The 144,179-nt window shown below is 37.4% G+C and overlaps 5 protein-coding genes across 8 annotated transcripts in view; 2 read left to right on the top strand and 3 right to left on the bottom strand.

Moving 5' to 3' along the window:
• The window catches only part of LOC139141161 (peroxisomal carnitine O-octanoyltransferase-like), a 24,569-nt gene extending 12,854 nt beyond the window's left edge, over positions 1 to 11,715 (top strand). For all 3 annotated transcript variants that reach the window (XM_070710770.1, XM_070710771.1, XM_070710773.1), the window contains exons 13-16: positions 2,497 to 2,620; positions 3,888 to 4,060; positions 7,621 to 7,740; positions 8,457 to 11,715. In XM_070710770.1, coding sequence (XP_070566871.1) covers positions 2,497 to 2,620; positions 3,888 to 4,060; positions 7,621 to 7,740; positions 8,457 to 8,577 — 538 coding nt within the window. In that variant the 3' untranslated portion in view covers positions 8,578 to 11,715. The remainder of the gene's footprint in view (positions 1 to 2,496; positions 2,621 to 3,887; positions 4,061 to 7,620; positions 7,741 to 8,456) is intronic.
• A 26,607-nt stretch (positions 11,716 to 38,322) lies between these two features.
• Positions 38,323 to 50,206, top strand: LOC139141160 (uncharacterized). The gene is made up of 13 exons (XM_070710769.1): positions 38,323 to 38,439; positions 40,404 to 40,456; positions 42,073 to 42,120; positions 42,593 to 42,755; positions 43,408 to 43,569; positions 43,888 to 44,156; positions 44,499 to 44,639; positions 45,020 to 45,158; positions 45,863 to 45,957; positions 46,540 to 46,633; positions 47,936 to 48,010; positions 49,611 to 49,676; positions 50,021 to 50,206. Coding segments are annotated over exons 2-13 (1,278 nt in total). The 5' UTR covers positions 38,323 to 38,439; positions 40,404 to 40,432; the 3' UTR covers positions 50,023 to 50,206.
• Positions 50,207 to 67,745: 17,539 nt separating this feature from the next.
• Positions 67,746 to 73,901, bottom strand: LOC139141159 (von Willebrand factor C and EGF domain-containing protein-like). Its single transcript, XM_070710768.1, has 7 exons — positions 73,609 to 73,901; positions 72,894 to 72,921; positions 70,557 to 70,626; positions 70,372 to 70,415; positions 69,983 to 70,073; positions 69,493 to 69,536; positions 67,746 to 68,726 (listed from the first exon to the last, which is right to left on the bottom strand). Exons 1-7 carry the CDS (start codon positions 73,678 to 73,680, stop codon positions 68,710 to 68,712), a joined length of 366 nt encoding a protein of 121 aa, XP_070566869.1. The 5' UTR covers positions 73,681 to 73,901; the 3' UTR covers positions 67,746 to 68,709.
• A 2,071-nt stretch (positions 73,902 to 75,972) lies between these two features.
• On the bottom strand, positions 75,973 to 135,221 carry LOC139141157 (proto-oncogene tyrosine-protein kinase receptor Ret-like). Of its 2 annotated transcripts, none has more exons than XM_070710766.1 (23): positions 135,032 to 135,221; positions 98,155 to 98,213; positions 97,414 to 97,509; positions 96,501 to 96,608; positions 95,358 to 95,498; positions 95,097 to 95,202; positions 93,371 to 93,510; positions 90,328 to 90,541; positions 89,799 to 89,927; positions 88,868 to 89,048; positions 88,455 to 88,576; positions 86,460 to 86,585; positions 85,620 to 85,811; positions 84,877 to 85,043; positions 84,023 to 84,185; positions 83,123 to 83,233; positions 82,556 to 82,713; positions 81,685 to 81,807; positions 81,138 to 81,220; positions 80,876 to 80,916; positions 79,346 to 79,442; positions 78,966 to 79,065; positions 75,973 to 78,117 (listed from the first exon to the last, which is right to left on the bottom strand). In XM_070710766.1, exons 1-23 carry the CDS (start codon positions 135,075 to 135,077, stop codon positions 78,067 to 78,069), a joined length of 2,754 nt encoding a protein of 917 aa, XP_070566867.1. In that variant the 5' UTR covers positions 135,078 to 135,221; the 3' UTR covers positions 75,973 to 78,066. The 2 variants fall into 2 exon arrangements, with proteins under 2 accessions (XP_070566867.1, XP_070566866.1); XM_070710765.1 differs by lacking the exon at positions 135,032 to 135,221 and adding an exon at positions 103,674 to 103,985.
• LOC139141158 (tyrosinase-like) lies at positions 106,884 to 129,856 on the bottom strand. The gene is made up of 5 exons (XM_070710767.1): positions 128,917 to 129,856; positions 126,534 to 126,691; positions 126,169 to 126,252; positions 114,145 to 114,314; positions 106,884 to 112,508 (listed from the first exon to the last, which is right to left on the bottom strand). The coding sequence occupies exons 1-4, from the start codon at positions 129,003 to 129,005 to the stop codon at positions 114,211 to 114,213; spliced, it is 435 nt and encodes a 144-aa protein (XP_070566868.1). The 5' UTR covers positions 129,006 to 129,856; the 3' UTR covers positions 106,884 to 112,508; positions 114,145 to 114,210.
• Positions 135,222 to 144,179: the final 8,958 nt, after the last annotated feature.

Genomic DNA, 144,179 nt, shown 5'->3' with positions numbered 1-144,179 from the left:
ACAGTGGTTCTGCACCATTTTTCTACATTACCGCGGTACTATAGTATATGTATGTTATGTGTGTGGAATCTGAGGCAGCCTCAGATTAAGATTCAGATTAGGAGAGCTATGTAACCACTGACTGGAATGTACAAAAATGAACAAGCATAAGTCAATGGTAGGAGTGGGATATCACTTCTTTGACTAAGACAGAAGTGGAACAACGTCCTTTTTCCCCGTGGCATTGGTACAGATGCTGCCTATGTGCAAAAAAACGTAACTTTTCTATCAGTAAGATAGGAGGTACATGGTAGGAGTGGGATATCACTTCTTTGACTATTAAAGACAGAAGTGGAACAACGTCCTTTTTCCCCGTGGCATTGGTACAGATGCTGCCTATGTGCAAAAAAACGTAACTTTTCTATCAGTAAGATAGGACGTCTTTTGCGGTCTCGTCTCGACTCGTCTCGGTCCGGGTTTTGTGACTCGCCCTTTCCTGTGCCCCCACAGTGTATTGAAACACCCAGTGCTGTGCCCCCAAAGTTTGTTGAAACACCCAGTGCTGTGCCCCCAAAGTGTGTTGAAACACCCAGTGTATTGAAACACCCAGTGCTGTGCCCCCAAAGTGTGTTGAAACACCCAGTGCTGTGCCCCCAAAGTGTGTTGAAACACCCAGTGCTGTGCCCCCAAAGTGTGTTGAAACACCCAGTGCTGTGTTCCCCACAGTGTGTTGAAACACCCAGTGCTGTGCCCCCAAAGTGTGTTGAAACACCCAGTGCTGTGTTCCCAAAGTGTGTTGAAACACCCAGTGCTGTGTTCCCAAAGTGTGTTGAAACACCCAGTGCTGTGTTCCAACAGTGTGTTGAAACACCAAGTGCTGTGTTCCCAAAGTGTGTTGAAACACCCAGTGCTGTGTTCCCAAAGTGTGTTGAAACACCCAGTGCTGTGTTCCCAAAGTGTGTTGAAACACCCAGTGCTGTGCCCCCAAAGTGTGTTGAAACACCCAGTGCTGTGCCCCCAAAGTGTGTTGAAACACCCTGTGCTGTGTTCCCACAGTGTGTTGAAACACCCAGTGCTGTGCCCCCAAAGTGTGTTGAAACACCCAGTGCTGTGCCCCCACAGTGTGTTGAAACACCCAGTGCTGTGCCCCCAAAGTGTGTTGAAACACCCAGTGCTGTGCCCCCACAGTGTGTTGAAACACCCAGTGCTATGCTCCCACAGTGTGTTGAAAAACCCAGTGCTTTGCTTGTCAACACAACTCGACGTACCATGTATTTCTAAGGTTCATTGATTGACAATTGACTTCATATCCAGACACAAATACACTTATAGTCAATAACGCTGCTGCTGAAATATAAAACGTTTTAGGCTGTGTTTGACAAGCAGAATACACGCTTCAAAGCCATTCACCTATGCCATAGACAGTTCATTAGGATCTTTTATAACACGCCACATGGTCATTCCGTATCGCGATTCGCCAGAATACGTCACGTGACGAGAAAATAGATACGCCTAGTCCCCATCGGATCGACAAAAGTGACGTCAGAGGGTATTTTTTGAAAAGCTATTTCCCTAGGGAAATAGTTCTGACCAAATTTGGAAAAGTGCCCGGTCACTTGACCGTAGTGTCGTCTGCAGCTTTGCAACAATGGCGGGTGACTAGAACGTGATGTGCGTCCGAGATACGTGATGACACATTCTCTAAAATAGATTTTCCAACATTCCCACAGCGTAGGAACTTGAACAGCTCATCGACGGAAAAGATTAAAGTGCAACCGTTTTACTAAGGATGTCGCTAGGTATGCTTAGAATATGTTTTGAAAGAAAGTGATACCACGTACAATTGAAACTGCTGTCATGGTGGAAACGTCGCCCAGTAAACTTGTCACAGTGGATTGTTACGGTGAAAAATATCAAAACGCATTAAAAACTATATCAATACGACATGAGCATGTGGTGTGTTATAAAACACCTATAGCCTGGTCTTTATTTGGGCTATAGCACTCCTCTGTTACCCCTCGTGGCCCTGTGTTACCAGAATCACATCGCTATACCCCTCGGCCTACGGCCTCGGGGAATAGCGATGTGTTTCTGGTAACACACGGCCCCTCGGGTAATAGACGGGCGCTATAGCCCTCATGACCAGGCAATAGGTGTTTACTAGTACATGTACTCCTTCCGAATTTGAATTTGGTACAATTACAAAAGTATGTTTTTCCACAAAACAAAGATTTTTCTAATTTTTATGGGAAAGCTGTCAACTTCTTCCATCAACATGTTGGGTAGACTTTTGAAGATCATTACACAAATTTCACTGTCACCTTACAAAATATTACATCGTGAATTGAAACATTCTTGAAGTAACACTTCTCACACGTGGTCTATGCCTAAGCAATTAGGGCATCTTCCATTGCATTTATTTTCTTTGTATTAATAATTGCCAAGTTCAGTGATTCTAATATTTTCTTCAGCACTACAAAATTGTATGTTCTTCTTTGGCATGTGTCACTTTGTTAGACCAGCACCAACCTATGAGACAGCCACAACTAGGCAGTACTATCATGGACGTACTGAAACCGTTCGACCATGCACTCAAGAGGCAGTGGAGTGGTGTAGGGCTATGTTAGATTCAAATGCACCTGTGAGTAGCAATTCTTTGTAGTTTTCACCCACCAGTGACAATATTTTGCTAGAATTTTGGTTGAATTTCAATCGTCATACATGTATTGACAGCAATTTATTTCCTAGTCCATATTCAGATAGAATGTTGCTCAGGAACAGATATTCAGACTCTCAAATTTTAAAAATGTTTTTCTGGTTTGCTGTTTGCATCAAATCAAGTTTAAGTCTGTGGAGAACATGAAGATTTAACCATCTTCTTTTTGTGACAATTGAAAATATTGTGTTTTCTTACAAAGAGTTATTCTGGGATATGGCAACCATTTTTGAAATATATACTTAGGTAATTTTTTTCTCTGCTATCCCTAACTTCACAAGAGGACCCTAATTTTCATTGATCATCATGAAAGGAATGGTTCAAAGATATTTTGGAGAAAAAGTCTGAGCAAAACTTTACAACGTTGAGTTTTGAGATGTGTGGTACATTAAAGGTAAATGCAGTGAAACATGTAAGAATAGTATAAAATTTTTTGTGGCAGTTTGGTCATCAGAACATAATTCAGAAAAATGGGGAAATTTCAAATAAATAAATAGTGATGGAACTTTTCAATCTCAGTTGTCGTGTGAAAACATTTAGACTAGCCCGCTAGCCACTGAGCAGTTTTTATATCTCAACATCAAAACGTTCCGTTAAGTAATTCATTTGTTCCCAGTTTCTTCTTTTGTCATTGATATCTTTCACTACATGTCAAATGTATGCCCTAGCTGGGTCAATGTTAGTGCCATAGGCCTATGTGATCACATGGCTAATACAATCACACAAATCTGAATGTGTGCACACCACTCATGTTATATTAATTCCAGACAAATTTTGTGGAAATTCATTTGTTTTATTGTGCCATAATCAAGCCCATAGACTAGGGGCAAGTTTACGTATGATTTGTGTCTATATTTATGTGTAACACAAATACAGTCAGCAAAGAAATAGAATAGCATAAAAGAATGTTTTGCTTATATTTCATGAAAGATATTTTAATTGTCACAAAATCATTCTTCCTTACCCTTAAATTTCAAATAAAAAACAATACAAAAAGTAATGATGTCATCTTCAAAGATGGATATTATTTTCAGTCACATTCAGTCACACAGATGTGATATACATATGCCTGCAAATTTCCAGTGAAGGACTACCGTTTTAGTAAATGACCGAATGACAATAGGAGATAGGACTGATTACTTTCCAAGTGACCAGAAATGTGATTTTTTTTTGCATGTTGTCCATCTTTCAGGCATCCATGAAATTACAGTTGTTCGAGAAATCTGTAGCCAAGCATAACCAGTTGATGTTTGACTGTTTGAATGCCCAGGGCTTTGATAGGCATCTGCTTGGCCTGCAGTACTTGGCAGTGATAACTGGTCATCCCATGCCAGAAATGTTCCTGGACCCTGCCTGGACCAAAAGGTGACAAATTAACACATTTAGTGTTTGGATCACAGAGTTGTCTATCATTTGATGTAACAGCAGCAGTTTCTGTAACTTTACAACAGACAACAATATTTCTGCCACTTTTTTTCACTTTAAAGCCAGTATCACTGAACTAGGGATGAATGCGAAATACAAACTTTGAAATTTGAATGATGTTTTGATAATTCAACCACCAGATTTGCAGAGAGAGTGTTGTGCATTCCTGTTTTGTTTAAGTTTCATTTAGCACTTTTTTTTTCAAGCACATCACACAAAAAGGCATAATTCGAACAGCCCCAGTTACGGTGACTTAACCTAGTTTTGGATCTCATGGTTTCCATTAATTAGTGTATATTGATAGAATTAAGGGTTCCTTAGGTCAATATTGTTGCTAACGTGACACGGTTGCTCCTTTTGACATGTTTTCTGTATATACCATGACAGAGTAAGCCATCTTAATTTTTGAAATTAACTATGAAACTAAAATAATTGGATATGCCAAACGATATAGTTGACTTCCCATGTGACAGAAAATTGACTAAAAAATCATGTTGAATAACAGCGACTTTTGTCCCATTGAACTTTTGACCCCATGTTCCCAGTTCCAGGACAGTTACTTGGTAGAAGTTAAACACTGGACACTTAAAGCCATGAGCCTAGCTCTGTCTATGTCCAGGTAGTGAATGTCTTTGTAGTTGCCATTTACATACTGACTGAGGGCTTGTTCCAGGACAGCGGAAATTTGCCCACCAGACACTTATTATATACAGAACTAACTGTGTAAAGGCCTGCGTTTGGGGCCAGATTGTCTCTTCAGAAAATTTACTCACTAGATTACAATTTCAATGGAAAACAAAAGGCTATACCCTCTTACATACTAGCACAAAAGTGATCCCAGGGATCTCCAAAAGTGCTTTTATAATAACCGTTGACTCAACTTATGGGGTAATGGTTTTTGGAAAGAATGAATCTGCATAATTACAATGGATGCTAGCTTTCAATAATGCATACTTATTACATATCTGAATTTGAGTTTTAATATTTCCAGTAAAGAGGTAACTCCAGGGCTCGAAAATTCTCGCCGCCCGACGCCCGTGACAAGTGAATTTCGAGTCCGGGCAAGTGTAAACAACATTCTCCCAGCCCGACGGACAAGTGAATTTCAATGAGGCCACTGTACGTACGCGCTGCCACTCTCTCTAGTTCTTTGAGTGTACCGCTTTCGATGGCCGGCTGATAAAATAGCTCTGTTCTGCTTGGTTACAAAATGGCAAAATATTGACGTCTTTGCACGCTTTTATGTTTTTTCTTCTCATGAAATCATGTCACGATGCCTCCTCAATAGAAAACTACAGCTTTACAATAAAATGTTGTAAGGTGTTGAAACAATTTACCCTCCTTCCTACAAAGTTGCAATGTATTGAACAATTTACTCTCCTTTCTACAAAGTTACAAATTCCCTGGTACGTGAAGCAAACATTGTTGCTGTTCAATACTGCAATCAGGGTCCCTCTCAGTCCCTCATGGACGGACCATACTACTATCTGTACAATACATCATGGACGTATAGCGACCGTGAATACACTGAGGCTTGGCTTTGCCTGTGTGAGTCCCGCGTACCGACGTCCTTTTTAGTCCAAGTTTTACCTACATTGCTTGAATCAAAATTTGGCCTGCAATTACTCAGTTTGATAGTAAAAACCATTATTTTAAAGGAAACTTTCACAAACAGAGTCAGAATACAAGGGAAAAGGAGAAAAACTTGAGGTTTTCTGAAAGGTCAAATCTGGGTCATCTTATGTGATGTCATTGTGAAGACCCCTTAAGTACACAATTATGGTGGAAAAGAAACCACCTCGGGAGGTCTAATAGGTACAATCTTATGATGAAAGGTAATTTCTTGCTTTCCAATTTAATGGCATTTAGCTTGACTGCCAGTTTTAAATTAAATTTTATTAACAGTTATGGCAAAGGGAAATTGCCAACAGTAGTTGCAGTAAGCATATCCATTTCAAATCATCACATTAATATTTCTGCAGATTCCTCCAGTTTAATGATGTAATAGTGAACATCACCAGACATTTCTTGATGATATCAAAATATCAAATGAAAATGTTCCTTGGCTACAATGTTATCATTATCATGAAAACTATTATTACTCTTTAAAACATTGGGAAATGAATTGAACAATATCATTGTGTCTTGTTTTAAAGGATTTTGACCTGACCCTTTTTGTCTCAAGAAAAATACTTATGCTGAAGATGTTATTGAGCCTGCTTGATCACAACTATGACACAACACCACAATACTTGTATCTACACTGTCAAAATGCTACCAAATGCTTTCTTCTGCATAGAAAATTTGTATTTGTGTGGCTAACAAAACCACATAAGGAGCTTGTAGTGTATATGTATAATAAAATGTCATACTGTGAACACTGACTCAATGCTGCAGAATTATTCTGTATCTGTGGTAATATACACTTCACATTGCTACCTGATTTTTAGAATTGCCACCTAATTATTTCTTGTGGCAAAAGTTTACCACTAGAAATGAATAAGTATTTAAATCCCTTCAATGTCATAAAAACACAGATAATTAATGTAATGAAAACTAAACAAATATTTCTTTAATGTAAAAACTATCATGAACAAAATACAAAACATCTTGATTTGTAAAATTAGGAACTCCTGAATGCCGAGAAAGCTGTTGCTACACTTGAGATCATGAACTGTTTAAAAGTTGCTCAAAGTGGCTACAAGAGTTTTGATTTGGCTAATGAGTTGGCTAATCATTTTGGTGACTTAGGGGAACCCTGCAGTTTATGCACATACCACGTGGTAGCAGTAAACTAAATGATACTGAAAGTTTTACATGGGCACAATTTAACACAACACCGGTGGCCTATAATATACTTACCCTTGGTGCACCTACCTCACTTGCCTATTTAACACAAGGTACCAGGTCATGATGACACACAATGACAATGTACCGGTGTTGTTTTATTGAAATACATTACATGTCCCCCCAAAATTTAATTTGTCCCCATTAAGACCTACTATGGGTCACTGTGTCCTCATGCTAGCAAAAGCTGGCTGAAACACTGTGCATGTATACGTTACATAAGATATTATTTTTGATACACAGACTAAGGACACAAATTTATCAGTAAGTTACAGCATGGAGGTAGTAGGAGCCTACTACCTCCATGGTTACAGCGACTGTTTCTTTACAATGACATGAATAAAACCATACACATTTACTCCTTAAATCATCTGAAATTCAGGGCAAGTGAATTTTTCATTCGGACAAGTGAAATTGAAAATTCACTTGCCCTATGGCAAGTGAATTTTTAAAAAAATTTTCGAGCCCTGAACTCACATATTGGTATCTTTTTCCACAATTTTTTGAATTTGATGGGCTGTTTGACTGTGTAATATCAAAATTGTTGATTCATAATGATTAAAATATCTGACTGTAGGGTCAAGTTTCATGGATTCACAAATGGAATTATTTCTGCCAGTAAATGAGTATTCCTACATGTTTACTTCCTACAGTGGTGGAAATGGTAACTTTGTTTTATCCACAAGTTTGACAGGCTACACATCAATTACTGGTGGCTTTGCTCCAATGTTAAACAATGGCTATGGTTTGACCTACGCCATACAAGACCATAGGTAAGATAAGGTCAAATATAATGTTTCAGCTATCACAAGTTTTGACAAGGAATTTTCAAAAGGGCCATTGCACATGTCGAAGAACACATACTCTTCAAATATCTATGGAATGAGACAGAAGATTGCTTTCAATTTTAGAAATGTTAGATAAATAGGTTATGAAAGTGAAGTGAAATCATTGGCACTGTGTTCGATCAGCATATTAGATCTGAAAAACGAAGGCAACCAAAGTTATAATCAGTGTTCCCTCATAAGGTTTCGAGAGGGTGCGCAACTTGAGATACGTCTGATTGCCTCACAGCTGGGTCCGTTCATGTATATGCTAATTTACTGAGGTACGTCACAACGTACAATGAACGTTGGCTCCGTTCATGCATATGCTAATTTACTGAGGTACGTCACAACGTACAATGAACGTTGGTGGCAACTGTGCCACCAACGGGCGCTAAACCCGAAACGCGGAAGTAAAATCTACGCTGAGATCGCACACTTCGCCCTGAGTTATCGTTTCCAACACTACCGATCAAAATTACGAAATGACTGTGACTAAAGTTGCGCAAAACATGAAATTTCACTGCGAGAGCAGTCGGAGACACTGCGCAATTAGCGCGCAAATAAGCCTTAGCGGGAACACTGGTTATAATTCATCTCAATTCAGGATGATTTTCAGTTGTCTTTTTAAAATTTCTAATCCGCCTTTTTCCCTCATTCAATAGAATCATTCTCACGATATCATCATGGAGAGATAATCCTGAGACGGATGCCCTGAAGTTCTACGCTACAATTGCCGAAACCCTGCAGGAACTGCGATCTTTCCTCACCAATGCAAAACTCTGAAATATTACAAAACATTTAGTCTTTGTATGAATTCTTTTGTTTTTAGATGTAAAATTATATGTTAAACTCATGTATCAATTTGATTGTAACTTTTTCTCAGTGTGTGTCAAATTACATTATAAAGTTTTCAATATTTCTGAAATTTACTGGCGGCAGGAATTGTGGGTTCTGAAGCTTCACCTTTCTCTAACTTTTTCTCTTTTTTATGAAAACTGTAGACTAATTACAAGTGATGACAGTTGTCCCAAAGTCTTATATTTCCAAATTAGGATTTGCAAACTTAAGTTAATGAGAGGATAATTTTTAATGTTCTCTTAAGGAAACCTTGAAAACTTTTATCCAAATTTGTTTTATATCTGGCTTGATTCAGTGCATAGACAAAAGCATGTACAATGTCCTGTCCTCCACAAGACTCAGTGTTGAAGTCCATGATGCCACATGTAGAGTGCCCTCAAGCGATGACAAGGTCTGTAGACTCCTGGAAAGTCCTTGAATTTGAAAACATCCTTGAAGGTCCTTAAAACTGAAAAAGTCCTTGAAAATTGACAAATCACCCATGTATTATTTTTGAAAATCATGAAATAGTTGGTCATGGCATCATGAAAACAATTGTCCTTGAATATGTCAAAGTATAAGCAAAATTTCAATTTTTCAGGTTTATAATCCCACAACAGCAGCTGTTGGTGTGGCAGCTGATACAGAAATTTGGTACAAGAATTTGAAGTTGAGGGAGAAACCCTGCCAACTTAGCGTCTTCTTTTCAGGGAAAGAACATCAATAACTTCATTTTCATTTGGGAGAACAATTTTCTTTAAGAGTATGTTCATCCATTTCGTTTTTGCTCGTGCAATAGCAGATTTTTGCTCTCAGTGTCAATGGCAGCAAATTATGATTTTGGATTTTGCGTTGAATACCATTGGAGATTTTACTAGTTGATTAAATTGAATTCCAGAATTTGCAATGCCATATTGAATTGCTATGTGCCTTGAGTGCTGTAAATGATGGGGAGATTGCATGTATGTTGATATAACTTATGTTACTTCAGATAATACTGCCAATGTTAGGCATTGGGATAACACAAAATCACTTGACTGTTACGGCAGTTTCTCTTTTGATTGTTGATTTTCAGGCTAAACTTTTATCAAGTGTAGTTTGATGTGTCTTTCAAACTGAACTTTGGGGTTCTTCAACTTCAATGTCAACTACCGTATGTTTCAGTGGCTTTAAATACTGCAAAGCAACTCTGATCAGATGGATTTTACTAGAATTGTGATGCAACATTGGCCAAGGCAATCAAAATAAGCACTTACATAGTCTTATCAAGTTCATCTAAAGTTCTTGATGCAGTCTTTCCCATAGTAGCTATGCTGCCTCTAAATCGTATTTCATTACAAATAGGAATACAGTCAATTTATCATTCTTCCGTCTTGCTGTTTATAGCATAAATAGACACTTAGCGTAAGTTTTTGAAGTTTGTTTTTCGCCATTTTTGTAACAGTATATGTCCACTAAGTTAGGTTCATCTGCATTGAGCTTTGGCATTAGCAATAATGGCATAGCCTTTATGACACCCAAGTTGCAAATCAAAGGATGTAGAATAACATGGTTATTTTGAAAACACCCTATTAGAATGTATATGCACATAGACATAAGCCCTTTGAGTGCTTTTCTCACCAAAATTTTAGTGCAACATTTTACCAATTTTTATGAATTTTTCTGTTATTGTTTTGATAATTTTTGACCAAATGGACACACCTTTAATTGGCTACAGTTTTTGATCCAAATTTTTGCAGGTATCTGAAAAAAAATTGTGTTGCTCTAAAAAAAAAAATGTTTGCATGTATAATCTATGGAAACAACAAATATTGACTTTGGTGCTCAAAGGGTTAACACAACTCATCACCTTCTGCTACCGGTACATGTCACGTGATGCCCTGTGCCAATGTCCTTACATTTATATTTTCCCGTGATTTTGTAATATGATTACATACTGTCAAAAACTCTAAATTTTTGAAAGGAACAAATTATCTTTTCTCACAGTGAGGAAGTTTCATATTGTCTTGCATTTTGAAACTTGCTCAGATTCCTGTTTACAGCCACAAAAGACAACGAAAGTTGAGATAATTTCCATCACAAACCGGATACAATGGTCTAAGAGGAAGAAACCACAAGTTTTTACAGGAAGTGAAAGTGAGAATAGATTTGATACAAATCATGTGTCAACATAACATTGACTCATGGTTGATTGTGGGAAGGTATTTGATGTTTTCTTAATACACATAAAAGTAAAATATCAAATAACTTTTGCCCATCATATTCACTCAATATTGAGTTTTAAACAATAACAAGGAGTGTCATAGATGTGCATAGGCAATTATTAAATTTGTAGGATTTGCCAACAAATTTCAAAAAGCTATAAAATTGGTTTTACATGCAGCTTTAGAATTCTGCAAATCATGAAAAAGATAATAAAAAAGTTACAGGTGCTCAGTGATTGTAGTGTTGTCCCCAGGCAATGTTCAAATTTTTAAAGTAAGATGCAGAACCTGTTTTTCAAACTGTGTAGAATAGTAGATTCTGACATTGACAGATTTCTATCTGTCAAGCAATTCCTTCTCCATGACAACTCACGAATATCTTTCATGATTTACCGCAGCTTTTATAGAAAATCCATGAGTGGTTTGTTGGATATTAGTTTGGGATATGTGTCTTCAAGTAGAATAGAGGAAATGTGTTTTATAATTTTGTGGCAATGTAATACTCTGTTATTTCTGGAGTTTCTTTCTTAAAAGTTTCAAGTTTTTTAGATCATCAACACCAAACAATGCAATAATTTTTATTTTGAAAAAGGTGATCAAACAATGCAAGTGATATTCTGATACAATGCAATGTTGAACTTGCTGATCAAACAATGCAAGTGATATTCTGATATAATGCAATGTTGAACTTGACATTCAAATTTTTGTGATGTCACAAAGGTTCTAACTAGATGCAGTCTGGCTTGGGAGTTATGTGATGTTTTTGTAAGAAGAACATAAGACGGTCAAAATGATCAGGGAGGAGTGCATTTCAAGAGTTTTTAGATTTTGTTGGATACAATCAATTATTGTTTGGACGATTAAAGATGAAATAGATCAATTTTCGGGAGTGAATTATTATTACATAAGAGTGAACACTTTCTTAACAATTTTTTTTCGAATTTTCCTGATCATATCACCCTGCCATGAAAATGTCAATCCTGACAAACAGGGCTCAGACTGAATAATAAAAAAGTAAACAGACTGACAAACAACATTAGACAAACGAACTGAAAAAGAGACTAAAAAGACAACAAGTAAATCAACAAATATAAACATATCTAAACAAACAGACCAACTGCTAATATATATATATATGACAAATATGTTCAGCACAGCTAGCAATTATGGAAATCTACTCAACAATTTGTTTTGTCATGTATTTTTAACAGTCAGTCTGCGTATTAGGATGTTTGTGTTCATTTATTTGTGTTTATATGTTTGTTTACTTTTAGCTTTTTGGCTGCTTCATTTATTTCTCCTTTGATTGTTTTTATCTGTATATGTTTTTACTTGTTTATTATTCAGTCTCAGTCCCTCTGTGTTAAAACTAGTACAATGCATTACACCACTGTCAGAGAATTCTTTCAAAATTTATTTGTGTGGTATCCTGATAAGGTTCTTTTTTCCATTGCATGATGGGTAAACTTTTCTCACAGTGTACATGGCTGTCAGCATGAATGTAAGGAGCTTGCTTTTCAATTATATGCCTGCAACAATAATTCAACTTTTTGATTTGCCTGAATGCTTTCATCGGGGCAGTGGTGAGATTTTCATGGGAGATTGGAGTATATGGGGATGGCAAAGACTTTGACAACTTTAAACTTGCAATATGTTGGAGACAGTGTAATCTAAATTTGTCTTCATCGGGGTTTATCAATTTACAAGGAACATGTTCATTGATTCTGGTCCACTCTACACATGTGAATGACTCAATAAACTAATATCTACAATAGTTGTCACACCAAATCCACAAAACTATACATGCAACTCTAACATTAGAAGAATCATCATTTGCAGCTCTCCTGAACGTAATGACATGCCACAAATATATTCCAAGTTGAGAGTTATGTATAATGATTGCTGTAGTTGATTCAGTGAAACAAACATCTGCATGATGAGCTACCTGTCTCTGTCTATCAATTCGCAGTTCACAGTGAGTTAGTGAGTGAGTTTATTCGCTTTATTGCAGGTCAAAAAGGAGCCCAGCCTCTGCTTTTGGCCATCATCCACACAGATTTTTTATGGAGTCTAGGCTAGTCGAAAAGTCACTCACCCCATTTTGGAAAACAGAATACCTCCTCTATGAAACCCTCCCCTCCCCTCTCCCTCTCCTGAGCACCCCCACAGAGTACCCGTGATTAGAAACTCATTAACACAACTTTTGCATTGTTATGCAAATCATAATTTCCCACAGAGATTATCGCTCCTTCACCGAACCATAGGGCAACAGTCACTCTAACCACTGTGATCAGACTACTTTTCTAGGAGTCTATTTTCTGCCTGACCAAATGACTGCTACAGGCTTTGTCGCAGAAGGGCTTGCCTTCTCCAGTAGTTTGAAATAACATTTTCAGGATGAGAGGATTATGCACTCAATGAAATGACAGTCTTTGTCGATAACGTATCGACATTATCAAATGATGGTACATCTACATGTACCACTGGTTTTAAAATGTTTCAAGCAAGTTCTCTGGTACGAGATGTACTGCCAGTAAGATATGTCCATGGGCTTTTTAAAAAAAACTATTCTATCAAGGATACAGAAGTGCGAGGACACAACATCCATATATGATGTAAGATAGATTTATGAAGAATATCTATAGACAAAATTAAAGACCATGTGTAGGCTGAACATAGTTTTTTCTAAATTTTTCTCCGACATGGTTGTCGTCTCCTTGCAATTCTGAATCCTGGATTGAATAGTTTTCTCCCCAGTTTCGAGTTTCAGAACTTTTGAATCTTCATGGATTTCCTGGCCAATCAAAGTGTCAACAAATTGTCGATGTCTCCATACTTTTACTTCGAACTATCACAGAAAAGGAGCATCATTCTAGGGGTATGTGACCACATAAGATCATCTGTACATTCCCCATACATATTTTGCTTCTTCCTGCTGCCTCGGTAAGGTACCATGGGTGTAGGAAAGAAAACAATCTCATTTTTACTGCAGCTACCACTTACCACAGGGGATTCAGACATCCGGTTGTTGTTGTTTATGTTTATTAGTAATGTTGTTGTTGTTGTTGTTGACCAATAAAATTCAAGGAACATAACTATATGTATTATGTTGTTGTTGTTTCAAACGTAATGTAGATGTCATAAGAAACACTACAAGACCGCTATCATTATTTGACCCGATGCAAGTCGTACTCTTATAAAGTCAAGGTAGAGTGTGTGTGTGCGTTGGGGGACAGTTGCATCGGGTCAAATAATAATAGCATCCTTGTAGTGCTTCTTTAATAGGACATCTACATTACGTTTGAAACAACAACAACAACACAATAATGTTCCTTGAATTTTATTTGTCAACAACAACAAAACAACATGACTAATAAACATGAACAACAAAACAACAACAACAACAACCAGACTTCTGGCTCCCATTGTCATGTGCCACTGCTAGCCAGGTGGAGGTACATGATTTGAGAAGGGTCTTGCAGCATGCCTCGTACGAGTGATTGCTCGCATGGAAGTACGGCTCTCGTCATCGTACGGTTTCAGAAAATGACAATCAATATTGAATATCGTAACGTTCAAGGAACGTTCCTAGGAAACGATAAAAGGAAAATGTGACGGTACACCGGTGCGGCGTAGTTATACTTTATAAAACTTTGCTGTTATCATTTTCTGGAACTGTTGGCTGATGAGAGTCTCTTATAATACGAACTTAAACTGTCGTTAAACTATTGTTGAAGTCTGCATCTTTGAAAGTTTGAGTTTGTAATTTTGCCTTACCACACTCCTTGAGTGTGTTGTTGAGCAATAAAGTATTGTATTGTATAATACGTTTTCTGTAACGGTACGGTGCGAGGTACTTTTACCGCATAAAACTTTGCTGTTATAATTTTTTGGGACTGTTGGCTGATGAGAGCCTCTTACTATGCGACATTAAACTATCGTAAGGTCTTATAATACGTTAAAAACATTTTCCTTGTATCGTTTCCTAGGAACGTTCCTTGTATGCTAATGTGTTGACACACGTGAGCGTGATATGTCGCAGCGATGTCTGTGTGTCTGTCTGTGTGTCTGTCTGTCTGCTCGATATCTCAAAAACGGCTCATCAGATCAGAATCAAATCTAGTAGCCTACATAGATTCAGTTTGCAAATTGCAAGAACTGATTAGTTTTTGTTGGGTGTGGCTTTCTTACTTTTTGCTCATTTGCATAATTAATGATTTTAGAAAAACAGATATATATTGACAACAACAGCACGCAATTTGATGAGATTTTCTACAAATGTTGATCACACCAACATAGGCCTATCGGCTGTGAAAGATATTAAGGGGTGACATAAAAGATAATCGATAATTTTGCATATTTAATGAACTTTTGAAATTAGGGATAGGCTATTTATTTGAATTGACCAAAATTGTTGAAACTTGCTATGTACATTAAAGATACTATGATATAACATTGTTGAAAATCATTAAGCATTTTTACTTCAGCCATACTTATTTGCATATTTAACAAACTTTCCTTATTAGATATATATATCTGAATTGACTGGACCAAAGTTGATGAAACTTGCTATGTACATAAGAGATACTATAATATAACATTATTGAAAATCATTAGGCCTAAGCAGTTTTACTTCAGCTAATTCCCTATTTACATATTTAATGAACTTCACTAATTAGAGATATATATCTGAATTGACTCGACCAAAGTTGATGAATCTTGCTACATATATATTGAAGATATTTATAAAACAACATTATTGAAAGTCATTAAAAATTTTTACTTCAGCCAATTCCTAATTTGCATATTTAATGAACTTTCCTAATTAGGGATGTTTATAATAATAATGTCATGATAATAATAACAGTAATAATAATAATAATAATTTAGCACTAATATAGCGCCATATATCCACAAAAGTGCTCATAGGCGCTCAACAGAAGATGGCAACAATAAAAATAAAAGATAATTAGGGCCTAAAAGTGAAGAAATGGATGAAAGGAAAAACGAAGAATGTAACCTAGATAAAAATTGTGGAAATAAAACTAACAACACGGTAAAAACCGAATAAAGAATTGTTACACAGTATAAAAAAATCAAATACTATAGGCCTAAGCAAGTATAAAAAGGTGAGTTTTCAACTTCTTCTTAAAAATGTCAAGCGACTTGCAGGTTTTATTTTCAAGTGGAAGCTCGTTCCATAAGATTGGGGCAGCAGAACAAGGCCCGACTCCCAAAGGTCTTAGATACAACTTTCGGAACAACTAACAGACATCGGTTTTCAGAACGAAGACAGCGCTTTGGTTTGTAGTGTAATGAGATCGCAAAGGTAAGGCGGCGCAGCACCGTGCAGGGCCTGAAACGTGAATAGCAACAATTTAAATTCAATGCGTTTATGGACAGGCAGCCAGTGAAGTTTGATAACAGCATCAGTAATGTGGTCGAATTTATATATTTTTTTAATCAGATGAGCTGCAGTGTTCTGGACGAGTTGAAGCTTCTGCATATTTAACTTGGTCATACCATAAAAGTATAGACTGTTAGCATAATCCAGTCTGGATATTACGAATGCGTGAACTAATTGCTTTGTTGCGTCTTCTGTTAAATATTTCCGTATGGCGCTGATATGTCTGATATGCATGTATGATGATTTACACACTGCAGTTACGTGGTTGTTCATACTCATTGTGTTGTCAAAGAGAGCGCTAAGGTTTCTAGCACACGTTGTCGGAATGATGGTACAGCCGTCAATTCGCAAGGATGGTATGTTCAGGTTACGAAGGTTTGCCTGCGATTCAAAAAAGACTAACTCCGTCTTTATCCGAGTTCAGTTTTAGTAGATTAACGGTCATCCAGTTGTGTATTTCTGCGATCGCGTTTTCCATTTTTGATATGCTTATGTTGATATTATGTAGTCTGAAAGAAAGATAAAGCTGGGTGTCATCAGCATAGAGATAGTGAAATTCTATGTTATATCTTCGAATGATGTTGCCAAGTGGTGATGTGTAAATTGTGAACAAGATAGGCCCAATATATAAAAGGGATATTTATCTGTATTGACCAAATTTGACGAAACTTGCTCTGTACATTAAATATACTATGATACAACATTGAAAGTCATTAGGCATTTTTACTTTAGCCAATTCCTTATTTGCAAATTTAATGAACTTTCCTTATTAAGAATATTTATCTGTCTTGACAAGACCAAAGTTGACAAATTACTTTGTACATTAAAGATACTATGATACGACATTATTGAAAGTCATTTACAGTACATTTACCAGAATGATTTTGACGATGAGATACAGCTGGATATTGATACACTACCTAATTAGGTTTGTCAGTTTGCTCTCGAATTTACCCTTTTAGTGGTCAACTTTTACAACTTTGCGCCAACATCAGACAGACTAAAACAGCAGGTGATGCAGCAAGATGTCTGTAAACTAATTGACTATGTAGTATGTTTATATCTTTACAGCAGCTATCAGTTTCAATGGTGACACACACAGGCCAACTGAATTAATATAACATTGCTAGATTTAGCAACTATTGCCACTACCAGCGATTATAGTACTAGTGACAATTAAATATAACCCATTCAGGTCGTCTACTTCAAGTAAAATTTGAAAAATAAGTACACGTCCCATTGCACAATTTACTACTTTTTTGTGTGATCCATTTTGTACTACTTTTAGATTTTGGTTAGATTTGAGTTGAAGAGAAATGTTTTAGTTTTGAATTATTTCTTCGTTCGACAAAACACTTGTCTGAGTTTTTTTAGGCTAGAAAGTTGCTGACCCAAAGCCCTTGGGTTGTTAGTTTTATATTTTTTTTCTGTTACTAGTAAATGAAAACGTCGGATCAACTAGAAATGAGAAACTCTTACAATGTTGCAAGGTTTTTATCGCTATACAATCTTGTCAATATAGAAAACTGTTGTCTGAGTTTTTTTAGGCTAGAAAGTTGCTGACACAAAGACCTTGGGTTGTTTAATAGTTTTAGATTTTTTTGTGTTTAATAAAAACGTCGGATAAACTAGAAAAGATAAACACTCTTACAATGTTGCAATGTTTTTATCGCTTGTCGCTACAATCTTGTCAATATAGAAAACAAATGACGTTCACGAAATAGCCTGAAACTCCCAAGTTCACTTCGTACTGATGTAGGCCCCAATGTCAGCTCATTGAGAAATGTGGTGTCATTCATTTGTTGATAACCGAAGTAAAGTTAGTTCATTTTACACATCACTCTATTATTTTTGAAGTCATGAACTTTATTGATATTCAACTACAAAGAACACTGTCCTCTGAGTCTAAATTTGCAGTAATGTCGTTCTTTTACCACCTCTCCGTGAATTTGAACTGCTTGTAAAACTTGGCAACTAGTCTCTGTAAGTAGTAAAGAAAGGGTGGACAACTGGGATGAAGTAAGAATTTTACACCCCATTTTATTCATTTATCTACATGAAGCGAAGGAAAAATTAACCATCCATGTAACTAAAGTATGACCCTGACCTATATACGAACTCACGCATGCGCAACAGCTTGCGCAGCAGTGCATTGTCCTGAACTAAGCGGGGAAATTCCCTGCTGAGCATGTTTATACACGTTCCGAAGGTGTACGGGAAATTCCGTGTGAGTCATCACCATCAAACTAGCCTATATAAAGGAGCCCCGTTGTCAGTCCGGCCGGCCGGTCGCGGAGTCTAGCTGATGTGAATTTTTTCTACTACATGACTGAGGTCTGAACTCGGAGTTCCTATCGGTGCGAACTTGTTCACCCGATAGATAAAATTTTAGTAATTTCCTCTGAACTTAAAATATGACGAAAGACCATTACTTCAAATAATATGAGTCGTTTCAGATGAATGGTACTGATATCTAAAGTGTTCACTCTTTTATCTCTACGTACAAATGTAGTTCCTAAGTCGTTCTCTATTCTATTCCCACCAACAAAACATTCAATACTCATTTCCCCTCCCCGATCTTTATCAATACTTATGATAATATCACAAGTTGTTCTGTTATCTGTTTTCATAGCATAATATCCAACCAAATCGTCAAATTCATCTCCAGTAGCTAACTTTACACATCTAATGAGAACTGTACCATGTTGAAGTATTTTCATATTATCAGTCATCTGTTGATTTACAGTCTGTAAAGTGAGAACAGCTGCCTCATCACCGACGCTTTTCAGACCCAGTTTCTTTAAAGTTGTGTCCCAAAATAATCTAACTGGAACTCCGCTAGCTGTATACGAGCAATAATTCTCCCCTCGTTTATCCACTTCTTAGTGTATTATCTGCCTTCATTATTGTATTAAGAGGACTAATTTTAAGATGAATTGGTATACCAAGAAGTGCAATGTATGGATTTGTAGGAGTAAGCCAACTACGAAAATCTAACAATTTATATTTGTTTACATTGCTATCAAAATAAATCACATTCGGAGTTCCTGGTGGTTCAGCAACACCTCCTGCAATTTCACTATCCAATATATCTAAGATGTTACGCGGCACATTATAAGCATGATTTCTGACTAGCCGAATCCCATGTCAGAGCAAAAGGAGTAGAATCATTCGAAGCCTTTGTGGCGTCAATTACAGTTTCATCAATGTCTTTAAGTTCGGAAAATTCTACAGCATGCTCGTGGGATTGCACCGCAGCATTGGCTAAAACGAAATATTTTTCGCGGTCTTTATAACGAAGGACGTAATCCTTATTATGATTAGCAGCCATCTTAGTATTATTGTTAACTTTAACATCACTCAGATCTTCAAGCTCAAGATTTTGCATACGAATTGTACCTAGACCGAAGCCACTTGGATCAGACATACTCCGTAGGGACCTATATACAGTGAAAATTAAAATAATACCTTGTAATATACAATACACAGTCATGGCTTCAGCTATAGGAATGACAGTTCTCGGTGCTGTATTAAATGCAACGGCATTCACAGGAGGAAATATTATCGGACAAAAGCTTTCTGGGAATGGTGAGGCTCTTATTGAAGAAAAGGTCCGACATGATAAAGCATTAGAAAAATTTGAACATGATCGCAACGTCTGGTCAGAAAAAAGATTACTACAGGCTGACTGGGAAAGAGAAAATCAGGCAAAGGACGCACATGCTGCGGCAGAATTAAGAGATACAGATGCAGAAATCCTGGAAGAAGCAGAAGCGGTGCAAAGCAACTCTACGTCAAGTCCAGCGCAAGCGTTAGCGCAATTCTCAGATTATTATCAACCCAGTCCTGAGCAAAAGAAATATGAGATGATCTATATTGCTGGAGGATTGGTCGTGGGATGGTTTATCTTCCGATAGGGTTACACCGGCCCCGCTTCGGGACTACAATAATTCAATACAAAAGCTAATTGGCCAGTTATTGAAATCGATCATGTTCCCATCCTGATCTGTTATCCAGATACGCATTGAATTCATGTAATCTCCCCTTTTCTCAATGGCATAGAAATTGCTCCGTTTTTAAAATCGTAAGTAACCTTTTCACTTATTTCTCTCGTATCCCGGATGGGAAGTATTTGTAAACAGTTCGATACTTTCCCCTGTATGTATCCTCCGGAGGCACCCGAACCAAATGAAACATAATTTCCAGTAACATCGACTACATCTGAATGAACTATATATTTAGTGACTGTTAAGAAATCCACTTTCTTCGGACTCATAGTACTTTTTATAACTGGGTTGTCCTCTGGCTTATCTGAAAAGCCAACGACGTTGGCGAAGCTACCTGTAGCATTGAAATAAACTTTAACATCTTTAGCCAAAGTTAGAAGAACGTGGTTTGTCGGCAGATGTTTTTCAAAATTAATTTTTTGCTTCAACCCGATTGCTTTGTTTAACGTATCGATATTGTAGTTACCTGGACGTATTGATTTAGTCTTCTTCGGTTGGTCACCTTCTTGATATTTTATTACATTATTCGTCGATGTTATGTTATGCCATGAATTATATAGTCCGCACTCTAGCAGTCTTATCTTCGTAAACTGTGTCGTGTCAATACAAGGGTAAAAATTAACAGTAACAGGTTCACCTGTTTGCTTTCAATCCAAATGATCATCGTTGTACGTTGTATGTATATATTACTAAGTATAAATGTTCGATGAATATTATTATTATTCCGAAGGTGCCCATTACGAAGTATAAGGTTCTGCAGGAATAATATTTTTCTGTTCAAGGAGATCTTTGGTCGCAACCGCGGCAGCAGTCGCACCGCCTAATTTTGCCAAGCGAGTTAAATTTGGTCGACTTGGATCGCCAACCTCTATTTTCAGAAATTTGCTGGAGATCATAAGATATCCCATCGCTAGTCCTGCGATTACAATACCATCGTACATTGTGTTTACAACTGTTTTAATATCCATGATTGCTGACTAGTATATAAAATAAAAAATAAAAATAAAAAATATGGGGGAGTTAATCCATCTCATACAATGTAGAGGAGCTGGGTCCTCCCTCCCCCTCCCCCTCCCCCTCCCCTCCCCTCGGAACCCCTGTCGGAACTGTTCTGGAGGGAGCTGCTACGGGCTCTGTTTTTTTCGCTTTCTGAAGCGGTTCATCTTTCCGGGGAGGACAGGGGGTATGCCGAGCACGCCCCCAATATAGCCCTAATGCAGTCAATGAAACTCCCACAATTCCTAAAACAAGATAACATTTATTATACCAGTGTGAATTATTATCACACTGTTCTTTCATTGTAGGCGGTAGGTCTGCCGCTACCGCATCGCTATCATTCCCCACCATTGCTTGGCGTTTCTTCTCTCCTTGTTTTGCCTGTTCCATTCCGCTAGTCGCTTGCCCGCAGCAACTCTCCCTGGATGCTTCGGCGGCATTGTAACTTTCTCTATGTTGCGCTGTGACGGAGTCGGGAAGGTCGTCGTTTGCGGTGTGGAGGTCGTTTCCGTTTGCTGAGTCGGAAACCGTTTGCGAAGTTGAATCCATTTATTTCAGGTACTATATTAAACCCGATTTTTTTAAAATTTAAATGTTTACCTGTAATTAAACCGTGGAAACTAGAGCAAGTATGGGCCCCCACGTGTACGCTATCCGTCCTGATAATCGTTTTATTTCACTGTTTAGAATAAAATCCTTTTTAAGATCAGTGGCATAGTTATCTCGGTCATTGATCGGAACTACCTGACTTATTGCGCGGGCTCCTAGATCTATGAAACTTTGAGTGATATTATCACTTATAAGAGAACTGTATTTCGCTTCATAGACTTTAAATGCTTTATTCACCGTTTCATCTCCCCATTTTTCTACGTCAGCAACTGAAATCTCCTTACCAAAAAATAACTTACTTTGTCCACTTGCGATGACACAGAGTATTTTTTCACGCTTTGTTTCTATTATGGATCGAGCGTCTGAAGGCACCGAAGACCCTTCGGAACGCGTATTTGCCGCTGCCGATGACTTTATTAAATTCTCCATTGTTTGCAGTATGTTATCTATTCTTAGTAAAAAATAAAAAATTCGTTTAAACCTGAATCCGAAATATAATATTAACATGGTCTGGAATGTTAGTACGATTCTGAAGTATGGAAAATTCTCCTCCATTTAAATCTATCTGTATATAGAAACACGAATAATGAGTACAGACTTATTCCCAGTTGCTTTTCAATTGAATAAGACGAGCGTACCGACAGTACAGCATGAAGATATTCCTTCCAAACCGGACGGGGGAATAAAACCTATTCTCATGGACTTAGAAATATATGTAACGCCGACAGAAAAATTTACTTTTCATCCACGGGATGTGTTCAAAGATAACGTAATCACTCATCGATCAGCGAAAGAAAGTAATGTCTGGCTGGGCGGACCAAACATGAAATACTGGGACCAGCAATTAAATTTCGCCGTATGGTGCAGCACTACTGGTTGTGGTATATCATTCGCCCATCTCTTTGGTTCCGAAGGGAAATTTCCGCCCCAAATACGATCATTCTGCCGTTTTCATGTATATTTTACAATACGTCGGATCCTTCATGAAATGGGCGTTGCACTTCCAGACGATACCGGAGGAATTTTCAAAGCCGGCGACAATCCATACAATCTCGTTCAATATGAACTTCTATGTACAGAATTTGGAAATATAAGTCCAACGAAGTCCGACTTTCGTTATCGAAAAGGTCAAAACTCAGGTCTTGGTTATGGTTATGAATATTACACTAATCGTGGGCCCGTTCGACAGCCAAAAGCAATATACAATGGTCACGACTTTTTCCTCTCCGCCGACGGAGGCGTTTTCTATACACATACAATTTTTGGAAAGAAAAAACATGTACTGCCCGACAAAGACCGACCACACTATTATTTCTTCCGAAATGATGGATCGGAGGGACAATATAATAGTTTCATTCCTCTGAAGGGAGACTCGGGACTAACAAAGGCCGGTCTCGCTCGCCTCAATGAAAGCCTTGAAGCCTACGTATATTGCATACTCGGCGCACAAGCAAATATTCGCAGTACCATTGTGGGCGATACTGGCAGTGCAGTGCAAGTAAGAAAAGAATTCGGTGTTCTCCTCGAAGATGAAATTCGTAATACCGACAAAGTAATCAGTTATAGGCGATATCAAGACACAATAATGAATACTGGTGTCAAACTTGATATGGCAGTCTCACCCAAATTTACTTCTCTTACCGTCTGAGATGGTCATCCTTTCGGGCCCGGCGATCTCAGGTTATAATAATGAATTGCAATACGCAACAGAATCTATGGTGTTCGGGGTGAACGGTGATATAAACACGGAAGTTCGAGAAAGTGCTATACATGAGATGGAAGGAGGGGAGGAGGGGGGGGATCCCGTGAAGTGGCAGGACGAGCCCGGAGGGCCACCACCTCACAATGACACGACTCGGTCCCCGAAGGCGCCTTCGGAACGGGCAGCAGCAGTGACCAGCGCAGACCCTATTCATGAATATGGTAAAATTGGTTTGTTATCTTTAGCAATATTCATTACATTAATGTACAGTATATAGATCCGATGTATGCAACTGTACCATTCAACATGATTGTAACTGGACCGACAAATTCTGGCAAAACGGAATATGTAATGGATCTCCTCACCGGTCCGTACCTAGGAAAATTCGAATATATAGTTTTCATTTGTCCGACATTCATGAACAATAAAACGTATAATAAAAGATTCATTTTCACCGATGACAATGTGTTTGTGTTTCCAGTCGGACTCGATGCTGTGGATGATACACTAGCCTTCGTACGGAACGAATGGGTCGGTACAAACACTTTAATAGTACTCGACGACTGCGCCGCGTCCAAAGATATGAAGAAGCGCAGTGACGTTTTAGTCAAACTTGGTTTCAGCGCAAGACACGACGGACTATCTGTCTGGGTTCTGACTCAACAATATACTAGTATTAGTAAACCATTTAGGGAAAACATACAGATGTTAGTACTATTTTACACACCGAGCAAGACAGACAACAAAACTATTATTAAAGAATATGGAATGGAGGTGTCAGAACGGGAGGCCACGGACCTGGTCAGACAATTGAAAAGTAGGCCATTCAGTAAACTAGTATTTCATTTACGGCATCCGTACGACATAAAATTTTTCGTATAATATAGCAATTATGGAAGCTGAAGCCGAAGGTTCTACCGAAGGTACTCTTAGAGAATTATATTACAACCCGAAAACTGGTTTTGGAGGTGTACAAAAATTGTATGACGCAGCGCGCTCCAGCGGACTCCACGTTACTAAGAAAGAGGTACAGGACTGGTTAAAAACTCAGCTAACTTATAATCTTCATAAACCGGTCCCTCGTACTCGTGGCGCGTTCCGAAGGGGCCGGCGCGTTTTCGTAACATCGATAGACGCTCAGTGGGAAGCGGATCTCGTGGAATTCCCTCCCCCGTTCGCAAAAGAGAATCGTAACATTCGATACATGCTAACAGTAATAGATGTGCTCAGTAAATATGCATGGGCCAGGCCGATACAGTCAAAAACGGCTGATGATACGTTACAGGCGCTACAAGACGTGATTAAGAAATCCGGGAGAAGGCCCGACAAACTTCAGACAGATGAGGGGCGGGAATTTACAAACCGAAAAATGCAGAAATGGTTGGAGGAGGCGGGAATTCACTGGTTTCACACCTACAGTGACAAAAAAGCTAGCGTCGTTGAACGTTTTAATCGGACCCTTAAGACAATGATGTGGAAATACTTTACATATAAACAGACACGTTCCTGGCTCCCCATTCTACCACAACTTCTCGAGAATTACAACAACACCGTTCATGGAAGTATCAAAATGAAACCCAGGGACGTAACAGAGGAGAACGATTGGCAGGCATTTTATACACTATTCGGTCCTGAGTTGGCAGCCGGGGGAGCCAACCCTGAATTCAAGCCGGGAGAACGTGTCCGAATTACAAAATACAAGACCACTTTTAAGAAAGGATATTTACCAAATTGGACAGAGGAGATTTTCGTAGTTTCAAAAGTTGTGTACGCAGCTGGCTTGGGAACACCACCAGTTTACAAAATAAAAGATCTGAATGGAGAGGAAATACTCGGCACTTTCTATTCTGATGAACTTCAGAGCGCACCTTCAGAAGCGACGAGCTGTACAGAGTAGAACGAATTTTGAAGACGAAAAAAATTAGAGGAAAGAAATATTATCTGATAAAATGGAAAGGTTATCCAGAAAGTTTCAATAGTTGGGAGCCAGAGGAAAATGTTATTAGAACTTCGTAAGTTCCTGTGCTGGTACTACGTAAGTACTTCGTAAGTTCCTGTCCATGGTACTTGTCAAGTACTACGTAAGTACTAACGTAAGTATTTACGAAAGTTATTCAATAAGTACCATGGAAAAAGTCTTAATTTCTTGAAAGCCGAAAGTGTCAGTTTACCACCCCACTTCCACCCCCCACCTGGCCAAGTATTTATCATGTACTGTCGTAAGTAATGTTCACTTACTGCATCTTTTTCGGCAGTATGTGGATGAGGTGGTACCCCCTCAGTTCCTGAACATATTAAGTTTGCAAGATCTTCAAAACGACTTCTCATGTTACCACAGTCCGTTCTTTCGAGTCCCCCTTTTTCAGCTTTATCTATAAGTTCTGGTTGAAGTATAATGTACACAACTGACATAAGCCATAGACAAGTAACTTCAAAGTCCCCACTTTTCATAATGTCAAGTGCTCGTAGGTCAAACGAAGCATTATAAGCACACACAGATTCACAAGCGTTAAGAAGTTTGTGTAGGTTCTTTAGTGAGACTCGAGGTTGTTCTAGTTGTTCTTGACCAGGTGGGAAGTACGCTTTTTCAAGTTCACCTTCGGAAAAACCGTCTATTAAAAATCCCTGGCTGCCGCTATCGCGTGCCGAAGGGCTGCCCCATGCAATTCCAAAGTCAAAAGCTCGTGGATATTCTACTGGTCCGACTGTCTCGGTATCAATTGTTGGATTAAGTATATTCTTGAGAACGAGGGGGGTAAGAGCGTTCCGAATTACCAAACATGGAAGTCTGTAGTCGTGGCAAATTTCTAAGAAAGTCTGTTTGAACTTATTGTGAATCTCTTCTAGTTCTTCTAAGGCGGCTATTTCGTACGACCTGGCTCGAGTCAACACATTCCGCCTGCAATAATCCCAAGGCATATCTTTGAATATGATAATGAAACTGGGTAAATGGTCAAATGCTCTAGAAACAATCTTTTTTTCTTCCCACTCCGTGGAAACGCCCCGGATTCGAGAAAAAGTCAGATGTTGAATTATGGAAGAGTCACAAATAATGTATCGTTCTGAGGAGGGGAGAGGTCCTCCCTCCTCCTCCCAGCCTGACATTGTAAACTAAGAGTATGTTCTATAAACTGATTCTGAAAATCGGCAATCGAAACGGGGGGCGCCCATTATAAAAGTCGGCAATGTTGCTGGAAAAACTAGTGTCAAATTCTGGTACGTGATACGGATCCAAATTTACTGCATCGTAACTCTTACCACTTCCAGTTGGTCCATTTATGAATATGTATGACATTTTGGGATACTATATCATAGAAATTTTTTAAAAATTTTTTTTTTATTAAGATATATACGATAAGACAATGACAATCCTTTCTATTTCAGATGCAATAAAAATACTTGAAACCGGAGAAAACATCAAAATTGATGATGGAGGCAAATTAGTATTTGGTGAATATGTAGATCCTTTCATATACGTAGACAGTGAGCTAGAAGTGGTTTTCCCCATCGGACTTAAATTTGGATCGGGAGGTGATCCAGTTACATGTGATGGGGTGTGTGTCCGTTGGCAACCGAGTCTTCAAAAGTTTACTGATTTAATAATATTCCGTACCCTAGGTGAAAGTTTCGATGCATCTACTGCTAAAAGTTATGCTCTAAGCCTGGCCGCTCACTCCAAGAATACTACTGGATTTTACAATCCATCTAAAGTGTATCAGAAGCGAGGGAGCGAGGCACAGCCGGGCATGAGGTATTTAAATTTCAGTTTAAAAGAGGGAGAGGAGAGGGGCTCACGATTTCGCTACATGTATTGATATGGTTCAAGAAATTGACTGCGGTTTTAAAACAGTGAGTCCGTTACTACCAGTCCGAGAAAATCCTGCTATTGTACCTCGTAATATCCGAAAAGGTAGTAAGATAGAATTCTTAGCATTTAAACCGCGCTTAAGTAAGCGTGCTCTTTCTTTCACTGTTGAGAGATTAATATTTTGTGCTGCGCCTAATAAACCAGAAATTCAAGATGCGGAAGAACTAGTCGACTTAGAAAGATTAGGTGAGATATATAAACAAATAAATGCTGACAAAAATATTATAGTGGATTTTGATGACCTATCATAGAATAATTATTTTTTCATTTTAAAAATTTTTAGGATAGTATATATCATAAAGATTATTATGGCCCGTCGATTACATACAGCATTCAAGGGAGCAGTTTTACAAAAAAATTTCCTGAAGTCAAGCGAGTCAAGGATATCGGGGAGCTGGTGGATATTGAAGGTATGGTCAAAGAAACGGAACGAAAGATGTACTCTGTTTATACTGAAATGGAAGTCAAATTATCGGATCCGAAAACTGGTAATACACAAAATCGTACATTGCCTGTTAAATTAAAAGATACATACACAAAAGATGTAAGAGGATCAGGATCGGATGTGGGGCAACAATTAATAGATCGCTACGATCGTATGCTTGATACAATTGAAAATGTTGAGGGTTCTGGTCTCGTTCTCGAGGAGATACTTAATTTTGAAGTAATTCTAGTAGAAGTTTTACTCGGGCTGGCGCAGTCCAACTTCCCAGATGGTTAAAAAATAAGCATTGTGTTAGCGATCTGGTGCTACCTTCGGGCAGCGAGAACTGTTTTCAATACGCCATCGTAGCAAGTTTAAAGTTGGCCGACCCCGAGTTTCGTGAAAAGAAATGTGGTCAGGTAAGGAGAAAATGGAATACGTACGCCCCATTTATGGCTGACTACTGTTGGGAAGGTATTCCCTTTCCTACGCCCGCCGATCTGACTGTATTCAGGCGCTTCGAGCAGCAAAATCCGGGAGTCCAACTTCAAGTGTTTCAGATCTACGAGAATGATCCCGATCCGTCCGGCATAAATGTGTTATATAGTAGCTGTAGCGGAGCCCCTGACGGAACCGTTCCGATAGGGGAAGGCGGAGCCCATTCCGAAGGTGAAGCCGATAGGAATCAAATAGCAAATATCTTACTGATAGTTGGTGAAGACGGCGGCCGTTCTCACTTCGTACCAATTACTGCGGAAAATCGCCTTCGTAATTCTCGTACTAATCGAAAGAATGAGCGCAGACGGAAGTGTATTTGTATGGTTTGTAAAAGAGGTTTTAAGTCAACAGAAGAATTAGAAAAACATCAGGTATACTGTGGAACAGACACTGCCCAGCCAGATTTTCCTAAGGAAGTGTGTCAATTTGAAGGACATCGGAAGAAGGTTCCTTCTCCCTACGTCGTCTATGCAGATACTGAGGCAATTATTGAGAAGGGGACCGGCCGGCACATTCCAATTTGTCTTTCGTATGTTATGGTGGAACGGGGGTGGGGAGGATCGCGGACCCCTTCGGAACGAGGCCCGGGCCGACCCACTGTTTATGGTAAAAGAACATTCACAGGTCTCTCCTGTGTTACAGACTTTCTAAAGGATATGAAAGAACGGGCCGAGTATTATTCTAAATCGTATTATTGGAAAATAATACCGATGAGGGATCCTTCTAATTACCGGCGCGACGGATGTGATCCAGTCTGTATTGCATGTGGAGAGCCGGCAGGATACCGAGTAGTGAAGGAGGAGGCGACCTTCTATTGCGAAGGATGCCGGCCGTCGAGAACCATTCCTATCTACTTTCACAACCTCAAGGGATACGATGGTTCTTTTATTTTGAAAGAATTACATGAAATCGACGCCGGAGGGGGACCAGAGCCTAAAATCATAGCTAAGACGAGCAATGGAGGAATTATGGGTCTCTCGAAAACATTTATTTTTCACGCCTCAATTGTTGTTGCCGGAGGGAAGAGGGAGATAAAGAGACGTTTCTTTTCTATAAAGTTTATGGACAGTGCTCAGTTGATGATGGGGTCATTGGCGAAGTTGGCAACGACTGTGCCGGACCACGGATGGACGGCGGCGCCACTTTCGTACCCGGACATTCAAAGGGCGAAAGGTTTCTTCCCCTACGAATATTTAGACTCGGTTGACAGATTAGAAGAGGAGGAGCTCCCGGAGAGGGGGGAATTTTATAGCGAATTGACGGAAGAGGGGATTTCAGAGTCCGATTACGAACATGCATTAAGAGTATGGGACGAAGTTGGATGTAAAACGATTCGTGATTATATGGAATTCTATTGTGAGACTGACGTTCTACTTCTTGCAAATATATTTGAAAATTTTCGTGACACATGTTTAGAAGCATATAAGTTAGATCCAGCCCACTATATGTCAGCGCCTGGCTTGACATGGGATGCTATGTTACTTTACACGGGTAATAAGTTTAAACTCATTCAAGATGCTGAGCAGATGACTTTCGTACAACGGGGAATACGAGGAGGTATCAGCCAGTGTAATATTCATTATTTACAGACAAATCATCCGGCTTACGCTGGCCCCGCCGGCGGGAATTACGATCCAGAGAAGCCGATGACCGAAATAAAATATCTCGATGCAAACAATCTCTACGGCTGGGCAATGAGTCAGGCAATGCCTACGGGCGGACTTCATTGGATGACGATGGAAGAGTGGGACGAATGGGCCTCCGGCGGGGCCCGAGCCGGCGGAGCGGGGGGCGGAGCCGGAGGGTGGGGACCTGGCGCCACCTTTCCACCAAGTTTTCTAGAAGTAGACTTAGAATATCCGGTCGAATTACATGAAGAACACAGCGATTTGCCATTAGCACCGCATCACTATGAATTTCCGAGGCAGGGCGGTCGACTGATTACAAGTGTGATGGATAGAGAGTCCTATGTCTTACACTACAAGTTGCTGGAATTCTATCTTCGGATGGGAATGAGATTGAAAAAGATTTATCGGGTGCTTGCTTTCGATGAAGCTCCATGTCTCGCGAAATATATTGACTTTAACACTAAAATGAGGGCAAAGGGGGGACAGATTTCGAAAAGAATTTCTATAAGCTGATGAATAATGCAATGTTCGGTAAGACAATAGAAGATGTTCGAAAGTACAGAGACTTTAAATTTGTTTCGGACTGGAACGGTACGGATAGTGGTCGTAAAAAGATTCAGAAGTATAATCCAAAGATGAAACATATAACTTTCATAACTTCCGAAGAGGATGGTGATTCCTGCGACAGTGCCCTACTGGAACTGAAAACGGATGAGCATAGATATGTAAAACCAGTTTTCATCGGCGCCGCAGTACTGGAACTTTCTAAGCTGCTTATGTATGAGACGCATTACAATTACTTTCGAAAACAGTTCCCTGGAATACGATTAGCCTACATGGATACTGACAGTTTTGTTTACAGTGTGCCGATCCCGAACGCCTCCCCGGACGTAACTTTCAATGATATAGTCCGAGAAGATGTTGAAAAGAATGGTGAGAAGTCTATATATGATACTAGTGGGATGAGCTCCGCAATAGCCCCCAACTTTCCGAAGATTAATAAAAAAGTGATAGGTAAATTTAAAGATGAGTTGAATGGTGAACCTATTCTTGATTTTGTCGGCATACGCTCGAAAGTGTATGCTTTTCGAACTCCACTTCGGAGACGAAAAAAATAAAGGGGTGAAAGATGTTTGTGTTAGAAAACATTTGAACTTTGAAGATTATAAAGATCTGTTTGAAACTGGGAAGAAGCCGGAGCCGGCACAGTTTGTACAGTTTGTACGGAAAAAGGCTGGAGAAATCCGTAGTGAAAAGCGTAGTAAAATCATGATGGCACCAAATGATATCAAACGTGTGCAGTTATATAATCCAGACACAGGCGAATGGCTGGCAGAAACATGGCCGATAGGACGGACGACGGGTCATGGTTACGGTTTAAAATTGTAAAGACTTTAATCTACTATTTTCAATAGAGACCAGGGCATCACTGATAACATAAATGTGGGCAAATATATTATCATTGTGAGCATCATCGCCACCCCACGCGGTATCTTTCTTCAGGATCTCAAGTTGAATTCCGTCCTTTGTGTTCATTACTTTTAAACCATTTCCATGAAACTCAATATCTTTAAAGCTACGCAGATCGATAAACAGACAGAATTTATTCTTCAAATAATCGGCCTCATCTATATCAATTTCACACCAATCTTTATCTTCAGCAAAATACCGTCGCACCTCTCGCCAAAATTGTCTTGGTATCATCTTCTGAGCGTACACTTTATTTGCAATGCCTTCAATCATACAGACACAGATTCAATGGATGGGTTAAAGAAAAGTTCACTGTTCAGTTCTGACTGATTCTGATTTTTAGTGAAGAGTATAGCGATACCTCTAATGCTACGTCGTGGTACATTTATATTTTCATTGATAACCGTGTCCGATTCTTTGAATGGGATTTTTCTAAAATAATGTATATGCTCGTAAAGTAACTTTTTCCACCGTTGTAATAACCAGCAGTTGACCTCGCGAGATCTAGGTCAGAAATTGTTTCGTATTCCATTTGAATGTTTTTTAATTTATAATTGGTTGTAATCAGTTTATTACTGACAAGTAATTGGGGGGCGGGTGCCAACGTAATTTCCCATTCAATATGACTCCCTAACGCTTTTGGATATGCAACTCCATGGCCTGTTATGAGGGGATGAGTGAGACGAATAGCATATTTTGTTTTATATGTGTCGAAAAGTAAATTATCGCCCACGACGGCGGCATCTGCATCGGCCGCGCCACTTCTCAATTTTCTTAGATTTTCGTTCTGAATTCCGTACAGTGTCATGTTCGATCTCTCCTTTTTATGTTTGAAGAGATCACGATAGCATTCAATGAGGTTATATTTACTCAAATCGGAAAGTGCCTGGCCCTCAAATGTGAGTTTCATACTCTCCACCAAATTTTTTGCAACATTTTGTACTACTCGGGTAGTTCCACCTCCCATTACTTCGAGATCAAAAACCAGGTCGAAAGTATCTGGAACTAAGAGTACTCCGCTTTCTAACTTCGGACATCGTATTATAAGTGTCTGGCCTGGATCTGCCTCACTTGGATTATGAGCAATCACGTGATGAGTTCTTTCTGACTTTGTTCCATTCGGTATTCGGTTGGTGAAAGTCGGTGATAATGTTCTATCGTACCCCATTTTTCGTGTAATGTATATAGTAGAAGAAAAAAAGAAAATAAATCACATCTTACATTTCACTTCGTGTATATAATAACTTAGAAGAAAAAATTCAAATCACATCTTTACATAAATATTTCCGTCTGCCTGAAAGATAAATCGATTGCCTGTGTCGTGAATCAATCGAAGAACCCAATATTCTTGGAGATGATGAGCCTCCTGGTCATCCTCAGTATCCTGGAATACAGCTATGAATTCTAGTCGCTTAAAGAAGTTAGTCTTTTGACATTCCTTCACGAAAGCTAATATGTTATGATATAGATTATCATCTTTGAGTCGGACACCTGGATTTGCTCGAAGGATATGTCGATTTACTCGTCGGAGTTTACACCATTCCAATTCGACGGAGAAACCAAACAGGTCTTTATTTTTAGAAAGAAACTTTGCAATATTCTTTTCACCAAACATGTTGATGCCATATTAATACATAATTTTATTTATAATTACTAATGTTAATCCAGTTAAAAATATCCATAGCTGTTCTCCAACAAATCCAACCACCGATCCTGCTGTTTTTAATAGAAAACTGACGAGGGAACCGATTAGACCGGGTATTGCAGCAGCACTTTTTGCAGCCAAGGTTTTTAACCATTCGCCAAATTGCTTTACAATTTCTTTCGCTTTTGTATATACTTTGGGCGGACCTGAACCAGACCCGCCAGTTCCTGCTCCCGCTCCTCCTCCTCTAGTCACAGCCAGGGCAATTGTTGATATTGTCATTCCAAGGGCAGTCAGTATTGCAGCGATTGTTATACCATTTCGTTTAAATAACTCTGTCAGCTTCAGTCTCAGTGATAATTCTGGATCAGAAATTACATCACGAAGAGACCTAGTCGACGCCAGTCTTTCACGTGCCCCACTGATCATATCAAGTTGTACTTCAATTCGATCATCAATTTTAGCTAGTCTTGTTCTGAGTTCGGGTGTAAGTTCTGTCTGCTCTAACAGATTTTCTCTTTCACTGTAAAGCTCATCAAGACGCATATTTGCCATCTTTAATTCATCAACAAAAGCTCTATATTCGGGTTTAGATTGTTCCATTGGTCGATTTTATTTTCAAAGCTCGTATTTTGTGTGCATTACCAGAAGCATCTTTCCGTAACTCTGTCAGTTCATCTCTGTATATACCCATGTCTTTTGGCGTCATCTTCTCAGCCGGTATTTTATCCTTTTTTACATCTTCAGAATGCAATTCACGACTCACATTTTCGGGCTCTGCGCTGCTCCCCCTCAAACTGTATACTTTACTTACAAATTCATATCCTCCCGCTTCTCTTTTTACTGTCTCGAGTGATCTAAATCCACGTCCTGTAGTTTTTGATAGCTTGAGGTTTTTATAATACAGCTTTCCATCCCTAATATTTACATTCAAAATTAATTCGTTTCGTGCTGCTTCATCAGTAATATTATTCTCATCTAAGAATTCTTCAGCCAATGATTTTGTAATTCTTAATCTCTGGTTAATTAACGAATCACCTGGGGGTCTATCCCGGAAAGGATCGACTTCTGCAAGGGCATTATCATCGTCTATGAAGTATGTTTCAGCAGTAGCGTCATCATCATCATTTACATTTGCATCAACTAAATCCTGGAGTGGTATATCTTCTCCTCCTTCTGCCATATTGTATTTCTATATTACTACAATTATTTTTTATCCCCCCTTACATATACAGTAAAAAAAAATGCACATCTCAGTTGTTGAAAGCGTTGAACAATTGGCTGATTACATAGAAAGAACAAGCGCCGCATATCGACGAAGTTATAAATTAATGGGTCGAATTGATATGGCTCTCAATATTACTAAGGGAATTCTTGTAAGTTCTGCTGTAATAGCAGCAATTCCGACAGTTCCGGTACTGTTAGCCTTAACTCCTATACCTGGTGTCGTTATTGATGTAATACAAGGAAAAACTGGAGTATCAAAAAGAAGAGAGAAGTATAAACATTATTATGTTCAATATAAACAGCTGCTTACACAAATACAAGAAAAAGGTGCAACCCTTCGGAACGAGGAGGCTCCGGAGTCAGAACTTATTCAGAACATATTTCATCAGGCGCTAGAAATTCAAAAACAAGAAGGATTTAGTCCGCCGCTGGAGCGATATCTACGATATTATGGATTGAATGGATATGAAAGTTAGTTAACATCAGCTAGACTCCGCGACCGGCCGGCCGGACTGACAACGGGGCTCCTTTATATAGGCTAGTTTGATGGTGATGACTCACACGGAATTTCCCGTACACCTTCGGAACGTGTATAAACATGCTCAGCAGGGAATTTCCCTGCTTAGTTCAGGACAATGCACTGCTGCGCAAGCTGTTGCGCATGCGTGAGTTCGTATATAGGTCAGGGTCATACTTTAATTACATGGATGGTTAATTTTTCCTTCGCTTCATGTAGATAAATGAATAAAATGGGGTGTAAAATTCTTACTTCATCCCAGTTGTCCACCCTTTCTTTACTACTTCTGTATGTGTCACCATTGAAACTGATAGCTGCTGTAAAGATATAAACATACTACATAGTAAATTAGCTTACAGACATCTTGCTGCATCACCTGCTGTTTTAGTCTGTCTGATGTTGGCGCAAAGTTGTAAAAGTTGACCACTAAAAGGGTAAATTCGAGAGCAAACTGACAAACGTAATTAGGTAGTGTATCAATATCCAGCTGTATCTCATCGTCAAAATCATTGGTAAATGTACTGTAACACATTTACTTCAGCCTTATTTGCATCTTTAATGAGGACATTTCAGTCAATTCCCAATTTGCATATTTTAATGAACTGGCCTGTTGCAAACATGTAGCAAAGGTTCAAATTTACACATAACTGCAATATACATGTATAATGAAACATGTGAGCATTTTCAGTTCATATCTGGTTTTATTGCTGGCGCAAATAAACTTGGAACACCGAAGTCCCTATATACATTGGAAAACCGCTGGCGATATCCCTATATCGCCAAGTGATTAGCCAAAGCGGTATCGCTAGTGAGTTAGATCATCTTACAGATTGTTTATCGAAAACACTGCGGGGTGCCCATACTGCATGTGTTTCATAGACAAAAAGCCATAGCAGAGGCCGTTCATTTTGCGTGAACGATGGTACAAGAAAGGATTGACGTTTTGAGTAAAGTTACTTGGGTAAATTTCGATGAGCAGGGAACCTGTTGAAGCAACCGTTTTGACAGACTTTCCCTCAAAATGAAGAAAGAGTGTAGGTGAGAAAACGGTAGGTGTTGTCATTGAGCTCGCTATCGTTTGGCTTCGTTTCGTTGTGCAGGCGTGTCATCATAAATGCCGTCATTTCCACTATCTCACAAAAATTGTAAATTACGCCCGGTATTGTGGTTAAATCTGTATTTTTAACTTTCATTTTTATAAAGTGATCAGCTTACGTTGAGGTTTACAATGTGCGTCTCTTTCTTATATGTTGTACATGGACCTTTATTCACGTTTTTAATACGCCCATCGAGCGATGTAATATCTCGAGCATGTATTTCGACAATATCCATTCAAAGCGACAGTGTTTCCTTGAGTGAAATTCAAAGTCGCTAAATTTCTAATTTCGTTTCGAAGAAACCGGTTTGTCCATAGACCCTCGTTTCTCGAGGATCTATGGTTTGTCGACCGGTGCGGTGTAAAGTAGATGCGTATTCTAAGTGAGGAATAGACAGTTGTGAACATAACCAATGGTACCGGTACGTTACCGGTACGTTATCGGCCGTGCGAGTTGCTGGGTAAAACTTCCTGGCTTTGACGTTTTTATATCCGACATGTCGTAGCGAAATTCTGTGAGAACTAATACTGGCAAGGTTTCGGTTTTCGGAGAATTTCAGTGTATCAGCTGATTATCAAGTTGAAATAAAGCGCGAGCGTGGATGGTCCGACTTGTTGCTGCTGGCGCACGGCGTGGTGTGGCGGGGAATCTCTGTTACAAGCATCCAACTGTCGGCCATAACCTCTACGGTCGCCATCGACGGCTTTCGTGATTTTGAAGAATAAACTAAACCGTAGATAAAGCTAGACTTTTCTCGGCTTTGTTTCTGAAAACCTCTCCTCAGAGGCAAAGGCGACGTAAACCGTGTCCGAGTCTCGGCCTTGACATGACACAAGAAAGTCATAGTTCAATCACATTTATTGCGTGCGTCATACAGATGATATCATTATTCATAGGGGTATCCGATTGAAGTGGGTACATACTATTCTCAAGAAACGTACGATGAAAAAGGACAGGCTAAATAAAAATGTTTCAATCATATCATCAATTGCAAAGAACGCTGAAATGCTGCAGATTTTAATCGCTATGGCAAAGTTTGTTTTTTGACCTCAACGTTATCCGATCGAGAACGTAAACTTAGTTTGACCATGGAGGTAGCTACCTCCATGGTTTGACCCAAAGTTTGAAAATGTATTTTCTGATCTCCCGCGGCATGGCCCGCAGCCCAGCCAGTGACGTCGACGTTTCGTACTTCGAATTCTGAGAGCTACATCAAATCGCCACGGTCAGCGGACAAGAAATTACTATATTCAAATCGCTATCACCAAAAAATTACAGAGAAATGAGACAACACGGTGAGAAAAAAGGCATATCATCATGATGTTGATAACCGCAGGCTACATTTTGCTTCAAAACGGGTACCTTTTCAAACCACCCAGATTCCCGATACCAACTCGCCCGAATTCATTGACAATTTGTTGGGCGAGCCAACGATATATTTTTCCTGCAAACGTAAACAGACTTGCACTGAGCACTGAAAGGAATAGTTGGCGATATCTTTACCGAAACTGAAAAAAATAGCTGAAGAAGTAGCCACCTCTCAGGCAGTACACGGCCAAGGTAAACCTGAGCGTTCATATTCGACTAATGCCAAATGGAGCATTTTCAACGAAAACGGCGATGTCTAGGCGATGACTTATTTTTAAAGTTGAAGAAAAATGCTTAAAATTTTGGTTGTGTTAGTCAATCTATCGAAATATTTTTGTTCCAACTGATAAATCATAGACAGTCTCGATTATACCATCCATAATTAATATTTACAGACTATATCGGCAGGGGGGATGTGAATTTTAACACAAGGAACGCGGTACGAACGAACGTGTAATCTCAAACAACGGGCGAGTTGGTTTCGGGCAAATATGACTAAAATCAGATGTAGGTTCCCTGGTCATTGAAATTTACCAACGTAACTTTACTCAAAACATCAATTCTTTATTGTACCATCGTTCACGCAAAATGAACGGCCTCTGCTGAGGCGTTTTGTCTATGAGACACAGCATGGGCACCCCGCTGTGTTTTCGATAAACAAAGTGTAAGATGACCCAATGCACTAGCGATACCGCTGTTGGCTGATTACTTGGCGATATAGGGATATTCCCAACGGTTTTCCTATGTATATAGGGACTTCGGTGTTCCAAGTTTATTTGCGCCAGCAATAAATACGTTACGATATTCAGTTACCATATTGTCGTTTTCTGAAACCGTACGATTACGAGAGCCGTACTTCCAAGCACGGGACTGTGTTCCAAGCGAGCGATCACTCGTACTCGCGCGAGGCATGCTGCAAGGCGTATATATCTGGGGCATGACTTGCGTGAAAGGTCACACGAGGTCAATCAATATTCATCGCGACACGTCACGTGACCAAGTCTGCACAACAAGATTGGATATCGACAACATAGTACGTCACGTCATACTGATCCGCCATACTTGCAAAGTGCTTCTGAACTTCCAAGTGTCGAAGTCGGCAAATTCGAGGCCAAATTCCGCATACAGCACAGCTGCACAGGTAAGTATCGATCAGTAATTTTCCCCTGAAAATCGACTGAACTTTTTTGCTCGATGTGAATTCAACGAGAGAGTCTTTTTGTCTCAATAGTGCACGAACAACAAATTGTATAATTGTACTGTCTGCTCCTTTTTTCACCTCCATGATTCATTGTATACCTTCATGTCACGACCATTCCTTTTCTAACGAAGGTTTCTACGTGGTTCTGTGCCGCCCGACAGTCACTTTGTAACAATTTGTTGAAAGAGCTTGATTTAGGAAAGGTTGTACTGACTGTAGGAGCCAAGAAGGTACATGATGTAGAACAACAAACTGCCTCGAAAACACGCTACGAATATGCATGCTCTTCTTCCTCGTTTAGTTTTTGTTTTCATTTTCTTCAAATTTAAATTTTCGTTATAGTCCACATAGGTAATGAAATAGTACAGAGAACCGTCTCGGAGAAATTCAACACATTTAGGGCAAATTGAAAGGTGTGTTTCTATTTAAAAGTGGCATGCGCAAGGAAGGCGGAGACGAAGTTAGCAGTATCTTTATTATTAATCGCCAGGCGGATGTCCATCGTTCGTCATTAGTTTTAGTAGCATTGGATTATGGGTAGAAGATAGGGGAAGTCCCTTGGCAATCCCCACCCAGAGGAATTTTAATCGTTTTGCGTGCAGGTATTTTGCTGACGAATGATTCTGCATAGCGAAAAAAGAAAGGCAAACATTGCTCTGAAAATTGGAATAAAATCCATGAGTTATTGTTGGTGAATTCTTGTTCTACACCTTCTGTGTTCGATTGAACTTGTTCTACTACTCCACCTTGCTGTTTTAGTCCACATTCACTCACTGGATCATGGAGTGGCCTAGCTGCAGTACAGTAGCTCGAGGTTTTGCCTGGGTATTTGGGTCGGACGGCAAAACCAGCCCAAATACCCAGGCAAAACCTCGAGCTACTGTACTGCAGCTAGGAGTGGCCATGTTTAGGTTATTGAAATCACTTCGATTGTTTGTAAGAGCAGAGAAATTTCCAAATTTTCCTCTTCATTTCAGTGTGCAAGCAATCCATGAAATTAAGTGATTTTGAAGAAATGGCCAAGTCATCAATACAGTGGCCTCAAGAACAACAGATTATGAAAGTTTTTTTTGAATATGTGATCAGCAAAAATGTTTTCACCAATTTTTCGTGACAGCAATTTGAACGAAGTTGCCACTTTCTCTCTTCAGCTCATACATACTGTACAAACATACTTTGTGTAAAAATGTGCCCTCATATAGAATAATAGCTATACACATACTGTTCATGCATGCAGGAAGTTTTGTTCAAACCGTGATCCATTTGAATTCGACATTTCACCATTTTTCCTGGCAATTTTAGAGTTTTATTACAATCTTGTCATAGACAAATCAACAAATGCAAAATCTGCATGAAACACTTTAATTGCCTTTCAGGTTGTTTCTGATTTTCTCATTTTAATGAAAGTGGAGACAAGATTTGTGATAACCCTTAAATATCATCTCCCAAGAAATTTGTACAGAGAACTTTGAAGATTCTTTTGATAAAGAAGTCTATTCATAGCAAAAGCTTGTAATAAAAATGTCAAGAGTGTTGTTTGTGGCATGATTTCTGACTCTCACCCTTGTTATTTCACAAAAATGAGCCAGCTCAGTATTTTTATATAAGTGTAGTTGTTTTAGCTCACAAGACAAAACATTAACATGAAAGCAACAAAACAGAAATTAGTACATGCAGGGTAATTCTGATATGGCAAGATGACAACACCAAAACCAATGTCCAGATCGGCGTGTTTACAGCTCATACATGTATGTAATCCTGTAGACATTTTCTGTTGTGCACATAACACTTGTTTTGTTCAAGCAAAGAAAAGGCGGACACTGGTAGTCCAGACGGACGTGTGTGAGGATGTGAAACAAATCTTTTTTCTTTTCTGACCTTATGTATGTTATCTTTATTTTCAGAAGTGAAAATCAAGGGTCAAAAAATAAATATGGAAAATCAAATTGGCATAAAAGTAAGGGAGATTTAACTTTGTACATGTAACTAGGTGAAGTGTCTATGTTGTTTTGTATGCCCATCTCAAACTAATTGCTGTTGAATATAACATACCGCAATTTAATTTAACTGTCAACAGGGTGTATGGTGATGCAACCACATTAAAAAAAATGATGAAAGTGAAAGTAGGGATATATTTTCCAGAAGTTCTTAAAATTTATTGTACATGCTGATGCACCCAGTATTTTGTCTGTACATGTATGTGTATGGATTGTCTGTTTTCAAAAGAAACAACATATGGAAGGTTGAATCGCTTACCAGTATTCAGTGTTTGAGATTTTGGAAGTGAATCTTCCAGAACTGAGAAGTGTATAAAATTGTATAAAATTTGTTGCCATTTTGTGTCTTGCTGTTGACTCGTAAATGGCAAATATTGTGACATTCATAACCTGAAAGAAAATTTCTGAAGGATATACTTACCACAGGATAGGACATTGGCACGGCCACCTAAAAAGCATGATTTACTTAGTATTTCCTCAACGTTGTGCAAATTAAAATACAATTTCAAATAAAATGCAGAACTGCTGTTTAAAATTACTTTACAGAAAAAACATTATTTATTTGTGACCTTTGAACTCTGTGGTACTTGAACAGCCAGATTGATCCGGTCCAAAGTAGTACATGGTACTGAGTGTTATTGATGTGTCGTGCTACAAAGTACGTCCTTTGAACTGTTTGTTCCCTGACGTTCTACAGAGCAACAAATAATGCCTACACTCTATTTACATCGTAGACAGACATGCCCCTTTGTTTCTCAGTGTTCATAATGAGAACATTGAGAAGTTGAAAGTTGATCATTGAATAAATCAAATTGAAGTTATTGAATAAATTATTTTAGAATTCAAAACAGCACGTTTATATGTCTTTTTTGTTGAACCAATCTTTACAGACTATATTGTAGGATTTGACAATGATATGATTGCATTTGTGTAATTGTAATGACAACTAATGAATAATTCCAAAGGTTGTTACATAATTTGTAATCGTATTTGTGGAAAACAATTTACCAAAGAGATTGTCAGCCATTTTGTTAGAGAGTGTACAGGTTTCTCTCGAATTGGTTGATGTTTTTGGTAAAAATAAATTATTAACAAGATCTGTTACATTTGCAAACAACCTTTTGCAACCTTTTGGTGATGCAGAACAGAAGGTTGTTTGTAAATGTAACAGATCTTGTTAATAATTTATTTTTACCAAATTGAATTGGAAAGTCTCATTGAAGTCGGTGGCATGTCTAAAAATACAAGAAAATCAGGTTCAAAGCAGCCGCCAGTAGTACTCATAAGTTAAGTTATTTCAAAACAAATATCCACATAAATTAAGGTTGTCAAAGGCATTGAACAGATGCTTTATCAGATCAAATGCAACATAGAAATATTGTTCAGCGTGCATGTTTTTCAAGAATTTTTCAAGTAGATTCAGTCTCATAGTTGTGAGGTATAGCTCCTCAGGAGTACAAGAACTAAATGATGGAAAATTATGTAGATGTTTATTTTTTAGTGTATCATGACGCTAATACCCTAAACCAAATACAGAAGAATTTATTTTTTTAAATGTCTTAATTTTTTTTCACAGGGGAAAAAGCCGAAAGAAAAGGGAAAGAAGACAATAACACCCATACGGGTAAGTCCAGTGTTTAATACTGAAATCATGATGGATAAGAGAATACTTCCATTTCTGGTGAAAACATATTCAATATATTTAGTTTAAATATGTAGGTCTCATGAAATAATTTTCATGTCACATTGAATTTTCTGTACAGCCATTTGAGATGTGAGAGAATAGCTCCTGATCAACATTGATCACATTCTGTTCAAGGAACTTTTGACCCATCTGATTCCTATCAGACACATTGCTTCATGGTGTACAACATACTGGCTACGGTAATATTTTTTAATCAAAAAGCCATTTGCTGCCAGCAGACACTGAAGCTGGAAATAATGACCGGTACCTTCTAACATTGTTTTCCAGTTGTTGGTTTGTAACGTAAAGTAAAGTGAAACTTTCTGAAACAGACCTGAATCAATGTCGTCAAGGACTATTATTATGACTCAGAAAAAAAGGGTGTAATACAACTTTATTTAAATTCTTATAGCATATCTCACATGTGAAAAAAGTTGAGGATCTGTTCGACGAGTTGCCAAAGGAGGACAAGAAATATCGCTGTCCCTTGTGTCGTCTTGACAAGTACAAACCAACATGGCCAAGCAAAGTAAAGAAACATCTCCAGTCACATGACCATCGTATTCAGATTAAAGGTAAGAATTTAAAATATCATTGATGACAGAAGTACACATATACAACATGATAATAGCATAAGTCAGTAAGTAGTAAAAATGAAATTATTTAAAGTTGTAAGTCATGTTAAGTTAAATGATTGTAGAAAGACTGATTGTTTTCCAACATGAGTGATTATGAAAACCTCCTTTTTTCGTTACATCTGTAGCATTGCAAGGTTTTCCATAAAATGGGCTCTGGGCTATTATTTGAAAAATAGCACAATTTACACATGCCCCAAAACGGAAAAAAACAGTTGTTTGAGATATAAATTTAGCAGTTGATACATTTGTCAGATTGGTCATGAGATAATGCAAGTGTCAGTTGTTTAATTCAGTTGAGAACTGGAAATAGAAACTGGAGAACTGGAAATAATTGAGAAACTTGTACATGATATCAAAGAGCTTATGTGATGTTGCATATTTCCATAGTATCATCTTATACAAATATGCTATCAGGTTTTCTGCTATCTGGTTGTAGAATCTGTATTGAATCAGAATAGAGTTACATATTATATTACTAAATCCATTGACCATATATGAATCGTGTCATACATAGAAATTTTACAAGTTTGTCACTGTACATTTTTAGAAAGGGATGATGCTACCTCTTTTTTCTGAATATCAACTTTAGGATACAATTTAAAAGTCCTTGCCTGCCACCTTGATTGTCGACAGAAGAAAAAGGATAAACATGCCCATTACCATTGTCTTTGTGGAAAGACACTTGCCAGAAAGGATGGGTTTGATGCGCATTGGGCTGAATGTTCAAAACAATTTTCATCTGGTAATGTTGGTAAGTGTTCCATCATTATGGAGGACCAGTTAAAACAGACATTTTTCAGAAGAATGGATGATTTGTAATTGTTAGAAATTACACAGACTTGTAATTTTATATGCAGAAGATGATGGTGTTTGTTATTTGATGTAGATATAGAATACAGATAGTCCAACATTGATTTAATAAAGCGTATGTATCAGTGGTCAGATGGTCAACACTTGTCTACTCACCGAGTAGTGTCTGTTATAATACACATTCTCATTGACCAATTACACATGATTGTTTTGTGGTATCTATCAATTCTGAAACGTCATTTTATTTTTCCTCAAATAGGATCCATTGCTGAAAGTGGGATATTCTCACTCGAAAGTTTGGACCTTGAAGATTGTGATATTCCTGACATTGACAGCCTTATGTTTGATGATTTTGAAATTGACGGTGTTCCTGTGATTGAATCAGATGGACTTCTTGAACTATGTATTTCTACACAAGAAACAGGTGAACCAGATAGTACGCATCTGCAAATGATGCCTCATCCAGTGGAGGAAAGTGAGCCTGACCACCACGTACCATACAGTGCATCAATGATAAAGGGAAAGGCTGTAAGTACATATACTTGCTATTTATTGTTCACATATATCTGAAAAATTATAGTGGACAAGAGCTGTCCTCCTTTTTTCTGAAATGTTTATACATGCTCACTAACAGTAGATGGAGAAACAATTGCTACAGCAAAATAGGGTGAAAAATATCCATAGTGTCAAGAAGAATAAAATATTAACCATTTTTTCTGTCTGTTCTTACTAGGTTATGAGATCAAAGTTTTTATGGATGTCACAATATCTCAATCTTTCAATATATCTCATCAGATAAGAATGGAATTTGTGTAAAGTTTCATATGGAAAACCCTGTTTATTTCCCCGTTTCTTAATTCTTTTTCACAGGAAAAAGTGGGATACAGTCACGAACAAGAACAGCCTCACCAAGTTACTCAAGCCCATCCCACTCACCATGAACAACCCGACCAGTTTGGCAAGGATACCTTTTACTCATCTTTCCTTTGCAAACCACATTTATCAAACCAGGTAAGCAAAATATTTGAGGATGTTTGCCAAGACTGATGTAAGTATACCTAAAATAAAACCTGCAAAACTTTTTTGTCTTCAGAACATTGGCATTGGCACCACCTAGAGTAATTTCAGATTTGGAATTTATTCAGTGACAGAGATGGTTGTTTCACGGATGCCTTTTCATATTTATGATTACCAAGCTCTGACCTGTCCTGTTGTGTCTATTTATTCATGCAAGCTCAATAACCATACTCCTAATCTTGTCATTTCTGTGGCCTTGTGTTTTTGAATTGCAGCACTTTTGGCATATTTGTTGTGTTTAAAGTGATCTCCTGACAAGAACAACATCAAAGTCTTCATGTGAGTTTAAATGGACATGTCTATTTTGTTTTCAGTTCAACTCTGAATGTGACTCCATGAATTCCGAGAAAGTAGAAGCAGGAATGGCAATAGAGATGATACCAGGCGATTTGATAAATGTTTTTCCTTTGCCAAAATGTGGTGATGACCTCTTTGAAAAAATGAACAGCCAAGGTAATACATAACCATTTCTTCTGTTGACTACATTATAATCGAGAGACTCCTTTTAACAGATTTTTATCGTAAATGAGTGGTTGTTTCAGATTTTGGTTCCTGTTGACATCAGGGGAATTACTCTCCAGATCTCGAGGATTGCTGATTTCTCATTAATAGTGATCAGAATACTATAACAGGATACAACCAATCACTGAAGACCTGTAACCCTTTTCCTGCCAGATAGTAATAACTATCACTTCCCCATCAGCCAAGTCAGTAAACTTCATCATAGAGGTGTTTTCTTGAACAGAGGATCTTTTAAGTACCATTGAATGGCAAATCTTTCTTTCTTCATCATAGCACCAGGGTTGTCCTATTTTGTGATTAAGAAAGGTGTTTCTTATTCCCATATTTGTTTCCAGTTACTTCAGAGTTGAAGTTTTTACATCTTGTTCAGCCTAGGCAAAGCAAGTCAGCAAAAGCAATTCAAAATTGCATAGTCAGAGTTCAGTTGAGTGAGTTTTTTGGTCAAGGATGGAATTCTAAGACCTTAATGTCATAACCTCAAAAATATGCAAATGAGCTGAATAAATGTAAAACTGATAAAAAAATTTTAAACAAAACTACCAATCCTAGACATTTGAAGTTTTGCAGAAATAGTCCGTCTGGGTTGCAGATCTGAGGTTGAGGTTGATATTTTGAAATTATCTTTTGTTTTATAGATGATTTCTTCGATAAAAGTACACCTGTTGGTAGCTGTGATGACCAGTATGAAGATCATGTCAAGACAAACCCCCCTGATAGTCCTACAAGTGATGTAAGTTATTATCATTGAAAATGGTACGACTGTTGCTGAAGCAGATTCCAAAGAATTTTATTTATTTCCATAAATGTTTTCTCATTTGACTTGATGTGGACGATTTTTACTATTTTAGTCATTGTCAGCTTGTGTTACAAAACCACATCCTATTATGCAGACAACGAAATTTCATCATCCAGAGGAAAGTCACTATTTTTTGGACTACTTATGAATCATAGTCTATAGCTAAATCAGTTAATGAATGTTAGCATTACTGCTACTGTGATTTCTTACAAGAAATAACAGACTGGCAAATTTTTTCTCTCTCAGTGAACAATAAGATAACTGTCAATCAGAGATTTTGTTGTAGATTAAAGGTAATTTGTTTGTTTCACATTTATACATCATTGATGTAAAACAAAATGCTTTGAAAACAATTTACATCTCAGACAAAGCAGCACATCACACCTCACTAGTAAAAAAGCATTTTATGGATATTTTTTATACTGCTTTTTTTCCAACATAAATCAATATTTCTTTGGTATAATTGTGAAAAACGTCACGTTCTAACTACTCGATGTTCAATGTTATCCTTATCAGAGTGACTTGGATTGCAAAGCTGTTCTTAACAGCTTCACGGATCTTACTCCGTTGTACAACTATCTACATGGCCTTGAAACATCCATGGAATCAGGTAAGTTTTCCTAGAGAAAGTCAAGACAACTTTCTTAAAGATACTGCATCGCACAACTTGTTACTGTACAGTCTTGGTTTACAAGCTGAGATTATTGAACCCTCATGTCAATTCTAATTCTAGCAAGCTTAGGTGAACACAGTGAGGTCCTCTATCGACCAACTGCCATTCAAAATTCTGTGCACAAATTGGTTGAGTCGAGTGCATTAAAGGGTTTTGGCAATTACTCTCAAATGTTGGGAAGGTTGTTTAATACTAATACCATATTGCCAAATATGTGGTACAGTGAAAATTGATTCTATGTAACATGCAGTGACTGTGCATACATCGCCAAAACAACAGTAGACAGTGTTTGTGCTATGAGTTTGGAATATATACAGGTTCTCTGGAGGATTTTTTCCAGCATATCTTTGCTTTTGCACTTGATTCATAGTAACTGTGAGTGGAAAGACCAGGGTGATTTCAAACTTCAAATGATTGTTTATTAAAAACAAGTCATTGCTGATGACACAGTCCCCACTGGATTATGGTGTTTGAATTATGGTGATTGAATACTTGGTAGCTTCATAACAGGGGAGAGGGGTGCAATATGTTTGTGTACTTGGGACAGTAAAGTTATGGCTGTTGGTGTTTTCCATGGCAAGATCAACTGTTCAGGGATAGTTGAGTTGTGGTGCAAAAACATGAAAAATTTGCAACAAAATGGCCGCCTGGCAGCCATATTGGATTGTATCAAGAAACAAATTACCATAGTACTTTATCTGTGTACCCTCACTGAATGAAATCAGTGCAAGGATAGTTGAGTTATGGTTCAAAAACATGAAAAATTCACAAATAAATGGCTGCCCGGCGGCCATATTGGATCGTATCGCGAAATAAATTGACATGCATATATATGCCACAGTACTTTATCCTTGCACAGAGTTTGAAAAATATTGACTGAGGGGTGACAGAAACAGCCGCTGACGGACGGACAGACGGGACCCAATCTATAAGTCCCCACCAGACTGCGTCCACAGGGCAAACTCACAATGAGTAACTAGCATTTTGTTTTTATTATTGAACAAAACTATTGAGCGCTGGTCACCCAGAAGCGGCCATAAAAATTTTTAGTGACAAAAATAAAGTGTCACTTTCCATGAAGCAAAAGCAAAAGTTTCTATCCGTTTTAAGTATTTCAAGACTTGCTGACACAAAAATTACCAAAATAAGGATACAGTAAGGAATATTAAAGGGGTATAGTCTTGCCAAACACTAAATTTTTTGCTGAGATACTAATCAAAAGCCCTTTCTTTTCATCAGATTTCTCCAAATTGAGTGAAATTGAGCCAATGGACTCGATGGACACTGACATTCCAGCATCAAAAGCAGGGAATGGTAAGTCTTCTGAAAGCCTTTCATCTCAGTTCTCAAATATCAGTGTAACCCTCCACTATTAAATAACTTCAATCTTATCGGCAATATCAACCTGCTTGGTTAGCTTTAGTTTAGTGTAGGGAAGGTAATGAATTTACCAGTGAGTGATGCATAAATGGTGTATGATGAAAAGTTTGAATCAAAAATGAGAGAAAAATTGTAATAAATCAAGTATGGAAATATTATTTCACCATATTTGAACATATCATTTTTAGCTCACATTTGGTATACCAATGTGAGGTTATCGTATAAGCTGAATCAGTTCATTTGCATCTGATTTGCATGTCTGTATGTCTGTATATTTGTGGGTATGTGCGGATGTATGTCCGTCACACACAAAGGCTCCCATACCGCCAAAGCTACCATCTCAGTATTTGATGTACAGGTAGATGCAGGGGTTGAGATGTGAATTTGTTCAAATGAACACACCAGTGTCAAAAATGTGCAAATGAGGTAAGAAAAAGTGAAATCCTGCAAATATGCAGGAGGCATGGCAGTGAGAAACAGGCCAACTCCACTGATCTTGACTCATTTCCTGTCATTGTTTATGAACTGTTACATATTAACAGACCAGCTGCAACCATAGAGAGTAGATGGGGGAAGACCGTTTATACTAAACTAAGAGGGGCTTGTTTCTGCTATGCATGTTGCTAAAGTTGACCTCCAGTACCTAAAGTTCGACCTTAATTACTTTTGTCATTCTTTTTTTTCTGGTGAAAATATTTCTTGTTATTTTTCTGGTTGTACTGTGCAGAAATCATTGTCATAACATCAACGTAGAATTTTCCTCAACTGAACAGATAGAAACAACATTTATTGTTGATCATTGGTAACCCATACTGGTATATACCAATTCTGATCAAATTTGAGCGACACCGTATAATTTTAAATGTTTATGTTTATTACTTTCTTGATGATTATTTCCACTACGTACGGCGCCATTTCCGTATAGAGATATGGCGGTCAGTAGCCAAATCATTCTCGAACGATGACATGACCCCGAAACTTAAGTAAATCAACTCAGCAAAAACTTCAGTAGATCAACTCAGGACGCTCCTTTTTTTTATGAAATTGATATTTTTTCCTTCTTTCTTTTTCTTTCGTGTATTGCGAAGGCTGTACCTAAGCTTATAGTCAGAGCGTGATTTTAGAGCAAACAGATTACGCAGATAATGCGAATGATAGCAACCATTACCAACAGACTCATTATGCAGAGCCATGCCCAAAACGCCCACCCAAACTTGGCATTAATCCGGATCCCCGTCCATTTCGCCCCGGGCTTTAAATAAAGACTACAAGATCAGCTATTATATGAACAGCAATGCAAAACTTTCAAAAATAAAAACATTGCTATTGAACATTTAGAATCCTCTTTCTAGCTACAGAAAGGAAAGTTAAAAGTAAGTTACAGAAATCAAACCAAACTGTCATAGTCAATGAATGACAATCACTTGCTGATTATTAACTCTCCAAGTTGATTAAGTTTATTCTTCATACACTAATATTCTTTTGATGTGATTGATGGTGAACTCTGAATTGACCAGAAATATTCTTCTTACAGGTTTCATGTATGGGACAACCCCATCAAAGCATGTTGGAGTCACCAACGATGTTCAAATGGAAATCTGTAAGTTACTTCAACGAACATCTGCTTTCTTCCTTTCAAAATCAGCTTTCCTCCTTCTAAATCTAGACAAAGGAAATGAAACAATGAAATTAAAAGTGAATCAACCAGCAAACATTTAATGTTTAATAGAGTATGTGTGTCTCATGACTTGCCCAGAGGTCCTATTCATGGGAATTTTGACACAAAAACATTTCGTTTGAAGAACATGTTCATGTGCCCAGTTTGTATGCTTGCTCAACACAATCACTGTAGCAAACAATACTGTAATACCATAACACCATACAAAAGCTGACTGTTCAAGATGACCAACCATATACTTTTTATTGTGTTTTTTTCCACCACAGAAACTAAAACAACAAGGACTTTCATCTTCAACATTTTGAAGTGGCACAACTTTATGTTGAATAGTCTAGAGATACTATCAGATACAACACAACAAGAAAGATGTACTTGATCTTGAAGTTCTATCCGATGTCAAATGAAAATTCAACTATAAAGTGCATTTTTACAACAAGATTAATTACAAGTTTTTAACATAACTGACAGCATGATATTTAATTTATTGTTTCATTAATCTTTAGTTGCTTCCAGTTTGACTTCATCATAACCCCACTTTCTTTGAACATTGATTCATGTTATGTATATTTGGAGGCACCGTGGACACTTAGTTAAGGTAACTGACTCACTATCAGAGGGTGGTGAGTTCAAGACCTCGTAGTCCCAGAGTAATTGACTTACTGTCGGAGGACGGTGAGTTCAAGACTCTAGCACGGTGTTGTGCCCTTGAGCAAGGCACTTTACTCCTCAGTGCTCCATTGGGGGTTAGTGGGTTATGAATACTACATCCTGTAATTGGGCTAACGCCCTCTGGATGATGGACTTATAAAAAAGTGAAAAAAGTAAAAAAAAATTGTGATGGAATCTTGCAGCATGCAAAGTGTAAATAGTGTGGAAGGATTAGCAATTTAAATTTCTCATATATTATCTGTGAATTGAAATTATGTACTCTTTGACTGTTATGAGCCTATATGCACTTCATCGCCACATATATTTTACAACCATTTTCAGTAATAGATAGCGAAGCCACTGCAGTGAACTGCAATAAACTGCTCACACTAATTAGTTTCAACTGTAGCCAGCTGACAAAGTCGACAACATTGTATGTCCCATGCAGACAGTTTGTCTGGGGAAGTTGAAATAAAAAAGATTTGTACATGGACCAGTGCATGGTAATGTTACATTGTATCTTAATCTTGAACACGGTACCAATCGTAAACTCTCATTTACAACCAGAGCCTCAGACAGAGCTAGTTTTGCCTTTGTACAAGCAGACTTTTTGTCTGTATCAAGTAGCCTTGTTCAACACCAAAGTGGCCACGGCTACAGCTGAAACTAATAGTGTAAGCAGTTTTATTGCAGTTCACCGCGGCAGCTTCGCTATCTAATACTGAAAATGGTTGTACATAAGTTCACAAGACTAACCCAATAATATTTTGTCGGAATCTAATTATTTATATATGTTATAGTTCTTTGTACTGTTCCCATAGTTATTGCTATGTTGTATTTACATATACTCACAACTTATTATATAAACCCACCTATCATTGTCATGTGTCAAGTTTTGTCAACAAGATCCATTTTGATCAACCAATAAAAACCATGCAACCCATTTACCACCATACATTGGTATATAGTTTTTAACAGTGTTGGTGAACCTCAATACAGGGGAACGAGGTGAAAGCGGGTAAAAAATGCATGTTATGATTACTGTGATTCTGGGAGAAAAAGAAAACCACTATGGCAAATTTAATTCAGTAATATTCAAGACTTTGATATTTATGTTTGTTCCACTAAGTAACAGTTATCTCAGTTTTTAGCATAGCTGTGACTTTGTACATGATCAGTTGTGTGTTTTCTAGGTATGTTAGTGTTTTTGTTCAGAGATCCACCTAAGCAGAATCCTTCAAATTACAATTCCAAACACTTTTATAGGAAACCTGGTGAATTTTATTGAGATGAATTTCCAAATTATGTTACAGGTTTGGTTCAGCGTGTCATTTACAAGCTGTAAAGGAGAAAGACTGATACTTTGTGTGTACATTTTGATCAGTTGGAATATTTCATGTAAAAGTCAAACATCAGATAATAATTGTAATCAAAACTGTATTTCATCCTTACCAGTACTTTATGAGCATGTTATTTCTCTCTTCTTTATTCATACTAGGGTGATATCACTTGTTTTGTTTTTTTGAGACCTCAAGAGTACATTACAGGGAGAGAAAGCACTGAGTTTGGTAAAAAAAATGTAATAGAGGAAAATGACCGATATTAATAAATAATAATGATGATGATAAAACCACATGGCACTGTGTGATGTATCCCCAAAAGCTGACACTGGTACTAAAACACAGAATGAAAATAGAAAAACATGGGAAGACAATACCGACACACAATGACACAGAAATCAAATTTGATATCAGACATTGTAAGCCTCTCCAAAAATCTGCTGAAAAGGTACATTTTTCACATGAAGATTTGCTGAGTGTGTAACGTCAGAAGAAACCTTGATTTCAGACCAAAGTTATGAAATGAATCGTAGGGAAGAAGTAATTCACAAAAACTTTAACTTTTCATCTCCAAGCTGTTTTTTTTCATTTAAAGTTTTTGAACAATTCTGTGATGGGCATTGTGTCTTCAGTTTTAAATGTACTGAGAATAGTTAGCTAAACATACAATGACTAATGTTGAGAATTATAGTTGTACGACTATACATCTAACATATATTGAGAAGATGAATGGAAGTTAAACTAGATTTTTAGCAGATATCAAAAAGAAAAATTTACTCATGACAGACAAGTGATATAGATACGTGAGAAAACAGTTTTAAGCTCCCAATGCTTTTCAATGTCGGTGAAACTTTATACTATAGACTTGTTCAACGTATGCAGTGCTTTGGTTAAGCGTGAAGATAGCCGGTAAGAAAAGCTGTACCTTTAATAGTTCGAGTTTTGCGTCCTGCAGACATGCTTGTTTAACTTGAGATTAAGATGTGAGAGAGAGGTGAGGAAAGAGATTTATTCCACCATGGAAGTGTAGAGATGATGAGTGAGAGCAGGAAATGTCCTTTTCCTCAGAATATTGTCAGGGACCTGGCCGTGTGCGGCGCTCTGGGCCCAAATTTGAAAACACTACCGGAGCACAAGAAATTTGCAAAAATGGCAGAATCTTTCCATTTTTTTCCCTTGAATTCAAAAAAATAACATTTTGCAACATTAGTGTTTATTCAATCATATTATTTACCTTTTCTGAACAAACTGCCGCCCAGCAGGTCAACTTTTGGATGAAAACCTCCAGAAGTAGGTAGACTTTGATCAAATCAAAAAACTTTAGCGTTGCTACATTCTTTTCAGCAGATATTGGAACCATGGTTGTCAGCTCAATACTTTCCCCAAATAAGTCTCCACCAAAAACATCTAATCCTTCAGTTAACCTGTAATGTGTTGATGGCCCGGATTGATACTACGTCAAACAAAAAGTGGAAACAATTCTTTGCTATATTTTTTTGCCTTTCTAAAATACTTAAATCTTTACTATGTCTCTAAACTTTTTTCAATGTTGGTAGAACCTTCCTGGAAGTGTTACCTGTCATGCGGAGTGCTTGGATGAGTAAGAGTCAGAAAACGAACTCCTGAGGGCGCTGTTAGCGGAACGGGATGCCTGCCACATCGACTCTGCAAAAACAACATTTTTCACTGTAATAAGACAGGGATTTTAGGGGTTGGTCAACATCGCGAAAGATAGGAAAGGTTACTAAAAACATCTTGATAAGTCCACGGATTAGCATAATTAGTTGTGTTGACTAATTAATTACAAGATGTGTATATGAGAGATAAGCGTCCTTGTAATGGGGTGTAAAATGAATAAAGAGTCAAGAGGCTTGGTTAGGTTATATAACCATTTATTTTATTTACTCCGATCAGTCAGAGCATGGAGACACAGTCCCTCTATTCATAGAGGGACTGTACTAAGAAAAGGAGAGGAACTGATAGAGAAAACAGTGAGAAAAACTCAATAATAAGCTTATTAATAGTGTCTGGGCCGCCTGTGCGGAAGCCCCCTTGCCAGCCCGATGCAGACTTCCTTTGGCGTCGGGAGCAAATTCGTATGTTTGATTGGTTAAGATGGCAAGGGATTCGGTGTATCAAAATTTCGACTTGATCTGATTTATGAATGAAACTACCGAGTAAATATTTGCATATCTCCAGGGTAATGGGCCGTTTTACTCATTAATTGAAAGTAATCCCGAGAAATAAAAACCAAGATCGCGACGATAAGCTTATTTTTGCAATCCTCGTTTATAATTTTGATCCATCCACATCAAACGAAAAGTAAGAAAACTGTTCATGTGATAAATATATAATCCGATATATATATATATATATATATATATATATATATATATATATATATATATATATATATATATGTGTGTGTGTGTGTGTGTGTGTGTGTGTGTGTGTGTGTGTGTGTGTGTGTGTGTGTGTGTGTGTGTGTGTGTGTGTGTGTGTGTGTGATGTCATAATCTTCCAAATTGGCGCACAGACTGTTAATATTCCACGCTCACAATACATTAGCGTGCTTGGACGCGATTGATCAAGAAATATGGACTGAAAATGAAAGAACGAACTGTACAAAAGCATTTATACTTGTATTTTTGTTATAACTGTAACTTTTCTGAAGCGTTTTTATCAGCTGTTGAGTGACACATTGACATTTGCTATGATTTTATCGTGTGAGATCTCGTAGTGTGCGGGGTAACGGCCGACTCCATTATACTGCCTGATGTCACACCCTGAGAAGCAAAATTCTAAGTTTCACGATTCAGTATGATATCGCGATAGGAATTTTGTCTACATTATGTTGTATTGTATATTGTTTCTTCGACATTCTAGTTTCCGTTGTGTATTTCTTTTAATGTTGCATCTCATTGTTAACTCGTGCCTGTAGTTATGCAAATTAACCTTTGTATGAAATTCAGTTGTTTTACTTTCGTAACGTTTTCAGATTCGGGGTCAATACTTGGTCCTACACTTTTTCTGATTTACATTAATGATCTTTCCAATTCAAGTGATTATTTCGACTTTCGTCTACTTGCAAACGACTCGAACCTTTTCCATACATATTCTAATAACATTAACTGTATTGGTCTTTCACTAGTAGAAATCACTTGAGAAATGTAACACGTTTGTGTGATTCTAATAGGCCCACCTTAAACATAAATAAGACAAACTGTATATTTTTCCATCAAAAACGTAGAGCAGTGTATTTACATGGCAATCTGTGTGTGAAAAATCTATCTCTAGTTCAGAGTCACCAAGCGTCATTTGTCGGGGTAATTATTGATGAGCGGCGTCTCACATGGAAACCACACATTGCTGAGGTAAACGCGATGATAAGAAAGAAAGCCGGAATATTATTTAGATCAACACATGTTGTACCACAAAGTATCCTCACTTTGCTCTATATATCATTTATTCAACCCCATGTAACATATGGCTTAGAAGTATGGGGGAATACATTTTCATCGTATCTAAATCCAATTTGTATCACTCAGAAAATGTTTATGCGTAGTATAACATTCTCTGAATTTAGAGAGCCATCTTCACCTTTGTTCTACAATCTACGTATTCTGGATGTTCATAAGCTCTGCAAGTTGCTAGTCTGTACTTTTATGTTTGATTTACTCCATCAAAATGTTCCTCACGACTTATCAGATTATTTTCATGTTGTAGACCATTGCTACGATACCCGCCAAAAGGTGGACACGTATTGCCCAGAATGTATACATCTGCAGGTCAATCTTCAATATCTTACACAGGCGCAAAACTATGGAACACATTGCCGAATTCTATTAAAAATCAAATATCTAGGTATTAGAGTTCACAAAAGCCCTTAAAGACTATCTCTTACGAGAATGTCTTGCTATATATTAATGTGCTTACGTATTTGGTCGAATTCTAAGGTTAAACGAATTCTAGCTGTAATACCCTAACTTTGTGCAATCTTTTTTAATACTGTCAGAGTTACTATCTTCTCTTCACAAAATTATACATGTATCATTTATTTGACAGCAGCCCATAATAGCTTTTGATAATGCAATGTACATATGAGTTAACGGGGCTAGGCTCGACTAGCACATGGCTATATTTCTATCTCCTTATTGTCAATGTATTCTGCGGAATTTGAATTGTATTATGTTACTTTAAGCTTAAATATGACAATAAAATGATGATGATGAAAATTATGTCCTTTTCCGGGCAATGTTGTCAAGGAACCGGCCGTGTGCGGGCGCTCTTAGGCCCCAAAATTAAAACTGCCGCTGTGTTACGATTGTAATTTTCAGGTAAAAATCTTACACGATATAGGTATAATTCTGATAATTCCATGACGAACATTTAACTAGGTAGGTGGGAATACAAACCATTGCAGTCGGTCAAACGTGGAAGCTCTTTCTTTGATTGACTCAAGTATCATTACCGGTGTTTCTTTTGTTAACTCAAGTATCATTGCCAATGTGTTGATTAACATACAATGCAGCTACCGGTCGGTCAATTAAGGGAAACTGGAAAGCAACCGACAGCTTTGCTTTTCATTGAGTACACAGACAAAAGATATTTACTGACATTGACATTGACTGGTACTCAAATGGACACTTAAAATAAAAAATAAGTTGTGACAATGATATGGTTTCGTCACTTTAGTCAACACGTGATTAGCTTTAAAATGAAACAATAACTCATACATATATCCACAAATCTTGACCATGTAACGTTAGTAACTATAATTTTTAGAAGTCAGCATTTTATCACAAGAATATCGTAAGTACTAAAAAGCGTTGGTTGCTATGGCGAGTCAGCAGAATAATTATGTATATCTTTAAAACATTCCCCCAATCAAGTATTTGGGATTTCATTTCTTATCCAATCATTGTACTTTTCATACTTTTCAGCCAATGTACGTATTCATCCTGTGATGTATTTTATTACATGTTCAGATACGCCTTTAAAAATTGTCTATTTAATGTGAATTTTCATGTGTATAGGGAGATTTTCAGATTTTCAGAGACGTTCGGAGACTTTCGGGGACTTTCAAAGACTTTGACTTTTTGAGGCTTTTGGACTCTAGACTTTAGACTTAAGACTTTGTGGTGGAGGCTCAGACTTTTGTCAGTCTAGGCGTCCCCCCCTGGCCTCGGCAGACTGTTCGTTGGTCCGATCCAGCTACGTATCAATAAAGGTAACATTCACTTCAAGTTGCGGCGTCCCTGTGTAGTAGTATCCCAGTGGTACCTCTCGTCAAGCTAATTCCCTGACCAGACTCAAGTTGTCGGCCGTAAAAAGAAGCGGGCAACAGCTGGAGCGCATGAATTTCCAAAAAATGGCTGAAACTTCCGTTTTTTACTAGCTTGAAATTCATATTCAATCTCATTATTATTGAAATTTTCTGAACGTACAGCCCCCCCCCCCCCCCGCCGGTCAAATTTTGGATTAAAAATGTTTACACGTTGGTAGACTTGAATTATAAATAATCTTTATTCTTTATTATTATTACAAGACTTTAATCCAATGAAAAAACTAAGAGTGCTACATTCTTTTCAGAAGATATTGAACAGCGAAGCAATGTTGTATCAGCTCAATATTTCCATCAAATAAGTCAGGACCAAAAAAACCCATACTTCAGTGAACTTGAAACTTTGATGACCCTGATTGACCCCGTGTCAAACCAAAGTGGAGACAATATTCTTTGCTTTTTTCCCTTTTCTAAACATTTTCTAATACCAATGTAACTTTTTTCAGATTTGTTCACTGCCCTGCTGAGTGCTTACGTTACCTACGAGGATAATTCCTACGGAAAGTAGGATCTGAGTTTACATTTTCCGACTTGCAGCCTCGCTTTGAGGTTAAATGTGAAACATTCGTGAGAAAACAACCAGGAAAAAATCAGTGGATTGAAGGAGGCTATGATTTTTTGCAAAGCATCTGTTGACATTTCACCTCAACTAAGTCGTCGTTTGGAGATTGTGCGTCGCAAAATTTGAATATAAGTGCTAATGTAATATCTTCGTCAATTTCAGATGATTTTCAGAGCAGGACGGCTGCTATTTAGCGAATAAAGCCATTGCTCCAAATTCTGAATGTTGAAATAATTCATATGGCCTTGCCTCGGCAGAGGGGTAGGGGAGGGGAGGGGTACTCCACCGGATACACAGGAGTTTTTTTACTGTATTGGTACCGCGCAAGTTGAAACATTTATCACTTACAACACGATTGGAACTAATTTGGGACAATTGGATTCTCATATTTTTCAAATTTCTCAAAAGTGTTAGGTGCCGTACAGCTGAATGTTGCAATATTGCAAATTACTCATAAAAATAAGTGTGTAACGTAAAAAGAAAAGTAGATGAGATTACATTTGCAGATGAAATTGACATTACTTCACCATCCAATTATTCCAAATTAGTTCCAATCGTGTTTTACATTTATTTGGGATTTCTGGTCAGAAACTACACTAATCATCTGGGATTTCTGGTCAAAAACTACACTACAAATCTAATGAAAATAAAGTCCAAAATGTTGATGACCCCGGATGACAATGCTTACAACTTCGCTGAACGTTTAAAATATTGCGTTTTGCTTTTGGGGAGGACCTACGTGGTTTTGATTAATTTAGTAGTAAACAGTCAATTATCGTTCTAAGTTTTTGATACAAATGAGAGCAAGGGTCATCTACATGTTTTGCATATCGTGTATGTATGCCTATAAGAACCAATCAGCGCATTTGCCCGCTCTTTAAGATCATAGCCTTGAGCTAATAACTCGACACTTCGACATGGTATTGTCAATGTCGGCTCGATCTTTAATCTTGATTTTAATTAAAATCTGACCGACAAGCTACTATGGCAAGAAACGTGCGGCGGTGAATCAGGTAAAATAGCGCCCTCCGGTGGTCCAAATCCATATGCCTAATCACTATGCGAATGTCCGGTAAATCCTTGGATGACTATATATTTCGGGGGAAAATCTTTGGCGATGCTGTCACTCTTCTCATTGGGAATATCAATTTTGCTTACCTGAAAATCGTTGACTTTTGAGCTCGTTCTATGAATTAAGCATGAAGGGCGCTTTAGGTTTCAAAACGCGTGTATCACAACTATATTTCTTTCGGACCATCTTCGTCAATATCAAGTGAATAAGAAAAGTCTATTCTGTTAAAAGCGAGTAATTCGGCCTGAGATATGATTAGGGTAGAGTAACCATTGTTTCCAGTAAAAACACACTATAGAGATTGCATTTAGGTATTGTGAAAAAACACTCTGGACTCTGCCCAGCAACCTTGGTTGGAGGAGAATTGGAAAGGTAGAATCTTTAGTTAGGTATTTCAGAGAAAATACATTGTTCATACTGGATATAGACGTAGAGAAATCAGTAACTATGATCTCCAATAGTACGGTTATTACAGTCTGGATCTCAAAAAATGGCCTCGTGCTCGTGGTCCTCCATTAGCATCAAGATTTACGTGTGTGTTTTTGCTAATCTTAGTTTTAATCTATCCCAGGGCACACTCTCTGAGTTCATTGTATTTGTCAGCCAGAGTTTGACCATGTCGCTAGATTTTGACCGTAGAGGAATCTGTCGAATTGTCGCATTGGAGGCTACTATAAGTAACATCACATCGTGAAGCGCAAGGTTTGTACGTGAATGAAACCCAATAAAAATAGTCAAGTTTTAGTTTACCCGTGACTCATAACTTTGTAACAATGTTTATCAACATTAAATTGTCTCTGAGCAATAGCTGTAAATTTTAATTTTTCTTAGTTTTCTTTATAAAGAAGTACATCTTATCATATATAGAAGAGGAAGTAGATCTTCAATTCATTCAAATGCCAATTAACACGATTGAAACCAATTTCGATAATTGGATGGTGAAGTAATGTCGATTTAATCTACATATGTAATCTCATCTGCTTTTCTTATTATATTACTCACTTGTTTTTATGAGTAATTTGCGATATTGCAACATTCAGCTATAGGGCACCTAACACTTTTGAGAAATTTGAAAAATATGAGAATCCAATTATCCCAAATTAGTTCCAATCGTGTGAATTGTTACAAACTTATGAGTCAAGGGTAAAGTAAATCTTGACCAGTTTTCAACGTACATACACTAACACATTTGAAGGTGACAATTCAAAGTGTTAATTAATTCGGTGTTAGGTATGCAGTGTGTAAGGGTCTGGGCTAAATTTGGAACTAATTGTCCATGCAGATTTATGCAAGGGTTCAATATTCATTTTGAACGCTGCACAAGAAAGTTTAGACCAAGACTTTCTGATTTTACACGATCACGAACATTTTCTATGCGTTCTGCCTTCTTCCTGTCTACTTTCAATTAGTAGACAGAAGTTAAATATCGCAAGACAATCTCTTTCAGCGTTTTATCATCGTCGGTTTAGGCCCCGATGCTAAAAAAAACTAAAGATAGAGTTTTGCTGTTCACATGATGATTTTAATACAGACGTGTAATGTGTGGAAGTTGTGCGATAGTCTGGCGTTTCCCAGGCACGTCATGACAGTCTCGTGCTGGGGCTACCAGGCTTTGACCTGGAGAAGGGGTTTGGCATTAGACTAGGAGCAGCCTTTCCCCTCCCTGCCGGCGGTAACACCCTCATGGGGTGCGAGATATTCGGAGTCACACCGTTTCCGTCATCGCCATTTTCTTTTTCCTTATAGGAAAGGCAAACTGTAGTCTACAATAAGAAACTTAAATAAATTTATTTTAAACGTCTATAGTGCACTAATTCATAGATTTTTTTATCCATAAAGGATCTAAAAAAATTGATATATTTGCTTTGTAACGCACTTAATTTGTAGATACTTCTGACAATATAATGGATCTAAAATAATTTATAATATACATACGGAGTAGTATATAGATATCTAAAATAATCTCAATTTATAATATAATCATATTAGATGCCCAGCAGTATTGTCACCAAAATGTCAAAACTTCCGTTTATTTTTGAACGTCTGTTACACGCTTAATTTGTAGATAATTCTGGTCATAAATGATCAAAAATAATTTATACGTATACATACGGAATAGTATATACATATTCTAAATAATCTTAATTTCTAATTAAATGATATTAGATGCCCATCAGTTTGCATATTATTGCTGATGCATTGTTACCAAAATGTCAAAACTTCCGTCATTACATTATCTATTGATGTGTCAATGGATGAAGTAAACTGGTGTGTACATGAATTCGAGACATTCGACTTTTAGTAGTTATCTGAGCATAAACCATTGCATGTCAATTAATCGATGTTATAACATTACAGGACAGTGCCATCAGTTTATCTATTAAAAATGAAGAAGAGAAGTTTACTGACCATAGGAGCAGAAAAAATTTCCACAAACTGCTATGTAGATGTTTACAGATGTAAAATATTTATATCTTTGAAATTCTTCTTCTTTAATTAGCCATTCCTTTGAAGAAAAAATATGTTTGACCACGGGCGATAACGGAATTGATAAGCCTCCGAAGATCTCGCACCCCATTAGGTGTTACCGGCGTCGGGGAGGGGTAAGACGGCTGCTAGTCCGTAATGTCAAACCTTATCTTCAGGTCAAAGCCTTTTGGCCCCGGCACGAGACTGTCCGGAGGCGCCAAGTTCATTCAAGACCCCCTTTGTATAAAATCACATCAAAACAGCAAAACTATATCTATAGCTTCGTTCAACTTAAATCACCTATGATAAAACACCGAAACAGACTATGTCACGCTATGTATATAGGTCATCCCTGGTCATCAAACTTTCGACTGCACCAAACGTGCTTCACATTGCGAATGGCGGGTTCGACGTTATTTAAATTATTTGAAAGGTTGGGACACAAATGAATTATATTTTCATTTATTAAAATGTAATTCAAATCAGGAAGCCTGCATAGCAACAATCATCTACACTTTTTTCGCATATTGTCTAGTATGCTAATAGCTATCTTCTTGGGCAAACAAAGCACTCCGCGAGACGGTGAACTTATCTCCACATAGGTTTAACCGATATTGGGAAAAGTTTAGACAGGCTACAAAAACAAAACAACAAAACAAACAATTGTATGCATTTTGGATTGACGTAAGGTCACTGAGGGTCATCAATCTCTCAAGTTTACCGGAGAAAAAAAGTTTTATGCATGCCCTGCTTTGCTGTTTTTGTTGGTTACGATTAATTTAGAGAAAGTATTGAGCCGATGCCCTATTGTTTCATAGTTAAATGTCTTCTAGAAAAAATGTAATGCTCTTTTTTGTTAGATTACAGTTTGTCTACTAGAGGAGCCTTTAAATCCAAAAATTGACCGACTATAGACGGCTGTCTGATGAAATATTTCAATTATATGCTTGAATATAAGCTGAATCTGAAATGCAAGTTTATTCATTTGAACTTCCAGAGAAAAAACGGGAAAATTCGGACGTTTGAGCATAACTAGGCAAACGGGGTGGCTGTAGGTGTCGATAAATCGAGGTCATGGTTTTTTGTCGACGGGAGGGTGGTTGGGGAGGGTCGGAAACCACGACGGTTCTCACAGAGTTGGCCAACGCATGAGTTAAATACATTTATCCATTTATATTATTAGGGATTTCTGATCGAAATATTACTAGTAGTCTTACGAAACCAAACGAGTCCAAAAAGGTTGATGACCTTGGACCACCCTTGGTCATCAAACTTACGACAGCTCCGTAAGGTGTGTGAAGTTAGCTCCCAGTTCCCGGTTCGAGTAAATGCGAATAAGGAGCTGGGGTTTGAAGTTAGCTCCCAGTTCCCAGTTCCCAGTTCGAGTAAATGCGAATAAGGAGATGGGGTTTGAAGTTAGCTCCCAGTTCCCAGTTCGAGTAAATGCGAATGAGGAGCTGGGGTGTGAAGTTAGCTCCCAGTTCCCAGTTCCCAGTTCTGGGGTGTGAAGTTAGCTCCCAGTTCCCAGTTCCCAGTTCGAGTAAATGCGAATGAGGAGATGGGGTGTGAAGTTAGCTCCCAGTTCCCAGTTCCCAGTTCGAGTAAATGCGAATAAGGAGCTGGGGTTTGAAGTTAGCTCCCAGTTCCCAGTTCCAAGTTCGACTAAATGCGAATAAGGATCGAGCTGGGGTGTGAAGTTAGCTCCCAGTTCCCAGTTCCTAGTTCGAGTAAATGCGAATAAGGAGCTGGCTCCCAGATCCCAGTTTTTTTTACGTTAAGCCTTCTGCGGCCTAATTTTTTTTGAATGATGTCTGCTGGGATTATTTTTTTCAAATTACCCCCTCCTCCAAATTGAAATTGGCCACCCGTAAGGAGCTGGCTCCGAGTTCCCAGTTTGAGAAAAAGCGAATAAGAAGTTAAGCAAATGTGAATATGGAACTGGCTCCCAGTGCCCAGTGTGAGCATATTTGAATAAGGAGCTGGCTCCCAGTTCCCAGTTCGAGCAAATGTGAATAAGGAGCTTTCCTGTCATTCTAACGACTAATATTTCTATTTTTTAGCGTTTACTCTCAATGCGGAAGACTAAAAATAGGTAAACATAAGTCTTATTACAAACTTCAACCCATTAGGACAAGGCTTAATATTTTATACATAGTTTAAAGGATTGTCATTACATTTACAATGGAAAACTATAATACAGGAAACTAAAATTTTATTTCTTTCATTGAATCCACGTTCTTCACTCTGTGCAGTGACATGCATCCATTGTTTTTCCATGTTGAACTTTTTTTTTGTTTTTCCATGTTTCTCATCCTCGCCCGTGTCAATTCAGACCCGCCGCGTCAACATTTTTTTTCTGCCCATAAGGAAATAAAATAAAAAAATAGACGCAAAAATACGCGACAATAGTGCATAACACAGTGCTGTGTAAAACAACCATAAACAAAATAATCGACACTAACATTCTATTCAGAACTGCACACATATGTCACTGTTATATAACGCTGTCAAAACTGCTCTGCTGTACTAAAAGTTAAACCGCAGAACTGTTGCTCTGTGATCTGACTGTCGCTCGTAACATTCGTAATTTACCAACAAAATGAAAATTTACGAAAAAGAATGACTGCATGATCGCCCATTTACGAACAATTTGTAATTTTCGAAGCCTGATTTGCGGTTGAGGGACTGGTCAGTTTCTTCTTTCTTCGGCCTGGGGGGGGGGGGCGCAGTGGATTCATGGGGGGGGGGGGGGGAGGTGTCGCACAAAATTATGTATAATATATATATATATATATATATATATATATATATATATATATATATATATATATATATATATATATATATATATTGAATTCATATATGAATTGAAATCATATTCCAATTTTGTGCGTCACCATGTCACAAATTTCATCATTCAGATGCATATTTCGGCGTGCCCTTTAGGCACGTAACTTTAATAATAATAAGGCATATTTAATATATACAGCCCTCCAAGCGCGAAACTTTAATATATCAGATATCTGTATGTTTACAATGTTTTCGGCGCGCCCTTTGGGCGCGTTACTTTAAAATATCAAACATATTTTTCAGCATGCCCTCATCGGCATGGCTTTATATACCAGATATATATATCATATATATATATATATATATATATATATATATATATATATATATATATATATATATATATATATATATATATATCAGAGATATCCGGATGTTTCATATTTTTCGGCTCGTCCTTCGGGCGCAGTATTTTAATATATCAGAGATATACGTCAGAAATATCTTGATGTCTGTAAATTGAAAGTCTGTTTTGCAAAGTGTACTGATCATTATGAAACCTGCAGTTCATATGAAAGACAGACACCACCGACCTACCACATAAGCTCTCTTTGGTATATATACATACACCAAATGTGAGCTAAAAATGGCCACCTCATCCATCTTCCGGAACCCCCTCCGAATATCGAATTGTTCATCCCTTATTCACATGTGCTCAAACTGGGAACTGGGAGCTAGCTCGTTATTGGCATTTGCTCGAACCAGGAACTGGGAACTTGGAGCTAACTTCACATCCCAGCTCTTTATTGGCATTTGCTCGAACCGGGAACTGGTGCTTCACTTCCCGACATTGAGCTTAACTTCCATGTATTGCACCATTTATGAACGTTATCAATGTCTACTTGAAGGGAAATACAATCATGTTGTGTGCTAATTGTGCGATAAATTTTAGCGTCGTCAGCATACATTGAGCACAGTGATGATCCATGGCAATGAACAATGTCTGGCAAGTCGAAGTAAACAAATAAGGTTGTCAAACCAAGGAGGATATTTTTTTCTACAAATATTGACTTTTGGTACACTTTCATTGATTGCGGAGAATAGAAGATCATAGAAAAGTTGTACACAGTCGTCGAGTGTCGGAGTACTGTCTACAAGGCACCAAGGTATCGACGAGAGTAAACGACGAAGATGTTCGAAATCAGCTTTCTTGTAATTGAATTGAATTACAGATTGACCTTCAAAGCGAATATTTCTTTAAATTTCAAGAGAAAAAACTGGAAAAGTCGGCCGATTTTGGCAAGTTTGACAGCTCCGGAGGACCCTTTTTTTGGCCGGGATGCAAAAAACCCGCCCCCACGCGGCCGAGTACTCGACTATGCTTCCTTTAGGGGGCAGGATTTTCTGAAACAATCTCCCCACATAAATTTGGACATCTCTAACACTAAAAAAATCTTTATCACGTATCTTTCACATCTTTATCTAAAATTCAACAAATATGGCGGCATGGAGGAAAAAAACTCGGATACTACTTACCTTACAAACTATCTTCGTGGATAACCAAAGCATTCCGCCTGGCAATGAACTTACTAATACAAAGTTTCAACTGACTTTGAAAACAAGCATATATATATATATATATATATATATATATATATATATATATATATATATATATATATATATATATATATATATATATATATATATATATATATATATAAAAGAGAGTTTCTGATCTTAGCTTCCTGTACAAATGTGTTCATTCTGTGTTAAATTGATCTCATTTAACTCAAATCCCACTGAACGTTCAACGTAGTCTACGGGTAAACCTACCATTTCCGGTACCCTTTTCAAGAATCAATGTTCGTAAACACTCCTTTTTGCTACGTGTTTTAAGCACTTATAACGACATTTCAAAATTACGTTTGAGTATTGACATTTTTGACATTTTAGTCTTTTTAAAACAAGTGTAATTAATTATTATTATTCATGATTTGTATGTTCTTCGTAATTGTCCTTTGCGTCAATTTTATGTTTGTCTGTATTTTAAGTATTTTCTATGTTTGCGGAGCTGTAATTTGGAAATTACTTCTGTTGGTTATACGAATAAATAAATTAAAAACTAAAAATAAATAAACATGTGTTGATCCGTGTGCGGTCAGACCGTGTGAGCATGAAACATGAAACATTAGCATGAAACATAGGTCGTCATTACACAACTAGAATACAGCTGTCAATGTGGCGGGAACTAGTATGACAACAACTGTCAATTGAGTGAGTAATGAACTCATGTAATAGAGGAATGAGATGGGTATATGTGTAAAACGTTAGAATTTTAAGACAGTGGAAATTAACGCCAGGATTATTGTTAGGGGCGGACTCAAGAAAGAGACAGTCAGAAAAACTGTGTCTTCCCTGTTTGAATTCTTAGGTTCTGTTCCACAGCTTTTCGTCTTCTCTTCAACTCCATTCTAAGTTGTCTGTTTACATCTTGTTCATGTTTTGTTAAGTCCAGTGAGATGTACACTGACTGATACTCATGTTTATCACTGTCCTTCAATTTACTTGTTATCCGCAACACCAAGGAATGATCCCGAATTCTCTGGCACTGCATTCGCATGGGTGTCGACACATTGTTTGGCGCCAAGTCTCTGTAACTGGAAGTGCTCTGATACGTTAACACCACAGTCCCTCGTGAGCTATTCAGCTCTGGGACTATTCGCCCCATAGACGTATGTACATAAGCGAGAAACAAACTGTGGTTAACACCAATATCCTTGAAAATATCCTGAACAGTTTCCCTGTCACCCCTTTTCAATTCTTCCTTGCAATTTCTTATAATCAAATTAGTTCGCCTTCTCTCTTTGTCTAGTTCTTCTTTAACACTATCGGAAATGATATTCCTCATGTCGGCCATATTGGACTTCATTGTTTCATGTTCCGCTTGAACACTGCTGACGGCACTGTAAGTTTGACAACTCATTTTGCATTTCATTCTGACGGTGTTTAATATTCGTGAGTTTAGCAACAATGCCTGCAGCACAATTGTTGCATTTCATACAGTACCAGTGAATAGGACTTTTGTCGTCATTTGCGTTGTGACAAAGGAAATTGTATACTTCACAGCCTATGTGATGGCAGTATGCGTATAACTATCTTCGTTGGTAACAAAGCACTGTGCGTGACAGTTAACTAGTCACTGCAAATGTTTCACCGATATAATCCAGCTTGATGAGGTTTGACAAAATGTTAATCTGATCTATTGGGATGCTCAATATACGTTTAGGAAATCAGATTAAAAGTGCGCCCTCAAGTTGTAGAAATCCAGTTGACTATGGCAGGGGGGGGGGGGGTACGGTACTCTGCATCGTAGAAAACTCTAAGGGGAGGCGGTCTCTCCTCAGACTCAATATTGATGGAAGTAGGCCCTGATTTTTCCAAATTTTTGAAAGCTATAACATAATTCGTGACAGAAGAGAACGCTTTCGAATAAAACTCTTTAAAACATGTGATAATGCAAATATCATCATTAGTTGCACTAATAAATTTATGCACCCAGTCCGTTCTTGTGTTGTTTCGGATGCGAAGCATACAGAAATGGTCTGTATTTTTAAATGCATGAAAATTTGACAATCTGATCAGTAGGACTACTGTTCTTTTAATCGGATGTTTTTATCAATCCATTCATTTGACTGTCGTGAGGATAATAAATTTCATGGTGTGTACGTGGAAATAGAATAGACAGGTCCATGAAACATCACAGTTACACTGTTGTCTTGAATATGACGTCATGCAATTATTTTAATTTTGCCACGTTGTTGACAAAGATGACAGTTAATCACAGATACTGATGACACGCGTGTATAGTTTGACAGAATCACATGAACACATGAATCCAATTATAATTGATTTACTTTGACCATGGAAGGAGCACACAGATAGTAATAAGTGATACTATGTATACCAATATTAGGTTGTTATCGGTTTTATATCTTTGTAGTACAATTTAACCCCAGTACAATTTAACTGCTTGTTCTTTGCAGGATCGACCACGCTATCCTAAATGGTTTGTCCTGAGATTTAAGATCTCAAAACGTACTTACATGGTTCTGCGCTATTGCCATAATTTCTGTTTGGCAAAGATTGGGCATGATTTGCGGAGTGTTTCGAACATACTGACAGTTATGTAGTTTTCATACTTTAGGTCACGCCTTCACAGTAAAAATCAAATCTCTCTCTCTCTCTCTCTCTCTCTCTCTCTCTCTCTCTCTCTCTCTCTCTCTCTCTCTCTCTCTCTCTCTTATGTGTGTAGGCCCATAGACAGTATAGAAACTATTGACTATGGTGTATGTATGAACGTGTGTATGTTTGTCAAATCAATCGCGTCATAAATGCTATACATTGTATTATATACTCTTTATATACGTATTAAAAGGTTTTTGCGCCCCCCAAAAGCAATATTTTTGCCAGTGTTTTGGTAACCAAAACGTGTACTAATGCAAGAAATAAAGTTAAGACAAGTCCTTGAGAAGCTATGTTCTTGCAAGAAGAAAGGCAATCTGTATAGGTCGATGTAGTGCATTGTTTGCACACTATCATCATTTTCTCAGCTTCCCGCAACAATGTCTACAATTTTTGCTCAGCGTTTGGCAAGACAGCGGCCACATCGGACTAGCGTTTCTCGAAAATATGCACAAATCTCAGAGAAGTGTTTCCAGATGTTGTTTTCAGTTGTCTGTAGAATCTGTGGATGAACGTGAGAAATCAGAATCCTTAACATTAACAGTGTCTTTATTTCGATGCATGGTTTGTACCACTCCCTGTCGAAACCATGCATGCCTGTGACATCCCATTGCACATGCGTACTTATCCTGTTAAATTCGAAAATGTTCTATCTAAGTTAGATTTTTGGATCGACTTTTCGCCTTACTACTTGGCAATCTAAAGCATTTGATGGTCTGTGAGAAAAATGATTATGAATTCACTGCCAGTAGAAATGATATTGGATTATTACAAAGGTACAGAGAGCAATATTATTAGCAGTCGACTCTTTCAGCGATTTCCATTCTTTCGAAGCTTTAGGTATCTGATATCATTCTTTTTTGAGTTACTCATTACGGACTTCAATTACGGTACGTTGCATATGGTAACAAAGACCAGCGTGAGAGACGTTGATTTGAAGTGGTGAAACACTTTAGAGTATATCAACTGGACTAGTGATGTGATATAACATTTATGGTTTAATGGGTCTAATAACAAAGGCGTGATGACACCATGTTCGACATTTTTTACTAATAATTTACTAATCATAAACTAAGGCTGGTCTGCAGAGCTTTACATATCACACTAACGAGGCTTGGAATCCCAAATGGAAAAATCTGAACTTTCTGCACCGACGAGCGAATTATGGAATAGCTTGTAGGGAAGTTGAAACAAATGTAGGTGTCATATGTTATCTCGTTACAGAGTATATTTTCATCAGCTGAAAGGTAGAAGAATGAGTTACTTACCACACCTTCTCTCTGTGCAAAACTCTCTGCCATTGAAACAAATACTGTAAAAAAGTAAAGTTCCATGTTTCAACACAGCGGTGTATTTTGAACTGAAAGGCGTTTTCAGTTTTTAGCACTGCTTCGTGGATTTTACTGTTAAACATTGTTTTCGCTAAAGGTGAAAACAATTACGAGTTACATCTCAGCTGAAGAAAAAAATAATTGTCACACAAAGTCCGGCATCTAAAAATGTTAATGTTCCGGCTGTATTTTTGAAGATTTACATTGAAATGGATCGAAAGTTTCATCCTGAATCTAACTAATATCACGGTGAAAAGATCACCTTGTGAAGGAAGTGACAATGCGTTAGGCGCAAGTGTCGACATGGGAATGTATTAATGTACCGTAGAGGATAATTCAGCGCAGGGCAATTATGATATTGACAAAATACTAGATGCATAGAAGGTAAAAAAACACTTTCTGAGGTAAAATCAAAGGCAGCTCGTACCACATATCACAGCCATCATTGACCATATAAGCTGAGCCGGACTCTCGGAAGCGTCCGTCGATTCTTGAGTGACACCCTGACTTAGGTGGCGCTGTTCAGAAAGACGAAGGAGAAATCTGTTTATAAGTAATAGCAAAAATTACTTCGTGGGAAAAATACTACCGTTTGTGTAACAATTGATCTCAACTTTTTCAGCAATAATTACAATGACAGTTATTATCGTTATTATTTATCTATGACTGATTTTGTGTTAATTAAAACGAGGAACTTATATGCATTAGCTTGCACTCTGGGCTGTTGTGGCAATTTCTGATTTGTAAAAAGCAACCGCTCCGGTTATAAACCGAAACGGATCGAAACGAACAGACAATAAATAAAACTAAACTCACCACAATCATTCAAAGTGCATATTATCCGGCCATTTCTACAGAAGCTGAAAGAAATGTAAGCAATGTCTTAAAACTGTTCAAAATTTACCTTTTGATGATGACGAATATGTGTGCTTAACGGAGGATGTAAGATCATGACCAAATTAACTACAATTCATCAGGAATAAAATAGTAAATACTCTCACCAAGTATTGCATCCATCATCAGCTTTCCATCTGCTCCTCTGAGAGTAAATTTTATCCCCGGAGTAACAATCTAATTTAGAAAAAAAACATGATGGGTGACATGCCAAGATCGGACAGTATGCTCCGTCCAGAATATCAACACCGTAACAAAGTTCAAGCTACTTGCCAAAGGACACACTCGACCCTGTATAGACCGGTCATACACCTGTGTTTGACCCGCCGAGTTTCTCATTGATTTCAAGAGTGGTGTCAATGCACTATCGTGCTATCGATGATCTGAATGTCGTAACTACGAAATCTTTGTAGCTAAGAAGGTCATACGCCACACGATTTATGCCGATGGGACAATGGGTATACTGCGTAAAAATAAAAGAACTCAACAAATATGGTAAGATAAAGAAATCAATAACAAGTTGTTACCAGCCTGGACCCTCAAACGAAGTTTGATAGATACTTCACCATTGCAAGGAACATTTTGCGCACGTCACTTATAAACAACGAAAGGACGGTATATTGTGCGATATTGTTTCGCCAATGGATCTGTTAATTCCACACCTGTACACGTCATGGTAAATACTAAACTGAAAATACTCAACATTCTGTAGAGCAAAATCAAGCTGTCTCATCAAATCCAAACATTTCTCAGCTAAAAACACTAGTGGCATTATAGTTGACAATTTTTGAAGTTGTCCTCTTAATGCTGGATATCATAACTAAAAACCAGCGTCTGCGTTTTCACGTATACTTATTTCACTAGGACAGGTATTATCAAATCCCACTGCAGCTGGGTTTTTTTAACCGACCTAGACCACTTACTGCAGCCCGTGTTAAGGTTCTCATGAAAACATTGGACTAATTCAAATTCAACTTTTTATTGCTTTTGAAACGAAGCCGTCATCAGAATTTTGTGCTTTTATTACGTTTATAGCTGCCTAACATTAAAAGCGCAACGCAGAGATTTGTAAGTAAACACAGAGCATGTTTCACTGAGTTAGAATCAATGTGCAGATTTTATGGAAAGTTGTGTATTGGCCTCATACTTGGGCGCACCCAAGAAACTATTTGTACACTTAGAATTCAGCCGTACCTTACACATCAACGGTAACACCCGGCCACGGCCAACAGATGTACACATATGATTATAACGATTAAAACCACATGACAAAACATTCATTTGGAAATAAAACAACCTTCAGCACTTTGAACTTGATATAAATAGAACGACAAGCCTTAATCTTGATATCGGAATACAGTTACTGTATCGTAGAAAGAAATTATTTTTAAATAAGGACGAAATAGACGAAGGCATCCTGCTTGCGACAATCAGAAATACACATGCAAGTACAACAATTCATAAAATCTTATTTCCTATGCACATAACGCCTTTAAGCTTGAGACCGTCTTGAACTGTTTCCTTAACTCAAATCGGTCAAGGTTACATTTCCGAACTTTGAGCCCGGGACAAATTGTTGACACTGTCTCGTGACCCATTTCCCAAATCCTAGGTCTCCATGATTTTTAGTGTTGTAAACACCAGCATTAAGTAATTATTTTTCCCACTTTTTCGAAAATAAATTACGTCCAGCGACGTCCAGATGACGAAAATCTATTTATTATATAGACATATCAAATGCACAAACAATTTTTCTGACGCACGCAGTCCTACTTGTCAAGCGTCGTTCAGTAAATGTATAACGTGAGTCTAAATCCCTTGTCCGTCCGACCATGACGTCATCGATAACACTGTCGAGACCATCTGACCTTGTGACAACCACACCGCAGGTCAAAGCATGGGCATTGGCATCGTGACGCTAAAGGCTAGATTTGTAATATTTTTTTTGGCTTACATTGCTTTTTCGTCAAATCAGTATAGCTTGCAGAAAAGTAAGCCTTCAAATGATTATGAAAGTCTCTGTAATATCTACAAATGGACGCCTACTTTAGTTTTTGCTTGAACATACCATTTTTGGTCAAAAGGTTACAAGGTGCTTTGATAAACACATTTGTATCTTGGTCAGTTTTATCCTTAACGATGACAATGATGGCAAAATTATTAAATATATAATTCAGATTACGTTAAGCCGGCGGTTTTGTATAGTTAAACATCGTACGCAGAAGAGCAGCAGCAATATAATTCTCCCGTTCATGGTTCGTCCACTGTAATCTTCGTCAAAAGCTTTAATACATCTGCTGACCTGTTGGGCCTGGTCCTAACCATTCGAGATGGTATTTGCACGTGAGATCGGTGCGTGTGTACGTGTATATCGACTGCACACTGATTTGACATCGATACAACAATCATATCTGACTATCACAATGTCATGTTGCCAAACTTACCTTGCGTGGAGGTGCCGACTGGCGAGCCCTGAAATTGAAATTCAATTTTGACATTTTAAGAGTGAAATTAGAAGTTCGCTTGATTAACTGCAATAAAACTGCCGAGGAAAAATGCACCGATGGATTGGTGATCGCAGATGTGCAGGTGACATTCATCTTCACGACGTCAAACACGATTGTCAGTAACATAGACAAAACACTGCTACATGTTTAGCTTTGACATCATGTTATTATAAAGTGATTTTATACCTTTACACAGTCAGTCACATTTTCGAAATGCACCATGGTTGTCGATTTGGTCAATTAAATTAAAGTATATAACCAGATCTTTATGTAGGCTGTACGATGCCATGTAGAAGTATAGGCTTCCTATTGATCAAACTCAAACAGTTGACAATCTTGAATGAAGATAGATCTACAACATTTGCTGGAAAAGTGAACACATGCTTAGGGGAATTCGAACAGGTCTTTTCTTTCCTTTTCTTTTTCAACCAGGACTTGTTCGATAGAATGCATTTCGTCTCCCCTTGTTCGAAAATATTGTTTTGTGAGATTTTTGCGGTAAATCATGAAGGACAAGAGACTCATTCACATGCTCAAGTATTCCTCAGACTGCAAAAACTAACGGCAATAGATTGGAAATGCATTGGAATTTAACTTTGCATATAGCTCCGTGCTACTTGGGTCAGTATTTGTGGCTTTAAATTTCACTTACCGTCGTGAAGTACATGGGCACACAAGTTAGAAACAGAAATAGAACTCCGACAGGCAATGTCGCCGCTGTCATGTCTACAGATGCGTTGAATGTTTGTGCTGTTGGAGACTGGCAAAATATACTTGTCTTATCATCTCGGGTGCATTTTGATCGACCTAGATTACTAAGAAGAGACACTCGACCTCATTAAATTATTTGCTTATGGGTTTGAAGGTTAAACGCTGACGCCGTACAGGTCCGATGGTCTGAAACAAAAACAGCATGTTATTTTTCTAGCAGGATTTGTCGCAATATGTCTGTCACGAGATTTCCTGTAAAACACGTTCGAGGTTTTTTACAATAAAGAGCTGTAACTGTACAATAGTCCATCCTCACATAAATATGTAATAATTTGGTAATCAAATTCATTTCTGCTAACGTGATTCAGACGAAAGCTACAAAAGTTGAAAGGGATGCCGCGTCATATCATAATAGATCTTAAATTATATGTATTAATCCCTTCAGAGATAATAATACCGGCCCTGAAAATACTCATAGTACAATATTAAAGGTCATGCCAAAACAATACCTTACTATTACATAATGACCTCTTTACAGTACAGGAACCTCATGCAGATCAGCTGAACACATGGTCTTTATCTACAAGATAGCACGATTCCAATACTATCGCTTCAGCGATCATCAGGCGGATGAATTATACTCTTCAACCGCCACCCCGTCTCCATATGAACCGACAATAAGCAGCTGCACAAGGGCGTCAGTGAAACGAAATATGAAAAATTGTTGGGAAAATATAAAATCGGTACAAGTCACTGCACTTGTCTCGGCACATCGAACATTGAAAAAAGACCTATCTGTAAACCATTTTGATTGCAGAAATATATCGAAGTAACATGCAACCCTCCTTCGAAGGCAATGATGTTACAGCAAAACCAACAAGTGGGATAGCCACAAACCTATGACATCATAAATAAAGGTTTTTGATAATAATATTTCTAGTTGTATTATTTACAAAGGAGGTCTTCAGAAAACTTTTCATTACACAGACGAGTAAGACAGGGATGTTAACTCTCGGGGTTATTGCTATTATTTGTGATCAAGGTACTTGCATGTAAAATAAGACAACACCGTCGGGGAGATCAGTGGTATTAACTTACATGGTAACAGTGTGGCCAATATTTCATTATTGGCTGATGATATCGCTAGTTTTGTGAAGGACTGCCAATCAATTGGTAACGTTTAAGGGTATTGAATGAATTTCAGTGTAGTGGGTTGAAAATGAGCAACAAGAAACGAAGGCAATGTGGATTAGCAAAAACAGACTTTGTGAGCAGAAAGTGAGAAATATCGATTCGACAATGAGCCTGTGAAAGCGTTTATTTTGGCTGCGACGCTGAGAAATGTAAAAATATTAACTGGGATAGCAAAATTGAAAAGCTAGAGAAGACTGCGGAAATTTGGGAAAGAAGACGTTTAAAACTCTATGGGAGAGCAATGGTTATCAAGGTTCTTTGTAATTTAACATATTTTGCTTTGAACCCCAGTGATTGGAAGGATTAATTTTTACACTGTTTAAATTAAGGATAGGTTACCATAATGAAAAATCAACCAATATTTTCTACCATAAATCTGAATATTCTGCCATCTATCATACAGCTATGACATTTGTGCAGGCCTTATCACAAATGTAACACACTTAAAACATTTATTTTACGATGTAACATTTATTTGTCATTCATTTATTTGAGAATTTGTCTCACTTCAGTAGCTATTTACTCAGACTCTTTGCTGCCTTGATATTTTCAGATACTGTCTATTTCCACATTCCTGATCAACATGACCCAAATCAGACAATATATGGAGTATCCTGTTTCCGGCAGATCGAATCGAAGGTAACTACATTTCGGTGTCAATGATATCAGTACAGTTCAAAAATAATTGACATTTTTATCAAGAGAAAACGTAAGATCAATAATAAAACACTTTAAAATGGTTATGGCCAAGGTGGTCTAACACGTGTCAATCTTGACAAAAAGAGTCAAGCTTTAAGTGCTGTATGGGTCAAGAGACTAGTTTCATGCAAAGGCAGCACCTGGACTGCTATACCATGGATTACTTACAAACGGATGCACTTCAGAAATGTAATCTTATTCAACAAAATATTTCTGGAATTCACTACCAAAAGCTTTAGGAACTGTAATTCCCGACGCTTTTAAATACATTTTACAGTGCGAGTTCTAATGCCATAAGAAACAGCAATGTGATTTTGAAATGGTGTAGTAAGTTCCATTGTTTTCATAAATTATCGGGAAATTGTAAATATGGTATCCGGAACGGAATAAAGTTTATTGCAATGGAAAAAAGTGACTTTTAAAATCCTTTATTTGAATATGTCACTGAAATGTGTAGGTGTTGATAAACTTAGAAAATGGTACTCGTCACTTGGAGTAACGCACCAGTCCAGTGAAATGATCTGGACTCGGAACAATATTTACAAAATCACGAAAGAAACGAAATTACGGGAATTCCAATGGAAGCTTTTACAGAGATTGTTACCATGTAATAAGTGTTTGTTTTACTGGAAAAAGAGTGATTAGCGCAACTGTGAACTTTGTGCTACACCTGATTCTCTTGAACATAAATACATACACTGTTCATTAGCTAAGGTAATTTGGACTAAAATCGAGAGCATTATGAGACAATTATTTTGCAGAGATTTTGATTTACTTGACTGGCTGTCATATCAGTTTTATTTGAGCAACAAACAACGTATTCTCAAAATATGAGGAAAGCATTTGTAAATTTATTGGTTTTGATTGGTAAATGGTGCAGTCATAAACACTGTCTGAGTAAAACAAAAGTGCCTGAAATTACAATGTTAAAATGTGAGTTTCCTTGAAATGTAAAATAGACAGGGAGATATGTAATAACCAAGAAAGATTAAAATTTTTTGAACTCATGATATGTCTTATGTGATTTTTGTCAGATATGTCAGTTTTGACTCGGCTTTCGTTTAGACAGTCGATGTAAAACGTTTATGAGTTTTAATATAACAAAAAAACCCCCTAAAAACAAAAACAAAAAAATCTCAAAAAAAATGCTTTTCTCTAACGTTTGGCCAACACGAAAGTGCATTCAGATCCATATTCATTGGCACAATATATACAATATAACCAGCATATTAAGGCAGAGTTTTTCTATGCTGGTAGTTTAATAGTTTACATTTATTCTAATGTTGAAAGCAAAGTCACATTGACACGATTGGAACTAATTTGGGATAATTGGATCTGCATATTTTTCAAATTTCTCAAAAATGTTTGGTGCCCTGTGGTTTAATTTTGCAATATTACAAATTACTCATTAAACAAATGTGTAACGTAAAAAGAAAAGCAGATGAGGTTACATTTGTAGATGAAATCGACATTACTTCACCATCCAATTATCCTAAATTAGTTCCAATCGTGTTCATTACATTTCCTTCTTGTAGAAAATATAATCATTATGATCACAACTGTTTAACGTTAAACAGGTGAATTTATCCTTCAATATGAAATGGTGCAACTCAATAATTGGCTCTTCAAATCTATACATATTACCCTAGTGAGTCGGGTTACAGCTGCTGAAAGAAATATGCGAAAGAGAAGTTACTTAACCAAAAAGCGCTGGTACTTGATAATAGTTCTATCAATTCACTTGTATGATATGTTAGATACATGGCAAGCTAGTCACATTCAGTTTCTATATACATGTAGCACACCTGACACAGGTCCTATAGAAAAAATATCTGATTAATCTGTGTCACAGATTTGATGTAGCAGGCCTGTGACAGATTTGGCGATAACATGCCGACACAGATACCTAACTTGCTACTAATAACGCCATGTGTAATACAAAATTCAGGCGTGGTATCACATCACGCCTTAAACACCCACTGTTATTTTTGACGATTGCATTTCTTTCCGACTTGAACTCAACGATGATAAGTTCATCTCACACATGAATATACAAAATACTTGCATCCTATAATGATTAAACCCGGGTACGGGGATTAAATCGGGAAAGCTTAGTACTCCATACATGGAAGAAAATGGCAAAATATGGACAAAAAGTAACCTCGTGTAGGCTCTTTATAGAATGGCAGCTGAAGACGATTCTGAAATTACATGTTACATGTCCAGAAACTGGTAGGAGGAAACTCAATGGAAAGTGCTGAGCTGGACCGAAAGTTATTTTACTGTGTGAAAGTAATTTCACAGTAGTTCCCATCTTGATTAAGATTGGAGGAGAGATTCATCTAAATTTCCTGAAGTCTTACTAAAAACCGAGCATACATATCCAGATTTTGTCCGGTAGGATGGCTTCGTTTTAGTCAGAAAAGAATCTCGTAGGGTTTGTGGTGCTGCCTGAAGACTGTGGCTGAAGTTATAATCTTGAGCGCTTAGCAATCGCCGTTATTCGCTAACAGCCCAAAACTTCGATTGAACCAGCGGCTATATCACTGAAGAAAGTCTGAAATAAAAAAAGTGATAGTGATTATCGCTATGGTATTGTACGTCTACGCACCCCTGTGCCATTTAATATATACGCTTTTTAGCAGCATGTTCGCTCTTATAAGGGCTAATGTACACTTCAGTTGCTGTGAATAGTCACAATTGACCAATCAGATATTATCTTCCGAGCCAGCTGCACATCAACAGGTCTATAACGCCCTCAGATTATGGACAAAGTCTTTTCTGTCTACGTCAAATTAAGGGCAGGTTTCATGTACAGTTTTCTTTAATGTCAAATTTGTCAACTCTATGTCCATTTGACTGTTTCCTGTAAAACCAAATTTCGGTTGAATAATATTTTGGCACAATTTTAATAATCAATAAGATGAAAATCCAAATCGTTGTCAGAGTCAAGTACAACGAATGCAAAAACACAAGCAATTAAAGCAAAAGAAAAAATAGCAGAGTCAAATAAAAAAGAAAGGGGATTCGAGACATGTCGGGTGATTTCAAAGCGGTGAGCGCTTAACATCAATCTATACGCTTCAGTGTCGTCTTTATAACTGATATTAAATGTCCTTCAAATAGACAGGGATGAAACTGCCAGGCCGTGTTTGAATAGAGACAAACTGTTCTCTGGAGTGCCTTGGTTTAAAAGTCTGCAACAAAGAAGCCTGCCTCTCATGCAAACTGCAGTTTAATGTATTACACGCCAAAGTGTACTGATAAAACAAGAACCAGATGCATTGAAATCAGTACATTGAGTTACACCTGTATTTTGTTCCATATGTCACTGAACACATTTTTTTTATATACAAGCCCATTCGCGGATCTAATGTAAAAAGGAAGTTCTGATAAATAAACAACCTTTTTAGTTTTCAGGAATGCCTCCAATTCATCGGTCAGTTCTTTTGCTGATGGCCTTTCTTCTGGATCTGCTTGCCAACATTTCAGCATTATGGCGTACCTGTGAACGACAATACCCGTTATTGCATGATGACGTGAAGGACATTTGATAAAATAGAGGGCGCAATCTGCTTGAATGATGGGTGCAAAACTGGTGTTGATCAGAAGGGCAACCGAAGAACAACAATCAAGTTACAGAATGAAGGAATCGTGATACATGATCGTGAAATAAACAACCACGTAGCAAAGCAAATGTCAGAAGTCGAAAACCTGTCATATAAAGAAATGAATGCTGCAGCAGAATTTTGGTTTACGTATAGATTTTGTCTCTGTTAACTTACATTTTATCTGAACAGTTTTCTGGTTTTCGATGTCTCTGCCCTTCCAGGAGAAATTTAACCATCATATTTGTCGGAACAGTTGAAAAAGGCGTCAGTCCTGGTAAAATATCAGAAATATTTCATGTAGGTAATATTGCTGGAAACACTCGCACACTTGAGAGCCATTAGTGATATTTTGTACTACTTCTGAAAACAGTGTTAAAATACAAGTTAAACGGCAAAAGGAGGGTGGACTTAATTCGAATTCGTTTCATCTACTGCCATCTGTCGGAAAAGTTGTGAATCTAAACGTGGAAAGTAAGTGTCGCACACAACATTTGACACACTACAGCGTAGATGGCGGTATTTAAGTTTTATATACTAATATTAGGTAAAATAGGTCAAACGGCGACACATATGGAGTACTTCAGTATGTGATCCCAAGAAACTACTGTACCTGCAATTCAGGTAATAAGGACTGGCAGTGTCGGAGCGTGAAACAAATACACGTAGACGTACAAATTGAGTTTTCGGACAAAAATCCCCTTATGCACGCAGGAACTATATTTTTTGACCTTTCAATCATATGTAGGGTGACTCCAATTTAACCCAGGTCAAAACTTGCCTTCGCTATGACTCTTCAGTTCAAGCCACCAGTAGTTGTTGTTAACGGGTAAAATGATTGCTTGCAAAGAGTGACAGTCCTTAACATTAACTTAGCGACTATATTGGGTTTTCTTCAATGTTTATCATCAAATTTTTAAGCGAGTCACAGGTATGATATATCATTATGCATTTTGATATTTACGACATTGTGGTGTTCATAATCGCAGTTGTTGGTTGGGCAAAGCCATCAACGTATGCAGCATTTTGTAAAGTGCTACAATGAAACGACAGACTGGTGCTTCGTCTCGGTTTTAGCGCGGTAAAAGTTGTATTTGGCTTGTGCAGAAAGAAAAGGGATTAAGTCGGTGATAGTAACCCAACAATTTTGAATTGGATCAAAAACAAACAAACAAAAAAAGAGTAAACTAAACAGATATTTACATCGAGTATATAACTTCCTTTAGATGACAGCTGCGATGAAACTGAAATGCATCACCATATTCTAAACCGTATTTTTAGACAAAACGAAATCCCATTAGGCCTAAGGTAGTATGCACGTCGAAAGTGAAAGACTTAAACTTTTGCTCTAACTTTCCTCAAGGAATCTTTTAATCATTCTCTTTCAAAATCAAGAATAAAAATAGGGGGTCACCGTGCAAATTTTGGTACTAGAGAAACAATTACCCAAGATTTACCGATATTAGAAATTCAAAATGGCCGCCATCCCTGTGTTAACTCTATGGAGAAAAATAAAAATTTTCGAATTTCGAAAACTAAGCCGGTGAAAAGTTTTCTTTCACCAAGAGCTTTAAAATGAACCCCCACATGTGGTATATCAGAAGAGAATTGTAAAAGTTTGAGAGTCCGAACGTCTGTCTCCGAGGTGCCTTCTATACCTTAAGACCACGTATGAAAAAGAAACATATACCACAAAATTGAACCTACCGAGACTCGCAATCTCCCACAGTAAAACTCCAAATGACCAGCTATAAAGTAAAAAGGAAAGGTTCAGTACAAAAAAACTGTAAATAAACACAATGTCACGTGATTGTAAAAAGACTAACTTAAATTACGCATCAAAAATTTAAATATGCCCTGAGCATTTTCCATCACAGAGAGGCTATCGGAATTATCTGATGAAGTACGCAAATTGAGCATTCCATTATTTACGACTTTAGGCACAGAACGAAATTTATTCTCTACATACACGTCACTCTTCTTGTCGAAAACTCCTCGAGTTAGGAACTCCAGTGGCATCCATTTCAGAGGCAGCGGACCTTGGACTTGTGACTGTCAATACGATGGCAAAAAATTACCCAAGTATTTGAGTTACAAAGATAAACTAGAAAACAGCTACAAGGCTGGATTGCTAGACAGAGTACAGTGATATCTAGATAGAATGCTAGATAGATAGAGTAATAGCTAGATAAAGTGATAGATTGGGTGATAGATAGAACGATAGATAGAGTAATAGATAGATAAAGTGACAGAGTGATAGATAGAGTGATCGATAGAGTGAAAGATAGAGTGATATATAATAGATATGTATAGGTGGAGTGATAGAGTGATAAAGTGATTGATAAGTTGATTGATTTGACTAATCAATTTAATATACGAGAAATAGATATCACTAGGTAGATAAATGGATGGGCAACCCACACTTAATGTTTACAAGTCGTTTCATCTTAATAAAAATGATAACACCGAGGTTAGATCTTCCCCCCTCCGCTGTCTATGCTTTCTTCAATAATTACCCATGCCTCCTTGCAGTACTGTCCCGTTTCATATATGTCGCGACTCAAACCGAAATCGCCGATCTTTGCAACATAGTCTTCCATAATGAAAACATTTCTACAGGCAAGGTCCCGGTGTATAAACTGTAAAATGAAGAGGTTGTCTGCTTTATTAAACACATAGTTCTAACTGAACATCAAGAAAACTTAAACATCAAGAAACCTTTCGTTCGAGATTCTACTCCATACGATGAAACTTTCACATTGTAGTGTAATGCCGTGACTTTGACGCCGAGTCGATGTAGTGAATTAAATAGGCTTATCCTGGAACTTTGTCAGACTCACGAGCCTTCTATGTTCTGTTGCCCATGGTTGTCCCAACAATGGAACTATTAGCGAGAACTTTTGAACAATTGGCGCGAAAAAAGGCACTTCACTCTTGATCGTGTGAAAGACTAGGAAGACCAAATTTTGAATAATTGGATTCATATTGGAATCTTCATTACAGGACATTCATTTCAAAGTAATACTATGCTGCCAGCTGCCAATAGCAATATATTCCAGAAGGAACGGGAAAACTCAATATTTGGCGTCACCTTCAGAGTGAGACTAATGGATGCAATTCAAGAAAACATTGAATAACTTCTATATACGTTTCTAAGCAGCTATTTCTGTTCAAAATATGAAACGATAAGGCGAATGACAGTATTGTCACCTGTTCGACGCTGATCGCTCGGTTCATGTTGTGAACTTGCTGAATAATTTCTCGGTTATTGGCCCCTGAGGGTGGTGGGTGACTATTTTCCCTTTCTGATATAGGGCACATGGCCACGTGCTCTCGGGGGCCATGTGCGATATATAAAGGCAATAATAGGTAATGACAGACTCTTACCCTCTCCTCTTCCATATACTGCATGGCCAGCGTTATGTCTCGTGATATTTGTACCAGTCTGCAGTCCTCTTGAAATGTTATGGTCAACTTACTTAGATTTTGTACGTAACGAAGTAGGTCACCACGCGCAGCGTATTCGACAACGATGTACTTTGGTTCTGTAAGGTTGCAGGAATGAAAACAATAAAATGTACAAGTCTGTGATAGTTAAAAGTATGTATTTGTGAACTTTAATGTCTTTACTGTTACTCTTTTTTTGACGTTTATCCGGGGAAAATACGTGTTGTAGGTATAGACGCAGTCCATCTATCAAATTTCTCTCAAGCTGGCGAAGGCTTAAAGGTATACAGTCACTTCTAATCTAAATATGCCCGTATATGGTCAAAGGGACATACCTTGGCATTCAAAATGCCCACGTGAGAGCGCTGTTTTTAAAAAGCGGCCACCCGCTTAAGATCTGTGATAGGTTTGATTTTTCTCTTTCCATGGTAACTGCAAAATTGGGACAGGTGACAGTATACCTTTAAAAGACACTAGTCTACACTCGAAAATATTTGAGCTTCTTACCGCCAATTACAACTATTCCGGAAAATCCTATGATATTTGGATGACCATGCAATCTCTTCAAACATGTGATCTCATGGCAAAAGTCACGGTATGAATGCGGGTTGCATCGTGCTACAAGGATGGCGAGGATAACAGTTAACATATTGTAGTTAAGAAAAATAGACTTTGACACTTCAGTTGCCAAGTGTAGTACAATATTAACCCTAGTTATATCAGTTTGAAGACTCATTATTGACTTATATTATTTACGTATTATCTGAATAACTTCATTGGGCTTGAAAACTATATTGGAAATTAACTATTTAAATTGAATGTTTTTAAATTAAATGTTTTTTAAATTGAATTGAGCCATGTATCGATTGGTAAGAGGTGACTTAGGATTCAGACATGATAATTTGTAGCATGGTGTTTGTCTCCCATACATATCTAATCTTGTCAACAACATAATGGTGTTAATATGTATACAATACTAATTTCTCATCAAACAAATTTGGCGCACATAATTTTTGTCACGAAACTTGTATCTATAGTAGTCGCCTAGCATGAGTGTAATTGCCCAGCAGTAGATTGTTCGTTTGCCAAGCTGGCGGGAAAACCATTCCGGTATATCTGGAAAATGACAAATTTCGTAATGAAGTAGTCGCCTTAGGCCTTCTAAATCGCGTAGTAAAACAAATTTGTTAGCAAGTACACATTTTTACGAGTAGAAAGTCACCGATAGCCCTCAGTCTGTAACTATGTTCTGCCTTTTCCGCGGGGATAAATAAAGGCAAAGATATCTTCAAGCGTTGTTTTCTGCCCTTTAAAAACATCAAACATCGCGTCGTTCAACATGCATTAAGTGAACTAGAAAGCCAGGAATCTGTAAAACTTTCGGAAACATTTCTAAAGGTAACTTACCTGAGATTAATGACTTAATTGCTACAGATACAGATCCTTTTCGTCCTCGAAGCTCCGCTAATTCGATTTTTCCAAACTCGCCACAACCAATTTGTCTTATTATTTTTACCTCATCACGTTCAATATTCAATTCAGTGAGATCCGGATGTTTATTGAATAGGTCCTACAGCATTGCAGGGTAAAATATGAATAAGGCCGTCAACTTGCTTTCAGATGCAAAGTACGAAAACCTTGACGAAAATGACTTTCATATAAAAAGGTTTTTGCATGTATCCATTGGTTTCGATTGCTGACTTCTTTGTTTGGTGGATTGGTGCCGTAGGATAAAAAATTACTGAATGGCTGCGATTGAAAATGATGCCTGTACTATGGGCAAATTCGATAAATATCGATCAATCAATCAATCAATCAATCAACCAACCAACCAACCAACCAACCAACCAACCAACCAACCAACCAACCAACCGACCGACCGACCGACCAACTAACTAACCAACCAACCAACCAACCAACCAACCAACCAACCAGCCAACCAACCAACCAGCCAAACAACCAACCAACCAACCAACCAACCAACCAACCAACCAATCTATCAATCAATCAATCAATCAATCAATCAGCAAAGTTTACTGATGATAAAGTGCCAAAATCCAACAGCAGTGTTTCGCTATTTGATGTCAATGGCTAAACCACACTGTATGCTCTGGAGAACAAGAGCGTTTTCAGTTGTTTTTTTAACGTTTCCAAGTTTTGGGATTCTCTGGCGTCGATTATAACGTGTAGTCATAAAGTATGTCTATCAGTAGTTATCGTTTTATTTTCTGATGCTAGAGTGTGGAAACACTTTAAATTACCCGTATATAATCATCAAATTCTGTATCAACGATCGCCTTGAATCCCTTGTGACCATTTTGACGACTGACAGCAAATCCAACACATAAGCTTATCAAAATTAGAAGTGACACGATAACAGTGATTATACCGATGTTTTCCGAAGTTGGTGTACTCTTCTCTGATCTGTCTGCTAAGTGGAATACATACAAAAATTACGACACACTTTTGAGGAGAGTGTTATAATGTACCTAACGTCACATTCATAAGATTTTGAAAATATGTCAATCCTTCGTTGTTTATATCCTATCTCCTATTGATAGTACATGTCACTTGAATGATGCCAAAGACAATTCAATGATACTTTGAACAACCATGCATAAAGCCTAACAATGTTCACTACCACAACTGACAAGGTTTGGCAATTTTGCCCTTTGCTTGTTTTATTCCAACAAGTATACTCTCTGTAGCACAGTGAACGTCCACCAGTCCTCAAGCCTTCGTGACCTCCTTCCTTCTCCGTTCTCAAATGTCCTTTAGATTCGTTTTGTTTTCTGTTTCACACTGCCTGATGAAGCTTCAACAAAAATCAATATTGGCGCCTTTTCACGTAAACTCCTCGCCTGATCGAATAACGTGGTATATATTTTAAAACAGAGCGTGAAAATGGACAATTCACATTTTTATAGAATTCGTCAAAAAGGGCCTTTTGATTTTTCTATTTGTTCGTTTTTTTTTGTATTGCCGTCTGCATTCATATCCTTACCGCATGTGCACTGTCCAACATCTTCTTTACAGACAAAAACTTCCTCATTTTCACATCTGCACTTGATGTCACAGTACTGTCCACACGTTCCTGCCATACATGTACAGTTACCATCCATAGGACTGCAGGTCGAATTGTTTTCACACAGGCACCTCGAAGTACAATTTGCACCAAACCAACCCGGTGAGCATGCTGAAATTACATTGACCAGGCAACAAATCAACCGCGCTGTGTATTTCATTTTGTGTTCTGCTTTTATTTTGACTAGCTTAAGGTCCAAAATATGTGGTGACTTTGAAACCTATATCTCACCGTATGTTTTGCAGAATGATAAAATCTTGTGAATTGATATTCATCGTTTCTAATTGCTACACCGAAATTAATTTTCGGTTATCGACCTCTATATAATGTATGTCATTCTCAAAGTGGTGCAAAATCAACACATAGAGGACTTCATATTTGCCATGGTGACATGACATGACCTCATGTATGGTTTCTGTCATACTGCTTTGAGTAGCATTAACCAAAATCCCAAAGCGGTTATTGAAATAACACAAACAAAAGCAATGGTACGAAAATAGAGAAAACTATAAGCACCTCTACGTTCCCATATTCGAGCAAAGGCCTCTACCATAACCACACGGCTTGGGAGTCGTTTGGTATGAACAAAGCATGCTGATTGAGGTTTAGTACCCTTCAGATGATGGTTAGGAAAAAAAATCGTGATTTTGTTACCTGCTCTTTGACCTGTCTCATCTGGCCAAAGGTGAAGGTATCATTCAAGCAATTGTCTTTCTATGATCTCCCCTGGCTGTCGTGTTTATTATTTAATTCACTCACCGTTTTCACAATGAGCGCCAGTCCTTCCCGGTGGGCATACGCAACCTTGATATCGATCACATCGGCCACCATATGTACAGTTACAAACCAAGTCGCAATTTTCGCCGAAATAGTTGTTCTTGCAACCTATTTGTAAGCCAGTAGAACAGTAGCATATATAAAAATAATTAAAACATCGACAATACTTGAGTAATATGTCATGAACCATACGGCTGTTCTTTTCGCCACTAATCTAGCTACAGTGTAACTAAATACGTACCAAGGCGCCCCGGGGACAGAAATTCGGGTTTTCACATTTTATCAATTCTCTTCTGACCTACCCACTTGTTGGGGTTCATGTTAAAGCTCTTGGTGAAAGAAAAGTTTTCACCGTTTAAGTGTTTTCAAAAATGAAACATTATCATTTTCCCCATCGAGTTGATACAGGGAGAGCGGTTATTTGAATTTCAAATATCGGAAAACTCTTTGTTACCACATTTTGCACGGTGATCCCTGAGGTTTAGTTCTGCTTTGATAGGAGAATTGTCGAAAGTTTCATTGAGGAAAGTTTGAGCAAAGGTTGACGTCTTGCACTTTCGAGTTGCATATTACTTAAACTTTAAGGTAGCGGTAAAGGCTATTTTTGCACCAATTCTTTTCTCAGAGTTAATGTCATGTTTCAAGTGTTAGAATCACGATATTTAGTTCAAATTTTCAGGATAACACCCTTAGTTAATACTTTCTCCAAAGAATATGAAAATTGTTTATTTGTAGCCATGATTTTGAAATATGACACCAATCAATATTAAAATTTAATTTTTCATATTTTTTTACATCTTTGAATTTAATAATAAATTAATATTACCAAATTAGTTATAAATATGTTGACACTATTAATTGTAAGATTTGTACGGCAGGATTTGTAAATAAAATTTGTTTTTATGATTTTACATGGGTTTACATATCAAAAAATTATTAAAAATTCTTTTTCAAAAAGTACTTCAAATACAGGAAAATTGTGCCGTACAAATCTTATCTGTAACCTTGTTAATAATAATAATAATAATATTTATTTCTTGAAAAAACGCTTTCCATGTAAACACATCTCAAAGCGCTGTACATAACTTGATAAAAAGTGAAAAGGCATTTAAAATGTATGATATAAAAAGTCATTCGGTGAATAAAAAAGTTTTAAGGTTTGATTTAAAAATGTTAAAATTCTCACTGCAACGGAGTAAAAAAGGCAGCCTGTTCCACAACCTTGGAGCACTTGTAGAAAATGACCTGTCTCCATAAAAAGCCGTGTTAACAATAGGCTGATAAAGGGTATAAGCTCCATCTGTAAAAGAGCGAAGAGTGCGGCCAGAAGAGCGAATATGTAATATAGGCTGTAATAGGCTGTAAAAATTCCATGTCCATATCTCATTTCAAAGGTTGGATTACATTGGTATAAAATTATGAAGGAAAACTGTTATTCTCTCAAAAATGTTGAAAACAAGCCATATTTGCACCCCTCTTTTGAAGTCACAGAGCAGTTTTTTGGTTAATCTCAGTTTTGACACCTCTTTGACACTCAAAGAATCTAAAAATACATTTATAATAGCAGTCACGCATTCTGAATGCAAGCACTGCCTTGTCAAACTTTCCTGAAAAACAGTAAAAAATGACTTTCCCTTTTCAAACATTTTTTTAAAAGCTAGGGGACCTCTACCATAGTTAATACACTAAGGACTCCCCAACTTCCTCTTATTTGGTCAGTTTTTCAGACGTTTCAACGGGCTATAACTCTGCAATGCCTTTGTGCCCAAATGTCTAGTTTTTTTTATTCCACAGAGAATGTTGACTACTTTTATGTTTTAATAGTTTTATTGAAGTTTATAACTGACGCTCTAGCCTTTACCGCTACCATGTCAACTCTATAAACAGCGTCACCACGTGTACCCATACACCTATCCATATGCATTTATCGTAATACTTACATAATCATCTCCTTCACCCGCAATAACTTCTACCTACCTTTGAAAGACAAGAATGTTGTATCTGAAAAGTTGTTGCCTTCGGCATCGGTCACAGAAAATGTGTATGTTCCAGCATAATTATCACTGACACCGTATATAAATAAGTTTGCTGTATTCGGACTGAGAGAGAGAGAGAGAGAGAGAGAGAGAGAGAGAGAGAGAGAGAGAGAGAGAGAGAGAGAGAGAGAGAGAGAGAGAGAGAGAGAGAGAGAGATAATAGCAATTCAAACTTTCTCCTAAGGTTCGGGCAGTAGGAGAGGCAAATAATTGCAATACAAGGAATAAACACAGAAGTGTCATGTGGAGGGACTTAACCCATCAAGCGAAGCCATCCAATATTGACCAGGTGATGAGCATAAGGACTTTCAAAGAATGAAAACTTAAACAAAACAACAGCTAAAAGTTTCCTGCCTTTGATCGATTGACGTTATTGGTTTGTCTCTCGAGCTACTCAAAAATTCTGTTGAACCGTTCAGGTACCAGGTTACAGTGTCATGTTTGAGCTGGATGTTATAACCAGTGACTGCTAGCATAAGATACTCGCCGAAGTGAAGTTCTCTGTAATGTGCACTGAATCGAACTTCGCTGCGACCTGTCAAAACAAAATGTTACCATGCATCATTGAGCGGCCCTTGAACGTGATTTTGGCGCGTTACGATTATAAATTTGGGGTTTTGCCTACATCATGTTTATTTCAATAGCGTTTGAAGTAAGGCAAAGGCTAGGGAGTCCCAAGTCTGTGGGCATGGAAATATCAAAACAGAATAAATTGAAGGAATGAACCTCAGTAGACTGAAAGGCTAGGTGGTAGGCTGGTGCTCAGATCGTTGGGTGAACGTCTTGGCTTGGCCTGACAGTAACTGCTCAGATGAGACAAGCAAAGCGACTGGGGACCAGTCTAAACTTTTACAACATATTGGATATCTGAACATAGAGTCAGGCACTGTGCGTGTAAAATGATATTATGACGCATTGTTCGTGATTTGTTGGCGTGTATTTCAGGATCAGATAAGAGCGATCGTCTACGGTGTCCAATATAGTCCAGTATTATATTAAAAGGATATTAGTTTTAAACTAGTCATTAGTTATTAATTTTTTTAAAAATAATATGACTATTCTCAAATTAAAACTGTTGCCGTTTGCTAACATCTTTAAAATTTGATACAAAAACAACATATCCTGCAACTTCAAGCGCTTTCTATCGAGGGAAGTCTGATTTTTGTCAGAGTTTCATTACTTTTTTTATTGTCTCATCAAAGTCCGTATGCGAATACAATAAAGACGTAATCGGTGTTCTCAACACAGAAGTGAAGTAATAAACACATTAGTGAATCTCACTCACGTATATCGCATGCCGGTCCTCTCCAACCAGGAGCACACTTACAAGATCCGTCCAGAGTGTGGCAAGTTGCCCCATTTTCGCAAATGCAGATATGCTCACACTGTAGACCATACAATCCATCCGGACACCCTGTGCAATAATGGGTCACATGGAAACTGGGATTTAGATCACAAAAGCGTCGTGAAGAAACCATTTTTTATCAGTCCTGTTTTGTTAGACATGATTTTTGCCATTCCAAGTTACAAGTATTGTATCAAGCTGTCGTTTGAATACAAAATCAAAGGATGTACCAATAAGCTTATACTGTTTAAATTTTCATGAGAACAGCAGTGTGGATACACATCACTTAAATGACAGACGACTCAGAGCAAGAATGTATTTCATTAAATTAAAGACCTGCAGGTATTTACTGGGGGTGATAAATATACTGCTGAAATGTTGAAACCAAGTTTGACATTTCAGCATTTGATATCCAAATATTTTCGCAGGGGTAGGAAAAGTCAACAAATAAACAATCGATTCATCTTACCAAGCACTCTTAATGTTACAATGCTGCTGAACGTTTTTCCCGAATCAAGAGACCGCATTTCGCATCGAAGAGGAGTTTCATCCCGTGCCCGCTGTAGTAGTTCGTCGGTAAAATTCATCCTCACAAATTGAAGTTGCGACTTTGGGGTGCGACTTTGTCGCTTATCTATGAACCAACTTCTATTTTGAAGATGTATTGGTATTTTGTCGAATGTCTGAAAGTTATTGAGTTTATATAAGTAGAATGCAATTAGAAGTCGCTGATGACGATGTTTTAGGGATTGAATACTTACTGAACATAAACTGCATTCAATTGCTCTTAAAGGAAAACATTAGGATCACCTTTTCTGAGCCGTGATGTCTGCCATCATTCATAAGCAGTTACTTGCTGTCTGCGTTGATACAAATGACAAGTAATAGAGCGAAATGGACTCTTCCTAAAGTTTCCCCTATTTTAACTTTTTGATTTTACGACGAGCACCTGATCTATTTGTAGCACTAGTAGCACATCATCGAACCTTATTTCACGCTTTTTTGAAACAAAACGACCAAGCAGTAACAATATGACAATACTTTGGTCGTATGAGCTTATTTTGCGCAGAACTATGAAAAATATGGCTAGTAATCAAATCACATGATAAGAGGGTAATCACTTGATACCAACGTGAAGATCGACCAGCTTATAATAATTGCCGGGACAAGTCTGCATGCCCCTTGAAGGGTGATTGTCAAGTCAAAAGTATCGTTTACAAGGCCAAGGTATCAACGGGACAAGATTTACATCGGCCTCATTGGTAACACATTAAAGAGGCACTCCGCTAATCACATGCAATCGTTCCGTAACAAGAAATATCATAACTGCAAAAAGTTGTCAAACTTTGTTCGGTCTTTAAAAGACAAGAACCTGGTCTTCGACGTCTCGTGGTCAATTACTGACAAAGCATCGACTTACTCTAGCATGGCAAGCGAAGTAATCTTTGTATATCAGAAAAGCTACCCATTATCAATGCTGACAAATCTACGTTGGTAAACAAACGCTCTGAATTATTATTTATCAAATTTTAACACCACCTGCAAATACAATGGTGCGTCCCAAACATATAAATATATAGAATGTAGAGCTAAGAATCCTTTCACTTCTGTTTGAAGATTGCAGGATGCATGAAACTTAAGTAACATATATTATTACTTTCTACTTGAAGTAATTTGATTATTTATTTATTACGCTCTGCTTTCCGAATCGATCACTGTAATTTCCAACAAGGACATCTGTATACCTCGATACTATATTTTATTACTTGAATACGTAGGTTTATGTGCCCCCGAGAGCAGGTGACAATCTGCCCGACTCTAGGAGGGCAATTGTCTCCTGCTGCGAGGTCACATAAAACTATATATTCAGGTAATAATATATTTATCACTTGCCTCTTCACAGTTAACGCTATATGGCATTTAGTTACATCCAGGACAGATGTCACTCGCTCGATAGCTGCTCCAGAAAGGATTAGGCACATTTGAAGCTTCCACGCTATCGCAACAGTACCAGTGATCATGAGCCCATACTTTTATTATGACCTGATTTAGAGGTGTCAAAAATATATCCAATGCATGGCCGTCGGTTGAATGTGTACCTCGAAAATGGCTGCTATGGAGAAGTAGACTTCGCCATTGTATCAAAACAGTTTACCTCTACTGACGTAGAAATGTGCCTATGACTGCATGATCAAGCTAGATCAAACTTAGTACACTTCGAACCGGCTGTGTCATGTGTCCGCGCAGTTTAAACTGTACCTTGCATATGGAATCTACCAAAGTGACTTGTTCTATGCCTTTGAGTTTGCCATTCGATGTTTTCGCACTTTCTACGGGAGGAAACTGAAGTATTGTTGGCCGAGAACATTGTAAATTCAAATAAAGGTAATACAAGTTATTAAAACTAAAGATTGAAAGATAAAATCGTCAGAACGGTTCAAGATTTTGAAAATTAAGTATAAAAGACCATGCTGTATTTTGACATACATGTGCTTGTCGGTCTCTTGCTTTCATACTGTCAGAACTTCTGCATGGTTTTTATAAATATTACGTTTTGACGTCAACGTCAGAAATTTTTTCGTGTTGAATTTTACCATTCTGTTACCTTTGAGTCATGCTTTCATCGCAAGTTTTCTGAAATGTGTCAAAGACGCTGAATGCAACTCGTCGGAAGTTCGAAACTCCGCAGGCAGGCAGTTAGTCGACGCAGTAAGAAATAGCCTTGGATGACGATTGAAAAAAGTTTGCCAGCTTCGTCATTTCTACTTCAAATCGATAAACTAATTAAAAATGTTCTTCCAGACATTGATCAGTCTTGTCATTATGAACAATGGTAGTTGAGATTGGTCAGCAGTTACATGTGTGTTACAAATTACAGAAATGTGTGGGTCATCGAGACATGCGGGTCACCAAGAAAGAATAATTTCTCGTTGTTAAAGGTTTGCCGTCGATATTTTGAAATTTGAATAATTATGAAAAGGATCCACTGCATCGTTCAACAGAGTACTGTACGAACGACCGTGGGGATTTAGATACTCTTCTTTTCTTCAATCTGTGAAATTCGCTATCCACACATTACTCATAGACCCCCGAAAAAATCGTGGAGTGTGCATTTCACGCAATTGTAATTGCAAGTGCTGATCACTTGACAACACGCTACTTTAATTGGTCATACACACTGCCCCAAAACAACCCTTATCAGATCATTAAATCAATCAGTCAACATCGCACGATATAGTAATGATGTGAAAGTTTTCTCACGTCATCAGTATATCGCGAAATGTTGACCGATGTAATGATAGATCCTAAAGATTGAATCAATAAATCGCGTGATAAAGTCAACACGGTGTCTAATTAAGCAGATTTTATTGATGTTGCAGTATCCATATTTATATACAGCTTTGGTGTCGTTTTGAATTTGCTGTCGCATTATATAAACATTGCATCATGTTCATTGAAAAAGGACGTAGCATTCGCTTACGCTTTAGCTCATATACTCGACTTGGCATTACCTCTATGACTTGGATGTGACCAGCGACAAATTCTTCGGTTGTGCTTTGTTCAACACACTTGCAGGTCGTGATATTATGGGAATAATTGCTGAATAGCGAATCGTCCAGGCCGTCCATATAAATATACAGGTCTGCCGCACCTGTCAATTTGTAAAATTAAAACAAAGACATTTGACAATTAGAACTCTGGACGTAAACTTACTGCCACAACTGACGTAATTTCAATGCAAAGTTTGTGTGTACGTTACTAGAATGACTAACATTGCAATGATGAAAGTCAAGTGTAAAAATATCTTTGCAAGAACCTGCTTACATACGTTGTAGTGAATCCCCATAAGCTCAATTGTAAAGCATTTGACATAAGGGGAAAGAAATTCTGGTCCTTGACATTCAGAAAGGGTGATATGGTGACGCGGTGTTTTTCTGTTTTAGTTTCCCCTTTCTTTATTTTTTCCTAACAATCCTGGTTTGGCACTATTGATGGAACAGTTATTATCACTGCTTGCGCAATACTTCTGTTTTCTTTTGAGCATTTTTGGACATGCAAATCAAAGATAGCTGTACTGACGGGTATGTACCCCCCAAAAAAACAAAACAAAAAACAAAACAAAACTTGACGTGCAGGTTCTGAAATGACGCAGGCGGTGTCCGAAAACAGTCCTTTTTTGTTTAACCAGTAACTTTATGAAAGTGTTACATTCAATCTGTTAATGAGAATTAATTTAACATCGAGCAATGACTATTCCCGTTAATTTCGTATTGTTTGAAAGACTTGGTTTTACAATGACAAAACAGACGATACAGTAAAGATTGTCGAGTTAATCAATGGAGCGTACATGTATGAAGACACTTTAGCTCCAAGAAAGTAAATGAAGTTCTCTCACAAGTCACCCCTACTTTATGATATATCTACCATTAAATGTGAATAGGTAAAAAAATACCGAATAAAAACAATGACAAGCAATTAAGGGGTGCTGCACCCAACACAGCCTATTTTGCTCAAAAATCACGTTTTTACAAATATTCATTCAATTTTAATTAATACGTTAACCCAAGATTTAAATATTGGTGGGGTTCACCTTTTAGCTTGTCAAGCAGTCGTAAGTTTCGTGATAAAGAAGTGTTAATTTATGCAAATCACCTGATTTCTTTTTCCTCCCAATTTCAAAATTTCCGAAGAATTTAACTTCACTCTTGCTGGGTCAAATTTTCTGAAATTTTGACATTATGTTCTTTACATACTCTTTAAAAGAACAACTATTTTGTTTGGCAATAAAGTTCTTACATTTTAAATAAGAGGCATTTGAATTATACCAATCATGATTTTAATCACCTTTTTTGAATGTCAGTTTTTCAACCCTTGCCATTTTTGAATGAGGATAGATAATGCAAAATAAACTACTCGTTTTTTTAACATATACTCTTCTTTCAAGTTAACTATTACATTTCAGAAAATAGTGTCAAGTTTTTGACTTAAATTAATTTTTATCATTAATATCAAAATTGAGATTTTTACCCGAAATATACACCCACTTCATCTTTCGAGTAAACTACTGCTACAATACTAAAGTTTAGGGTCTCTGCTTTTTGAAAATATATAGTATGAGGGGGTTTCCTTGTCATCTTTGATGAGAAATATTGCTTTGAAAAAAACTCTGTTGGCAGCTCCACCTTAATAAAGAAATAACGCTTCATTTAATCAACACTCGTATTGTAGGATACATACATGGATTCAGAATATCTAGGTATAATCTCTCCTTCCAGACCATTGGAGTTGATACATCAATTGCAATTTGCGCCTCTTCTCCGATCAAAAATTCAATATAGGAAGACTGCAAGAAAACATGAAGAGGGGGGTATTGATAACCTAAACAAACAAACAAACAAACAAACAAACAAACAAACAAACAAACAAACAAACAATCAACAGCTACTTTACTTTCAAAACTCACATTAAAAAATGTGACAGAAAGGCTTCAATACTTACATGCATGTCGTCCTGAGTACGATCCCTAGCCCTATCAACACGACACAAACAGCAACTTTCATTGAAGTAAAGTGGCCAAGCAGGGTTATCTTCAACCATTACATAAACTCGATGTTTTAAACAGACGTTACTTCCTGCAGTCTACAAAAGCACAATTTTAATAGAACTGTTTGCTTTTACAGTCAAAAAGCAGAGCACAGTGCAATAAATTTCCACAGCTCTGTTTGATTTGTACCAGCGTCGTTAGTTGTCTTATAACTATTTCAGTTTTGCATCACTGCAATAATGTGAAGTCTCAAGATAATTGATTAATTTATTTATTAAAAGTACGTTAAGATGGTTCAGTATAAATTTCAAAGAAACCGTTATTTAACCATTAACGTCATCTTCTGCAGGTACTAAAAATGCATGCCATACTTTTGGAAGCAAGTTATTACAAACTGAAAGGGCCATTCTCTGAAAAAAGTCAGCATGTTAAATTGCTTTTGTCTTTTCTCTTTGAAAAAAAATCAATATCCTTTTGTTTCATAAAACAGATGCAACTATTCTCCCTACTTTCAATCACATTATTCTGTATGGCTGAGGACACAATCTGAGGAAAATTTTACAAAAAATGCTAACTTCACTCCTCTTTCAATCAATCAATCAATCAATCAATCAATCAATCAATCAATCAATCAATCAATCAATCAATCAAGCATACTTTTCTAAATCATATCAAATTGGAATTGAGAAGAATGGTGTCCTTAAAGTATATTTTTCAAAATTTTTACAACTAGTCCAGGAACTTTTTTGTCTACGCATCGGCGACATTGTGGACTTCACGGAGCAATCTATGGAAGACCGTTTGTCGGACAACCGTTGTAACAACAATAAATAGTCAAACACACACCTTCAAGATCACTTAAATTCGACGGCCCAGTGTATGAGGGGCGTAGCATAGGAGATACTCTCCTCTCGCACTGGGCCATCGAACAGATAGACAGACAGACAGATAGACAAAGAGACACGCAGACAGACAGACACAAACGTAGATAGATATACACATAGATAGAAGGACAGATACATATACACATACACACATACATATGTACATACATACATACGGACAGACAGACAGACTAATATAAGAAGAAAACATACTGTCATTTCAAGTGAAAGAATACTTAGATTGAATTCTTGGTCAATATCATAGTCCAGGTATCCAGAGAGATAAACAATACCAGTGTCAGTCACATCAAACCGTTCATTCTGTTGGACAAAATATAGCCAAATTTATTATTGTTTAGAATCAAGTACAGACTTCTTATCGCAAATCGTGCTGCAGGACTCCACACAAAGCATTGTAGAATATAACATGGTGATCTGAAGGTTCTAAAACAGCCGTTATGAATGCAAGTTAAAATTTTTGACAGCTCTCGTCAAACAACAAACAAACAAACAAAAAACTAAACAAAACAAAACTAAAAGAACACATTAAGCTGATTAACTATCTCAAGTCTCAAAATCTTAGGCATTGCCACCTGCGGATATTTCGCTGTTTATCACCACAACTTAGTAAAGCATAGCAAAATACGTCAATACTAGAAAGAATGATAAATGCACTCGTGACCGTAAACTGTAAACGCTGTGTCAATTATTTAAAAAAATTCGTAAGCCAGTAAGATTTTTCTTTCATTATGAAGAATTAAAATCTAACATCATTTTACTATAATTGGAGAATGAAAATAAATTTGTACAATTAAAATATGACACTGGTAATATTCATTGTTGTAACTATTCTCTACATCAATTGTTTACGTTTATAACATTGCACCTTTTTATTGTTTACGAAGACACTAGGCTCTCAATACCTAAGGTTCTCCACAAATTTCAAGACAACTTATTCCAAACGATTGGTAAACCAATCGCCTTTACAACCAGATCGGTGGACTAGGAATGTATTGATGCCATGTTACATTACTATTTTCATCTCTAAACGATCAAAGCATTTCCTAAGCACTAACATTTTCAAGGCATTTGCTTAAAGCTTTTCTGAACTAATGAAATTCTATACCTTGTTTGTACTGTTGTCGATGAAAAAACGATTCTGAATTGACGCGTTTCCATGAATAGTTGGTATTCGATAAAATTCTGTACCAACCGGGGACATCTGTACATAGAAATAATGGGAAAACGTATAGTAGAATCAAATGATGAATACTTCTGCGGCGGCCCGATGGGGATGCAAATGATTCTTGGACTTGTTAACGAACATTGAACTAATGCGATTCTAAAGCCGCTCTATACCATTTTAGATAATTACAAACTGGCATTTCTTCGACAGATATCTGGAGAGAATGCACCAAGTGAAAAGCGAAAGACGATATTTGACGTAAATAGTCTCCAGTAAGATGACAAGACTTTCCTTGCTATGAAATTGGTTCTCGGCTGGAAATGGGTAAACCTAGTTACAATCACTCTTCTTCGTATTGTCCTATTACATATGATTATTTAGGGTTATATCAGGATTTGAAAACAGGGATGAAAAATAAGCAGAGCAAGGGACGCTGCTGATTACTTTTTACGTAAAAGTCAGTAGAGGGCGCTGCTGATTATTTTTACATCAAAGTCAGTAGAGGGCGCTGATGATCACTTTTTACATAAAAGTCAGTATGTTTGCATTAACATTCATAATTAAAGAGTCCATTGCAGATAGATTAAAACTATATCATAATGATGATAATAATATCATTATACAAATCGTAGCAATTTGATATTCATTTGATATTCCTTTCTACACATGGGCGCAACATACCTCCGGTATTGTCACTGAATATGTGCTTCCTCCTGTCACATTGTCACATAAGTCGTGGCCTGAAAAATGTAGACATGAATATATAATCAGACGTATATTCATCTTTTTCATTAAACACAACGAAAATATCATCCTTACTCATACGAACTACAGAGTCAAATAATCTAGTAATCCTCTAAACGCAGCGTGTAAGTGTAACACATTACATTACACATCACATTTTGTACTTTCAAGTTTGAGAGGCATATCAAATACTGGCGTGTACCCTTGATTCGATTGTGAGAATACACTGGCAAAGATATTATATAGATGATCATTAATTTTTGAACTTGGACACAATAAAAAGTTTTATTTTGAAAGAAACAGTTCAAATAGAATAATACCAGTAGCTTTGTTGAGTGTAGACTTTTTGCTTTCCCGCATTTAAATAGTTTCCCTGACGGTAGAATGCACCTTGGGAAAACATTCGGACTCTAATTTTTTTTTTCAATATGCTTTTGGTAACGCTTATGGGCGCTTATTTAGAACTTTTTGGTGAGAACACTTTTCACAGTCTTCAATTGAGTTAAAACAGGGATGGCGGCCATTTTGAATTTCAAATATCGCCATGTCAATCAGTTAATAAAATTATTTATAAAGCACCGGTATCCTGTGTATCTATAGTTCAGAGGCGCTGAACAGTTATGAAGCAATCGCTTTAGTAAATAACTAAGTTTTAAGATTCCTTCTGAAGCTTGTGGCTGAGGGCTTTTGTCTAAGTTAAAGTGGAATATGACATTAAACTAGTCCAATAATCATTTCCATTTAAGCTAATATATCACCAGGTCAATGGGACATTTGTGATTTACAAATTCAAGTAGGACCATCCTGAACCACTGATAGTTAGTGGTGGTACCAGTTGTACGGAATGGGTAAGCGTACCCTGCTAGCATGCTACACCCGTCAGGATTCGTCCCAAAATTGTCTAAATATTGTATGAAATGATACACTATATGAATCACTGTAATAAGTCAAAGCTGGTAATGCTGTAGCTAATCATTTGCGGAACCGAGGTGTCATATTGGCCACCATGTCGTCATATCGACCGTTGAACTTTTTAAAAGTCCTCACGAGTCTTTTTGATGTTTATCCCTGTCTCACTAGTTTTTGATGCCAATGAGCTGTGTCTCACTTGAAAATTAGCCGAGGAATCACAAGCCCTATAATATTTGAGAAGTTGAGACACGTACACACCATAAGAAGGTACAGAAGGAAATTTACTTGATAAGTGGGGATAATTTATAATTTCAAAATCGAAATCATCCCTTTTGTCATGCAGCTTAGTGTGTAGCCCATTAGTACCCACTTGTAGGAACAGATCAAGATGCGAAGCGGAGTTCTCACCCTCTGTTGTTTCTTTGATTTTGAACTCAACAGGATAAATATGATGTAAGTAATTTGATATGTCTGGATTGTCTAGACTAATCAGATCATCGATATATCTGTGCGTGTTGTTAAAACGCCTTGCAAGTCTTTTAGACCCTGCTTTGTAGAGAGATTGTAGGAACTCTGCTTCATTTGAAGACAGAAATAAGTCAGCAAGAAGGGGTGCACAATTTGTACCCATTGTATGCCGATAGATTGTTGAAAGGTCATACCACCAAACTTACCAAATATGTTGTAGATTAAGAAATTAGCATTTTAATAATTTCTTCATCTGTGTATTTGTGCTGGGCATCCATGCTGTTACTTTAATAACCTGAACTATGTTTGATGGTTATGTATTGGTACATTCTACTGCCATTTTTATGCAAGAAAGCTTGTTTAACAAGAGGTGATAGCCTCGTTTAAGTATATCGTGGGAATTGTGGTGTAAAATGTAGAAACGTAAAATGTTCGGATTGACCTGTACTTGTTTTTCTTGACTTTTAAATCAAGCAACAATTCCTTTGAAATTTTTGGTATCAACATTTGATTCAATCCACTCGTTTCATACACTTTGTCACAATATCAAAAAGGCCATTTTTGATGGTTGTTAAAATTATAGTCAATAATTGTGACAGATGTTTAGTGGGGCATTTGCTTGATCCTGCGATAAAGCGTTGTTTGTAAGGGTTCTTGTGCAATTCAGGTATTCAGTACAACATAGGCAGTGCTTTGTCCCTCTTTTTCAAAGGAATGCCCAATTCACTGAACACAGATGAATGGTTTGAAAACACGTCTTCATCAGAAAAGGAGGAAATAAAGAGTGTAGGTTGTATTACTCTTATCTGAATGAAGGTTTAATTCTGTATATGCACTGGGTATAATAATTCCTACAGACAAAGATAATGTTTTTTGAAGCTTTGTCTGCAGGAACTACAACATATTCGTTGTGTAAAGCATCAAGGCATGCTTTGACAGACGGTTCATCTAATGAAGTATTTACATCGTTAGTGTGAGAACGGATATGTGAAGTACGTGATTTTAATTTATCTCTGACTTTGCCAAGCCAGTCAGGGAGACATTGTACATCAACTTCCTTAAATGCAGCCCACTGTCTTGCATATTTTCGGCGGCTTCCATGATAATTCTGAATTTAAATTTCCAATTAATATTTCGTTGCTCCCGATATTTTTGGCCATATTGAAAGAGTTGCCGAAGTTTGCTGTTTGTAATGATGGTCAGGTCACCTGTTGTTATATGACCAAGTGGTTTATAGCAAAAGGGAGATGACAAGCAATTGCAAGTTCTGCTATTATTTGAAGAAAAGTTGAAATTGTTCAAGACATTGTTATAGTTAAAAAGTTTCGTACCAATGGGTTTTTTGTATGAGTAGGAAATTATAGGCAAATGGTTCTTGAAATTTAAAATATGGAATTTCATTCTACAATTGAGATGCGACGCGTGAGAATGCTTGGCCACCATATGATTCAAGATTGAAGCTTGGTTCCTTCAATACACATTTATCAGATGAACGCAGAGTCCTGCATGTACTTTGCTTTTCCTAGACGAGGTGGGTTTTGTAAGTTGGTGCCCGACCGTTGAATGCTTTGTAGGTAGTGTAAAACACTTTGACCTGTATTCTGGACTGCACTGGCAACCAATGAAGCTTTCTGTGAATAGCTGTAATATGTTCGCGTTTCTTGGTACGGGTAAATGACTCTTGCAGCAGTATTCTTTGTATGTTGAAGCGGCTTGATGTGTTCATATGATAAGCCATGTAACAGTTCATTGCCATGCTCGAGTTTGGATGAAAGAAAGCTTGAACAAACTGTTTACAAATGTCACTGGCGAGATAATATCGGATATGTCAGATTTTTCGAAAACTGAAGTAAATGGATCGGCAAGTAAATGCATTTGCATGTGGTGGATATATGTTTCCGGTAGGAGAGGTGACTATCGAATACAATGCTACTATTTTGTGTGCCGATTCGGTCAGTGAAACAGAACTCGTGTCAATATTGATGTCAGTAAATAGGCGTGGCATACGGCTAAATTTGGAACGGATGAGTAGCACTTCCGCTTTGTCGTCGTTAAATTTTAACTTGTTTTGAGTCATCCAGAGCGTGATATCACATACAGCTTTTTCCATAATATTGACTGAAGACTGGGTGTCAGATAGTGCAAAAGATAAGCACAATTGATTGTCAGATATTTTGTCAGGTCATGTCAGATATTTTGTTTCTCTAGTACCGAAATTTCTACGATGACCCCGTTTTTTAAAAATATTATTTTGGCAAAAGATTGACCGAAAGTTTCAGTGAGGAAAATTTGAGCAAACTTGTAAGCCTTCCACGTTCCAGGTGCACACTACCTTAACTTGGATCCACTTTATTTCTGGTCCCCAGGGAAATCTCAAGACAGGGGATTTAACACGCACATACAACATCGATATTTCAAACAAAATTCCATTGTAGTTGTGTGTTTTATGTCAAACCTGGATATTGACAGCTGTTTAAATTCTATAGAGGTGGCCACAGATTAAACTTTTGGCCAAACACAAACATCGTCGTTTCAACACAGAAAACTCGGCAGTTTTCAACTTGCAAAACACGGCGATTAATTCGGAGGATATTCGAGATGATATAGGACATGACTACGCTATGACGCAGCAAAATACAGAAAGAAATTAAAATTGTAAGCAGCGTTGGCGGGGTCCAAGCGGTTTTCATGGTTGAAAATACTTCCAGTGATGTTTCAAAGTGAAAAATTTAAACTCTAATGGTCATTTGGTTCCTGTAAACTTTGAGATGAATTTTGAATAACATCTCATGTTTATTGTAGGTTTTGCGAAAACCAATATGGCCGCAAAACCATGTGACCAATGCAAATGTGTTTCATTATTGATAATATGTGTAAAATTTCATTTAGAATGGTGCATTTGTTTTGGAGAAGAATAATTTTGAACAATATTCCAAGCTTATCGTAGGTTTTTTGAAAAAAAATATGACCGCCAAACCACGTAACCGATCCAAATGCCTTTTGAAAGCCATAAAATACTTATACTAAGGATGATACAAGTAATATTTCAGTCGAAATGACGTGTTGATTCTGGAGAAGATGAATTTTAAGATCAGAGCTTTTCGCAAAAACCAATACGGCCGCCAAGTAACGTCACAAATCCTAATGCCTTCCGCAAACTTGAAAGAACTCACACTAAGGATGATAATCTTGCAAGTAAAAATCAGTTTGGCTGAAAAATTTCAAATGGTGTGTCGGTTCTTTAGGAGAAGATATTTAAAGATTAAATTGGAACTTTTCGCAAAAACCAATATGGTCACCACACCACGTGACCTAGCCAAACGCCTTTCGCAAATTTGAAAGTACTCACACCAAGGATGACACGGGTAAAATTTCCGTTCAAATGGTGTGTTCGGTTCTGCAGGAGATGAGTTTTAAGTACTAAATTGGAATTTTCGGAGAAACCATGTGACCGATGCAAATGTGTTTCATTATTGATGATATGTGTAAAATTTCATTTAAAATGGTGCAAGTTTTTTGGAGAAGAATAATTTTGAACAATATTCCAAGCTTATCGTAGGTTTTTTGAAAAAAAATATGGCCGCCAAATCGCGTGACCGATCCGAATGCCTTTCGGAGCTTGAAAGTACTCTTACTAAAGATTTTTATAGATTGAATTGGATTTTACGAACAATCCAATATGGCGGCTACGGTCACGTGACCGATCGCGATTTTATTGGCAAATATTATATAACAAGAAAATGCTTGGTATAAGCTGAATTTCAAATCAACCAAACCCCTGGATCATCGGGAGAAGCCATTTTTGTGTTTTGGAAAAAATATTTTTATATGGGCACTAGGTCACGTGACTAATTGAAAATTGAAGGATTAGGTGCATCACCCCTTATTAAACCAGATCACTTAAGAAGTGTGGGATTTAGTCCCTAAATATGCCGTAAACAATCTTCTACACTCATCGCAGAAGGTTATAAATCTGTTGCTGTTGTAAAAAAATGCTCGATGGGAAGGTTGTGTAATGTTGAGTGGAAAATGCATTTCGAATAAACGAGGGACAAGACTGAAAGACATTTACTTACCTAGGTGAAGAAAATGATCCTTGTTGTAGGACTGATCACTAAATCGTGCACTAACTAGCATCGTCAATACGAGAAATTTCAGATACGTCATGTTAAATTTCAAGAGCGGGACCAGATTAATGTGAGCTCATGCGAACAGATGATCGAGAAAAGACACTGTACCTAAGTGCAGCGCTCTTATGCTGTTGTGTATGCCAGTTGACCTGTCAAAAATGCTCACGTTGTTATTAATTGTCATGGAAATTCCGATAACACGCGGCAAGCATGTGACATATGGCACGCGCTCTAGATCTAGTGACCTGGATAATTGAAACATCCTCATCATAAGCGATACTCATGATCACTGCGTTTTGTTTGCACTACATGACCTTTCCCGCAAAACAAGCTTGAAAAGCGTAGTACACAAATGACACCCACAAGAATGGTTACTCGTCTCCATAATCTTCTAACGTTCACCTACAAATGTTTTGACTCTAGTCTCCGCACTCTCAGAAATAATACATTATAATTCTGTTCAACATTAAAAGGGTACACTGTGCTCATTTAGCTGTAAACTAAATCAACTCGGAGGCGAAAGACACCTCCCCTGGTAACAGCATGTGCCTCTGCTCCGATTGTTTTACACTTTGAACTTGTAAAATAGGGTTCAATCTTTTCCAAAATTGGCCTACGACAAGTAAGAAAATAAGAAAATTTGTCTTGTTTCACCTTAACTGCAAATTGCATTGCACGTTCATGCTCAAATTTACCAAAGAATAGTCCCCAGTGATGTTTTAGCGGAAGTGTTTATGGATGACAAATGGCGAACATCACCCCTGTCACAGATTAGTTTCACAGGGAAGCGATATTTAAAAATATCGACTACTATCTTTTGAACCATTTTGTTAAAGGTCATGAAGGTGTTGATGTCAGTTTTAGTTGGATCAACAGATAAGATAAAGTTAACTGCTGGCAAGGGCTGACGACCTCCAGCTTTAGCTAAAATTTTAGAGTCGCATTTAACTGATTTCGAATTTTTATATCAAATTTCATCGTTTATAGTTTTCGGTCCTGCCTATCATCAGGCAAGACTTGCCCGTCTGGCTTTTACTATCCTCGATTTTGATAGTGATATTTATCACCACACTCTTTAATGCCAAGTATTGAAAAGGTCCCTGTAAAATTTGCAAACTGTCGCATGGTTTCGGACACAAAAATATTGTCGAATACTCATGAAGTTTGACTGAAAAAGGTAATTTGAAGATTGCTATAATTTGACAGAATAATAGTGCACTGATTGGTTGCTCTTCAGTAGTGGTAAACAGTAGCGTCCGTGGCAATACGTCGGTTTTATCTACTCAGCCCTTCGCTCCGAGTTCGAAGTCCAGTTCTCGATGTTCATCCAAATTCGCTATCGCAGAATAAATCTTACTCCCAGGCCGAAATAATTTAATTTCCCTACTTCTCATATAAATTTAGAGGCGGTTATTGCACATTTTGTACCTCACCAGATGAGATGAGAAAGAGTTGCGATTCAACTGACAGTCCTAACAAGTGCGATTATAGAACCGTTCGTGTGCACAATGGACTCAAAGTTTTAATATACAGTATACAGTACGCCATAATGTGTTACACATGATTTGAGGTAAAACGACAATCACAAGAAGTCGTCTGAAATGTTAGCGATATGTTAGATCAGAGTTCGGACTTAGGTCGGGCCATATACACCAACGGCGCAGGGCGGGGTTGCTCAGTGTGGTATTCACAGAACAAAATGGAAGGTATGACCACAGGCGACCCAATAGGTTCTGAGTTTTTCACACTGTTTTCTCTATCATTTTCTCTTCTTTCTTCATGCTCTGAATGATCGGAATAAATAAAATAAATGTTTTATATAACCTAACCTAGCCTCTGTGACTCTTTATTTATTTTACACTCCATTACAAGGACGTATATCAGGGATTTTACGGGTTGGTCAACATCGCGAAAGATAGGAAAGATTACTAAAACGGGCCCTGATAAGTCCACGGATTAGCATAATTAGTTGTGTTGACTAATTAATTACAGCATGTGTGTATGAGAGATATACGTCCTTGTAATGGAGTGTAAAATAAATAAAGAGTCACAGAGGCTAGGTTAGGTTATATAAACCATTTATTTTATTTATTCCGATCATTCAGAGCATGAAGAAAGAAGAGAAGATGATAGAGAAAACAGTGTGAAAAACTCAGAACCTATTGGGTCGCCTGTGGTATGACACGGTTTTGCCCTTCGGACCGTTAATTTCACACAGTATCACGTCACCTTTTTTGTTTGATGCCTAAGTTCTAAACATGCGCATCGGAATTTCAGTCAGATTTTGGGCTCAAAACCTGTTCCCACGACTGTTACTTGCGTATTGTGCGTAAACAGCGGTTTCTGTGTCAAAATTGGAACTTTGTTACGACTAGCATGTATCACAGTAGAGTTCTGTTCCAGAATGACCAATATTTTATATCCTGGACACATGTACTGGCGAAAGCGATTGCTGTTTGTGGTCCTATAAGGTCCATTATTGGCTGAACCCTTTCTTTTAGGTGACTGCTATTAAACGATCACTTCATGGTACCGTGATTGGTTACCCTGTGTCCTTGTGTTAGCCTCGTTCTGTAGTGTTTCGCTGCCTCGTAATGTAGTGTCTCTTGTACTTTCTGGGTACCCTTGCAATGACCAATATTAATCTTAAAGTGTTCTAAAAAAAATCGAAAATTATATTTTTTCCCTCGTACGGTTAACACAGGGATGGCGACCATTTTGAATTAAAAATTAATTTCCATAAATATAAAGTAATTTGTTTCTCCCATGCCCCACTTTGCACTATGACCCTTGTTTAAATCTTCCACTTTCGGGAAGCATTCTATAGTAAAGGTAAGGCATCTTTGAATGAAGGTAAATTGGCAAACTGGGATGTAGTCTCGGTTACCCTGACTGTACTGCAGGGCTCCTATCCTTACGTAGTCTGGTCCGTAGTCTGGTTCCTTGCACAATTTCTACCACTGGCTGCGCTGCTCACGAAAGTGGTGTCAGGTATTGACCGCCATTTTAGTCAGAATTTGACTGCATATTACTGAGCACAGTCACCAGACAAGATAATGTGATCAGCACTGATACATAGAGGCAAGTCTGAACATTAGATGACTAAACATTAAAATTTGAAGTTCTTTGCACTGCTTCACTTTTAAGTCTCCGACACTGCGCATTTAGTGGTTATTTATTTAGCAGAGCATACATACGTGACAATGGCATAAAATAAAATATAAAACAAAAGAATTACAAGATTGAAAAACTTTGCAAGAAAGAGATGAATAAAAGCCGTCTCAAAATTGCAGGTTATACGCTTTCATCAGCTCATTAAAGAACTTTGCAGTAATATTCACAAAGGAATCATCGGAACAAGATATTATGTATTTGAAGAAAGACACCTTGTCAAAATGTTTCAGCTGAGCCTGAATGTCAAAAACAGAATTACAGTAATTATCTCCTAAACCTTGTGTAGGTGCACCTTGACAAATCATAATACAATGAAATTCATCTTCAAAATCACTTTTGCATAACTTACAAAGTCTAAGGTATCTGAGGATATTCTTATAACGACCGACTTCAACTGGTAGAATATGATTGAAATTCTTCTTTTTGTTAATGCTATTCTATCAAAAGGATTTTGAACAAGAGACAGATTCTTCTCATATTTGAGAACAGTTTTAATATTACAAAAAATATTTAGTTTCTCATTATTTTCTATGGCTTTCTTCCATACATCAACAAGCTTTTCTTCCAAGGAATGTTTTACGGTACTAATAACAGTAAACAATTTACAATTCTTCACTCTCATTGAGTGTGAACAATTACAGAATGCGAAGACAGATTTAACAAAGTCTAAAAATGTTGATAGACCCTTACCATGCAATTTGTTTTAAGGTTCAAAAGCTATAGGAAGGAGACTATTGTTTTTTAGACTTTCTAAACGACCCCAGTATTTAATCACATTGACGATAATACATAGCAGAAGTGGGAGACGCCCAAGTTCCCCCAAACAAGAAGGGATGCATGCTCTTTTATTGACACCAAGAATGTGTTTGCATATTCCTCATCTGAACAATCTCAAATTCACCGTTAGGTTTCAGAATGTAATCACTAAATCTTTTTGAACTTACTTTCTAAACAAGTAACTCTAAACGTTTTCATAAAAACAAATAAATAACGCAGGGCTTCGTTTTTAAAGAAAGCCTTGCTTTTTTAAAATTTCCAGATGGATAAAAGTGATACCTAGGTAAGTATATGAGGAAACAATATTTAGTCTGTTATCGTAAATGTAAACATTATATTTATGCGGATTAAAGTTGGCATTGAATATCACAATCTTTGTTTTTTTGAGACTTATTGATAACCGCCACTTGTTACAAAAGGATTCAAGCAACCTGAGTGAGTGCTGCAAACAAGGCTGTGACGTTGATAATAAGACAATATCATTCGCAAACACAAGAATGGAAGTTTTCTATCAAGCAAAACAGGAGCATCAATACATTTGTTATGAAGTAAAGTAGCCAAATCATTAAAAAGAATATCAAATTAAGTGGGACTGAGATTACAACCTTGCCTGGTACTAACATGTGAACGAAATGAATTGGTATAACCCGATGGAAACTTGATGGATGACTTGGCATGATCATACATGCACTTAACAATATTCAAAAACTTACTACTAAAGCCTTGTTTTGATAAAACAACCCTAAATGCCAAACACTGTCAAAAGCTTTCTGTAAGTCTACATGGCATGTAAACAAATGCTTCGAACTACCTTGACGCTTGTAATACTTAATCAAAGACTTTAAACAAAAATATGATCGGATGTACGACATCCTTTTTGAAAACCAATTTGTTCGCAACTGAGCAAATAAAACTGTTGGCTCTGTTACGCAGAATAATGTTAAAAAGGTTTTCCTACTAAACTATTGATAGTAATACCTCTGTGATTTGAGGTGTCATCTTCTGGCTAAGATTAGTGGATTGGCACTATATACCCTTTGGCCCACAAAGTTGGAAATAACTCAGAACTCAAAACAGCATTGAAGATCTTGAGTAGAGCTGGCATTAAAATAGCTGAGCCGCTCTCAATCATTTCATTTACAATTTAATCATCGTCACAGGATTTGCCCGATTTCAAGGATCTAATAGCAGTTAACACTTCACTGGCAGAAATTTCAGAGTCAAGACGTTCATTACTACAGAACTTAAAAGCACTTAATAGTCTCCTCTTAAATATTGCTTCAAAATCAGCATCAAAATCTTGAGAGTGAATACCTTTCTGTGCAAGTGATTTAAAGAGACTAAACTAAACGTCAGGAGTGACAATAATAATAGCTGAGTTGTCTTTATTTTTCAAAGAATTAACAAATTTCCAAGATTTTTTCGGATCTCTTTTTCCAGAATCAACAAACAAGAGACAATGCGTTCTCTCTGAATGAACGCTTACAATGTCTCAAGGTTTTAGCATACAATTTCTTATACAGGAAGAAAAGACCTCTTAAAATTGGGTCATTTGGGGGTTTGTGTAGTTGCTTTCCTACATTACTTATCTCCTTTTTTCATTTTTGACATGTATGGTCATACCATGGCTTTCTAACTTACCTCTTTCTGTGATTTCTCTTTTTTAGATTCTTGCATGCAGAATGAATAATGTTTTTTTAAAGTCATTGACCAGCATATCAGTAACAGACAAATTAGTATCATATTTTCTGCTTGCTAGAGAATTAAGACAGTTCTTTTCAACAGGGTTATTCAATCCCTGCACAAATTGACCTGGATTTGACCATAAATAAGAATGGGAAAATTCACTCTGAATACAATTACTTTCAGTACAAACTACAAAACAAGGTAACTTAAAGCCTAATGAAATCATGCAATGATCTGGCAAATGACTTGGATAATAAACATGAAAATATTGTCATTGATGTAAAGCATAAAAGACCATAGTCTACTGTACTGCAACTATTGGTATGATGATAAGTTGTCATTTCAAGACGATCACCATTAATACGACCATTTAAAATTAACAATCTACTTGCGGTGCATAAAGAAATGATTTTCTCCCATAAGAATTAATAACACAATCGTTGTTATTTCTAGCAATTACAGAGTCATCAGAATTATTGAGCACCAACAGGGATATGATTTGAAATATAATCATCTAGCGAACCGGTACGTGTGTTAAAATCGCCTAGAAGAATAACTTCCCCAGATGAGAGATAAGTTTGCAAAATCCCTTTCAATTAATTCAAAAGGATCCATATGGCTATCTTTTTCATTCTTAACATGTAACTTGAATTCACAGCTGGAAAGTATACAAAACAAATGAATAAGTAAAGATTGAAAAACTTCTTATCTAATTTCAGCAAGACTGCAAAGCCATGCTGTGTTGGTAGGACTTTGACTCCAGCACGTAAAAAATATTGAATGGACACACAAATGCCTCTAAAATGGTTTCTACCAATAACACCCATGGATCTATAAGATTAGAATTGTAACAATAATAGTTATCAATAGAAAAGTGCTAATCAGCAGATGACCATGATTCAACAATGCCAAAAATCTCAATTTTTTTAACTCTATTAATGAAATCCACGTCTGAAAGTTTATCATCATTGAGACCATGGATATTACAACACGCTAGATTAATATTTGGCTGAGAAAAGTCCCTTCCTTCACAGTATACCATATTACATCATAAAAAAAAGAAAAAAAAGAAAAAGGGACAAATAAACGCATAAAAATCTAAACGTCAAAATAAATATAGTGAACTTCTGCAAGTACCAAAACCTATATATACACACACAAAAGGTTTAACATTCAAAATATTTCAGTATACTATAAATAAAATATTGCTTGTAAATGACGATTATCGTCCTTGGTTTAGTCTTAGAGGGATGATCCCTCCTTACACAGTCTTGGTAATCAAGACAAACCGGGACGGCGTAATGAATGAACAAGGACTTGACATCAGTACACTTGCAGTGAAGGAGAGCTGTGCATATTTAATGAGTTGTACATGCCGAAATTCCAGAAACAGACTAAAGAATAATGCCGTCTTCATCTGATACCAGAAGACAAATAGTAACAAGGAAATGAACACCGGTGAGAGACGTGCGATATTTTAAAATCAATTAACTGGAAATGTGAGATAGAGAGACATTAAAAGTCAACTGAGAAGCTACAGTGCATCGAAAAGACTTTATTTTATACTGTCTTTACAGATTTTTACAAAGAAAAGACAAGAAACACACTAAGATATTTCTATACTTATATATTTCTGTACTTTTTCAAGTGTAGCCTGCCGTCTGTTTTGTAAGCTCTGTAAACGCATTGTAAATTTGGTGGTTCTACAGCCCAGTGAAGTTGAGAATGTTAACATGTCCATGAATATCTCGAGAACTTGAACATCCTTCTCTGGACAGTTTTCGTGCTGTCTATCATTGGTAAACCAACTTTTGAAATACCTGAGAAGATGGACAGAGCTGAAAATAATCACAATAATACCATCTTGAACTTGAAGGGAAAACTTTGTTTTGCAAATGAGGTAACTCATCACAATAGTAACATATTGACTTGAACTTGAATAGTAGACTATCATCTTCAAATAAGACACTTCAAGCACTGAGATCACCTGCAGAAATCCCTAATCATCTGTTTTTGCAAATTGAAATACCTTGGCATTTCACGAAGATATAGGGGAAAATAGGTGTCAGAAAACACAGAGACAGATCCTGGAATGTCATTACAGGAGTGAAGTTTTCAAATCTTTGCTATCCTAAGATAAACACACATTTGAAATGTGATGCTACTGTAGCTGGTGCCAAAGTGGCTTTGGTTAAAGCCCCAATAGCTGCGAATTATATGAATCTTTTACATGATCTTATATTCAAACCAAAGTTGGTTCGTATAAATGTGCTGACTGAAGGACATGTATAGACGTATCACTGCTGCCTGATTTGGACCACGACTACATACTTTAACAAGTTATATAGTAAACGGGTGCCGCACCCGTAAAACAGTGCCCCCATAGAAAAGTACAAAAAAGCAGTATTTCGTGCACATACACATTGTAATCATTCAAGAAATAAGCATGATGCCATTTACTTGAATGCATCCACACGATGGCCTACAGTATGTTGTTATAATCTTTACTTTCTGCGTCCCATGATTGGTTTTTGAAAATAGCGGGAAATATAAAATGATGGTAAAACGTTTGAATTCACATGCCACTTTCGACACTTATGACAGTGTTATACGCCTTTTCAGTCTTTAACGGTTCTTATTCAAAAGAAAAACTCTCAGAAAACTGAGGATATATTGAGATCGGTTTATTACACATTCGCAGATATTGTGGCTTTATCGTGCGTTCAATCAGGAACAACGGAAATGTTTTCTGCGACCATCTTTTGGAAAACAACAGAGACTTTGTGTATTATCACAGTGTTATACGCTGTGTAATAAATTATCACAGCTGTTTCGTGTTCTTGTAACCTTCTTAACTTGCATTTAGATGAAACCGTTCTTGTCACATCTCGATGGATTTTCATGTTGCCCCTTTTCTGCTTCAAGCTCTGCTTGTGCACACGGTCTCACCAGTAAAACTGATAGTTGTTGATAAGACAATAAAGTAGTTTCGAGCTGACAGTTCGCTTAGTCGGATGTTGTTTTCGTCTACCAAATGTTGCTCCAATGTAATATGTCCCCACAGCGGACGAAGTCCGGCAGGGACTTATACATTAGGTCCTGTCCGTCCGTCCGTGCATCCGCCACCAGCCTTTTCTCAGACACCTGTGAAGCAATTTTGTAAAAAACTTGGCATCAGTGTGGTATCCTATGGTCTCTAGATGCACGCTACTTGCTTTCACAACACAATCAAATTACCCCCAAGGATTCACTTTTTTGATATTCAGAGCTACATGCTCTGAATCTGAATCAAAAATTACCTTTGTATCTATCTAATATGAATGTGTAAAGACACTCAAATCAGTTTTTGATATTTCAAGGTATTTCTTGAAATATCAATAACTTATTTGACTCCAGTCTGATGAGACGTGGAACAGATGTTGATTCACCAGAGCTGTAAATAGTGTGCAAAGATATTTGTAGGTGTCATTTCGAATCATTGCTAATATGTACATTTGATGAACTTTCCTTGAGTAGTATACTGCATCAAATTCAAATGAGACATGGAACAGCTGTTGAAGTCTCAGTACTGTAACAGTGTACTAGCAGTATCATGTCAATTAATTGCTAGTTGTAATATTTGATGACCTTTTCAAATTAATGTGATAATTCTAGAAATACTGCGTCACATTTGATGAAACTTGTAAAGATATTGATCTCACAGTGTTGTAATAGCATACAAAGACGTTGGTTCTTGAAATGTCAAAATTCAAATAATCTATAAGAAACTGGTCAAGGCATGTCCGAGTAATGGCTCTTAATATTACAAAAATTAGAACGCCAGGCAACAGTCGAGAAAGGCATAGTAGTGTCAATAGGTAATTGTAGCAAGTCTCCGGGGGGGGGGGTAACTCCATGGCTAATAGTACGGAGGGGCTCCGCACGAACAAGGAAACCCAAACTGTTATGATACCAGTTTTGAGCCAAAAACCCTACCCTTTCTGATACCATACAATATAATAATCTAATCAGTCTTTGAACAGTCGGACTGTTCTTAATCTGCCATGCTTACATGTAAAATCTCATAGAATACCGCGAGACCTCTTGAGGGTATTTTCCTCTGCTTACAAATGGAACGTTTATCTTACGGTTACAGATACGACTCACTCGCCTTGCGTACCAGGGGTACCAACAGTCCAACCGACAGAGCGGAAATTTTGATGGTAGATCTGGGATGTAGATACATGGGTTTCCAGTGTTGACAGCATGATTTTTTAACAAATGTCAGTTTGTGTTTAAAACCGGACCCTTTCTCATACCAACACCTCGTGAAAAGTATACCCTTTCTGATACCAAACAGTGCAAAAAACACGACCCCTTTCGCGCGGACCCTCCCCGTATAGCCATCTATGGGAGTTACCCCCCCCCGGGGCAAGTCTCCTCTGTAGTGAACAAAGAGGCCTTTTTAGTTCATATCTGGCGTTGTGATTTTTTAATGTAAAGAGCCATTATCAGGCATGCCTTGGCGTACTGAGCCAGTACGTGGCATAACTAATTCTGTCCAACTTGATAAAATGACTTAACCCGATGCCATTCATACAAATGTCTTGCAGTTAGGTGTTTCGTGCCCCATTTCGATTTTCGTTTTGATCATATTAACTTCAATTTTGTTACTTCCATTGAATAATTCCCTATTACAAGCGGGTAGTATGTCATTGTCAATACTTGTTTATGTATAGACTTAAAAGATAAATTTGGAAACAAAGTAACAAACCCAAATCTAGTATTAAACAAAACATACAGCTGTATCTCACGTCAACATCTGTGCCAGGAGGTCTGTAATACATTTGAAGAAGACAATCCACTGTTATGTTGGTGACATCTGATCATGTCCATTCAATAGTTTGACAGCCAAGAGTACCAGGAATAACACTGCGCCGACAACGGAAAAAAGTTCCGTTTTCAAGATGCCTGTATCAGCAGATGGATTAAGAAAAGCATACGATTGTCAGCCTACTGTAAGGGATTAGACAGAAATAACACGCTTGGGAAAGGATGGTGGTTTTCAGGGGTGGATCGCCAGTTTTCGCACAAGCATTTTGAAGGGTCATGAAATTTGAAATTCACGCATGCCTTTTTGGGAGGGTCACCATTGCACAACTATAAGAAGGCAATATGTGACTGATATAATTCTTTATACAAAATTATTTTATAGCTTTGTCAATACCAGAGAATTTTGTGACGTCATATCCATACATTATTACTGATAATGTATTCCATTATTCAGCATTGCGGCCCCACAGCGAGCAAGTTTTTTTTTGGAAAACGAAAAACGGACTGCGCATTTAAAAGGAGGGGAAATATCGGATAAACCATGTAATACACAAAACTATAAATCTTGACAATGGTTCACAATATTGATAATAATGTCTTAGTGTACGATTTATTACATTTTTTGAGTCCTCACGCACGCACTTGCCGTCTGTCTGGCTGGTGCTCAGCATGCAGTCCCCGTCCGATACGCTGGTTGTACTACTACGTTTGTTTACAACATGGTTCGCTTCGTTGACGTATAGGTGAAACAGAACTCAGTACGTTTGCAAACTCCTAGACGATACTGGGTTTGACACATGGCATATTATGTATGTCAGTGGCCATGTAAACGATGCAAGCATGAAAGGCTACTCGAACCAGCCGTAAACGGGCCAACAACGGCAGCTTGAAGTCATCAACCTTGACCGGAAGTGTTTACGGATATACTACGGAGCCATCAAAGTCTCGGTCCAAGGTCAGCTACTACCAACAATCATGACGACGTGGACTCTCCGTTGATCTAACATCTCGGCCACCTAATTCTGATGCATTTGACTGTAATCGGACACAACTTTCATTCATCGTTTTTTTCTCCATGTCTGTGATTTTACCTTGCCTTGTTCTCGATATCGCGACGGTACCGAAACCCTCTAGTATGTTTGTCAACTGTACCTTTCAAGCGAGAAGGGTCCGCTGACCTCCCTCCGAGCTCAGACATTATCTCCGTCCTGTGGCGGAGCAGGTCAAAAATTTGCATAGTTCATTGCGCATGCAAGGTAGACATTAGCAAAATGACGATCTGTGTAAGACGCAGTCTTGGCAATATGACAAGCCAATTAAAACTGTGTGGGGACTCTTGTACTAACACAAATAAATGTTATTCACAGTCCAGTCTGCCCGGCCTACGATTTCCGGCCAAACAGGCTACAAAAAGTCAGAAGCCATCTCGTCGCCAGTCATTGGCAACACCCGATAGAGGACGCTACGGACTGAGATAGATTTGAAATTTCTTATCGTGGACATAGTTTTAACGATAGTGCTGTTTGCTTCGAGTTGGGACATTTTAAAAGTTTCGTCATATGCACAGCGTGTTGGATAATGCATTTTGTTGGAAACTCAGCGTTTTTTCTTCTTAAATGTTGACTATAGACGGAGACTCGAACATATTGGACGATACTACGGACTAAGCTAAGATGTGGACGGAATTTTAATCTTACTGCAGTTTGCTCCGAGCTGAGACATTTTGATAATTAAGACACATAGCGTGTCTTTGCTATTGCAAAGTTTGGAAATTGTCAGTAAATTTAACGAAGACAAAAGTTGTTGTATTTAAAGCAGGTGGATATCTTGCAAAAGCTGAGAAATGGTTTTTTAATGGAGTAAAACTTGAAGTTGTGTCCTACTATAAATACCTAGGGGTTATTTTCTCTTGTAGACTACAATGGTCTATGGCAACCAAAACTCTCGCCCAACAAGCAAGAAAAGCTCTTGCAGGTATACAGAGGGCAACTAAAAAGACAGGAATATTTCACATGATGTTTTTTAAGATTTTTGATACCATGATTTTGCCCATTTTGACATATTGTTCCGAATTATGGAGTTTTGCCAAACATAATAAACAAGAAGGATTCAGCATCCCGCCTGTCGCAATTTTTTGGTGTTACAAGCAATGCTCCAAATGTTATAGTTTTCGGCGAGTACGTAAGGTATCCAGTCTATCTTTACACTGCAAAGAGATGTGTTAAATATTGGGTTAAGCTGCTAAATATGCCTCGAAATAGATATCCAAGGAAATGTTATGAGATGTTGTATTTTATTGAAAATTCAGGTGTAAGGTCAAGACAAACTTGGGTGAGAGATGTTAAAAATCTTTTATATTTAAGTAATTTGCAAGATGTCTGGGAAAGGCAAGAAGTTAAAGATGTAAACAACTTCATGAAAACATTTGTAAATAACTTTAAACAGTATTTGTATATAAATTGGCGCAGTGAAGTCTGTTCACTTGACAAACTGTCCAGCTATAGAGAGTATAAATTTTCTCTTGAAGCCGAAAAGTATCTATTCTCTGTTAAAATTGTTGCTCATGCCCAAATGTTAGCTCGTCTGCGTTGTTCTTCACATTATTTGAGAATAGAAACCGATAGAAAACATAAAATAGATAGAAATGAACGAATTTGTCTGTTATGTGAAAGAAATGAGATTGAAAACGAACGTCATTTTCTTATGATTTGTTCTTTTTTTGATTGTTTTAGGAAGAAATATATCCCTGCTATATATCTTAATACTCCCATCGAAAGGAATTTTCTCAAATTAATGACATCAACCGATGTAAACACACAGCAATGTCTAGCGGCTTTTACTTACCATGCAATGAAATTAAGAAAAGAAATTAACGATATGTGAAATGTATTCTTTAACTTTCCGTTCTTCCTGTCAGTTTTTACTCTTTACATTATATTGTCAAGTATTATGGGCCGATGGCCTAAGAGTACTGAATAAAGACCATTGATACACATAGCGTGTCGGATATTCCGGCAAAGTAATGACATTTTTCGTAAGCATGGACTTTAGATATTATTAATATTATTAATCTTTATTTAAACTCTATAACTCCATAGATGAAACACCTCTTTTCATTGAGGTCGAATAGACAAAAGAAATCATATTACAGCACCAACTTGAAAACACGAAAAACACAGAAGTACAAATATCAAAAAAACTACGAAAAAGGATCAGACAAGTAAATAGAATACAGAAAGTTGTTTCAAGATTTCTTAAAGCTATGATTGATTTGGGGAGATTGTTATATTCATCCACACCCGCAACAAAGTGTTTTGATAAAGAAGTGTACGTGCTTTGGGAACTTTAAGGTTCTGATTGGAAGAACGAAGTGATCTGGAAGGGATATAATTATTGAACATACTGGCTACACAATTAGGGGTTAGATTGTGAGTTGCTCTGTAAATTTGGGCCAAGATATAGTCCTGAGATTATTGTGGATGCAACCAAACGTGAGTGATTGGTCATTCTTTGGTGTGGACGGAGTTTTAACTTTAGTGCAGAATGCTCTGAGCTGAGACATTATAACCGTTTCGTCATATACAGAGCGTATAGGATCATGCACATGGCTGCCAATGGTTGACTTTTGGTATCCATGGCCTTAAGATAGAGTTATGAACTTATAGGAGGATACAACGAACTGAGATAGATTTTAAATTTCGAAGCCTGGATGTAGTTTCCATCTGCATTGTGCTCCGAGTATAGAGACATTTTAAAAGTCTCGTTATATAGGCCTACACAACGTATTGGATATTGCAGTTTGTTAGAAACTTAGCGTTTTTTCTTTAAAATATTGACTATAGATAGAGTGTCGAGCAAAATGGAGGATGCTACGAACTGAGATAGATTTGAATTTTCTTATCATGGAAACATTTTTTAACGTTAGTGCAGTTTGCTCCGAGCTGGGACATTTTAAAAGTTTCGTCATATTGACCGCGTATTGGATATTGGGGTTTGTTGGGAACTCGGCGTTTTTTCTTAAATGTTGATTATAGACGGCGACTCGAGCATATTGGAGGATGCGACGGACTGAGATTGATTGGTAATTTCTTGACATGGACGGATTTTTACATTAGTGCAGTTTGCTCCGAGCTGAGACATTTTGATAATTTATGTATTACACATAGCATGTCGGATATTGTGGCAAAGTGATTAAATTTTTCGTAAGCATGGACTTTAGATATAGTCTTGAGATTATTGTGGATGCAACCGAACGTGCATTGAGTGATTTGTCAATTTTTTGGCCTGGACGGAGTTTTAACAGTTTTAACGTTTGTGCAGTATGCTCCGAGCTGAGTCATTATAACCGTTTCGTCATATACACAGCGTATTGGATCTTGCACATTGCTGCAATAATGGTTGACTTTTCGTATCACAGGCCTTTAGAGAGAGATGTGAGCTTATTGGAGGATATAACGGACCGAGATAGATTTTAAATTTCGAAGCCTGGACGTAGTTTTATCTGCAGTTTTGCTCCGACTCGGAGCTGAGACATTTTAACTCGTCCTAGGCCTATACAGTGTATTGGATTTTGCAGTTTGTTGGGAACTTAGCATTTTTCTTAAATGTTGACTATAGATAGGGTGCCGAGCATATTGGATGGTGCTACTTACTGACTCGGAGATAGATTAGTAATTTCTTAACATGGATGGAGTTTTAACGTTTAGTGCAGTTTGTTCCGAGATGAGACATTTTGACCGTTTCGTAATATGCAGAGGGTATTGCATGTTGCAGATTACTGCAAATAATTGACTTTTCGTATCCATGGACTTTAGATAGTCCTGAATTTATTGTTTTTGTACTATTCATAGCGTGTCGGATATTGCAGATTGCTGCAAAGTGAATAACTTTTCGTATCCGTTGAATTTCATAGAGTCTGGAGTTTATTAAATGATGCTGCAGACCGAGATAGAATGGTAATTTCGTAGCCTGTACGCAGTTTTAACGTTACTGCAATTTTGCTCCGAGCTGAGACATTTTGACCGTTCCTCGTACACACTGCGTATTGCATGTTGCAGATTGCTGCAAACAATTGACTTTTCGTATCTGTGGACTTTCGATAGAGTTCTGAATTTATTGTAGATGCAACGGACTGAGATAGACTGGTCATTTCTTAGCCTGGACAGAGTTTTAACGTAAGTGCATTTTGCTCCGAGCTGAGACTTTAAAAATTTTTGTACCTATACATAGTGTGTCGGATATTGCAGATTGCTGCTAAGTGAAAGATTTTTCGTAAAGGTGGACATATCATAGAGTCCTGAGTTTATTAGAGAATGCTACGGACTGGGATAGATTAGTAATTTCTTTACCCGGACAGAGTTTTACTGTTAGCGCAGTTTGCTCCGAGCTGAGACTTTGATAATTTTGTACCTACACATAATGTGTCGGATATTGCAGATGACTGCAAAGTGAATGACTTTTCGTATCTGTGGATTTTGATAGAGTCCTGAGTGTATTGGAGGATGCTGCAGACTGAGATAGAATGGTAATTTCGTAGTCTGCAATTTGCTCCGTGCTGAAACATTCTGACCGTTTCCTCGTACACATTGCGTATTGCATATTACAGATTGCTGCAAACTATTGACTTTACGTATCCATGGACTGTAGATAGAGTTTTGAGTTTACTGTGTATGCAAAGGACTGAAATAGATTTGAAATTTATTAACATCGTCAGAGTTTTTACCCTAGTGCAGTTTGCTCCGAGCTGAGACAATTGATAACTTTGTACTATACATAGTGTGTCGGATATTAGAGATGCCTGCAAAGTAATTGACTTTTCATATCTGTGGACTTTGATAGAGTCCTGAGTGTATCTGGAGAATGCTACGAACTGAGATAGATCAGTAATTTCTCAGCCTTGACGGAGTTTAACGTCAGTGCAGTTTGCTCCGAGCTGAGACTTTACTAATTTTTGTACCTATACATAGTGTGTCGGATATTGCAGATTGCTGCAAAGTGAAAGATTGTTCTTAACGGTGCACATTAAATAGATTCCTGAGTTTATTAGAGAATGTTACGGACCGAGATGTTTTAGGAATTTCCTAATCTGGACAGTTTTAACGTTAGTGAAGTTTGCTCCGAGCTGAGACTTTACTAATTTTTGTACCTACACATAGTGTGTCGGATATTGCAGATTGGTGCAAAGTCAATGACTTTTCGTATCTGTGGACTTTGATAGAGTCCTGAGTGTATCGGAGAATGCTACAGACTGAGATAGAATTGTAATATCGTAGCCTGGACGGAGTTTTAACGTTACCGCAATTTGCTCCGAGCTGAGACATTTTGACCGTTTCTCCATACACACTGCGTTTTGCATATTGCAGATTGCTGCAAACTATTGACTTCGTATCCATGGACTTTAGATAGAGTTCTGAGTTTATTGTGGATGCAACGGACTGACATAGATTTGAAATTTCTTTACATGGTCGGAACTGTTACCTTGGTGCAGTTTGCTCCGAGCTGAGACATTTTATAATTTTTGTACCTATACATAGCGTGTCAGATATTGCAGATGGCTTCAAACTATTGACTTTTCGTATGTATGGACTGTAGATACAGTTTTTAGTTTATTGTAGATGCAACAGACTGCGATAGATTTGAAATTTGTTTTCATTGTCGGAGTTTTAACCTTGGTGTAGTTTGCTCTGAGCTGAGACATTATTATTTTGTACTATACATAGCTTGTCAGATATTGCAGATGGCTGCAAAGTGATTGACTTTTCTTATGTGTGGACTTTGATGGAGTCCTTAGTGTATTGGAGAATGCTACGGCCTGAGATAGATCAGTAATTTCTCAGCCTTGACGGAGTTTAACGTCAGTGCAGTTTGCTTCGAGCTGAGACTTTAATAATTTTTGTACCTTCACTTACATGTTGGATATTGCAGATAGCTGCAAAGTGATTGACTTTTCTTATGTGTAGACTTTCATAGAGTCCTGAGTGTATTGGAGGATGCTGCAGACTGAGACGGATTGGTAATTTTTTTAGCCTAGACGGAGTTTTAACGTTAGGGACCGTTCAGTTTTTACGGCCGCGGGGGCCGGCAAAATCCAGGGGGGTGTCATCGTAATTTTGGAATCCTCAAAGGGGGGGGGGGGGGGTCATCGCTTTTTCACCGGTAGGAAAGGGGGTCACCACATTTTCAAAAACATAATACCTACAATAAAGTTCACTGTATGCCATGGCCATGATCGACCCTCTTTACCGGCGGGCCGCCTTACAATAAATATATTTTATGTATTACCCATGACCCTCTTAACGGGCAGACGTCTTTGGCGGCCAACTCCAATTAGGTTTACTTCATGCAATGGCCATGATCGACCCTCTTTACCGGCGGGCCACCTTTGGTAGCCCACTAGAATAAAGTTGACTTTACGTAATGGCCCATGACCCTCTTAACCGGAGGGCTGCCTTTGGTGAACCACTCCAATAAAGTTTACTTTATACAATGTCCATGGACAGAAGTTGTCTATGGAAATAAAGTTCAAAATTGCCTTAAAGTCGTCCTAATTAACAGACGTTGCAATGGATGTGGCTGAGAAGTTTGTGCGCTGGCATCTCTGCTACACGAATAAAGTGTGCCGCGTACCGGAGTTCAAATCCAAACCATGACGGTAAATTTGACATATGGGTTTTGGTTATATTTCAACGGGGGGGGGGGGGGGGGGAATCATCAAATTTTTCGTCTGAAAAAGGGGGGGGTCATCTTTTTTCACGAAAAATGCAGGGGGGTCTATATTTTTTTGAACACCGGCGACAAGATTTTGCCCCCCCCCCGGCCGTAAAAACTGAACGGTCCCTTAGTGAAGGTTACTCGGAGCCGAGTCATAGATTGTCGGATATTGCAGATTGCAGCAAAATGAAACTGAAGACAATGGATAGCCGTGAGCATATTGAAGAATGTTTGGAATTGAGATGATTTCGTCGTTTCTTAACAAAATAGGAGTTTAACGTTATAGTGCAGGTTACTCAGTTCTGACGCATAGCTGGTGCGCTCAGATAGTACAGATTGCTGCAAACTATTTTCGTGTCACAACTACACGCTACTGTAATCTTTTCAAGGTATTCTTGTGTCAACTTTTTTATCTCATAATTCGACGAGCAGCACTATTTGCGTCACAATGTATGAATGGAGAGAATGAAATGAAAGCCGTGGAGGAGTTTTCTTTAATCTTCGAACACTTCCTTGACAAGTGTTCACAAAATAAGTTCAGAAATTGCGAAAGTGACCTCTATTCGCAAATACTGTTAACTTTTAGAAATCTCGTGATGTTTTCGTGGTAAATATTTGCTTAATTGCCATGGAGATAATTTTGACTCTCTTATCAAAATTGAAAATTAAGCTTGTGAACTTCATAAAGTGTCTGTCTGCCGAGCTTTAATAAAATATTAAAACTTTTTGCAGCGGAAAATATGTGTTTAGCAACACCTCTAATATGGCTTTCAGCTGGCGTTTCCTGTCCTGTCAAAATGTTAGTCTTTTTCGTTTTATGTAAGCTTTGGAAACCACAAAATAATAATAATAATAATAATAATAATAATAATAATAATAATAATAATAATAATAATAATACAGGAAATCAGTACGGAAGAATTTCCTCTCTGCTTTTTGACCGTAACGTACAACTTTCAAAATATCACTGATTAGGTATTTGGTTGTGAAAAATAAATAAATTCCTTTCAGGGGAAAGTTTTCTATTTGAAGACAGGGTTTTTCCTCAGCTTCCTAAAAGGTTGGTAAAGTAAAAAGAATTACAGTCAACTCGCACTTTTTCCAACCCGCCCAGAACCAACTCGCCCGATTCAAACTCGCCCGATACCAACTCGCCCGTTGTTTTGAGATAGGGTGTTGTAGATTCCATGTACGCTAACCCGATGGCCCGAGGCCAGCTATTTTCATGTCATGCCAGGCCAGTAGGCCTAACTCGTGAAAGACGGTCCTGCTGTTCCTAAAGAAGTGAGCCAGTACGCAGTAACTATCCCTATACGTAAAGAAGCCGACCGAAATTTATTCTTTCAAGAGATTTGCAAAACGTGAAATTCGCAAATAAAAAGTTTTCCGTGTTGGCACATATTTCAAGCCGCACCTGTGGTTCTCTATGTTAGAAATATTTGTTGCTAGAAATAAAACGTTTTATGCGTACCAGTTGCTGCGAAAACGAGCCCTGTCACTCCTTGACATGTTCTTCCACTCCAATCACCAAGCTACCCGAGTGGCAAAGGCTACGGATTCGCAGCAAGCGTACCAGTAGCTCTGCATGGCAGGGCTGTGTGTTTACCCATGTTACCGGCGTTATACGGCCATAACGCCGGTAAACACACAGCCCTGCCATGCAGAGCTAGCGTACCAGGTACTCATAAAATCGCAAAATAATATCGGGCGAGTTGGTATCGGGCGAGTTGGCATCGGGCGAGTTGGAATCGGGCGAGTTGGTATTGGGCGAGTTGGAATCGGGCGAGTTGATTCTGGGCGGGTTGCAAAAAGTGCGAGTTGACTGGTACCCCGTAAAACAAGGTTCTTTTACAAGGTAAAGCGAAAAAATCTTGTAGATTATATTGGCAATGTCTACTTAGCATACGCAATGAACTATGCAAATTATACGACCTGCTCCGTCACAGAGCGGAGATAATGTCTGAGCTCGGAGGGAGGTCAGCGGATACTTATGTTTCAAGCACCCGTTTACGTCAAGTTCTGTCGTTCGCCGAAATAAAATAGCTCTTCTCAAGAAACCATCGAAAATTAAAATTTATAGACACTATTATTATTGAAATATAAACATTTGAATAACAATGTTGAACTCTGTTGATATCGTTTGCAATGAATGCTGTACTACTAGCGACACAATAATGATCGTATTGATCAGCTGATACCATGGCATACAGCTCGCTGATCATACTGATGTCGATGCATGAACATTCCGTTTTCTTCATCTCTGGCATTTCACCGTGTCGATTTTTTGAATGGCATGGTATTTAAAGGTGATGTTTCAAGTTTGATATAGACGGTAGGGATGCAGTTACTTTTCATTTCCTTCGAAAATACATCGTTTTTCAATTCAAAATGAACCGTGAAAGTGCTGGTCATTTTTTGTGCTGAACGTGCGTGTTCAGTGCAGTGAACTGTGCAGTGTGGAGTGCATGTAATATGTACAGAGTCAGGGCCGATCAAGCTGGAAGACGCTCACTGGCTTCAAACTCAGTTAAAATTTCCTTTTTTATTCGTTTTCTACAACTACAAATTCACTGGCATTGCCAAAACTATTAAGACATGAAAGTCTACTGGGCAAACTGTTAACAATTTATTTCCAATGTAAAACCAGCAATATACGTGCATTTACGGACATTTGACAATTGATACAAATATATTTGCTTTGGATAAGGTGATTACAAGTTCATATTTGTACAAAGTTGTATTTCTGAAATTCAACAAAAATTTTGATTCTCTGTACATGGCAGTCTATGAGAAAGCAATTAATATTTCGCATACAAAACTAGCAGTATCTTTGCATTTTTAAATTTTTAGCTATTGATATTAATGTACTTGATTATATTAGGGTGTTTGAAAGTGTATATGTGAACAATTGATTTTGGAATTTCACCGAAAATGTTGATCCACTTTACCAGCTTGTCTATTAGAAAACTGAAAACATTTTTTCCAATATAAAACTGGCAATATATTTACATTTTAAGTTGTTTGATAATTGACATTAAAGTACTTGATTATGATAGAATGGCTTCAAGTACATATGTATGCAAAAATTGTGATTTTGGAATTTCACTGAAAATGTTCATTCACTATACCTGGTAGTCTATGAGGAAACTATGAAATGTGTTTAAGTACTAAAGTAGCTTAATCTGTACTTTATAATTGTTTGACAATGGATATACATGTATCTGATTAGTATTGGATCTTTAAAAGTGCCAGTGTAAACAACAAATATGGTGTTGGAATTTTATCCAAAATATTAATTCCCTTATCATGGTAGTCTAAGGGCAAACTATGAATCAGTTTTCCCTAGAAAACTTGATTTATCTGTATATTTATATGTACATGTAATCAAATATTGACTTTTAGGAGCTCTCAACAATTACGAGCCATACTATTGATGGAGGTAAACATTAAAGCTATTGTCCCTTTTAATTTTGAATAGGCTATTGTAGTTCAAATAGTTGATATAATTATTCATTGTGAAAATCTCATCCTTTTTATCGACTTGAAACCTGGCATAAAAGTGATTGTTTGAAAGTTTACAAAGAATCCTTTGAAAGTTCAAAGGTCAAATGAGAAATAATAAGTCATTTAAGATATTATCGAGGACTTGTGACTCGCCGGGGAGGGTCACTGGCTGTTTTTTGTGCACGAAAATTGGGGCGGGTCACTTATTTTCTCGCAAACACTTTCTTTTAAAGGGTCATTACTTTTCGTGAGCGTCATTTTGAAAAATCATTGGCCCCCATTAATTTCTGTCCAGTCTCTAATAATATCGTCCTGTTGAAATTTGTTTGCGTGATATACATCCTAAAACATCCAATCCGAACGCCCAATTGACTCGATAACTCTTAAACTGGGTCTGATTTATGGGGTATTAGAAAAGCTTTTAATGCCATGTGAATTCCAAGCTGTAGAACATTTTTTGATTGTTTTCGCCTTCAAGTGAGGATTAACATAATTTAAATATTTGAAGATACCTATGAAGTTTTTAAAAGTAGAAATATTGAATTGCAAATGATACACATTTGGCATACCAAATAACCCGTCGTAAATAAATACAAAAGAACAGAATATGTGGGAATGTTAACGGCAATTCCTTAGCACGTAGTATTCATAATGTCCTAATATGCCTATTAATGCACAATCTGTTTGGTAAAAAATTTATTTTGATGTTCTTTGTTACCCCCAGCAATCCAAACCTTAATGAAATTTGATTGTCCATTTATACTATCAATGCACTTACTTCGTTGTGGATTAGGTTCGCATGGCTCTCTTTCTTTGACAGCTTTCAATTCCTTTTCTCGTTCGTTCGGATCGAGAGGGAGACCTGTAAAATACCAGAATAATTATCTTTAGATTTTCTCACATGTGTATGTCGGTCGGTCGAAGCTTGATATATTTATCTTCATTCATTAAACAGCAACCTCCTCAATCATTCCGAAATGTATCAGATTTTTTACGCTATACAATATCATAAGTACACAGCCAAAAGTCTGATTTTAGACAGAAGACACATTTTAGACAAATACATCAATGAAAAAGTGATATTATGTTATCGATGCCCGAGACTTCTGTCAATCTGTTAAGTGGAATGAATCAAAATCAAACCTTGATCATCAATGTCTTCATAAGTATACCCTAAGTATTCCGATTTCTTGAAGAACTCTTCGTTGGTGTACACGGGGAAGAAGGAAACCATGTAGGAACAGCGATTGTGTCCCGTAGGAGTGGAAATTGTCGGAAACGCATCACTTGTCGAATTGTGCCTTTATAAACGAAATATAATATATACAACAATGTTGATAAGCACTTTGCTACTTGATTGGTTCTTAATGGAGACAGTGTGCGAATAGTTAGGAAACGGCTGAAATTTGCTCGCTCTCCAGTTGTGAAAACTAATCTCTCTCCTAGATATCATACGTGTCTTAAGCAATGCCTATAAGTTGAACTTTAAAGAACTAACATTGCATTCATGCTTTTGTAAGGTTTACAAACGGCCGAGGGAGGTCGTTATTTGATTTAATTTGACCGATCATAAACTTAGAATCATTCTTTATGTATGGTCAACGGCACAACTCCAGAGAAGACAGAAAGACAATTACAGAGAAAAATAAGAATGGAATCATTTTGGTGGAATGATACTGACATACTCACAACATATATCCAATGTAGTCACATGGCATTTTAGACTTGTGCCATTGAGAAACATAGGGCCAAAGTCCCTGAAGCTACTATAGACATGGATACAAAATTAAGTATTTCCTGACTGTATGAAATTATCTCACTAAGGTCATCCTAGGGACATGTAAACCAAATATTAAAGCTGTCTTCAGAGCGGTTTTGAAAACACAAGCGACTCAACAGTTGACAGAGCTCTGCTGTGTTCTGTTGAGAATAACCTTGTGTGACACATGTATTAATGAAGAAGGTGGATATCTTTGATAGCTCATTTCAGGATGGCCTGACCAAAAATGGAAAAAAATTCCGTAAAAATACAGATTTGCATATTTCATCAGACTATATTAGTCTATAACAGCAAATAGACGAGAGTGAATTACATCCTAATTAAAGTAAACAAGACTTGCTTAAATCAAGATTTACGTCATAAAAAACAGCATATCTGTCAGGTTATAAAGAATCTTGAGCTGGTTATCTCAGTATTTTCATCCTATTAACCAAGCACATTTTAACTTTCAAATTAACATTGTTAGTAAGTTCTGTTGAATAAATTGAGACTGTACGTACTCAGAGAAAGCACACTGAAGAGACAAATGTTTGAAACTTAAGAAGTTCAAGGTCATCAAAAGCATTATAAGGAATAATGTTACACTTTCATTGCACTGTTTACACAGATTGCATAATTGCTATAAATAGCACATGAGGAATCTTACAGCCCAGCTTTACCATAAAAACCCTATCACTTTGACCACTCTTTTAATTGACCACTCTATTTTTTTCCCTCAAAAAGTAATCTTATTTTATCCTTACCAAGTCAACCATAAATGGAAATTAGAACTTTCTCTATCTCTATTTATTTGACCACCCTATCATGACAAACTATTATGAGCAAATTTCTTTTAGATAACATAAATGGTGGTTCAGAATATATCAAAGTTGGGATTCAGGAAAGTTGCCTTTACATGTTTTAATCCTCAATATCACTATGAACTGTCAAAAAAAGTTGAACTTTCTGATAATTCCACACTAAAATTATTTTGGCTTTGATAATTTCCTAATTAATTCAATTATTTAAAATCATATTAATTATTTTTTTCTGGGTGAATTGATAGGGTTTATACAGTACAAGAATTACATACAATGTAAGTCAAACTTTGACTAAAAATGACAAAACAATTCCTTAAAAATACACATTTCCATATTTCATCACAATTTGAACAAATCTAAGTTGGGTTATCCCTAGGGACCTGTATACCAAATAACAAAGCTGTCTGACCAGCGGTTATGAAGAAGAAGATTTTTTACCAAAAACACCTTTTTTGGCATTAATTTGCCCGTTTTCAACAATATCAAAAAATTAAAAAAACCAGTTTCTCAAAATCATATTTTTCATCTACACAACAAATATAAAATCAGTAGATACTGTGGTTCTGAAGATATTTGAGTGGACGGACGCCTCACAAACGGACATACATACATACATACATACATACATACATACATACATACGTACATACATACATACATACATACATACATACATACATACATACATACATACATACATACATACATACATACATACATACATACATACATACATACATACATACATACATACATACATACATACATACATACATACAGACTGACGACGGACGCCGGACGAATACCCATCCCAATAGCTTCTATAGACTATAGTCTATAGTAGCTAAAAACTCAAAAAAGACATGAAATCCCGCTTCTGCCTATAATGCAGTGGAAGTTTTTAGATATCGCCATCGTGAGAGCAGTCTAGTTTTTGCACGCTTACCTTCTAAGCCACTTTTCGAAGATTCTGTCGACGTTTGTGTGATGAAGCAAGAATATTGGGTCGCTTGCTGATGTCGCTACCTTTCCCATTGTGCCTTCCAAGTAGAGGTGGATACGGTTGTGTAGTTGAGTACCTCCATTGGCGTGAAGCCCTGTCTTGCTCTCGGAATCTGCAAAGCCTTAAAGTTGGATTGACGTAAAAATTCAAAACCGTGAAAACATGCTGTCGTAATCGAAACTCTGCCTCCATTCATCGAAAACCAATCATGTTGTTTTGACGATATCACTAATTAGGCAAGTAATATGACGACACCTACTTCACGCATTCGACTAAACACACATATTTCATTTTTAAATTTGCTTCGGAAAATCGTTTCATATTTATTTCCTTATATCGACTGATGGACTTAATCTGGTGGGCTTTGGTGCACCATGACACCTTGTTACAATGAATCAACTAAGGATGCAGTATACTGAAGAAGCCGACGAGAATTCACGATTTCAAAATCCAGCCATCATTTAAAAGATTGAATAATATCGTTGAAATGTACTAACCTGCTTTGTATTTTATCAACATATTATCGATATTGTATTATATATAGTTTACACTGATCAAACGATATGTTTGTATATGTCTACTATAATGTAAAAGTAGGATGCAAATGCACAAATCAGTAGGAGTAAATTGAAGGAAAATAGCTTGATCCAATATCTTCGTTTGATTAGACATCTATTGGATCCATAAAGCGTCTTGGGGGATTTTGGGAACAATACAAGTGCCAATCAAGACTCTTGGTATGAATGAAATCACTCAAACATAGCTGCAGTACTTTTCGGTATACATTCTACTCTTTGGTTAACATGTTCAGACAATAAAATTTAAATCCTAACAGAATCTGACCTCGACAGTTTAATTTGTGCTTTCACCCGAGCTCTACAGTACTGCAGAATACCTAGTTTATAAATTTAGAACTTACCTTCCAGTATGTTTCGAAAACTGCAGTCTGACTCGGTCCACGTATTATCGAGAAGGTCATAGTTACGTGGAATTTCGTCATAGTTTGCAAAACCGAGGGCGTAATAGACGGCCTCTGTGCTGGGCAGCTTTTGCAGCTCTATTCTTTCGCTGCCGCCAGGGTTGCGCGTCAGAAAAGGTAAGCTTGATTCATTGACGTTATTGCTGCACAATATGCCTTGTTCGGTGAGGCTTTCATAGTCAGCGCAAAGAGTTCGCCAATTTTTGAAGGGGCCCGTTAGTGTGTGGTTGTTGTTTGCGTCACTTCCTCCAAGGTACTCATCAGTGCACAAAGCACAATCATTTTCTCCAGCCCAATCCCAATATGGTATTGTGAATTTATCGTCACCAGATATCTACCAAAATATGGAAAAAAATCTTAATATGACGAGTAAAAAATTACACTGACCATATTCTTACATATTTTTTTAGATATATTATCACACAGTAGTTAGGCAACTTGAATTTACGTAGAATAGTCATCCTAAAGTTGTCCAATCTTTTCTCTAACCAGACAGAACTGAACGTATCTACTTATCAATCAAGGAAAACAACAGAATCACTTTACGAACTGTAAGTTATGATAAATTCCCTCGCTACTTTAAAGTCAATGGCCGTCATTACTGACACTACGGCTTTTGATCCGTGGACGAATCGAGATGGTTAATAACAAATTTTCCTCACAGTTTGTAGGTAGCAAGAGAGAAATTTTTTTATGTACCTTCATTCAAATAGATCTGAAAGCAGGATTAAATCAATGCGATTGTTTAAAACATCTATTAATTATTCGTGTATTAATGATTCTTTGATGGCTTCGCTTCGATAAATAAGAATAATAAGAATAAAAATAACTTTATTGTCCATTTGTGGAAAATGACCTTTCGCTTCACCAAAAGCACATTACACATCGCAACATTTAGTGTTAAACACGGTCCCTCCATATACATAGTTTGTAGTATCTCCTTAAAAACAATGAATAACATATGTCTGTCTCCTAAGGACAATTACATTACCATGCCCTGCCCGTCGCATTTTGATTGGTCGAGCTGAACCACGTGACTGACCACAAATACACAGTAATGGTTCGTTTACATGCCCGTGAATATGAATAATAAGATTAACAACTAAAAGTATCGTAACTTTACAGCTCAAACATAAATCATAATCAATCACAAAATAAAATGGAGCACTTGTGGGCCAAGTTGAGATACTTTTTTCTGAAAACATCTCCGGATTTGCCAATTTTTACAGCGCGCGTGACAGTGCGTCGCGTATTGCTCAGTTTCTGTGGCCCAGTTGTCGTTCGCTCCTGAAATTTTCGGTAATTTTGACGGTTTTCTTGGGTTCGCTGATAATAGTCGCGCCAGTGGCTTACTGACTACGCATGCGCTTATTCATAATATACTATGCGAGTAACCGGAAGTGTAAGCTTACCCTTCTTTCTCATGATGGGCGCCGCCATGTTTTTTTTTTTGAGTACTCGTAAATAAACAAATACGAAACAAATTACCATGATATAACATGCCTTTTATAAAATATACCTCTTTTATTAGCCAGTAAATGTTATTATACACCTTGTCGCTGATACAAAGTATCGTTGATATAGATAAACGGAGAAAACTGTCGTGCATATGAACGGGGGCATACGCAAAGAATGCTGGGATTTAATTATAGAAGAGCGCCCCCTGTGTCAATAATTAGATTCAAAAATTGCAAGTTTTTAGACGGAACGCTATAGTTTTCAGCTTGCAAGTGGAAGGTGGGCAGTGCGGTTACCATTGCAATGATAATTATTGCATAATACGTCCCTTGTTTAACGCCACAGGCTGTTATCATTGTAAAAATTGCCAATTTTTGTCCAAAATTTTTACACGCTACAGAAAATCTATACCTGCCCTGCTGCAGGGTTTGACGTCGTGAACTGCTTCCATCAGAGGGAAACTGGGCATAGTTTTCATATAAACGTTTATGAAGTAACAATTACAGTTTATCATGAATCAATACAAATAACATTGCCAATCTTAACCCCTGGCGCGACACCAAGGGCTGAGCCCTATATAATATTATAATGGAAATAACAGACTCCGCTCTGACCATTAACGTTTGTTTGTGGGCGCGGGCTCGAGGAAAGCCAAATTAACGGGCTCGGCAAGCCTCGCCCGTTAATTTTTGGCTTTCCTCTCGCCCTTGCCCACAAATAAACGTTAATGGTCAGCGCGTCGCCCGTTATTTCTATAATATAATATATATATCAGTGTTCGAAAATACTGCCTGCCCGTCTGCCCTAAGGCAAGTAAAAATGACATCGAGCTGGTAAAATTCTATCTTACAATCCCGGTGGCCAGACAAGTTTCTCGTTTGTTCCGACTTAAAGTCTGCGACGAGCATCAGAGACTACAAGCGGTACAGCAACATGTCCCATTGTCTACGTTTACGGGCGGAGGTTGGAAATAGGTCAGGCTACCTGTACGTTACAAGGACTATGATCGCGGCGACCCCGGCGACCAGCTAAGCTAAGCACTTCAGGGTCTTGTCAGAAAAATCAATCAAAGGATTGATATTAGAAATTTATTAGAAATTGATATTAGAAATACAAAATTCAGTGTTTTTTGTCAGAATATATTGCTTTTGGTTTGATTTTTCACCGTATCTTTTTCTTCTCAAAGCTTGAACTCGCGTTAATCCAAATTACTCACTTCATGAGAATTCCGGCAATCTGACCCTAGCCACTACGTTACACACAAATGTACATGTGCTCGATTGGTCGTTTGACGTGTGAGAGGGGATTTACACAGATGGAAATTGCCAAGACCCAGTACCAGTATAGACTCAAGAACTCAACCATGTCTATGTTAATGATGATTTTAATCCATTCTCCTTCAATTTCTGTATTTGACCCAGCTCCTGCAATCGAATATCTGTCACTAGGATTAAACCTACCATCATTATATAGAAAGCCAAGTTTCATTGAGAGGTACCGGGGAAGGACTAAGGCCTAAGACATGGCGCAAGAAATGGAGGAACGGACTGTTGCAGAACTGCTAGATGTGGTAGAAGGGAAGTCTGTAGATTCCTCTTCCCAAAAAACAACAGTTCTGCTACTATCAATGCAGCTGCTGTAGGCGCTGACTCGGACTACGATTCCAATTTTTTCTGATTTGGATGTTACTGAAAATAGTAACTTTTGACACCTTTGTTTCTGGTGTAGATTTAAAATAATATAAAATATGATCGTGTTCTCCACATGGTAAAATTTTGAAATTGAACTATTAATGTAGTTTACATGATAAATCTCCGGTATTGACAATTACGGGTATATGTACAAAGATTTTTCCCTAAAAATATTATTGTTTTCAGTGATAAAACGTCAAGATTTTTTACAGTAAATACTATTGTGCTTGTTTGTATGTAGGCCTATATATGAATGTGGAAAAACGAGAGTGAGAGATTGGGTTTCGTTCCCTGCACAATTCTGCACGTAAAGTTTAATGATCAAGAACACCCTGCTAACCTTGTCAATGTGATTATTTGTAACGTTTATAGAAACGATTATTCGAATGGCTAAATATTGCAAATATTCAACAATTCTACTCAAGAACACCCTATCCAATGGCGAAACCGGGGACAGGCTGTTCTCACACTTGGACACTTCCCTCCCTTTCACCGCCACGGGTCGATCAAGGCCCATAGTTTGCAAAACCTGGTGAGTTTGTCGCACGTTTGATGCAAACCAGCTACAACTCTAAAAATGGCTGAAACTAGTGCATTAACGATTACAGATAAGAATGAAATAAAAAACCCTAAACATTACCTTCTGATAGTCTAACTACCCAGATCTACTCGTTTGATAGCTAGCTGCTCATATTAAAAAACTTTCAATTTTGCGATTTTGAGTCTTCCATTTTGACCTTGAGGCTGCTATATTGTCAACAATTTTATTACGATAACCTGCTATTTTCTTAAAATGAAACTATAAAGGATAAAAATGCAAAACGTAATCTTAATAGGCATTTACGATGGAAGTAAATTCACTATTCACCACAGAATCATCTGTAGAGCAGAAAGAAAGACTACTTATTTGCGTACACTTAGGGATTTGTTTCTAGATTTAATAACACGATTGTGATGTAAATATGCATTCGTTTTGAAACAATTCTCTTTACCTGACATGAATGTTTCGAGCCGTGACATCAAAACTGTTCATTTATTTCGAATTCCTACACGCCCTCGGCTTTGTTCCCTCTAGAATGGCAACCACCTTGCCAAGGCAAGTTGTATTTCTACAAGAATCAGAGGTCGCGAAACCAATACGACAAGCCTCAGAGTCGCCAAGGCAAGATGTTCATGTGACAGACAATTATACTTCAGAGAATGATATCATGCAGCGAATCATTTTCATCTCCCAGAAAATATTTGAACACTGAAACTGCTTTTTGACAGGACGAATACTTATGAAAATTAAGTGACCCCCTCTGTGCTGTTTAAAAAATACACGACCCCCCCCCCCCCCCTTTGCAGTTTTCAAATTTAAGGTGACACCGTCGGATTTGCCGGCCCACCCCTGGCCGTAATAACTTAATGCTCCCTAAGATGGAAATAAATTCAACGCAATTACTGCACTTACTCGTACTTTTGACCAATGATAGCCATGCCTACAATAGCCCATACCTGACCCTGCCCTGCCAGCGGTAGAAATGGGTCAGGGGACCAGACTTCAACCCCGTTCAGCAAAGCAGTGAAAACCAACATCTGCAGAAAATTCCCAAACTTGATTTAATATCAGGGAGCATTCTTTGTTTAGATACGATACGTTCAGTGAAAAATACTTGTAAATTCTTTAGGGTTGTCTATCGATTTAGACTGAGATAAATGTCAGGAAGGACAAGCAGTCATACCTTTCGGATAAATTGAGTACAACTATTGCTTCATGATTACTTGTAGTATACTTATTTCAGCTTTGTTAACAGATAAAAGAAATAAAGCCCATTTTTTACGAGAAACGATGTGCAGAAGATAGTAAACATGTCGATCACTTTTTGAAACCTAGCAGCAGCCAAGAACCCGAGCTGCTATCGAAAGAAAAATGCACTACTCTTCCTACCTGTTGTATCGCTCTCTCCAAGTTTAGCAGGTAAGCTCTGTGCCATGTGAGAAACGCTGGTCCTTCATGTGAAAAGTCAGCAAATGTTTGGCTACGGTCGGTTTCGTCTGGCATTAACAGATTTTTTCTCCCTACGTAATAATGATACCACGCAAATTGGTCATACACGTTGATTTCATTAAACTGAGGGTTTCTCCCATCGTCCATATCTCTATAGAGCGTTGTCGGTATCATATAATCACTCACTCTATCTTTGGCCATCTGTAGGTACAGTTTGAATTTGTCGACTTCGTCTTTGTCCATCTGTAAAATGTTACGACGGATTCTCTGCTCTCGTACATCGCATCGTTTTCCAGTCCACCCAAATTCGCAGTAGCTACAGTCAGCTCCTGCGAAATTTCCTGAAGAGAGTAGAGATGATAGCCTCGTTAAATCAAGGTAAAACTCTCTATCGCAAAGCAAAATTATGAGAACTTAAAGATTTTAAAACAATTAAAAAATAAGCAAATGCCAAAACAAAATCAGCCAGAGAAGGCTTGAAAGTAAAGTAAAGGTTGAAGAGTAGGGAAAAAATAATGTACAAAGGATCAGGTAAAGAAATAATGCTATGATGATATCATTCTTCTAGATTCCCCTGGATATACCAGATATGAACTGTAAATGCTCACGTGTTTCATTGTACATGTATATTGCAGTTATGTGTAAATTTGAACCTTTGCCACATGTTTGCAACTTCATTGAAAGTATTATGATCAACATAATGAACAATATTCACCACAGATTAAACTCTATAGGTCATTAAGTATTCAGATACGCAATTAGCTGAAATAGAAATAATTAATTTCTTTGACTGCTGTCATTGTATCACCATTTTATATAGCAAGTGTAATTGCCTTTGGTCAAGTCCTTCAAACTATACATTCCAAACTTTGAAAGCTCATTGGATATGCAAACTATTAATTAACTGACATGAAAACTTAAAGTGCGAAATGACTTTCAATATTGGTATAACCTGGTATAATCATCAATGTACATAGCATATTATGCCAACTTTGATCAAATAAATCCGAGTGTGTATCCCTAATTAGGAACGTTCATTAAACATACACATTAGGAATTGGCTGAAGCAAAATTGCTTTATAATGTTAGCCTACATAATAGTACCTTTAATGTACATAGCAATTTTCATCAATTTTCGTCATGTAAATTCAAATATATATCCCTAATTTCAAAAATTCATTAGATATGCAAATTAGGAGCTGGATGAAGTAAAAATGCTCAATGACTTTCAATAATGTCGTATCATAGCATCTTAATTGTACATAGCAAGTTTTGTAAACTTTGGTTTAGTCAATGCAGATAAATATCCCTGATTATGAAAGTTCATTAAATATGCAAATAAGGAATTGGCTGAAGTTCAAATGCTCAGTGACTTTCAATAATGTTCTATCACAGTATCTTTAATGTACATAGCAAGTTTCATCAACTTTGGTCAGGTCAATTCAGATAAATATCCCTGATTATGAAGGTTCATTAAATATGCAAATTAGGAATTGGCTAAAGTTCAAATGCTCAGTGACTTTCAATAATGTTCTATCATAGTATCTTTAATGTACATAGCAAGTTTCATCAACTTTGGTCAGGTCAATTCAGATAAATACCCCTAATTAGGAAAATTCATAAAATATGCAAATTAGGAATTGGCTGATGTAAAAATGCTGAATGACATTTAATAATGTTTTATCATAGTATTTTTAATGTACATATCAAGTTTCATCAATTTCGGTCATGTAACGTCAAATTTAAATCCTTAATTTCAAAAATTCATTAAATATGCAAATTAGGATTTCGATGAAGTAAAAATGCTTAATGACTTTCAGTAAGGTTAAATCATAGTATCTTCAATATGCATACCAAGTTTCGTCAATTTTGATCGAGTAAATTCAGATATATACACCTAATTAGGAAATTTCATTAAACATGCAAATTAGTAGTTATCTTTCACGTCACCCCTTAATATCTTTCAAAGCTGATATATCTTGGTGTGATCAACATTTGTAGCGAATCTCATCAAATTGTGTGCAGTCTTTGTCAATATATATCAGTTTTTTCTAAAATCATTAATTATGCAAATGAGCAAAAAGTAAGAAAGCCACACCCACCAAAAACTAATCAGTTCTTGCCATTTGCAAACTGAATCTATGTACCAGATTTGATTCTGATCTGATGAGCAGTTATTGAGATATTGAGTACACAGACAGACAGACAGACAGATACACAGACAGACAGACACACAGACAGACAGACATCGCTGCGACATATGCCCACGTGCGTCAACACGTGAGCAAAATATGAACCACCCGTTGGTATTGACCATACTTACATAAAGAGCTACAATGGCCAGATGGCAGGAAATGTAAAATATGTGAATAATTTACAACCATGGAGATTTTTAAATTAATGCTATCAGTGCTATCATTCGAATGTAAACAGCACTTAAGTTAGTTACAGATAGTGAAATGCCTTCCACTGTGGGAGTGATTATGACACCTGGAATTTTCCTTAATCCAAATTTCTTATCAGTCTTTGTGTCTTACTTTTCGCGATGAAAAAAACAACTTCAGCTTTGTTTTCTGGATCAAATTTCATTACAAATTAATACGAAACGTGACAAAATTATATTCACGGCCTTCAACACTGTCTCACAGCATATCATGGATTGTTAAAGGTCATTTAAGGTCACAGACTTAGAGGATTACCTTAACTATACCACTTTGGGAGTTTCCTAACATTTTTAGCAGACGATTTATCTAATAACATCCCGCAGAACTTTTATACCATAATACAAAGCTTTATGATAAATAGTTTTGAGAACAACTTTTCTTGGCAAAAATTACAAAATTGTCTTAAAAATACAAATTTGCATATTTCAGGATAATTTCCACATAGCCAGCTATTGGTATCGCTGGGCATCTCTATACCAAATACAAAAGCTGTCCGTCTAGCGGTTTTAAAGAACAAAAATAAGATTTTGACCGAAAATGACAAAAATGGTCCTAAAACGGTAATTTTGCCAACTCTGTCGTAATTTCATCAAATTGGAAGGATAACACCCTTCAATACATCCAACCCAAATTTGAGAGCAATGGGGCTAGTGGTTTAAGAGAAGAAGAATTTTTACTTAAAATGAGGAAAATAACAAAAAATACAAAATTCAAGATATATATATGATGTACGTAAAACTGTATAAGGTCCACCTAAGGTACTTGCACACTAATTTTCAAAGCAATCAAAAGAGTAGATCTTGAGTTATTAATTTTTTACCATTTTCACATTTCCTAAGCACATTTGCATAATTTGGACAATGCACACTTCATTTGAACAAAATCCCATTTATGGCCCTGGATGTGTCTACACACCAAATATCAAGCTGAAAAGCGCAGCGGCTCGTGAGTTTTTGATGTTGACGGACATACTTTACTCACATACATACCTTACATACATACATTCATACATTCATACACACATACATACATACATACATACATACATACATACATACATACATTCATACATACATACATACATACAAACATACATACATACACAGAGCTCGAAATTAGCGGTAGTCCCGCGTCCACAGACTACCAATTTTTCCCTGGGGTTACCAAAATCCATGAAATAGTAGTCCACACTGACTACCAAAGCCTGAGACCTGAAATTCAGTCTGCACTATGCATGCCATGCCTGGTCCGTCACTTTGGGACGAGCTATTAAATTTAAATGCAGTCAAACCCAGCTGGACACAGAAAGGCCAGACTATGACTTTATTATGCAAATGACGAAGACGACCGGTCGTGCGGTGGAACTTCGCAACGAAGTTTCAATATCTGAACTGACGCACTTGAATGACAGGCACAGGAAATGATGGCCAATGAAAACGTATTTTCGGTGCATTTTGATCGTAATGTATCAATCACAATCCCACGGAAATTATGCCTCCTCACTACCAGAAAGTGTGTCTAAATGCTGAGAAGGTCGTGTTGTTGTCATGACAACTATCAAAATTTGCATACAACTCTGAGAGTAAAACGGGTTGTCAATAGGTCACCAAACTCTTAAGTATCATTATCGTCTATTATACCCTTATATATATTTCCTTTTCTTGTCTGGCGAAACAGAAAAAAGATATCCCTGAACTAAAATATGCATGGGTTACCAGCCATTTTCACTGGGCTACCAACTTCAAAAAATGGTAGCCCAAGTGGACTACCAGGGAAAAAAGTTAACATCGAGCCCTGATACGTACAAACAAACAAACAAACAAACAAACATACATACATACATACATACATACATACATACATACATACATACATACATACATACATACATACATACATACATACATACATACGCTCCGACTTCAGCTTATTTGATAATCTCACATTGATTTACCAAACGTGAGCTAAAATGGTGAACGTTTTATGACTTACCAACACAATGACAAGTCCGATTGAAAAAAGTTGTCGGCCACTGAAAACGCTCCGTATCCCCGTTTAAGCCGTCGGTAACATCCGTCACTTGTACCTGCAGGTCTTCGCAACGACCCCGACCAGGTCCGCCGCACTTCTCAGTCGTCCCGCTTGCTACAGGACAACATTCCTTTGAGGAAAGGATCTCGCTCGAGAGACACGTCTTCGGAAATAATGCGTGGTGTCTTTGAAACAGTAAGAAAATAAGACACGACAAGAAGGTGAGATGGTTGCTTGACGCTCCTTCAATCATAATCTTACTGCTCGAAATGCTTCTATATGACGATACAATATACTGCACACATGTCGCATTTGCCGAATTTTTAGAACCTTCTGACAGTTCCACGCCTTGCTTCACATTCAATTCATATTCAAATTATAGAGTGACGTATTTTTCGTCTTAGGTCGCCATCATGCATGACGTTTTCATTGTAAGAAGAGTGTATACAATAGCAGCAACCATTATAATGGTTCTTTTTTTTAGCTGGGTCAGTGTTTACGTGTTCTGGCGCAGTTTTAAATGACAGGCCTTTGCTGCTGACTTGCCCCTTTCGATGTCTGGTATGCACACATTGTGTGCACAGAACGCATAGGGTTTTTCTCACTTTAGATTACAGCTTGCATGGCAAGAGAATAAAAAAAACAAGTGACCATCAGTACATATTACAGTTATATATTTTTACTAACAGCAAACTGAACGAGAAATGCGTTAAGTAAAAATGTGAACAAAACTTATAACAGATTCCGCCACAGCATAGAGAACAACTACAGTAACAAATGAATTTTGTATGATGAGATATCCCACTGATCGAAAGAAAGCTAAACACTCTTTCGTTCTCAGCCTTATGTAATTTGAGGAGAGACATTGTCACTTTTAAGAGACCCTGCTGTTTATGTAAGATAAAAACACCATGCGTTCTGTGCACAAATGTGTGCGTACCGGACATCGGAAACGGGAAGATAAGCAGCATAGGCCTGTAATTTAAAACTGCGCCAGAACACAAAAATACTGACCCTGCTCAAGGAAACATTTAAAGGTTGTTTATCGACCCCCAAGGTGCCCTATGACCGCTGAGGAATTTCCTGGGTCAATGAGGTGCATTCATGTTTAAAAATAGATCTCATCGCCTGTGACAACGTCGCGGGCGCTCGTTAGCTGGATAGTCTGCTACATACTGGTGCCGCCAACTAATTTGTTAGTGCAAAAAGGTGTTCGTGCGCAGTTTTTCAGCGGGCGAGTAAATTTAAAAATTTACCAGCCGGCGAAGAGGAAAAAATACCGCCAATGATACGGTGTTGCTCACATTTGATCAGAATTGGTACATACTAGTATTGGTACCAAAGATCAACGATGATTGTTGTTCCTATCTGTTCAGTGCAGCAAAATTCTACATTGATGTTATGACAATGATTTCTACACAGTACACACAGAAAAACAAGAATGACAAAAGCAAATAAGGTCTGCAACATAGGTACTGGAGGTAAACTTTAGAAACATTCTACATCAATGGGACAAGCAGATCCTACATACATTAGCAAATGCCAATAAAAAAATCAGCCAGAGAAGGCTTGACAAAAAGAAAAGGTGAGAGAGTAGGAAAATGTACAGTAGATGAGTTATTCACAACCTTGGGGATTTTTTAAATGTTATCAGTGCTGTTATTGGAATGTAAACAGCACTTAAGTTAGTTATAGATGGTGAAATGCCTTCCACCTTGGGGGTGATTATGACATCTGGAATTATCCTGGATCAAAATTTCTTATCAGTTCTTGTGTGTCTTACACGGAAAAGTTGCAAACATTGGTCCGAAAGGAAAAAATTAAACTGGGCTTTGTTTTCTGGATCAAATTTCATTAAAAATTGATACCAAATATGACAAAATTATGTTCAAAGCTTTAACCACGGTCTCACAACATATCCTGGGTTTGTATAGGTCATTTAAGGTCACAGACTGAGAACAATTACCTAAATTATACAAATTTGGGGTTTCCCATCACTTTGGGCAGAAGATAACATCATTCAGGACTTTTATGCCAAATTACAAAGCTATCAGACAAGTAGTTTTTGAGAACAAGTTTTCTTGACCAAAAATGACAAAATTGTTTTAAAAATATGTTTTCCTGACCAAAAATGACAATATTGTCTTAAAAATACAAATTTGCATATTTCTGGACAATTTCCATATATCCAACTATTTTATTTTATTTTATTAAACCTTGTTTAACGAGGGTAGCCTGGTAAGCTTCAGTAAAGATGCTTATCTTCCCCAGGGTCCTCAGATGAACATACAAACTGATACAAAGCAGAACAACATGAAACATGACTAACAAAGCTAGAACAATACAGTGCACAGAAAAAAGTGGCCAGGAGTCACCACCTGCACACAGGAGAAAAAAACGCACAATCACACTAGATAACAAAAACAAATTTAACAAGAAAACTAAAACTCACAAACACAAAAAAATTATATCCAATAAGCTTTCAGGTAAGCTGTTTTAAAACTGCTTAATGAGTTACTAGATCTTATATTTAAATCGACATTATTCCACTGATTAGCACTATTTATTAGCACTATTATTTATTATTTAATAAACCCTTTCCGATAAAAATCCTTATTTGTTGCAGGAACCACTAACAATTTTTGCATCCTGGATCTTGTAACTCTTTTATGATCAATTTCGGTAAAAAGACTTGTCATATATTGCGGTGCAAGATTATTTAAACATTTAAAAACCATACAAACATTCTTATAAACTATTCTATCTGGTAATGGCATTATATGCATTGTTTTAAATAAATTCTCGGTCGAAGCATTACACCTTGCATCAAACATCACTCTTATAGCACGTTTCTGAATCTTATGCAACCCTTTCATAAACGGTGATGCTCCCCATAAATGACAACAGTAATACAAGTGTGGTAAAATATAGCTATTATAAAAAAGTTTTCTTATATTCATAGGTAAAAACTGTCTTATTCTCTTGAGCAAAGCAATATTACTATTTACTTTTTTAAAAATCTTGTAACAGTGCTGCTTCCATGACAGATTTTCACCGACAAGCGTACCGAGAATCTTTTCACAGTGTACTGCTTGCAATTCAGTTTCACCAAGATAACAGTCAAAAGTTTGTTTATTTGAATGTCTACGTTTTTGTTGCGTTGTTACAATCATTGTCTTTGTCTTGTCACAATTAATGGCCATTCTATTATTCTTACACCAATTATAAACATTTTTTAAGTTAGAGTTCAAAGTTGTCTCAATTTCTTGAATACATTTTGCACTGGTAGTTATGGTTGAATCATCTGCGTACATGTCAATGTTATTATCAATATAAAGTGGCAAATCATTTATGTAAATGATGAAAAATAAAGGCCCAAGTATACTAGCTTGGGGAACGCCAGTCAGAATATGTTGCTTTGTAGAGTATTGCCATCCCTGGGCATCTGTATACCAAATATCAAAGCTATCAGATTAGTAAGTTTTTGGATAAAAAATTTTTGACCGAAAATTCGGAAAATTGCCCCAAAATTACAAATATGAAAATTTCAATTCAATTTGTATAAACTTGACTGAGGTCATCTTGAGGAATATGTATACCAATTTTCAAAGCAATCAGATAAGTAGTTTCAGAGAAACAGATTTTTTTACTAAAAACAGAAAAAAATTACCCCAAAAATAGAAACATGCAAATTTCATCGCAATTTTTACACACCTAATGTAGAATACCTACAGAAACCTGCTTGCCAAGTTTCAATCCAATCTTTAGCCTTTTTGCTAGAACAGTCTTGTGTTGATCTGCCACACAGGCACGTCTGATCGGAAGACAGCGCTGCGTCATATGTTTAGACAGTGGTACTCGGACACGTGATGACACAGGTACGGATCCCTTGTCCCATTACGCCTCCAACGACACAATTATGAAACTGAGGTTTTGCTAGGCTGAGAGAAGTGACATTGGCAGTGGGGATCCTCTGTCTCCGCAACCAACCCGTAAACCGTTAGGCGATGTCACGTGAAGACTTCTGTAAATCTGATGAGCAGCTTTTAAAAAATTGTGCAAAATATTAGTCATAATTGGTCTTCGAAATAACTTTCAGTTAAATCGTCACACAAGTGCATAATAGTAAAGCAAATTCTGGACATAATTTCTTTTTCTCACTTGTTTTCATTGGTCTGCGCAAACGTGCAGTAATATCAAACAATTTATAAGGTATGTTTAATACATCGTGTATATGATAAAAGTTAAATTATTTTATTTAAGTTGCGACAGAAGTGTTTTAAAGTTGTCTCTATGACAAAATGTATGTAATCTTATAAATAAAAACAGGCGATGCAAATGATGTATTTTTCCCATCGTGAAAATTACACTACCCTTCAACTTTTGTATCAGTTGCATAATTGTGTACATGCATTTGGCTTTCTTGTATCTGCATGTTATGTAAGCCTGCAATGATGAACAGACAGGTTCTTTGAAGCCTCATTTCTACTTAAAAATTACGGTACAAGTATTGGCTACAAGGATTATTCTGCTTACCGTATATGACAACACAATGTGACATTTAACCTGTATTTATGTGTTACACAGCCGATGTCTGTTTATACTGTTTCAAA

Source organism: Ptychodera flava, chromosome 9 (assembly GCF_041260155.1).
Source record: "Ptychodera flava strain L36383 chromosome 9, AS_Pfla_20210202, whole genome shotgun sequence".
In the NCBI taxonomy this organism is placed as follows: Eukaryota; Metazoa; Hemichordata; class Enteropneusta; family Ptychoderidae; genus Ptychodera; species Ptychodera flava.
The sequence above is the reverse complement of the archived record's forward strand: the minus strand, read 5'-3'. Positions and strand labels throughout refer to the sequence as shown.

Excerpts from the sequence above, each read along its gene's own strand:
- LOC139141160 (XM_070710769.1), top strand. The coding sequence starts at position 40,433 with ATGGAAAATCAAATTGGCATAAAA. Across the intron at positions 40,457-42,072 it reads AAAATCAAATTGGCATAAAA|GGGAAAAAGCCGAAAGAAAA; the intron begins GTAAGGGAGATT and ends TTTTTTTCACAG. Across the intron at positions 42,756-43,407 it reads CCATCGTATTCAGATTAAAG|GATACAATTTAAAAGTCCTT; the intron begins GTAAGAATTTAA and ends TATCAACTTTAG.
- LOC139141159 (XM_070710768.1), bottom strand. The coding sequence starts at position 73,680 with ATGACAGCGGCGACATTGCCTGTCGGAGTTCTATTTCTGTTTCTAACT. Across the intron at positions 70,627-72,893 it reads AGTCGGCACCTCCACGCAAG|ATTGTTACTCCGGGGATAAA; the intron begins GTAAGTTTGGCA and ends TTTCTAAATTAG. Across the intron at positions 69,537-69,982 it reads AATGATGGCTGTGATATGTG|TATTTGTTTCAATGGCAGAG; the intron begins GTACGAGCTGCC and ends ACTTTTTTACAG.
- LOC139141157 (XM_070710765.1), bottom strand. The coding sequence starts at position 103,764 with ATGACGTATCTGAAATTTCTCGTATTGACGATGCTAGTTAGTGCACGA. Across the intron at positions 84,186-84,876 it reads AATTTGATGATTATATACGG|GACCTATTCAATAAACATCC; the intron begins GTAATTTAAAGT and ends GCAATGCTGTAG. Across the intron at positions 79,443-80,875 it reads GTGGGAGATTGCGAGTCTCG|GACTGACGCCTTTTTCAACT; the intron begins GTAGGTTCAATT and ends ATATTTTACCAG.
- LOC139141158 (XM_070710767.1), bottom strand. The coding sequence starts at position 129,005 with ATGGGAAAGGTAGCGACATCAGCAAGCGACCCAATATTCTTGCTTCAT. Across the intron at positions 126,253-126,533 it reads TGAAGACATTGATGATCAAG|GTCTCCCTCTCGATCCGAAC; the intron begins GTTTGATTTTGA and ends GGTATTTTACAG. Across the intron at positions 114,315-126,168 it reads CGAACCTAATCCACAACGAA|GCATCTTGAAAACGGAACTT; the intron begins GTAAGTGCATTG and ends CTGCTGATACAG.